The 144,179-nt window shown below is 38.8% G+C and overlaps 1 protein-coding gene across 1 annotated transcript; it reads left to right on the top strand.

Annotated features, from left to right (window-relative positions):
• Positions 1-52,065: 52,065 nt before the first annotated feature.
• ATP6V1C1 (ATPase H+ transporting V1 subunit C1) lies at positions 52,066-110,634 on the top strand. Its single transcript, XM_043976975.1, has 13 exons — positions 52,066-52,233; positions 74,580-74,747; positions 77,048-77,115; positions 78,982-79,067; positions 80,919-81,013; positions 84,300-84,391; positions 86,441-86,539; positions 88,309-88,377; positions 91,708-91,800; positions 91,885-91,978; positions 99,052-99,149; positions 100,713-100,839; positions 109,683-110,634. The coding sequence occupies exons 2-13, from the start codon at positions 74,616-74,618 to the stop codon at positions 109,776-109,778; spliced, it is 1,149 nt and encodes a 382-aa protein (XP_043832910.1). The 5' UTR covers positions 52,066-52,233; positions 74,580-74,615; the 3' UTR covers positions 109,779-110,634.
• The last annotated feature ends 33,545 nt before the right edge of the window (positions 110,635-144,179 follow it).

Here is a 144,179-nt window from a genome sequence, read left to right as displayed (position 1 = left end):
AAGGGAAATGATTTGTACAAGTGTACAAAGGCGGGAGATGGTATGTTAAGTTGAGGGACTAGTTAGTGGTCCAGTTTGGTTAGAATATAATGCATGTGCTAAGAGTAGTAATATCAAAAATGAATGGAGGGGGCAGCTAGGTGGTGCAGGGGATAAAGCACCGGCCCTGGATTCAGGAGTTCCTGAGTTCAAATCCAGCCTCAGACACTTGACACTTACTAGCTGTGTGACCCTGGGCAAGTCACTTAACCCCCATTGCCCTGCCCAAAAAATAAATAAATAAATAAATTTTAAAAAAATGAATGGAAATATAGATTGTCTCAACTACTGATAATGCCAGGCTAAGGAGTTTGTATTTTATGTTAAAGGTAATAGAGAGCCATTGAAGGTTTTTCACCAGAACAGTGACATGGTCCTATCTACGCCTTGGAAATATTATTTTGCTAGCTGTGAAAAGGATCCATCCTTGGTTGGATGGTGGTGCCCTCAGTAATGAAAGGGAAGCTGGGAAGAAAGAGGGCCAGGGGAGGAAAGATACTGAATTCAGTTTGGGACATGTTAAGTTTTAGATGTCCATGGGACATACAAGTAGAGGTGATCAATTGTCAGATTGGAAAGCAAAGGGACAGGCACACCAATTAGTAGGATATGTGAAAGCCAAATTAGATATATGGAGCATTAATCTCCCCCTTTAACTTTCCTTAAGAAAAAGGAGCCACTGAGCTTTAATCTATGATGGACCAGTTTTTTATTTTAGTGCTTGAGAATTAATTAGACATCAAGAGTTGAAACCAATTAGAGAAATAAGGAAGGAGAAATACAAATGAATAATCTTGGATCTTTTCTCCTTCCTTATTTATAAAACTCACTGAATCCCAAACTGCCTGCCAGACCGCGAATCTCTGAAAAGATCGAACACCAAACCACGTGCACTCCTTTCAATCCTGCTCCCTCACCAGAGAGAGAGAACTTCCGTTCCTGTCTTCACTTTTTTTTGATGAGGCAATTGGGGTTAAGTGACTTGCCCAGGGTCACACAGCTAGTAAGTGTCAATCGTCTGAGGCCGGATTTGAACTCAGGTACTCCTGAATCCAGGGCCGGTGCTCTATCCACTGTGCCACATAGCTGCCCCTGAACCTGCCCTCATGTTTAAGTCCGCCTACCGGAAGTTCCTCCCGTTCTCCTCCCCCAAAAAGGAGGTCCTTCAAAAGCCGGTTCAGTAGCATGTGCAATCTCCCAAATGATTCAGCTAAAACTTCCGATATATATCTTTACCACAAATAATTTTTACCACAGATATTATAATAGTTCAAGAAAGTAGTAATGACACCTTTGTTATAGTGTTGTCTATGTGACTGGAGAAGGGAAATGCTGAAGAGGTGAAAATTGACAGGATTTGTCAACTAAATGAATTCGGGAGGTAAGGCAATAGGAAGAGACAAAGCTAAGTAAAATTTTGTCATCTTGGTGACTTAGTGACTAAGGCGAGGATGGTGCTAGAAAAAGGCTGGGAAATTGGGGGAGGGGCAGGTTTATTGGAACCCTAATTAATTAAGGGTTCCATTTTAGAAATGTTAAGTTTGAGATGCAGTTAGGGTATCTCCATGTGGAAATCATAGGACCATAGTTAGGTTGGATTTTTCTTGCTTTTGTCTTCTGTTAAATAAATTGCTTTTGTCCAGCTCTCTAACTACAGCATCACCTAGCTGCCTCAAATGGATGCCAGTGAGAGAACAGGAACTGCAGTGGTGAAGAGTTAGAATGTATCCCCACAACCAGGATTACTCCTAGAAGGAAATTGGGTTGAGGCCTTGGGTCATTCCTCCCCCCTCCCCTGCTGGGAACTCCAGACCTATCAATTTGGGTTCAGGTTCTGTTGACTGTCAGTTCAGAGAGCAAGAGTGAGGAGTCTGTGCCATGCCCAGCTTACAGATATGACATGTTCATTGTTAAAAAAAAAAATGTGTTCATTGTGCTGAAAAAAAATGTGGCATTGGTACCAGCATGCTGTACTTCCCCCACTCCTATCATATTCTGGTTTATAAGCAGGTCCTGCCAAGAGCACCTGCCTCACAGAGATATGGACAACAAATGGGATAATGTATGGGAAATGTATTACAACTCTTAAAGCACTATGTTAATGTCAATGACTCTACTGCAGCTCTTGAATTAACCTGGACCTTTTGTCCTTTTGTGGTACAAGTGTCTCAAGCAGACATATGGCATCAATTCAGGTTTTTTTTGTTTTTTTTTTGCAGGGCAATGGGGGTTAAGTGACTTGCCCAGGGTCACACAGCTCATAAGTGTCAAGTGTCTGAGGTCAGATTTGAACTCAGGTACTCCTGAATCCAGGGCTGGTGCTTTATCCACTGTACCACCTACCTGACCCCATCAATTCAGTTTTTAACAGCTCTTCCTTAATCATCTTTTTTCATTGTCATCAGGAAACAAGTAACTCTTTTTTTCATTCTTTAATTTTTTTTTTTTTACAGATGCATTTTGTTTTGGGATCATCTACAATTCCAAACTTTACCCCTCCTCCACCCCTGCTCTGAGAGCCATAATGATTGTCCCTGCCCTCAAGAAGCTTACATTCTAGTAGGGAAGACAAGCTGCAATTGAATATGTACATATAAGGTATATGGAATGTAATGGAAAGCAACCATAGAGGGCAGACACTAGGAATTAGGAGGAAGGGTAGAAGGAACCATGAGACACTTCTTGCATAAGATGGAATCTGAGCTGAGTCTTAAAAGAAGTCAACAGTAAGTAGGCAGAGGTGAGAAGAAAGAGCATTCTTGGCTTGGGGGACAGCTGATGAAAAGGCAGGTCTTCTTGACACCAGAGCCAACCCCAGGCCCAGCATGTTATCCACTGTTTCACCTAGGAGAGTAAAGTATTTTTTAAAACCCCACCAGGGCAGCTAGGTGGCGCAGTGGATAAAGCACTAGCCCTGGATTCCGTTAGACCTGAGTTCAAATCCAGCCTCAGACACTTGACACTTACTAGCTGTGTGACCCTGGGCAAGTCACTTAACCCTTGTTGCCCTGCAAAAAAGGGAAAAAAACCCACCACCAACAAACACTGGAAAAGTAGGAAGGGACCAGCTTTCAAAGGACTTTAAAAGACAAACAGAGGAGTTTATATATGATTTTGGAGAAATTAAAGACCATTAGATGTATTGAGTGTGTGGTGATGGTGTGTGTGGGGGGGGTATGACTGATGTGGGCTGAATTTAGGGTGGTCATATTGATCATGAGGTGTCCCAAAAGAATTACAAGACTCAGTGACTCAGTTTCCCAAGTTTTATTGCAATACTGTGGGTGACCACAAGGAGAGAATCAGAATAGTGGAAAGTTATCTCTCAAATAAGGAAAGATAGTGTGGGAATTTATTTTGATTTGGGAACCCTGCCTTTGGGCTGAGATTAAAAAGCCTTAGGCCCTCAGGGGTTTTTTTCTGTGTAAGAGGAGCTGGTGCCTCCACTTCAGCTGAGCCAAGTCATGATGTAGGAGACAAAAAAGGGGTTAACAGAAAAACCTAAGACCCAAGTTCTAATTCAGATATGAGCTCTAAAAGGGATTCAGACCCCAGTCAATGGATAACTTACAAGTCAGGATGCTAAGTTCTCTTACGCACATAAATCAGTACCTGTAATGGGAACAGAGGGAGGCAGGCCATGAAGACCTTAGACTGAAACAATGAGTCTAGGATGAGCCTGAGTCCCTGGTTGGATGGTGGGGCACTCAGTAATGATAGGGAAGTTGGGAAGAAAGAGGGCCAAGGGAGGAAAGATATTGAATTCAGTTTGGGACATGTTAAGTTTTAGATGTCCATGGGACATACAAGTAGAGGTGATCAATTGTCAGTTGGTGATTGAGACTGGAGGTCAGGCAAGAGGTAAGGTCCGAATGAATGCATCTGAGTTATCATAGCAACTGTTAGTCCTCATACATCCACAGAAGAGATTCACCTATTCAGAGGCAGTCACAGAGCTTGAGAACTACCATTAATATTTCACAAAGAGAGAGGCAGCTAGATGGTGCAGTGGATAGAGCACCGGCCCTGGAGTCAGGAGGACTAGAGCTCAAATCCAGCCTCAGACACTTAACACTTACTGGCTGTGTGACCCTGGGGAAGTCACTTAACCCCAATTGCCTCACCAAAAAAAAAAAAAAAGATATCACAAAGAGGCTCTGTCCTACTTCTCCAGCAAGCCTATAAAGAAGTCACCCTTCCTCTTTGGAAGCATCAATTTGGCAGTGCCTTGTGCATATTTTTTTTTTCTGGGCTGGATATTAAGTCCCAAGTTTGTGTGCATGTTACTCTGGCTGAAATCCTGCATGAGGTTTGCCATAATCTATTCCCAGCTGTTGCTCTTTCTGCCTGAAGCTCCTTTTGACACTGGCTACTTGAAGTGGGCAGCTTCTCTGTATTTTTCTGTTTTCAGAAACTTGCTGCTTTCCTTGTTGCTCTCTGCTGCTCCCCACTGGTAGATCCCTGGTATTTCTCCCTGTGGGGTCAGTTCTGCATTTTATCTTCTCAGCCATTAGGAAATCATCTGATTGTAGGATCCAGAATTGGAAGGGATTATTTTAGTTTCACCCCCTCATTTTATAGATGATGAAACAGTGCCCCAGAAAAGTAAAGCTTCTTGCCCAAGGTCAGAGAGCTAATAAGCCGGGATGGGAAGCATAGACAGGATACTAAAATGACTCCATGAAGACAGGGCAGCAGCAAAATTAGTCTGGGGTCCTCTATTTAACCTGGCAAATCTATGTGGGATTTACCAGAGTAAGAGGAAAATAAAGGTGGATGGCAAGTAGTGAAATAGTTCTCAAGGAATAGCTTTTGGAACAGCAAAGAGGATTTAGAGGGTTAGTATCACAGAATCAATCATTCCATCAACAGGAATTTATTAGGGGTCAACAATAATAATATCTGGGGGCAGCTAGGTGATACAGTGGATAAAGTGCTGGCCTTGGGTTCAGGAGGACCTGAATTCAAATCCGGCCTCAGACACTTGAAACTCAGTAGCTGTGTAACCCTGGGCAAGTCACTTAACCCTGCAAAAAAAAAAAGATATTAAAAACCCCCAATAATAATAGCTGGCATTTGTATAAAGTTTTATGGTTTAAAAAGAATATATCTATATAAACATACATATATATGTATACACACATGTATGTATATGTAATCTCATGTAATCCCAGCAAATTGGCAAAGATGACAACAGATGGTAATAATAAATGGTGGAGGGGTTGCTGAAAAGCCCTTCATAACCATTCTGGAAAGTAATTTGGAATTAGGCAAATAAAGTGGCCAAAATATCCCTTTTGATGTAGAGATTCTACTGCTAGGTATATACCCCAAAGGAGATCATTGACAAAAAGAAAGCCTTCATATACATAAAAATATCTATAGGGGCAGATAGGTGGCGCAGTGGATAGAGCACTGGCCCTGGAATCAGGAGTACCTGAGTTCAAATCTGGCCTCAGACACTTAACACTTACTAGCTGTGTGACCCTGGGCAAGTCACTTAACCCCAATTGCCTCACTAAAAAAAAAAAACAAAAAAACTATAGCAACACTTTTGATAGCAGAAAATGGAGACAAAGTTACATTACCATTGCTTGGGGAAATGGCTAGACAAATTGTAGTATGGAATAGAATATCACTATGTAAATGAACAATTTGGTGAATACGGAGAAGTATGGAAAGACATATGAATAAATGCAAAGTGAAGGAAGCAGAACCAGGAAAACAATATACAAAAGGACTGCATGCTCAATTATGTCCAACTCTTTGTCACTCCATTTGGGGTTTTCTTAGCAAAAATACTAGAGTGGTTTACCCTTTCCTTCTCCAGCTCATTTTGCAGATGAGGAAACTGAGGCAAACAGGGTGAAGTGACTTGCCCAGGGTCACACAGCAAGAGTCTGAGGCCAAATAACTCAGGTAGATTAGTCTTCTGACACCAGGCCCAACACTCTATCCACTGTGCCCATTACAAAATGACTATATAAATGTAAATTGAAGAACTATGAACAATGAATTTTGTGAGATTGTAAAGAACAAACTTAGTAGCAAAGAAGATATATGAGAAGACACTTTCTCCACACTCTTTTGCAGTAGGGTGGGGAATGGGAGGGAGGTTGTCTACAAGTACAGAAAGTTGTACATAGTTTCTTTTTAAATGTGTTGCTTGGTTTTGCTGAGTTTTTTTTTCTTTTTTCTTTAAAATATTCTTTGTTATAAGGTGTGGCTTTTTGGAATGGGATGGGAAGAATACAAATGGATATCGAGGCAAGGAAACAAAAAATTTATCACTAAAATCTAATTTTTAAAGTAGGAAAGACATTTTCTCATTTTTCTTACATCTCCAATCTATTCCCTCTCTAATCCATACTCCACACAGCTTCCAAACTAATTTTCCCACAGCACAAGTCTAACCATATTACTCTTCTGTTCAAGAAACTTCAATGGTGCACTGGCCTTGGTTTCAGGAAGACCTGAGTTCAAATCCAGCTTCAGACACTTGACATTTACTAGCTGTGTGACCCTGGACAAGTCACTTAACCCCAATTGCCTCACCAAAAAAAAAAGAAAGAAACTTCAACAGCTCCTTGTTGCCTCTCATATAAAATATAAATTCCTCACCTTAGTGTTTATTGTCCCTTACAAAATAGTTCTAGGCTACTTTCCTGGCCTCATTTCATATGACTTCCTTTCATGAATCTGATTCCAGACAGGCAATGGTTAATAAGCATTTATCAAGCAGTTACTATCTTCCAGGCACAGTGCTAAACCCTGGGCATACAAATATAGGGGGGAAAGGGCAACAAACTTACATTCCAATGGGGAAGGCAATACATAAAAGGGAACTAAATGAGGAAGGAACCATTTTGCATGATGTGAGGGACCATCAGGGTGAAGTTTGGAAGGTCAGTAATACACAAAGAGGAGGGGAATAAAGCATGTCCTGCTTAGGCTTGTCCCCAAAATGGAGGCAGCAGAAGGAATTAACCAGTGGTAGAATGAACAGCATGATAAAAGAGGCTGATCAGTCATGGTGCAAAGGATGAAGAGTCCAAGTGTGACTTGTGACCTGGATTGAGGGGCTAGCTCACCCATCACGAATCTTGTAAAATAAAAAAAAGATTTATTAGGAGAGAGTAATATGTGGCTGGGGGAATAGATCATTATAGAGACCTGTCCCACTCCAGAAAGAGAAGACCAGGTCTTTTGTAGGTTTACAAAACAAAGGGGAGGCAATTACAAAGCAAGAGGAAATGCAAAAACTGGGAAGTGCAAGGTAACTGGGAGCGGATCTTTGAATAATGGGGTATTGAAGCATCCATCCATATCCTGCATATCATTTTACAGACCTTGGTATTGCTTATCAGTGTACCAGAGTCATACTCAGCAACACCTATTCATGAGGTGGGGGGGCAGAGCTGCTTTTCCCTTGGGAAAGTTTAAGGATTCCTTGGGGGTTGGGATCTTTAGGTTTCTTGGGGTCCCACTACATTTCCACAACACAAGAAGGAAAGGCTGACCTAGACTTATATACAAAATGGAGACCATGAAAGGAACCTACCAAAATAAGTTCCCACCAAGGGTATATATACTTGCTATTCCCTGAAATTAGCACTCTTATCTCCAAACTCTGTCCCTTTGTCTGTAAAATTTCCATCAATTTGACTTCCTTGGGAGTGTTGAATCAAGTTTCCTTATTAATTTTTTTTTTTTTTTAGTGAGGCAATTGGGGTTAAGTGACTTGCCCAGGGTCACACAGCTAGTAAGTGTTAAGTGTCTGAGGCTGGATTTGAACTCAGGTACTCCTGACTCCAGGGCCGGTGCTCTATCCACTGCGCCACCTAGCTGCCCCTAAAATTTTAGTACAAATAATTGCATCTGGGAAACTGATACAAATCAGAGCTTGATATATTGTTTGTTGTTTGTTTAACCTGAAGCAAGTGGTGGAGAAAGTATTAATAATGCAGATTAAACATGTCTTTCTTGATTTCCTTAGTTATTAGTACTCACTCTGTAAATTATCACGCATATACTTATCTGTTTACATGTTGTATCTCCGTAGAATAATACAAGTTCTTTGGAAGCAGGGGACTATTTTTTCCTTTTTCTTTGTATTCCGAGTGCCTAGCATAGTATCAAAAAGTTTTCTGTACAAGAGCTACAATTACATTGAATTAAGGAACTTTTCCAGGAAATTCCTTTTATCAATGCAAATCAACAATTCTCTTCTGAATAGTTGATGAGGTCTTAGAGAGTTGCCTGGGTCACTAAGAAGTTAAATGAATTTCCCACTTGTCACCTACTCAGCCATTGCTATCTTTAGAATTTTTAATTTGGTAATGTATTTATTAGTTTTGCTGGATTTTTCTTCTCCCTCTTTTTATTAAAAAAAAATTCTTAGTTACAGGGAATGATTTTATGGAATGGAAAGGGAAGGTTAGGTTGGAGGTGGGGAGGTATCTAGGCTAGGTTTAAAAAAAACCCACAAGGTTGAAGTAGGACTTCATTCGTTTTTCCTGATTCCAAGGTCAGCTCTTGTACCCAGGCATCTTGGTTTCACATCTTGAAGATTCTTAATAATTATCTAAATAATTATTGTTATGGGAATGCAGTGGGACCCCAAGAAACCTCAAGATCCCAATCCCCCCAAGACGGAGGGAAAAGCAACTCTCCCTCACCTCAGATATTAGGTGTGGCAAGACATGACCCCAGTATGTTGATAAGCAGTACTAAGGTCTGCTAGAGGATATGCAGGTTATGGTTGGATGCTGCATATCCTACTGATGCCCTGTTATAAAAGACCCTCTCTTAGTTATCCAGCCCCAGTCTTTGCATTTCCCCTTACCTTGTAATTCCTTCCTTCTCTTTGTTTTGTAAAGATACAAAAGTCTTCTCTTACTCCAGTGGGACAGTCACCAAGGTGATCTGTTCCCCTGCCATATATTCCTCTCCTAATAAATCTTTTTATCTTACAAGATTCATGATGAGCCTCCAATTCTTTGGGTGAGCTAGGCCCCACCCCCCATGCAGGTCACAAGTCTCTCCCAAACAATTATTAAGTATATGAATTATAAATTAATATATAATATATAATTATTTATGTTATGTTAGTACAATAAATATATATGTATATACATACTTATATTTTAAAAATGTGATTATAGATATAGACAAATATTATTCTTAATAAATGCTTATTGCATTGGATTGGATTGGATTGGATTGGATTGGATTTACACCAATTTGGGAGCCCAAAGATCTTTCCCTTTTACACTCTTCTTGATATAACACTTGTTTCATTAAGCTCTCCCACAAAGACTATAGATACTATTACTTCTAAGAGCCAAATGTAGTGTTTTACAAAAGGAAGTCCGTGCCAGCAGATGAGGAGTTACAGTTGCAAAATGTTTTGCTATGAGGTCAAAAAGAGCGTGTATGAATGTGTGCACAATATTTTTTTTTTGTACCAGAGCTGTGATTATGTTGGACTAAGGACCTTTCCAAGGAAATTCCTTTTACCAGTGTAAATCAGCAGCTCTCTTCTTATAAGTTGATGAGGTCTTAGAGAGCAGAATATATGTATATATGCATTTATACACACACTAATTATATATACAACCACATACATACACACACATATACACATACCTTAATACTCAGAATGAAATCTCAAAATGGATCAAGGTCAGCTACTACATGGGAGATAAATTATTTAAGTTGAAAAGGCTATAAGTCAAGACTAAAATGGAGAGTTGGTGCTCCACTTTTTGTTCCCAGATGATTATACACTCAATGTGGCCTCTGAGGCCGAGATACAACAGAGTATGGATCATTTTTTTTTTTTTGCCACTTGTGCCAACTTTGGCCTGACAACACCAAGAAAACAAAGATTCCCTACCAGCTAGCATCATACCATCCACACATGGAACCATCAGTTAGAGCAAATGAAGATATTTTGAATACTGTGGATAAGTTCACTTATCTTGGCATTAGACTTTCCAGGGATGTACACATAGATGATGAAATTGATGCACATATTGCCAGAGCTAACTCAGTGTTTGGGTGGCTCTGAAGAAATGTGAGATGTGCAAATTTAGAGACATTTCTATTCTAAATGTTCATATGGACTATTTGTATCTGACCTATGGTAGAGCCTTCCATGTTCATATTGGTCTGAGTAATCACAGTCAGACACACTGTAACATGACATAACATAGTGGTATTATTTTGGTCCTCTTCAAGAATGTAGGACAACAGCCAATATACATACACACATGCACACACAAATACACACACACATGCAACTATTAAGAATAATAGTTTGGGGGCAGCTAGATGGCGCAGTGGATAAAGCACTGGCCCTGGATTCAGGAGTACCTGAGTTCAAATCCAGCCTCGGACACTTAACACTTACTAGCTGTGTGACCCTGGGCAAGTCACTTAACCCCAATTGCCTCACCAAAAAAAAAAAAAAAAAGAATAATAGTTTGGTAGTGGTGCTATACGTATGTTGCCCAAAAAAAAGAAGAGAAAGAAAAGAGGATCATTGAACAATTTTTAAAAGTATACAGAAGAGAAGAGAAGGAATTCACAAGGAATACAGATAATCAGGACAGTTTTAAAAGGAACACATTTATTTATTATATTCTTTTTTTAAAAAAAAGTCAAACTCCATATAAGAGAAATTTATGTTTTCCCATGTAAATCCCCCTTTCTTTTCTATTTTAATACAGGAAGACTTCTTTATTTAGTGTTTAATTTCAAAATATAAATTTTTCCTAATTAATAAAGTATTTTTCCCATTACATGTAAAGATAGTTCTCAACTTTTGTTTATACAAGCTTTACAATATCAGATTTTTCTCCCTCCCTCCCCTCCCTCCCCCCTCCCCTAGACAGCAGGTAATCTGATATAGGTTTTATATATATATATATATACACACATACATACACATAATAACATTAAACATATTTCTGCATTAGTTATGTTATAAGAGAAAAATCAGAGCAATGATGAAAAACCTCAAAATAGAAAAACATCAGCACCAAAAACAAAAGAAATAGTATGGTTCATTCAGCATCTATACTCCAGAGTTCTTTTTTTTTTTTCTTGGATTTGGAGATCCTCTTCTATCATGAGTTTCCTGGAACTCTTCTGTACCATTGCATTGGTGAGAAGAATATAGTTCATCACAGTAGATCAACACTCAATGTTGATGATACTGTGTACAATGTTCTTCTGGTTCTGCTCATCTCACTCATCATCAGCCCACGCAAGACCCTCCAGGTTTCTCTGAACTCCTCCTGCTCATCATTTCTTACAGCACAATAGTATTCCATTGTATTCATATACCACAACTTGTCCAGTCATTCCCCAATTGATGGGCATCCCCTCAATTTCCAATTCCTTGCCACCACATAAAGAGCAGCTATAAATATTTTTGTACATGTGGGTCCCTTTCCCCTTTCCATGATTTCTTTGGGCAAAAGACCCAAAAGTGGTATTGCTGGGTCAAAGGGTATGCACAGCTTTATCACCCTTTGGGCATAATTCCAAATTTCTCTCCAGAATGGTTGGATCAGTTCACAGCTCCACCAACAATACATTAGTGTTCCAATTTTTCCTCAGCTTCTCCAACATTTCAAAATATAATTTTTTTTTATATTTTTTTTTTGGTGGGGCAATGGGGGTTAAGTGACTTGCCCAAGGTCACACAGCTAGTAAGTGTCAAGTGTCTGAGGCCGGATTTGAACTCAGGAACTCCTGAATCCAGGGCCAGTGCTTTATCCACTGCGCCACCTAGCTGCCCCCCAAAATATAATTTTTTAAAGAAAAAAAAAAAGACAAGACAGTTTCTGCCTGATGACAGGACTTAATTCCATCAAAGGTTGGAAAAGAACTATTCTTCTCTACCCCCAACATAATGGCAGCTCAGAACTGCCACTAGGGGAACAAATATGATAGTTCTAGAAAAATTAGATTCTCTTTTCTTATCTTTGCTGGAGAGAAGCTGAAGAAGACAGAGAAAGGAGGTGGAAAGATTTTCTTTTCTTGGTGAAGCTGTTTTCACTTTTATCTTGTGAGGAGGATGTCTGAAGAGAGATTTTACTTGAGAAAAACTGAATTGATATAGGCCTTTTCACAGGTGAAGAGTCATCTGCTATTGGTAACTCAGGCTATTATTTTTCATAGCCAAAATGTTACAAATAATTTTATATTAATTTATTTGTATTTATTTCATTCATTAGTAAATATCTATTTTGAAACAGAATATATGAACAATAGCATTATATTGTATTTTAATAGTACTGTTAATTATTTAATCATGGAGAAAGGAATAATTGCTTATTGGGAAAGAAGGTTTCTTCAGATTGATTATTAAATGGATACTATCTAATAAACTAGTATGGGAGCTTAAACTATTTAATTAGTGAAGAGGTTGTAATTTTAATAATTAGAAAATATAAACCATTGGATTTATATTTTAGAGCTCTTGATCATAAAAATTAGATATGGAAATGAGTACAGTAGTAGGTTGGGGGGGGGTCACCTACAAGTGAGTGATAATATTCTTTTTTAGCCTGCCCTTCAATAATTTTGAGCAGACAATTGAATGAGTCTTTCTTTCCAGAATCTCTATTCATTTTTCCAAAGGTTGGCATGGGAAATATAGGGTCTTCTGGTCAGCAACTCCTGTTACTAATATGTGGTTAGATTATACCAAAGTAAAACAATTTTCACATGAGAGTCATGAGTTATTTCAGAAGAAATGAGTCACATACACATAGCTGAATTAGACCAGCCTCTTCACAAGGACATGAAGTTGTTGTCAAGGACTACACTGACACAGTTATACAACTAGAAATAAACACAGAGGTCACATCTACTACCCACCTCATTTTAAATATGAGAAAACTGAGGCCTTGAGCAGTGAGGTGACTACCCCAGGACATATGACACCACTGCAACCATAATCCAGGTTTAAACCCGAGCATCTCAGAAATGGAAAGGATTTTGAAGACCTATCTCTACCTAAACAAGGATCCCTTTTACAATGTACACAAGCATCTACCTAGCCTTTTGGTTAAAGGTTGCAAGTAAGGGGCAATCCATTACTTCAGAGGAAACCTATTTCAATTTTGGAGAGTTCTAATTATTCTGAAGCTTTCCCTAGTCCCCTCAGTTGTCAACAGTCAGTTTGTCCTGAAAATATATTGTATTTACTTATGTAACAGTGATCACCCTCTCCTTCATGGCCTTAAGGCCAAGTATGTTGCATTTTGCCTCTCTTGGATGGGTTCTCCAGCACCCTCAAGGAAGGTTGAGGATGACTAGGCTCCCTGCCATTGGGTCCTGTTAAACTACTCCAATATCTTTTCCAAGAAAACCCCATAGACAAAGATGATAGGTTCACATAGAGTCAGACATTACCAAACAATGACAATAGTGAGAATTGTGAGATTTAAAATTGGATATTAGATCATAAATCTCCCCTACTTAACTTTTCCCTAAATTTATCTCCCAGACTAGTAAATGGAAGAAGCTTCTGGTTTTCTAGTTAGAGCTTTTATTGTATGGTAGTTACAAGGTGATGTTGATTAGAGGGATAGGAAAGTAGAAATGCAAAGCAAATCGTCTTAAGTCTAAGCTTGGTCTATATTCCGTATAAAACTCACCAAAACCCAAGGCCTCCTTTGGGGAGAGAGAGAGAGACCGTGTCAAGCATGTGCTGCTTCTAACCTCGAGCCGGGCAGAGTCGAACTCCAATCAGCGTCTGGAGTACAGCGCAGTCAGGAGACCAGCAGAGCAGGAAAAAAAAGCCCCACTTCTGTTCTCTCCTTGCCTTTTAAGCTTGCACCTCGTAAGTCGAGTGCTCAGCAGGCAATCTGGCGTGCGTCACAGGCGGACTGGTGTGTGTAGCTCATGCTGTTGGTCTCCTCCCCAAAAGGGTGGTCCTAAAAAAAACTGGCGTCTCTCCATTATCTAACTGACTGTTAAAACTTTTTACCACAGAATAAACGTATAAACTTCCTCTCAACATCCAGGAACTGAATTCCCTGCCCTCTTTGTACCACCTCATACCCTGGGGAGGGGAAGGGATTAGGTTTACAGTTGAACCCAGTTCCTAAATAGGACAGACCCTGAGTTCCTAGTCCAATTCCTCTTTTAGACTTGATCCTGGCTTCTCAGGGCTCCCCAGTTGGGCTGGCTTGCAACAAAACTGGCCTAAAGTCTTGACTACAAGGTCACCATAGCTCAGTCTTCCAGGTCCAGTGAGAATTAAGTCTTCTGCACTTAGAACAGCAAAGGATGAACAGAACAAACCAAATTCAAACTGCAATTCCAAGCCCACTTTTTCCACACCCAATAAGTTCATGGCTCACATACTGTGAGTAAACTGAATGTTGGGAGGGGTGGTGATATAAGAATGTTAAATTCTGGTCATTTTAAAGGTGTTTTAAAGACAGCTTGTTCCAGCTATATAATCAATTGAAAGAGACCATCCTATCTACTTGATTGGGAAACACAGAATGTCTTCTCTTTGAAGCAGGTCCCTGGCTTTCTCAATTTTAGATGTTTAAGTTCCTGTTACACTTATATGTTTGGTTTGTTTGTTTAGTTTTTTTTGTATTCCTTGGTAGGACTGTAAGTTCCTTGAAAGCAGGAACCATTTTTTTTTTCATTTCTGTATTTGTATCACTCACACCTACCTATGTTCTCTCCTAGTAGGTGTTGAATGCCTATTCAACTGAACTTAATTAGATGAAATCTACATCTGCCTCTTTGTAACTTCTAACCAATACTCTTAGTTCTACCAAGTACAATAAGTGTAAAACCCCTTTCAGATGAACATCTGCCAGTAAAAATAATAATGACTGACATTTATACAACACCTGAACGTTTGTAAAGCAATTTGTATCTATTACTCTACAGCAACTTAAAAAAATTTTTTTTGCAAGGCAGTGGGGGTTAAGTGACTTGCCCAGGGTCACACAGCTAGTAAGTGTCAAGTGTCTGAGGCTGGATTTGAACTCAGGTCCTCCTGAATCCAGGGCCAGTGCTTTATCTACTGCACCACCTAGCTGCCTCTGTATCTATTACTCAGTAATGACAGCTACCATATAGAGTTTCAAATTTTGCAAAGCACTATGCAAATATTATCTGACTTTATCTTCCCAATAACTCTAGGAGTCAGGTACTATTTTTACCCTCATTTTACAGATGCAGAAACTGAGGAAATCAGAGGTTAAGTGATGTCCAGTATCACACAGTTAATTAGTGTCTGAGGCTAGATTTGAACCCAGGTTGTCTTGACACTAGATACATTATCCACTGTGCCTCCTAGCTGCTTCTATCTTATCTCATTTGAATTCCATAACAGCACTCTGAAGTAATTCTTATTTCTTCATTTTATAGATGAAGAAACTGAAGTTCAGTGGGTCTTGCCCATGGTCACATGGCTAATGTCAAAATTAGGATTTGAACTTAAGTCCTATGTGGAAATATGTTTAATGTGATTGTACATATATAACCTATATCAGATTGCTTGCTTTATTGGGGAAGGAGGAGGGAAGGGAGGGAGGGAGAAAAATTTGGAATTCAAAATCTTATTAAAATGAATGTTGAAAACTATCTTTACATGTAACTGAAAAAAATACTATTAAGATTGAATTTAGGCAACTGGGTGGCACAGTCGATAAAGCACCAGCCCTAGATTCAGGAGAGCCTGAGTTCAAATCCAGCTGCAGACACTTGACATTTACTAGCTGTGTGATTTTGGTCAAGTCACTTATCTTTCATTGCCCCAAAGAAAAAAAATAGAAAAGATTGAATTTAAAACCCAAAGATCCAAGCTTTTGGAACAAAAACTCATTTATTTATTTATTTATTTTAGTGAGGTAATTGGGGTTAAATGACTTGCCCAGGGTCACACAACTAGTAAGTGTCAAGTGTCTGAGGCTGGATTTGAACTCAGGTACTCCTGACTCCAGGGCCGGTGCTCTATCCACTGCGCCACCTAGCTGCCCCCCAAAACTCATTATTTGACAAAAACTACTAGGAAAACTGGAAAACAGTATGGCAGAAACTAGGTATATATCAACATCTCACACTATATAGCAGGATAAGGTCAAAATGGGTACATGATTTACACATAAAGGATGATACCATAAACAAATTGAGAGAGTATGAAATCATTTATCTGTTAGATTTATGGGCAGAGGAAGAATTTAGGACCAAAGAAGATATAGAGAATAAAACAAAGTGTAAAATAAATCATTTTGATCATATAAAATTAAAAAGATTTTGCACAAACAAAATTAATGTAACCAAGATTACAAGGGAAGCAGAAAACTGGGAAAGAATTTTTGAAACAAATATCTCTGATAAAGGCCTCATTTCTCAAATATATAGAGAACTGAGTCAAATTAATAAAAATACAAGTCATTCCCCAATTGATAAATGGTTGAAGGATATGAACAGTTTTCAGACAAAGAAATCAAAGCTATCTATGTCATATGTGGAAATGCTCTAGATCACTATTGATCAGAGAAATGAAAATTAAAACAACTCTGAGGTATCACCTCACACCTATCAGAGTGGCAAATATAACAAAAAAACTTCTGGGAAAAATATTGGATGTTGGAGGGGATGAGGGAAAGCTGGGATGCTGATCTACTTTTGGTGGAGTTGTGAAAAGATCCAACCATTTTGGAGAGCAATTTGGAACTATGCCCAAAGGGATATAGAATTGCGCATACTACTGCTAGGTTTATATCCTAAAGACATCCCCCAAAAGAGAAGAAGACCTATTTGTACAAAAATTTTTATAGCAGCTTTTTTGGTAGTGGCTAAGAATTGGAAATCAAAGGAATGCCCATCAATTTGGGGAATGGCTAAACAAGCTGCGGTATGTGATGGTTATAGAATATTATTGTGCTATAAGAAATGACAAGCAGGGGGCAGCTAGGTGGCGCAGTGGATAAAGCACCAGTCCTGGATTCAGAAGGACCTGAATTCAAATCCAACCTCAGACACTTGACACTTACTATCTGTGTGACCCTGGGCAAGTCACTTAACCCTCATTGCCCCACAAAAAAAAAAAAAGAAAGAAAAGAAAAAAAAAATGACAAGCAGGATGATTTCAGTAAGGCCTTGGAAGACTTGTGTGAACTGATATATAGTGAAGTGAGCAGAAACAAGAGAACATTGTGCACAGAGACAACAATATTATTTGATAAAGAACTGTGAAAGACTTAACTATTCTCAACAATAAAATGATCTAAGACAATTCCAAAGGATTATTGATAAAAATATACTATCCACCTCCAAAGAAAGAACTGATACTGATGGAACACAAACTGAAGCATGCTATTTTTCACTTTCTTTCATTTTTTTTCTTTTATTCCAGTTTTCTTATACAAAATTACTAATATGGTAATGTTTTACATAATCATACATGTATAACCTGTATCTGAATGCTTATCTCCTCAGGGAGGGGGAGGGGAGGGAGGGAAAGAGGGATAAAAATTGGAACCCAAAACAATAAGTTAAAATGTTTATTACTTAAAAAAAAGATTGAACTTAAGTTTTCATGATTTCAGGGCTAGTTTTATACACACACATACACACACATACACATGGCATATCTACTATATTTACATATATCTATATGTACTATATCTACATATACTGTATATCCATATCCTATATCTACTTATATACCCAAATCTACATATCTATACATCTATCCATATATCTACATATATATCTACTATATCATGCTACTTCTTGAAGACATAAAGATAGTCATCTGTTCCCTCAGTAAGTCTTCTCTTCTTTAGGGTAATATCCCTCCAGATTTTTAACTGACCTCCAGATGGTTTGATACCAAGGACCTTCCAGGGATAGACTGGCTCTAGCTCAAAAAAGCCCTGGAGAACTGATTGTTAAATATTCAGTGAGAGCATTTATACCTTGGGAATTAGTAAATGCCATAAATTTGGGCTTGATTGATTGGTTTGTTGATTGTCTAGATTTAAGAAAATGATGGAGAAAATGTTGATAATGGAGATTAAACTTAAAAGTGAGTCAGTTGTACTTTTTTTTGGGGGGGGGGGGACTAGTTGTTAAACATTTACCAGCCCATCCATGTGCTTTCACCATCCTGGGTACCTTAATCTTAGACACTCTCCAGAGGCCCAAGAAATTTCCACTCAATACAATATTTCAGATGGATCTGACCAAGGCAGAATACAGCAGTACTCTAGTATTCTGCAGTCCTAGACAGTATGACTCTCTCATTATAGCCTAAAATTGTATTGTTTCTCAGTTCCCTATCCAGTGATCATTTTATGACACAACACTGCCTCCTGTTCAGAAGGAGAAAGATGATAACCACTGCACAAAATTTCTGGCAATAGTATATGAGCATAAAGCAGAGGGAAATTAAAAAGATACTTCAGAGATGTAAAAGTCTAGTGTCATTACTAAGGAAAATGCTTGAATTGTCATTTTCAGTGCTATTAGGCACTGAGTGAATAGAATTCAGAGAAACCCAGATGTTCAGAGATGTAAGTGACCTTATCAAACATGTAGCTCAAACCATATATGAAAGGGAATCCCCTCTACAACATACTCTTGAAATGGTCATTCAATCTCTGAAGACTTCTAGTGAGGGAGAACCCACAATGTCCTGAGTTGACACATTCTATTTTGGGGTAGCCTTAATTGTTAGGAAGGGAGAACCGTTAGCTTGCTAGTCAAGGAATGGGGCCTTTAATTTTTATTCTATAAGCTCTCATCAAAAAGCAGTATGGGGGCAGCTAGGTGGCACAGTGGATAGAGCACCGGCCCTGGAGTCAGGTGTACCTGAGTTCAAATCCGGCCTCAGACACTTAACACACACTTACTAGCTGGGTGACCCTGGGCAAGTCACTTAACCCCCATTGCCTCACTTAAAAAAAAAAAAGCAGTATGATATAGAAGATAGAGAATTGGCTTTAGAGTCAGGACGACTAGGGTTCAAAATCAGCCTCTAACACAAACTGACCATGTAAACCTGAGCAAGTTACTTAACTTCTCAGTATCCCTAGACAACTCTCTCGAGACAAAGTTTCAGAACAGTTGCATATCTCCATTGGTAATGATAAATAGTAGCCAACATTTATGTAGCATTTTATTTTTAAAATTTTATTTATTTTATTCTGAACCTAAGAAATAAAACAAGCATTTCCATAGCAAAGTGGAGTAGGAAAAGAGGATTGCACCTAAAATTGCAGATACATTATATACAGCTTGCTATTCCTTTCAAATATACAACAGTTATCGTGTAACCTTTTTTTACCCCTTCCCCTCCTACTCCTCAAGCTTTGAGGTGACTACCATTAGACACATATGTGTATGTGTGTATATATTATGTATGCATGTGTGTATGTATGTATGTGTATATGTATGTATGAGTTCTTTTTTCTGGATTTGAACAGCATCTTCCTTCATAGGATCTTTGTCATAAATTTAGGTATTCATAATAGTTAGATTGACTTGGTTGCTCAAAACAATACTGCTGTTACTATTTTTTTTTTGGTGAGGCAATTGGGGTTAAGTGACTTGCCCAGGGTCACACAGCTAGTAAGTGTCAAGGTTCTGAGGCCGGATTTGAACTCAGGTGCTCCTGAATCCAGGGCCGGTACTCTATTCACTGCGCCACCTTGCAGCCTCTGCTGTTACAATTTTTGTTCATTTTGCTTTTATAGCATTTAAAAATTTGCAAAGTGCTGATTTGGGATCTGAGCTCAGGTCTTCCTGACTCCAAATGCAGTACTCTTACCTACTTAGCTGATAGAAAAAGTCTCTTTACCAAATGTTCCCTACACCAATGAATTCAGAGATCCATTTTAAAAATCACCAATACTTAGCAATTGTTTGCTGTATTTTCTAATATTTAACTTATTTAAAGAAAATTGTCCTTTTTTCAGCACTACAATGTGTTATTATTTAATTAGAACTGATTGGTTATGATAAAGCAATTCATCTAAGAAAAATGGGGGCTCAGAGAACCCAAATAGTTTTTTTCCTGAGGCAATTGGGGTCAAGTGACTTGCCCAGGGTCACACAGCTAGTAAGTGTGAAGTGTCTGAGGCTGGATTTGAACTCAGGCACTCCTGAATCCAGGGCCGGTGCTTTATCCACTGCACCATCTAGCTGCCCCCAAATAGTTTTTAAGAACACGGGAAGATCTAGGATGTGCTACATATACAACTGAATGTAATACAAAGGGACATTTAACAACTGCTATAGGAGAGATACGAAGTGCTATAAGAATTAGAGGAGAGGGAAGAAGCACTTTTGGCTGGGATGAACAAGATGGAGAAAGTAGACTTGGGCCTTCAGGGCTGGGGGTAAGACTTTGGCCAGTGAAGAGGAAAAGGAAAAAAGATTTGATGTAAAGGAAACACAGGCAAGTTAGTCATAGAAGTAGAATATTTCAAGATATTTGAGAAAATGGTGGTCTGGCATTGGTAGAAGAGTACTGTGGGATTGGGTTAGAAAGATAGGTTGGTGGGGCAGCTGGGTGGTGCAGTGGATAAAGCACTGGCCCTGGATTCAGGAGGACCTGAGTTCAAATCTGGCCTCAGACACTTGACACTTAGCTGTGTGACCCAGGGCAAGTCACTTAACCTTCATTGCCCTGAAAAAAATATATAGGTTGGGATGAGTTGTCAGAATCTTGAATGCTAGGTTAAGGAGCTCAGTATGATCCTGAAGGTAATTCTCTAGGCAATGGGAAGTTGTTGAAAATTTTAGAGGGTAGTTAGTCATCAGATTTGTGCCTTAGGAAGAAACAGTGTATAGAAAACTGGACTTGCAGTCAAGAAGACCTGAGTTTGAAACTGCCTTGTATACTTATTAGCTGTGGGGCCCTGAGTGAGTCATTTAACTTTTAAGCCTGTTTCCTCATCTTAAAATGGAGAAAACAATAGCATGTACCTTAAAGGGTTGTGAAGATTAAATAAGCAGAAATTGCTTGGGCCTCAAAAGCCAGTCAGAACTCTTCAGGAGCAAAAGCCTGCCAGGGGCAGCAATCTAGAAATACCAGCATTACAAAATTTTGAAGTGCTGGTACTAGGGAGAAACAAACTCTGAATTACAGAACTGGGCCAGAGAACTGAGGAACAGAGGCAGCAGCGGAACAGGTAACTAGGACAGAATACTGTGTATGTAGGGGGCTATGCAACACTCTACCTAGCCAGAGGGAAAGAGCAAAGCATTCAGCTGGGGCCAATCCTGACTGTCTAGATGTCATTTGGTACAGAGATCAGACTGGTGAATCATGAATTGCCCAGTGTGAGAGGAAGCTGAGATACTTTGGTATTTAGCCACCAAGTAAACCACAGAGGGGAAGGAGTCAGGAAGTGAGTGACAAGGAAAATAAGAAGGGGCAGGGTGGGGATAGGGGGAAGAAGACTGAAAGTACCAAAGATTTCAGGAAGAAGAAAACTCAAAGTTCTTGAACAGAAACAGAGAAATAAATAGGAAAAACTAACAACAGAAGGAAATAGGGCCTCTGGATAGTGAGTTCAGGCATTTGTGAATAAATACTGCAGAATGAACAAACATGAATAAACAATTGATGAGACAGAGGTCCCTGTGTAATTTGAGAAGAACATGGAACCACAGCACACTATTCCTGAGTGGTTTAAAAGAGAAATAATTATGAGAGCAGAATTTATGTCCTGTACAGCTAAAATAATGAACATAGTAGAAAACCTTGAATCTGCAATGGCAAGCCTCACCAAAGAAACAAAAGAGAGAAAAATAACTGGGAATGCACATGCACAGAAGAGAAGGACAATCTTGAAGAAGAGAAGCAAAAAACAAAAAAGCCCAACAAGAACATCAACAGGAGATATGCTCACTATGCAGGCAAAACACAAAACTTGAAGATAAGATGCACAGAGACAACCTATGGATTATAAGTCTCCCAGAAGAATACCACGGGACAAAAAAAAACCCCTTTAACACCATAATAAAGAAAATAATAGAAGAGAACCACTCAGAATGTGGTAAGCATAAAAAATGAAATTCTAATGGAAAGAACTCGCCTCCAGGAAACATTTTTTAAAAATCTAAGGCTGCGGGGCAGAGCCAAGATGGCGGAGGAAAGGCTGTGACTCCCACAAGCTCCAGATAAACCCGTCCATTCACGCCCAAATAATGCGGTAAAAATCAAAACCCAGAACAGCCTAATGCACATAAGAACAGAGTGAGACTGTTTCTCCACAAAAGAGGGCAATTCTGATCACCTACTGATCAGGCTGAACAGCTCAGCGCGCGGTCCAGACCCAGCCAGGGACAGTGTCTCCAACACGTCAGAGTCTTCAGCCCAGCAGCTTCTGAGGCTCCGATCACGGACTGGTGAGGGGGTTCGGAGGTAGGCCGGGGTGAAGTGGAGGCAGTATCTGCTGGAGTTGGGGCAAAGCGCCCTGGGTCTGAACCAGTGGGCTGAATGAGTGGTGGTGGCCCAGTGGGGGAGGGGTAAAAGCACACCAAGCTTCCGACCATAGAGAATCAGAGTTCAATCAGACTTCTGTTTCCGGGTCAAAGAGAAAGCAGCTGTGATTACTCACAAGCCAGGCAGGCTGAGAAGAAGCCCAATCACCTCCTGGGCCACGCTGTAGCACTAACGATGTGTCCGGGAAGCAGCGCTACACTTTAAGGAGTAAAAAGCCAAGAAACAGTAAGCCAGGATGAGTAGGCAGAGAAAGTAGAAGACCATCGAAAACTTCTTTGGGGGAAAGGTAGACCACAATACATCCTCAGAAGAAGAAGATAATAATAGGGCCAAAGCTCCAACATCCAAAGCTTCCAAGAAAAATATGAACTGGTCTCAGGCCATGGAAGCTCTCAAAAGGGACTTTGAAGAGAAAGTAGGAGAGATAGAACGAAGATGTAGAGAAAGAGAGGAAGGAATGGAAAGAGAAATGAGAGCAATGCAGGAGAGTCATGAGAAAAAAGTCAACAGTTTGAAAAGCCAAATGGAAAAGGAGATTAAAAAACTGCTGAAAATAATTGCCTAAGAATTAGGATTGAACAAATGGAAGCTAGTGAGTTTATGAGAAACCAAGACACAGTAAAGCAAATCCAATTGAATGAAAAAATAGAAGGCAATGTGAAATATCTCCTTGGAAAAACAGCTGACCTAGAAAATAAATCTAGGAGAGATAATTTGAAAATCATTGGACTACCTGAAAACCATGACCAAAACAAGAGTTTAGACACCATCCTCCAAGAGATTGTGAGGGAAAATTGCCCTGATATTCTAGAAGAAGAAGCTAAAATAGAAATTGAAAGAATCCACCGATCACCTCCTGAAAGAGATCCCAAAAGGAAAACCTCCAGGAATATTATAGCCAAATTCCAGAACTCCCAGGTCAAGGAGAAAATATTGCAAGCAGCTAGAAAAAAGGAATTTAAATACTGTGGAGCTCCAATAAGGATAAAGCAAGATCTAGCAGCTTCTACATTAAAGGACCAGAGGGCATGGAATATGATATTCCAGAGGGCAAAGGAACTGGGACTACAGCCAAAAATCATGTACCCAGCAAAACTAAGCATCATCTTTCAGAGGCAAACATGGAACTTCAAGGAGAAAGAAGACTTTCAGGCATTTGTTATGAAAAGACCTGAACTGAATAGAAAATTTGACTTTCAAATACAACACCCTGGAGAAGCATAAAAAGATAAACAGGAAAAAGACTTCATGAGGGATATTAAAAGATCAAACTGTTAACATTCCTATATGGGAAGATAATACAGAGGACACAGGTCTGAACTGAATACGAAGGGAAGTTATGTTTTGTTCTTTGTGGGGTGTCTTATGTATGCTCCTGGGTCCAGGGCTGGTGCATTGTCCACTGTGCCACCTAACTAACCCATAATGACATCCTTAAAATAGGGTTGAGGTGTAGGAGAAATAGACTGGGGGAGGGGGAAGGGGAGAGATGGTCTGGGGAGAGGTTGTTTATATGAAGGAAACAAGAAAAAAGCTTATGGAGGGGAGGGGAAGAGGGGGAAGGAATTGGGGAGTGATTGAACCTTAATATCATCAGAATTGACTCAAAGAAGGACTAAGATACATACTCAAGTGGGTATAGTAATATATTTTGCCCTGAGGGAGGGGAGGGAGATAAGGGGGGGAGATAAGGGGGGGGAGAGGGGAAGGAGGGAAGGGCAGATTCTGGGAGAGAGTAGTAAAAAGCAAAATACTTTCAAGGAAGGTAAAGACGTTCTGCATAACGGCACAAGTATGAAATATTGAATTGCTTGATTTCATAGGGAGGGTTGAGGAGAGAGGGAGGAAGAAAATTTGGAACATAGAATTAGCTCAAAGACCTTAAACTCATCAGAGTTGGCTCATGGAGGGAATAACGTTCACACCCAGTTGGGAGGAGTAATCTATTTAACCTTACAGGAAAGTATGAGGGGAAGAGGATAAGGAAGGAAGGGTGAAAAAAAAAGGGAGTGCAGAGTAGGGGAGGGGACAGTCAGAAGTAAAATACTTTTGAGGAGGAATAGTTTAAAAGAAGATGGAAAATAGAGTAAATATCATGGGAAGGGAATAGGATGGAGGGAAATAGTTATGATGACTTTGCTGGGCTAATACGAAGAAAATTCTTTGTCAAGTTTAAGGTACATTATTTAGGGTATGATGAACAGGATACTATTAGAAAAACCTGGAAAGACCTACATGAACTGAAGCAGAGGTAAATGCACTGTATACAAAATAACAGCAATAGTGTAAAATGATCTGCTGGGAAGCATGTGGTTATTTTCAGCAAGGCAATGGTCCAATATAACCCTGAAGGACTATGAAAATGGCAACCCATCTACAGAGAAAGAAGTGATAGTATCTGAAATAGATGGAAACACATTTTTTTTTCTTTTTTTTTTTTCTTTTTTGGTGAGGCAATTGGAGGTGGGTGGCTTGCCCGGTGTCATGTGGCTGGTGGGTGTTGGGTGTGTGGGGCCGGATTTGGGCTCGGGTGCTCCTGGTTCCAGGGCCGGTGCACCACCTAGCTGCCCCTGGAAACACATTTTTTAAAAAATGTTTTTTCTCTTTGACAATTCCTCAGTCTGAAGTTTTAGGAGTTTTTTGACTGTTTTTTTCTCACAACCTAGCTAATGTGGGAATGTTTTCCATGACTACTCATGTATAATTTATTTTGAAATGCTTGAGTTCTAGTGGGTGGGGATGGGAATAGAGGAGGAAGAGAAGTTGGAACAATTTTTTTTAAATTGATGTTAAAATTTATTTTTACTTATATTTTGGAAAATAAAATTCTATTCTAAGAGTGAAAAAAAAATCTAAGGCTGCAAACTTCAAGGCATAAAGTGGTTAAATTTAACAATTCAGTTCAGAAACAACTCATCCTGCAAGCTACCAGGACAGAGATCTTCAAATACAAAGGGAAAACATTAGAGCAATGCAACTATTTCACATCCACCAGAAAAAAAGAAGGGAATGGGATAATGTGTTCTGAAGAGCAATGGAGCTCTGGATACAGCACACAGTGAACTATTCTGTAAATCTGAGCTTAATAGTATAGGACAAAAGATAGAGTTCAATAATAAAGAATAGTTTAAAACAGTTTTAGAAAGAAAATCAGAACTGAAGAGAATATTTCTCTCTCAAATACCCTAAACAACAGAAATGCAAAGGGAAATAAATGTAGCATGTAAAGAGAGTAACAGCAACAGAATAACAACAGAAACCAGTAAGAGACTTCTTTTCAAATGCACACAAGGAGACAGAGATGAAAGTGATAATCTGGTAGAAATAATAGTAAAGAGGTGGGCACAGGGCATTATGGAAAGAACCTGGTGAAACCCTGCCAACAGGTGAAGCCTTCTTTTGTGGGACTACAAGATGGGAGAGCACATAAAGGGGGAAAGTGAAGCAAGGGGATAAAAAGGAGTAAGAGAAGCACTGACGTAAAATGAAGGGCTGTGATGAGGTAAACTCTGTGGTCATAGAAAAAGAAGAGCCTATAGGAGAGTGGATAAGGAGGAGGAAGGGAAGATTGAAAAGGGGGGAAGGAAGGAGATCTTACTTTGGAAGTGGGTCAGGGTTCCATTGATGAATGAAGAAAGATGGTTGGTGAAAACAGATGGATCCTAGGGGATTTTGTGCTCGAAAGGTCTACTTGTCTTGGGAGGGGGGAAATTGGAACCCCTGAGGGCAACTGGCCCCTGAAGGAATAGGATAGCATTGACATAGGGAGGGAATTCTCAGACAATTGTAGAAAAAAAAAAGGTCAACAAGAGAGAGTATAGACCAGTGATAGGCTGCATAATCCGGAACTCGATGGAAGAGGGGCCTTACCATGGGGCAATGTACCCTCTGACACCTGCAATAATTGACATTGTTGTGGAAGTGAGGCACAGTGGGGAAGGGGGATCTGTAGGACAAGCCCTACAAGGCAGTGGCAGAAAGCAGATGGAAAGGAGAACCTAGAATGGACACCTTGGAAGCCTTAATTGCATGAAGAATACAGAGAAAAGAGAGAGGCCAGATAATTATAAGGGTTAGGAATGAGTGGGAGAGAAGAGAAATAATGAAAAGAGTGAAAGAAATCCTTTTTGGAGAGGGGCACAAAAAAGTGAAATTTAAAAACTAAGGAGCAGGACTAGCTGAAAGGAAGGAAAGAAAAAGGAGGATCTATTTGACTAATTGAGTGGAAGAAAGAAGGGGAAGAAATATATAACCAGATAAAAGCAAGTGAAAAAGGAAACTAATAAACAATACTCTAAAGGGAAAGAAAGGAATCAAAAGAGAAGAGGGGGTCAAGGGTAAGGAGAAGAGAGACAGTGAGAACAGGGCTACCTTAAAAAAAGATTAAAATAAATTAATGGAATAATACTGCATATACAGAAGAAGGAGGAACTTGAAACTGAAAAGCTCCTGCACAGACAATATTTATGCATTTAGGATAAGAAGGGAAATTGTTGAATGGGGAAAAATATTTGTATCAAATATCTCTGGTAAGGGTTTGGTATCCCAGATACATAAACAATTAGTGTGTGTGTATGTATATGCATATACATATACATGTATACACAATATATACCTATATACATACATACATACATACATGACTAATAGCCATTCACCAATTTCCCAATAGATAAATGATCAAAGCATATGAACAAATAGTTCTCAAAAGAATTACAAAAAAAAAAGAATTACAAGTATTTATAACCAAATTGAAAAAATGCTCCAAATCACTAATAAGAGAAATTCAAATCAAAACAATTCTGATGATTCACCTCACACCCTACAAATTGACCAAAAAATAGCAACAGTTAATGTTGGAGTGGCTGTGGAAAGATGACGTCACACTAATACATTGTTGATGGAGCCATGAAATGGTACAACTGTTTTGGAAAGCAATTTGGAATTATGCAAATAAAGTGACCAAAATGTCCAAAACCTTTGGACCAGAGATTTCATTACTGAGTTAATATCCCAAGGAAGTTTTGATGGGGTATGGGTGGAGGTGGGGGGTCCCCATATACTCAACAATATTTATAGTAGAATTTTTTGTAATAGCAAAGAATTTGAACCAAAGTAGATACCCATCAATTAGAGAATGGCTAAACAAATTGTAGTACATGAATAGAATGGGATATGGCTGTCTTGTAAAAAATTATGTATATGATAAATACAGGGGGCAGCTAGGTGGCGCAGTGGATAGAGCACTGGCCCTGGATTCAGGAGGACCTGACTTCTAATCTGGCCTCAGACACTTGACACTAGCTGTGTGACCCTGGGCAAGTCACTTAATCCCCATTGCCTTGCAAAAAAAAAAAAGAACTGAAAAAAAAACCCTGATAAATACAGAGAAGCATGAACTAATGAAGGGTGAAGTAAGCAAAGCCAAGAAAACAAGGTACACAATAACTACAACTTAAATGAAAAGAATAACCATGCACCAAAAAAATTTAAAATAAATGTAAATTTTTTTTAAATGATAAAGATCAAGTGAGACTCAAATGAAGAGATATGAGAAGACAGCCCCAATTTATTCCTTCATGGAGGTGGGAGGTCCACAGGTGTTATGTTACACATGTTTTTGGACTCCCCTCCCTCCACCCCAAAAGCGAAAGACATTTGATCAAACAACGTTATAAAATTAAGTAACAAGGAAAGATTCTCATACCCATGAGGTTGTTGTTGTTGTCGTCGTGTTATGTCCAACTCTTTTTGATACTGAGGACCATAGCACACCAGACCCTTCTGTCCTCCACTATCTCCTGAAGTTTGTCCAAACTCATGTTTGTTGCTTCCATTACACTATCTATCCATCTCATCGTCTGCCATCCCTTTCTCCATTTGCCTTCGATCTTTCCCAACATGAGTCTTTCCCAATGAGTCTCATCTTCTCATTTTGTGGACAAAATATTTAAGCTTCAACTTCAATATTTGTCCTTCCAATGAATAATCAGTTAATTTCTTTAACTATTGATTGATTGGATCTCCTTGGTGTTCAATGGGCTCTCAAAAGTCTTCTCCAGGGGCAGCTAGGTGGCGCAGTGGATAAAGCACCGGCCCTGGATTCAGGAGTTCCTGAGTTCAAATCCGGCCTTAGACACTTGACACTTACTAGCTGTGTGACCCTGGGCAAGTCACAACCCCCAATGCCCCGCAAAAATTAAAAAAAAAAAGTCTTCTCCAGCACCACAGTTCAAAATCATCCATTTTGTGGTGCTCAGCTTTCCTTATAGTCCACCTCTCAAAGTCATATATTGCTACTGGAAAAAGCATAGCCTTGTCTATATGGACCTTTGTTGGCAAGGCAATGTTTCTGCTTTTTACTATGCTATCCAGATTTTCCATAGCTTTTCTTCCAAGGAGCAAGTGTCTTTTAATTTCATTAGCTGCAGCCACTGTCTACAGTTTTTGACTTTTTCAAGGTATTGATCAATTGTACTAACTTTTTTTTCCCTTTCCAAAAACTTCTGTTTGTCATATGGAATGGGAAATAGAGAGAGAAGGATATGTGGGATATGGTAAAGTAAAAAAATATTAATAAAAAGTTTAAAAATAAACTTTCACTATTTAGTGAATTCTCTGTAAATTGAGTGCTTGGTGTCTTGACATACATGTTTCATTTACTCTTTTTATTGCGTTTTTCTTTCTTTCTTTCTTTTTTTGCGGGGCAATGAGGGTCAAGTGACTTGCCCAGGATCACACCTTTTTTATTGTGTTTTTAATTCCATTTCTTTAAAAATATATATTACCCCAAGGAAATATGCAGCAGTTCTCACTCCTAAAAAACATCCTTCAGTTACTATTAGATTGCAGTAGCCATGGATGTGAAAAGGACAAACATTTCAATGCTAATACAAGCTCATAATTAAACTGGATCAGCCATATTTAACCACAAAGGAACTTTGAAAACCAACATCAAAAACTGACAAAATGTAGATTCAACACAGCATGAAGAATCCTCAGAAAAACAAGACTTTAAGAAGGACATGGCAGCTCTAGAAGTTGCAACTGATTCCTCTACAGTGCAGTGTTGACTTCTTGAAATTAGAAGAACAGCAAGACGACCATTAAAAAAAGAGCTGGGGCAGCTAGATGGTGCAGTAGATGGAGCACTGGCCCTGGAGTCCAGAGTATCTGAGTTCAAATCTGGCCTCAAACACTTAACACTTACTAGCTGTGTGACCCTGGGCAGGTCACTTAACCCCAATTGCCTCACTAAAAAAAAAGAAAAGAAAGAAAAAAAAAGATAGCTGCTAGTCATTGTTATGAAGGAAAAAAATGGTTGTAATGGGCAAGACAATTCAAAGATAGGAGTACTGAAGATTGGGAAAAGGTATTTTTTTTCTGATAAAATTAATTTTTTTCCTTCAAGTTATACCAAAAACTGTTGTCAGAATAAGTCTGGGTGAACCTATAAGTTTTGGAATCTTAATCAGACTGTAAAACAAACACCCATAAAATATTTTGGGAACTTTGGACTTCTAGTAGGGCTGAAAGTCATTACTATTGAGGGAGTGATGAACTCTTATAAACATCTAGAAGCAGAATTATTCTAGAATTATAGAAATAACCAAGTGGAGAGTGAATGCTTTGATACAGTCTTACACTATGCCACATATCACCAAAGGTAAAGAAACTTATCCCATTATTATTTTCCTCTTTATAGATCAGGAAACTGGAGCAGAGTAAGATAACCTGGCTAAGAATACACAGCTAACAAATTTCTGCAACCAGAACATAGTTCAAGTTTCCCAACATTTTTCCAGCATTTTTTCAACACTTGTATTTGGGACACAGATCTGAAATGATAGGGGTTAACAGAATAAGAGATCTCTGGTGAGAGATCTTTGTTTTAAAAAAATCTTTTCTCTTTTCATGGTCAGAAATGTCAAAGAAGGGTTAATAAGTGGTTGCTGTAAAATGCAAACCTTTAACAATTTTAGCTGCTGTCCTTTATTGCTCTAGAGCAATGAAGCTATCAATTTTCAAGGAAAGTGTCATCTACCTTTAACTTTTATAAAATAAAATTCTTATTTTTCCTTAAAATAAATTCTACAGAGTGATACCCCAAAACTTACTAAGATCTTTTGGAAGGGAGAAAGTTCCTAGAATTACCACAAACCCCAGGAGTTTTCCTCAGAAATCTAAAAATCATTAATTTTCAAACTCAATGATTAATCTCCAAACCTCCAGAATCTACTAAGATGTTTTTAGCAGTTCTACAAATTTTAATTACTTAAGTTTATTTCTATAATTCCAACTTGACCAATGTTGAAATGACAGGGGAAAAGTGTTTTGCAGGTTTTTCCTCTTTTCTTATAACCTAATTTCTTGCAGAAAGTCTAACGTGGGAGTTAGTCCTGCTTACTGAGATAATTGGTTCAAGTATGAAAGTTCATTAATCTTTCCTAGTGTCCTAAACTCTTTAGTTACAACCTTAGAAGTTATTCTTCATTTTAAATCTTTCAAGGTTACAGAATCTACAAACCATACAAATAGGACACAGACATTCTACAAAGACACCCAGACAAAATGACAGGACAGATTCAAACAGATACAAAGCTTGCAGTTTCACACAAACACCACTTAAACAACAAACACGACAGCATTCCACAAAGACAAATTAGATCACAGATTCATGTAATTACAATCTCAATTTAACCTTAACTTTTACCAGTTCAACAGAAAGCACAGTTTGCAAATTTTAACCAGATATGTGCCAGAGCTAGAGGCACATGGTTTGTACAATGTAATTAGAGGCATGCAGGAGCCAGAGGCACATGGTTGTGTGCTGGCACACCATTTTGCAAATGGAACTGAGTGTGCCAGTACACCTAGTTTGAAAAAGAAACTGCAGTGTACCAAGCATGTTGTTTGCAAAAAACCAGAATTGTGCTGGCATGCTATTATAAAAGGATATCTATCTTTTTTTTTTATGTTTGTTTGTTTGTGGGTTTTTTTGGCAGGGCAATTGGGGTTAAGTGACTTGCCCAGGGTCACACAGCTAGTAAATGTCAAGTGTCTGAGGCTGGCTTTGAACTCAGGTCCTTCTGAATCCAGGGCCAGTGCTTTATCCACTGTGCCACCTAGCTGCCCCCAAAGGATATCTATCTTACTAGACTGATGAATCACTAGAGGGGCCCAGGGGTTTTTCCTAACAAAGAAAAGACAGGCTCAATCAAAGAAGAGAGATCAGAATGGATTGGAGCAGGAAGAGGCCTCTTGGACTCTCCAGACAAGGAGGAGCTGGACTCCAGAGAAATCTCCAGTGGCACCTAGTCCACTCCCACTGGTTTTGGAAGGTCCAATTGACCCAGTTCCATTCCAATCCCACTTCTGACACCAAAATATCAACCAGCTCAGAACCAGTCTCTAACTTATGTATGACTGGAGCCACATAGAATAGGCCAGAGACAGGTGAGTCAGGAATTAGAAAGTTTATTTTCTAAGTGAGGAAAAAGTCTTGCAAGCAAGGAAGAGCTATAGACACATGTACTGGGGCCCCGCCCCTAGTGGGGACCCAAGGCAGTGTAGGGAGATCTCAATACTTATACTAGTTGCTGCTCAGTGAGTTGTAGCCCTAACAATGAGGGAGCAACAAGCATGTGACAAGTTTGATTCATTGCAGGACGTTCTGACTTTGTCTTGTGTTTATCTTTCATCAGAGAACATCTGGTGAATTGTGTGACTAGCCTAAAGAGTGAGATCATTGAGAGGGTGATTGCAAAGGATTGCTGTCCTGCCAAGCTCAGGGCACAGCTTGCTTCCTGGGCCTTAGCTCTGGAAAACAGGGGGTCTGTTTTACTTTGTCATCCCAATTGGGGGGCATTCCTTTGATTTCTAATTCTTAGCCACCACAGAAAGAGCTGCTATAAATATTTTTGTAGAAATATATATTTTTCTCTTTTTTTGAGATATAAACCTAGCAGTGGTATTGATGGATCAAAGGGTATGCACAGTTCTATATCCCTTTGGGCATAGTTCCAAATTGCTTTCCAAAATGGTTGGATCTTTTCACAACTCCACCAACAGTGGATTAGCATCCCTATGTTCCCACATCCCCTCCAACATCCAATATTTTCCTTTTTTGTTATATTTTCTACTCTGATAGGTATGAGGTGATATCTCAGAGTTGTTTTAATTTGCATTTCCCTGATCAATAGTGATTTAGAGTATTTTTTCGTGTGACATAGATAGCTTTGATTTCTTTGTCTGAAAACTGCCTGATCATATCCTTTGACCATTTATCAATTGGGGAATGACTTGTATTTTTATAAATTTGATTCAGTTCTTTATGTATTTGAGAAAAGAGGCCTTTATCAGAGAAATTTTTTTTAAAAAATTCTTTCCTGGTTTTCTGCTTCACTTGTAATCTTGGTTACATTAATTTTGTTTGTGCAAAATCTTTTTAATTTTATATCATCAAAATGATCTATTTTACATTTTATATAGCTCTCTATTTTTTCTTTGGTCATAAATTCTTCTCCCATCCATAAATCTGACAGATAAATTATTCCACGTTATCTTAATTTGCTTATGGTATCACCCTTTATATGTAAATCATGTATGAATTTTTAAAAAGTGGGATGGACTGCTCTGACAAGTAGTGAAGTTGCTATCATTTGAGTGTTTTAAACACAGACTTGATGACCAGATAGATAAACAGATGATATCTAGATAGATAGAGGCACTGTTCTTAGTACTGGGGCTGCGGATACAAGTAAGCGAGACAGTTCTTGCCTTCAAGGAGTTTACAATTTAATGAGAGAATACAACACACAAAGGAGATCTGGAAAAGCCACGTTGTGGTGGTATGTGATTAGCCAGAGTGGAAGTGGCGTGGTTAAGAGATCATGGTCAGGGAGTGAGGTGGAGGCCTGGTTGTCTCCAAGATAAAGTGAGGTGGATAGAGCACCGGCCCTGGATTCAGGAGGACCTGAGTTCAAATGCAGCCCCAGACACTTGACACTTACTAGCTGTGTGACCTTGGGCAAGTCACTTAATCCCAATTGCCTCACCAAAAAAAAATAAATAAATAAAATAAAGTGAGAACTCACCTATCAGAGTCCAGGGTTTGAGAAGTAGAGCCCAAGGTTTCTTTGGATAAGAGGTGAGAATGATAGCCAGAGTGGAGGTAACATGGTTTGGAGGTCAGGATGTGAGATAGACACCTGAGTTTGAGCAAGATAAAATGAGAGCTGGCATCTTGTAGTGGAGTTCCTTCACTGGTGTGGGTTGGTTTAGGTGATTTTTGAAATCTTTTTCAACTTGAAGACTCCAGAGTCTATGAATTTATCATGTTGTAATGGAAGACTAGTTAAAAATTCCCCAAACGAGGTATATCTGTCATATGCTGTTGTAATAGTTGAATGACTGACTACTCAAGAAGGGGAAATGGCAAACCTTGCTGGCTGCAATGGATTCACAGCTTTGTCAGGTAGTCTGATGCCCAGGGCAGAGTTGTGAATAACTAAGAGGACATCTGTGTGAAACAGTGATGCTAGAATGTGTGTGTTTGGAGGGGGGGGGGGGCTTTGAATGGTGACTGCAAAAAAGTTTAGCAAGTGGTCACAAAGAACCAGGCTGGAGACACCTTCAGTTTTGGACTGGCCTGTTGGACATGGAGAAGGGATGACCTGTATTCAAATCCTGCTTAAGACCCTGAGTAAGTCACTTATAAATCTTTCTCAGCTTCATTTTCTTCCTCCTTAAAGTAAAGGGGTAGGATTCAATGCTATTAAAAACTCCTTTCAGCTCGAAATCTATTATTCTGAGATTATAGTTTTGCCTAAAACTTATTGCTTCTGACCCTACCTCCTGTGGTTGAAGGTCATGTTTCCTAACTTGTTTTTCAGTTTAATTACAAGAGCAAGTTAACCCTCATATCAAACTCACTATGACATTTATTAATTTCATTCTTTCCTTTCATCTTCTACAATTATTTTTACTGCTCTTCACCTGGTATTCCCTTAAACTACATTTAAAGCACAAAATTCTAGTTTGGACTAGTTCTCTCTATTCTTTATTTATGCAGTAGAAAACACCTGGAGGAAGGACAAAAAAACAATAAAAACTTCAAATAATTCAAACATCCCAAACCATCTGAATGTGTAAAAGATATGAATAAAAAAGGTCTATAAAGGTCTACATAGGAATTCTGCTATGTGGTCTGATGGCTCTTTATAAGTTATTTGTCTTTTAAAGTCCCAGATAGATTTATTTTATAAGTTATAGCTCATCAACAGATATGAATTTTAATCCCAGTTCTATAAAGACTAGAACCTACTCCAAGTGCCTAATTTATCAGCTTCTAAAATTACCAAGGGGGGTGGGGGTGGCGTGCAGCTAGGTGGTGCAGTGGATAAACCACCAGCCCTGGATCCAGGAGAACCTGAGTTCAAATCTGGCCTCAGACACTTGACACTTACTGTGTGACCCTGGGCAAGTCACTTAACTCTTATTGCCCTGCCCATAAAAAAATATAAATTTTAGCATTTTTTTGAGTGAGATATGTTGAGAAACATATTAAATGGTAAATTAATAATAATAATACTTAGCATTTATATATCACTTTAAGGTATGCAAAGTGCTTTACATATGTTAACTCATTTAATCCTCACAACTACTGTGTGAGGTGGGGGCTATTATCAACCCCCCTCCTTTTTTATAGATGAGAAAATAGATGAGTTAAGTGTAAGGGGCCATCATTTTCTTTACAGTTCCATTGCTGGCTTGAGAAAAAGGAAGAGAAAATTCAGTATAAGGGAATGTAATATAAAAACACCTGGGAAAGGGAATGGTCCTTAGCATTAAATGGGTAAGTCACTCTTTTAGTACTTTGCAGAGCTTTTCACCACAGCAAAAGAGATTTTTATTAAGTCATTCACATGACTTTGCACTTGTGGTCAGATGGAAAAGAACATTCTTTCCAGCAGTTATTGAGTTCTGCATTTTGTTATGTTCAAAAGAAGGAAGTGAAATAATACACAAGTACCTCAGAGAATTACAAATGAAAGAGGACAGCTATATAATAAGACTACATGCCAAATTGCAAGAGTCAAATCACTAAATGTTTGAATCATTTTGCTAAGGATCAGGAGGCTTTGATTTCGGATATTTTATTTGGGTAGTTTCTGGGAGGAATCAGAATTGGTTCTGATGCCCACCCCCCCCGCCTTGAACTGTGTGGTCTGAAGATTCTTCTTCTGGTTAAGACAACATCTATCTGGCCTTTGTCACATGCACCAAGAAGAAGAAAGCTGTGTAGCTATGTAGCTGTAAATGGAAAGTTAACTAAGGTCAATTGCATTTCATGGTTCTTGGTAAACTCTAATATGCACAGATAGAGTACCTGGTCTTCCTTTAGGTACACTGTGTAACATCATGGAAATTGTTTGGTATTCTTGTCTTGTCTCCTCTATGTGACCATTGGCATGTGGGTGGTAGATAATCAAAACCAGGAATTACTGCACCACCTTCTTCTGCAGGCTATTCTGAAACTTGTCCCAAAATTTCAGCCCTTGGTCTAAGATGCTTAGTCCCAGAAAACCAAGAAGACTTACAAACTCCTTCAAAAATTATTAGGTTCTCTGTGGCATGGATGGTAGTTTAATCGAGGGGATGAAATGACAGTCCAGAAAGTTGATTGACTTACTCCTGGCCTATTATACTTCAAGGAGGTCACAGAAAGACCCACTATATATCAAAATAGTCACAGTAGCATTTCTCTCTCTCTCTCTCTCTCTCTCTCTCTGTGTGAGATAGTGAAGAACTAAAAACAAAGTGAGTGTCTATCTGTTGGAGAATAACTGAACAAACTGTGGTCTATGAATGAAGCAACGCTATTTCACCATAAGAATGTGGGGCACACAGGAGAACATGGGAAGAGTTTTATGAAATCACCACAAGAGTGAAGTAAGGAGAGGCAGGAAAAGTATATTAATTATAACTACAGTAATGTAATGAAAACAGCAATAAAACAAAGCCTAATACTACTGATTCTAATGACCAATCTTAAGGAAATAAACCTCTCCCCCTTTGTTGGAGAAGTAGAGGACAATGAATATAGAATATTGCATGCACTGTCAGGCTCAGTTGGTTTTGCTTAGCATTTTTTTTGCTTGTTTGTTTTTGCCAGAAGGGAAGGCTCACTGTTGAGGTAGAAGTAGGGCTAGAGGAAGAATATTTCTGGAAATGACTACAATGTAAAAACAAAAGGGATCAATAAAACTGTTTTTAGAAAGTGGTTAACCAACATGAATGTGGTAGTATAATCTTCAAGACAAAGGCAGATCAATTCTGAAATTCATCCTTACATGTTTTCATGGCTATGGGGGAATGGCTAGTGGTTATAGGAGTATCAACATCCCCAGTGGGGTCTCTTTGTCCTCTTGTACCAATTGCAGTTATGGACTTACTATTGCCCCTGAAGCCCAGTCCAGTCAGAGTGGGATAATGGGTAGAGTGCTGGATCTGGAGTTAGTTCTTAGCTGTGAGGTTGTCACCTAACCTCTTTAAGCCTCAGTTTTGTTATTTATAAGTTAAAGACAGTAATACCTGTAGTGTATGTAATACTGGGTTGTCATGAACCACAAATCAGATGATGAAAACAAAGTATTTTGTAAACTGTAAAGAACAATATAAATTTCAGTTATTAGTATTTCAATCAATTGGGAATACCCAGCCAGAAAGGTTTTGTACCATGCTCAGAGGCATCCATTATATACTGCAAGAAGCAGTGTGTCCTTACTAGTACATGGTTGGAGCTTCCTTAGGTCTATCCCCATGGCCATCTCCATCTGGGATACAAACATTGGTTCTGTTCCCATTTCCATCTTTGCCTTCTTAGGCTATATATATATATATAAGGGAGAGTGCCTACTATTGTGTTCTGGATCTTAAGTAGGTACACCTCAAGTAGAAAGAAAAAGGGGGAGGTAAGCAGTGTCTACTCTACAAGGCAACTTCATGGAATACTAGCCTCTTAGTAATGTGGAAGGTTTTGATGATCCATTTTGTTTGTTTTGTTTTGTTTTGTTTTGGTGAGGCAATTGGGGTTAAGTGACTTGCCTAGGGTCACACAGTTAGTGAGTGTTAAGTGTCTGAGGCCAGATTTGAACTCAGGTACTCCTGACTCCCAGGCCGGTGCTGATGATTCATTTTGACTATAACCATGTACCTCAAGGTAGTATCGCTAGGCCTCTAAGATGGCATTGACAGATGTTCCTCTTCCATGGCAGCATAGTTTCTGTTAACATCAGCTAAGGGAAGTAGTATACCATCTGCAGGTGAAGTTTCAGACCTGTCCTTTTCCTTCCCCAGAAGGCTTTTGTATGATCACAGAGGCAGTCTTTAAGTAAAACAGCTGTTGGTCTGGACATTACAGCAACAGAGTCTCCCCGCCCCCCTCTTTTCTCTTCCCTCTCTGTCTCTTACACACACACACACACACACACACACACACACACACACACACACACACACACACACATTCTTCTTTGTTCCTGGAAGGTTCCTTTGTAAGAGTTTCATGAACAGTTCTATATGTTGGGAATACTCTTGAGTAATTGTCAGTAAAAGTTAGCAATGTCCAGGAAGTACTGCAATGAATTCACTCATAGCTAGAGCTAGAAGGTACCTCAGAAATCATCTATTCCAACTTCGTTTTATAGATGACACCGAAGTTTATTTTAAGTGTCCAGGGCCACATGGTAAGTGGTAGAAATAAAAATTTAACTGATATATCTGGTTTGTGATAAACTATGTTGAAGGATCCATGTTACAACCTCAGGCACTTAAGGCCCACAATTTGGTGTCCAGTGGTATAAGATGAGACTATTATAAAGATATGCTGATGCAATCTGGTCTAGAAGATTATTTATAAAAAGCACTAGAATGTTTCTGGGGTTTTGAACAACCCATCACCAGATGCTTGAATAATGTCCATCTCAGTCTTGTGCAACCTCATTTCCCTGTGACTTCAGAGGAACTTACCATACAGACCTTTTCCTGATGGCATTGTCAGACTACGTGGTATCATCTTTTACATGAAATCTTTTCTGATCTCCCCAATGACTATCATATTTAACTATCTTATATATATTTTATTCATATTTATTGTTTATATGCATGTGTGTATATATGTATGTATATATGGGTGCATATATACACATACATACACACACACACACATATATATATATATATATATATATATAGAGAGAGAGAGAGAGAGAGAGAGAGAGAGAGAGAATGTAAACTTGAGAGTTGAGGTTATTTCATTCTTTATATTTGTATCCTTGGAGCATAGCACAGCTACTGGCACATAATAAGTACTTAATAAATGCTCGATGATTGACTGATTGATGCTTGGAGGCACTGCACCTAAAGAATAAGTTTAGGTAAACTATAGTATTACTGCTAGGATCTGACACACAACAGTAGATCTCTTTGGCCTCTACTCTTGTCCTGACACTTAGTGATAGCTCTATGAGTCCCTGACCTTGATGCTATCCCTTTCTTTACTCTTCTGGGTAAGGGCTTTAAGTTGCATTGCTATGTCAATTAGTATGGGGCAAATAGAATGAAGAGGGTAACTTGCTGTTTTGTTTTTCACTTATATTACTTTTTTTTTTTTTAATGAGGCAATTGGGGTTAAGTGACTTGCCCAGGGTCACACAGCTAGTAAGTGTTAAGTGTCTGAGGCTGGATTTGAACTCAGGTACTCCTGACTCCAGGGCAGGTGCTCTATCCACTGTGCCACCTAGCTGCCCCACTTATATTACTTTTAAATATTCCAAGCTAGACTTATTTCTTTTAGCCCCAAATGGCTAGTAACCAATGAATTTATATTCCAATAGACACCAGTTCTAATGTTGAACTCTCATTATTGTATTAACTGTATCATGCTAGTAATTGAAATATCCAAAGGCTAAAAGGAACCCATCAAAGAGACTGAACTCTTCTATAAAAGAAACTTCCCAATCTAACCTTATACGGACAAATGCATCCTTAGTCTGATCCATGGCAAATGAGTGAGGGTAGATCATAAGTCCCAGTTCACATTGCCCTAGAAATGCCACTATTTTTTCCAGTACTCATGGAAAATAGAACAGGGAAAAAAAACAGCATTTTTATAGTGCTTTAAGATCTTCAAGGCACCTTGCAAATATTTTCTCATTTTATGCTTAAAACAAATAAGCACCTACTATTTGTTAGAACATAAATATTATTTTTAATCCTCATTTTACAGAAGAGGAAACTGAGGCACAGAAAGAACTTGCCCAGGTTCACGCAGAAAATATCTGAGGCAAGATTTTTACACAGGTCTTCCTGTCTCCAAGAACAGTGCTGTAACCACTTCACTATCTAGCTAGCTACCTGTCAACGACCATTCAAGTTAGTAGTGCTGATGTTCTTAGTGGAGGTATAGGTGAAATTGCCACAGTGACATGAATATGGCGTTTGTGCTGAGAATACAAGCTGTATTGTTATATCCTGGAAAAATTCTTGCAACAGGTTTCCCAACTGCTAGGCCATTTGGACCAGCCCCTTTAGGGTAACTAGCAATTTTTTCTCCATGATGCTGGTATTATTATCAGAGGCCAGTTTTTGGAGGGAAAAGAAGGGACCTCAGATGGGAGTGTCAGACAGGCAGCAGGCAATTTGTCAATGACCAGTTCCCTTGGTGTTTGCTTATAGTGACTCAGCTCTACTTTTCTTGTCTCTACAATACTATACAGACAAGAAAAATAGCACCACTGTGGCCTCTCCCCAGAAGACACACTTATGAGGTAAGACAAACAGCCTGGCCATCTTTTGGAGTCAAAGAGCACCTCAGAGAGCTACAGGACTCAGGACACAAACACAAAAAATAATGAGACTATCAGTCAATCACTTCCAGCTCTCATTTTCTCTGCATTTTACTCTATTGCTGCAGAGTGTATTCACCAGCTTAAAATAAGAATGGCTTACCCAAGACAATATTTAAAGAGTCAATTTTTTATTAACATCTTTTCAGCCACAGGAATGACAGGTGCTACTTGGGGTGGGGGGAGAAATGCCTCTGAATCTCTCTCTCTCTCTCTCTCTCTCTCTCTCTCTCTCTCTCTCTCTCTCTCTCTCTCTCTCTCTCTTTCTCCCTCTCTCTCCCTCCCTCCTCCTCTGCTGCCACCATCTATGGCTATGAAGAGTGTGGTGTCTAATATGCACTTGAGGCTATGGAACAGTATTTAAACTGTTTTAAACATAAAAGTGTGGAAAAGTATTTAAAATTGTTATAGGTGGAAAGTGAATATAAATATTATAATCTTAAGCCACAATGGGGAAAGAAGCACTTCAAGCTTTCTCTGCAATTCAAGTTCAAACACTGTGACATAACCATGAATGTCTAGGAAACAAGAGTACCTGATTGGCATGCAGGATGTGTATAGCTGATGAGAAGTAGAACTCTTCCTTTTAAGCAAAGACTTTCAGCTCCCTGTAAGTACAGTGACAGAGTTATGAGTGGCAGCAGGGTCTTTTACTTCATTCAACAAATATTTGTGGAGTACTTATGTGCAAGGTACTGTGAAGAATACAAAGAATAAAATTCAATTTAATAAACATTCATGGAGGAGCTATAGAAGGCACTGTCCTAGGTGCTGAGGAAATTACAAAGATAAGTAGTAAGACATAGTTCCCACACTTGAGGAGCTTACAATACAGTCAGGATAAAAGGAAACTACACAAATAAAACAAAGTAATATTTGAAAAGTGCTATAAGGGAGGCACGAACTGTCAAAGGAGGTAGAAGCAGGAAATAACTCTTCTGGCCTAAGTCATGAAGGAAGCTTTATAGATACCAAAGCATTCTATCTGATCTTTGAAGAATGAGGTTTTCAATGGAAATAGAAGGAACAAGAATCTTTGATAGAGGAAATGGTTAGAGCAAGATTATACAGTTTGGAAAACTTAAGATGAAATATAAGATAAACCTTTGCCCTTAGGAACTTCTAAACCGGTTGGAGAAATAAATAACTTCAATACGAAGCTGGTATGAGTGCCATATAAACAAAGGTAATAGGAGCCCTGAGGTAGGAGAGTCTTATTTGGTTGATGTGATCATAGAAGCTTTAGAAGGATTTCACTTAGATATTGAAGGATTTAGATAACTGGAGATGGAAGAAGAAGGAATCCCAGGCCAATGATGAGAGAAATATGGTGGTGGTGGTGGGGGGGGTTATAAGGAAAGGTCCAGAAGCAGTAAAGTTCAAGGTGTGTTTGGGAGATGGTAAGTTGCAAAGAGCAACTATAACATAGGATAAATAAATGGGAAACCTAAGAGATAAGGCTGGAAAGGTAGGGTTTTTTTGTTAGTTTTTTCTCCCCCGAAACTGCTTCTTCCAAACACCCCCAAATGGGAGTGTAGCGGCCACTTATGGGCCCTATCCTACTACTGGTTAGCACAAAGCTTTGACTAGATCTGTTTCTTCTCTGAGCTTGTTCTCTACTCCTTAGGCAGCTTGGTAATCCCGTTCCCCTGAGTTTTGGTATCTACATTGGTACCAGCCTTAGTGTGGATACCCGATTGGCTTTAGCCCTACTGCAATGCAGAATTACTGATCTCAAGCAACCCACCAGACTCAGCTTAGGGAGTAGTGGCGATCACTGGCATATACCAGTACCTCTTAAAAATACAACAGTTGAGGCAACTCTGATGAGTTTAAGGTAAAAAAACATTTTTAAAAATACAACCGGGGCAGCTAGGTGGCACAGTGGATAAAGCACTGGCCCTGAATTCAGAAGGACCTGAGTTCAAATTCAGCCTCAGACACTTGACATTTACTAGCTGTGTGACCCTGGGCAAGTCACTTAACCCTCATTGCCCTGCAAAACAAACAAACAAACAAACAACAAAACATAGATAGTATTGATATGTGTTTTATAAGTCAATATACATCCCACAGGGATCCTTAATTATAATTTAGTTTAATGGGGCCCCTCTCCTTTCTACCTGTCCTGGACCATGGAGATAGCTAAAGTTACTTTATTTTTGGCACATAATTTCTGTTTTAGAGAGAAGTGAGAGACCACAGAGATCAAAGAAAATGTTTAATCTTCCATTTTGGTGTTCATATGATTCTATTGACTGGATTGATTATTAAAGGTCACACTATTTAAAAAATTAGAAGAAAACAAGATCAAGTATACTTCAGGATTATTGTCAGGGGATATAGATCTCCCAGGGCATAGACTGTGTGGGTCAACACATCCTTATGTAGAATTATGTCAGGGAGATGGTTCTTAACAATACAAGGACTAGGAAAGATCACAAACAAAAACATAGATAATTTTGATTACATGAAATTGAAAAGCTTTAGCATTGACAAAATCTATGCAACTAAGATAAGAAGACAGATTGTCAATTGGGGAAAAATTTTTGCATTGAATACCTTTGAAGAGGATCTGATGGCCAATATATAAAGGAACCTACCACATCGATTCTTAAGTTTCATCTTATAATTAGCAAGATAGTGAAGATGACAAATAGATGGGAATAATTAGTTTTGAAAAGGCTTAAGAAAGATAGTCTTTCTAAAATACTATTGGAGGAGCTATGAATTAATCTAAACATTTTGGAAAGGAATTTGGAATTGTGCTTAAAAAATAATTAAAATGTTTCTACCTTTTGACCCAAAGATCATACTGACAGGCATATTCTCCAAGGAAGATAAACAGCAATAAGTGAAAATAAATCAGATAAACATGGGAAGACAAACTGATACAGAGTGAAGTAAGCAGAACCAGGAAAACCATGTACTCAATGATTGCAACAATGTAAAAAACAAAACAAAATCACTTATGATTATATTTGTCCCTGCAGAAGAGATTTTTTTTTTTTGCAGAGGTGAGAGACTATGGGTATGAAAAATAGCATAAATGGTTAAGCCCAGTTTATATGTTGGTTAATTTGTATGAACTGCCTTCCCTATTCTTTTCTTTTATTCTTTGTGACAAGAAATGACTCAATAGATAGTCATGTTTTCTGAAATGAAGGTAATATGTAAACAAAAAGCCTATTCTGGCAATAAGATTCAGGGTGAATAGAGTAGAATGATACTGAAGAGGGGAGGTCAGTCAAGAAACTAATGTATTTACCTTTAACACAGAAAATTGACAAAAATGACAAAATGTGGGAATAGTTAATATTGGAGGGACTGTGGAAGAGATGGGTAGATCAATGTACTGTTGGTAGAGTTGTGGATTAGTATAATCATTCTGGGAAGCAATTGGGAACTAAACAAATAAAAGGAGTAAAACATCATACCCTTTAACCCAGTGATTCCATTGCTGAGCAAATAGCCCCAGGAGGTCACCGATAAAAAGAAAGCTCCATATGCAGTCCTTTTTTTTTTTTTGTATGTGTGTATGGTAGCTAAGAACTCAAAATACCTCCATTGATTGGGGAATGGCTAAAAAAATGAGCATAACATAGCACCTACCTAATAGGGTTGTTGGGAGTATCAAATGAGATAATATTTGTAATGTGCTTATCACAGTGCTTGGAACATAGTAGGTGCTTAATAAATGCGTGTTCCTTCCTTCACAATTTTCAGTTCTAGCAAAACAGGTCTCCTAAATGTTTCCTGTAAACCCCATTCCATCTCTTGCCTTCATACTTTGGCATGGTGTTTCCCCATTTCTGGAATGCACTTCTTCCTCCTCTCCATTTTATAAAATTCTAACTTCCTTCAAAGCATAGGTCAGGTGGCATTTCCTAAATGAGAGCTTTTCTGATCCTCCCTGTTTTCAGTGCTCTCTTTTTAAAATTATCCATTGTTTTACTTTTGTCATTCATAAGAACATACCCCAAACCCAAAAAAAGTTTTAGAAAATTTATTTGGTCATTAGCAGGGGAGTCAGAAAGAAGGATGCTCTCTCTCCTACAGCCCCTAGAAGGCTTATATTATACAGGAATTGGACAAGAATACTGGCACATGAACTGCACATACTCAGTTAAAAATTTTTGCAGAGTGGGCAGCTTGAAAGCAAGACTGATTGAGATGGATATTAATAAATATAAACATTCAATAAAATTTGGGTGAATCTAAAACTCAAAGGGAACCCAAAACACAAGCTTGGACGGACCCAAAGCAAGACCTGGGTGAGGGGATCCCAAACATAAGTGCTTTCAGAGAATCCAGGACCTAGGGCCAAAATTCCTTGTAGTCATCTCCAGCATTGTTGGAGAATTCCTGAGGTCAGGGTTATAATTCTGGCTTTAAACAATTGCTAGTCACATAGTTAGATTTCAACAGTATAATAAGCAATATTTTCCCAACAATATAATAAAGCATTTCCCATATTTTGCACAAACTTTGAATTTACTCATGTAACATTTGGTTGCTTTTCATTGTATAGATGTTTTTATTTCCTAGTAAAATGTGGCTCCTTGAAGGCAGGGATGGTTTCATTTTTGTTCTTTTATTTACAATGCCTAATACAATGCCTTTAATTGGCTGCTCCATCCCAGTTATGAAAGAGAGAATTCCTCTTTTGGGGGGTTTTGTAAGCAAAACTAGTTCCTACTCACCAGCCAATTAAGAAATTTTTCATCATCCCACAGTATACAAGCAGGAAACAGAGGATATCTACAAACAGGTAGCAAAACACTGAGAATAGATGCCTGTTAAGGAATGGTTAAAGAAATTGCTACATTAATGTAATGGAATATTATTGCACCATAAGCAGCAATAAATGAAAAGGAGAGAAGCAAGGAGAGAAATGGTCACTCCATCACATCTTCCTGTAAGAATATTTACTAAACCTTCAGGTGTATTAGCAAGAAGCAGAGAATAATATTGAGTATGCTTAGAGGACTGAGCCTTTATTGGCCAGTCCCTCCATTACATACATATGTAGTAAATGCATAGAAAATGTTTGTTGAATTCAAATTATTTTTTTTAATTAAAGGAATAGGGACAGGAATTTTCAGGGAATATTGAATATACTAGTTTGATACTCATGAAGGAATTGTGGGAGTAAGGCAGATGAAACAGAGCCAGGAAAATCAAGATGTTTTGGAGAACAAGGGGGTAAAACTGGCTAAAGGCCAAAGGGATATAGTCTTGGGACAATATTGAAGTGGACAAAGATTCAAGTATATAAATTCTGATAAATGTACCGTGTCATTTAAGGCAAAGTTTCTTAAACTGTGGGTTGTGACTCTATATGGGGTCATGTAATTTAATATGGGGGTTATAAAAATTTGAGTAACAGCAAAAGATTATGTATATCTATTTTGAATACTTATGTACCCTGGGTCACATAAAAATTTCTCCGGTGAAAAGGGGTTGCAAGTGGAAAAAGCTTAAGAAGCCCTGATTTAAGGGAAGCTATGGGGCCATTCATCCCCCCTCTCTTCAACCTTTACTTGGTAGACAATGTGGCTATATTCTAAGGAGAGATGAGTAATTATCCAGGTTATTCTAGAAAAGAGAGGAGGGAAAAATATAATGAAGAAGAATTTTAGCTATGCATAATGATAAAGTACAGGAGCACCTAGGCAAACCCAAGAACGAATGACATCTGCTTGAAGCTAACTCTTTCCTGGAGACAAGACATGGGTTATGCTGATGCAAGTTAATGAATGTACAGTGAAGGTATTGACTCTCAGTATCAATATCAAGTGAGTCATATGATCATCAAATAGAGGATATGTAGTGCAGAGTCCAAATGGAAGAGGGATTCCCTAGAAATGGCAGGTTGTTCTATATGTTCCTGTTTCCAGATAATATTGTCTTGAGTGCAGAGTCCTAGATTATTGCAAAACATTCTCAATGAAATCTATAATCATTGAAAAGTTGGGAAAACTGTGTTTTATAGCAAGTGTCTTTATATTGGGGGGAATACATAGAATTGTCAGCCACAAGTTAATGTGGGCAACTTGAGATGAAAGTGTGATAAAAGGAAGAATAATATTTCTAATCTGGGCAAGCTTCCCTAGGACTGAAGCTGATCATATTCCATGGCTACCAGGACAGAGAATGGCATTTGGACCTAGATCTGGGTGGGGGCCTAAGCTTACTAGATAAGTAAATAATATACAGGTATCTTAAGTCTCAAAGCAACATAGTATGGGACTTGTTCCTCACTGGTGGAGATCAATGCCCTGTATCTGTGTAAGTGGGGACAGAGTGGTAAGATAGGAGAGGGGGGATTTCTAGGCTCCTTACTGCTTTTCCTGTTCTGTGGTTGCTTCAGGATTTTGTGGCTTCCAGCTTTGAGAGAGAAGCTGAATGAGGCCAACTCCACTTCAGGCTGCTGAGGGGAGAATAAAACTCTGGGAAGAAGTTAACATTAGAGTAGCTGGCAGTCTCCAGTGAGTCCCTACCCCAGCTTGCTACACTAGAGACTTCGGGGAATTTTGCCTTGGGTGAGATCTGGGATTCTCTCTCTTGGTTAAGCTGAGTTACCTTGCTCCCAATGGGAGAGTTCCTTCACTCTGTATTGTTTGACATATATTCTCCTATGTATACTTTCTCTGATTTCTGTTTTGCTATCATTTTGGATAAATGAATTTCTTTGTTATTGCCTCTGTTTTTTCATTGAGGAACTGGTATTTGGTAGGTAGGGAATCATGCCTTGGGGTCTTCCTTTCCCCCAATTAATTTACAATGATCAGATGTTTATCTTGAATCTGAAAACCACATCCCCATGACTAATACTTAAGGGAGTAAATAGATATAATTCTAGCCTGGTATCCTCTCACCCTGAGGAGAGCATAGTGGCTAGACTTCTGGCCCCAACTTCCTGATTCTCCTTCTAGGCAGCAATTAAAGCCTGCCTTGGAGAAGAATAGGGAGAGAAGAGGCTATTTATGTCTATTCTTCCTCTCTTCAAGCCACACAATGACACCCCCATGCTACATGTAGGGAACAGCCTTCACTATATAGAAAGTAAATATAAAGTAGTTGGGGAAGATTCCAACAACTAGTGGTATTAAGAAAGGCCTTGGGGCGGCTAGGTGGCGCAGTGGATAAAGCACCGGCCCTGGATTCAGGAGTACCTGAGTTTAAATGTGGCATCAGACACTTGACACTTACTAGCTGTGTGACCCTGGGCTAGTCACTTAACCCCCATTGCCCTGCAAAAAAAAAATTAAATTAAAAAAAGAAAGGCCTTGTGTAGGAAATAGCATTTGTGTTGAGCCTTGAAGCGATAGTATTGATTCTGAGAGGTGAGCATTGCAGGAATGGGGGGCAGCCTATATATAAATACAGAGATGGGAAGGGGATTATGGATGGTGAGGATGATGAGAGTTATAGAGACTGTGCCATGTGAGAATCAGTTGGAAGGAATGGGTATGTTTGGTCTAAAGAAGAGAAGTATTGGTAAGGACAGTTGCGGGGAGTTGGTCATGATAGATGTCTTCAGTTATTTGAAGAGCTATGTCTGCTGCTGTGGTAGAGGAATAAAACTTGTTCTTTCCCCTGAAGGCAGATATATATTAGCAATTGGGCAGGCGATGGGGGAGGGGACAGAGAGTTTAAGAGAAGCAAAAGTGACTTTCTAATCTTAGAATTATGCAAAGAACTTTATATCCGTCGTCTCTAACCTATGTAAAGTTCTTTTTATAATTCTTTTTAAGATTTTAAGTTACAGACAAGGTATCATTTGTATTGTTAAAGGAATGTCTTTATCAAGGACTCCCTATATTAGTTAAGGATAAGATAAAAAAAAAAGTGCAAGGTCCCTGGGACACAGACATAATTAAAATAGGACCTCCCTTCAAGTAGCTTACATTCTATAGGAAGAGGCATATACACATAATGGGGGATTTGTCACTGAACCCAGTCCTTAAAGCCATGCATAGAATGCTTGTCACTGATGCAATTCCCTTTATAAAAGGGACTGGGGAGCTTGCTTCCATTAGTATGTAATAGAATGTATCATGTAATAGTACGTACCATGGAGACATTTTGAAGCATGCATAGACCTTCTGTAACTGACTGATTTGCTAACTTGTGCTGAGAAGGATCCTTTTCGATTGCCTAATTCAAAAAGCACTAGTCAAGCAAAAACAGACTGCCTTTTTTCTTGGTTTTGACTTTTTCCTGTGTGATAGTGTTTGAGTGAAAGAAGAGAAACAATGCTATTGAGGGGAGAGGCATCAGTCCCTCTGCATTGAGGTAGATGTGTAGCCTTGCATTAACTCTTCAAGGAGCAACCTTTGGAACCTGGGGTATGCTGCTAAGTGTTTAGCAACTGGCTTGGAGTGGAAAGGTGGAGATTGCATGCAGGGCACACTTTTAAATTTAATCTGCATTATGAATATTTTCTTAAGCCTAGACAATCAAGAAAACAATAAAGCTCTGATCTGTAGCATTTGCCAATTTCCAAAGTAAAATGCTCACCATTGAAAATTTAACAATTGGCAGTATGACTGGCCAGTGGTATCTGAGACAAGGACTCAGCAGCAATGCCACATTAGACCTTGAACTGGTGGGACCAATGCTATGTAAAAACTGTTAAGACCTGCTCCCTCTCCCCCAAACTGAAGTGGTATAGGGGAGATTGTGCCTCTTGGGGTATTGGGAATTTTTTTTACACTTCTGTTCTTGCAGTATCTTTGAAGTAAATGTTCCATCATAAAAGCTCATTGATGTTAATTATTTAAATGGAATTGGGATACTAGTCACTGCTTGCCAACTGTGAGGAAACTACACTGGAATAGAGGGTGGAACCTACGGTATAGCAAAGACATCCAAATTCCTGAAGGGTACTCCCTAGAACTCAAGAGGGGTAGAAGTAGCTGGCCTGGCTTTGGAAGAAGACCAGAGAGTACTTGCTATAGGTAGGACCTCATCTGGGATAAAAATTGGGTCCTTTACATTTATAGACACTTCTGGAGATATTGTCTACCCAGATTTTTCCATATAAGATACCCTAGTTTGCTATGCTAAAGAATCGGCAATTCCCCTCCCCTCTGATATAGGCTGTAGTTGTACAGTCATTTTTCAGATATGTGTTTCTCTTTATAAGTCAGTTTCTTTTGAGATGATATTTTTTGACTTTTGCATTTATTGATTTGTTAAATGTCTAAATATTTGTTGTATTACTGAATCCTGTAGAAGAGGTGATGTTGAGGCAAATATGAGTAGTATAGAACTTGGATTACTTAAAATGATGGCACCTAGTTGAGAATTTTTTTTTTCTGTGTTTAAAGAGCTAGATTGTTTCTTTATTGTGAGATCCATATGTACTGCAATTTTACAAAGCTAGGTTTGCCTACTTACCTTGACTCTAATTACCAACTCTTTGTGATTAATTCCTTTTCCTTGTTTGCTGTTTTCTCTAAGCCTACTTGCCTTGTTATTGGCTAAGTCTGAAATTCTAGTAGGAGTGCCTTTTTAGTGGCAGAGATCCATAGCAGAAAATTTGGGGTGTCTTTTTTTAAAACAATTTTTTAATTTAGAATTTTCTTCAAGTTACATGTTAAAAAACCCCATATTTTTTCACGCTGATTTTTAAAAACTTTGTGTTCCAAATTTTCTTCCTCCCTCCCTCCTCAACTCTAAGAAACCAAGCAATTCAATGTCATAGATGTGCAGTCATACAAAACACCTTCACATTAGTCAAGTTGTGAAAGAAAATAGACACAATAACTTTAGAAAGAGGAACTAACAAATAAAGTTACACTTCAATTTGTAATCAGATACCATCAGTTCTTTTCTCTGTTGATGGCTTGCATTTTTCATACATCCTTCTGATAGCATCCTGCTCATCATTTCTTTCACAGTTATTGCTAACTGTATTACCCTCCATCCTATTCCCTCCCCTTGATATTTACTCTATTGTCTACCTCCTTTCCCCCACCCCTCCTTGAAAGTGTTTTACTTTTTATTGCCCCCTCTCCCAATCTGCCCTTCCTTCTTTCACCTCTCCCCACCTTATCCCCTTCCCCTCCCACTTTCCCTCAGGGCAAAATATATTACTATACCCACTTGAGTGTGTATGTTATTCCCTTTTTGAGCCAATTCTGATGAGTTAGGCTCACTCACCTCCTCACTCCTTCACCATCTTTCCCTCCACTCCATAAGCTTTTTCTTGTTTCTTTTATGTGAGCTATTTTACCACCTTCCACCTCTCCCTTTCCCTTTCTTCCAGTGCATTCCTCTTACCCCTTAACTTTATTTTAAAGATGTCATCATGTGTCAGCTAGGTAACACACTGGACAAAGCACCAGCCCTGGACCCAGGAGACCCCGAGCCCAGATCTGGCCCCCAAAAATACAAAGATAAAAAATAAATGCTTTATACATATCATCCCTTCATATTCAATTCACACCTGTGCCCTCTAAGTATATTCCTTTCAGCTGCCCTAATACACTAACAATAAACATTTATTAAGTGCCTCTTATGTACCAGGCATTGTGCTAAGCCCCAGGTCAAGCATATTAAATGTGTAGATTCCTGGCATTGATGTCACCGGGAGCAAAATATACTTTATTGGGGAGGGCCTTTTGTTCGGTAGAGGATACATTCTGTTTGTTTTTGCAGGGCAATGAGGGTTAAATGACTTGCCCAGGTTCACACGGCTAGTAAGTGTCTGAGGCTGAATTTGAACTCAGGTCCTCCTGAACCCAAGGCCAGTGTTTTATCCACTGTGCTACTTAGCTGCCCCCGACAGGAGATAAATTAATTGGTTACTGGTTTATGTCCAACCTTATAGTAAGGTTCATAACACAGCTCCTGGAATCTAGTAGGCACTTAATCTTTGTTGACTATGTACGTAAGTATAACAAAGTTAACCAGTGGACTGAAGGATTCAAGACCCCAGGGCGCTGATACTGCCCCTCACAACCAGCCCAGTGACCACATAAGCAGGTCCCTTATCCCCGTGCCTCAGTTTCTTCATCCATTAAAAATTATTTGGTCAAGATGACGTCTTCCACCCACAGCATCCTCGGTGCCTCTCAGGTGGAGAAGCAAATTCAGTTTATCGCAGAGCTTCTTAAAGATGGGAATGCCCAGTTCTAGAGCGACGCTGGTCCCCCCACCCCCATCCCTATCCCCGCCCGCGCCCCCGCGGGTTCGGGGGCTCCTGCAGGGAGACCGGCGGGGCTTCGACGACGGTTAGCGGCACCATTCGGCGTAGGCTGACCCCTTCGAGACTACGTTCCTTCGAGAGGAAGGTGGGGGGCTTAGCCAGATTCATGCGGGCAGAGGGGACGGGCCGGGAGCAAGACTAGGAGGGAAGAGAGAAAAGTGACTTTCACAACGGCCCGATGGTGGGGGCGAGGCACCCACTGACTGACTGACAGCCAGAGTCCGACCCGGCTGCCCTTCCCTTCTCTTTCGTCCTTTGGCACTGCCCCGTTTTCTCGTCGCCCCAACCCACCTGCCCACCCCCGCCCCTTCGTTCTCGCGAAGCCCCGCCCCTCGCTCGCTCGCTCACGCAGCGCGTGGGCGGGGCAGTAGCGTCGGCAGACGCGGAGGGATCAGCTGACTTGCTTGGGCTTGGCACGTGACTCGCGTCGATCGGTGGTAGGGCTGAGGGAGCCCGGAGAGCGGGGAGATGGAGAGCTGAGCTGCTGAGTCCTCCCGGGTTTCCCTCTTCCTCCTCCTCCGTCGTCTCTTTTTTTATTGTCAGAGCGTCCGGTGAGTGATGGGCGCCCCGGCAGGCGGGGAGGACCGGAGCGGGGTGGCGGGGGCCGTGCCGGCTTGGTCTCTTTATTCAGCTGTTAGGCAGGGAAGGCGCAGTGGGGGCACTGGTCACTTCGCTCTTCCTCGCTGGCCGCCCGGCGGAGCAGTCGCCTTGGGGTCGTATGTCGTTTGTTGTCTTCCAGCCTGCTTCCCGAGCTGCGCTCTCTGAGCAGACGTGCCTCGGACCTGGGCCCCGCCGCCTTCCCACTGCTGTCGTCTGCTGCTGTGTATGGCGAATACGGGGGTGGGGGATGGGGCGGGGGGGGGGGGAGACTCTAAGGGCAGGCCTTAGACTTGGTCACTGGGGGCGCTGGGCCCTTCACTGGCGGGGGCGGGGGGAGAGGCAGAGGTCACTGGGGTTCTCGGACCCTAGCTTGCCTGGGATTACAAGGTCTTGGTTCGGTCACCTCGGACTGAAAGCCTCTCACTTTGTGGGGGGTGCAGGATCACAAGAGAAACTGGGGAAATCAGAGGCACCGAAGCTAGGCCGGGGCCTCTTCACTGAACCAAGACCGGGCCATTTTGTCCTGTAATATCTATTCATTTTTCCTCTGCAATGTTTCTCTACTCAATGCTTGACTTTTCATTAGTTCTTTCCGTGTATTCGGAATCCTTTTCCTTCTCACTTCCACTTCCTGGCCTACCTGGCTTTCTTCAAGATTCGGCCCAAATCCCACTTTCTGTAGCAAGTCTTTCTCGGTGGTCCTCCCCTCACCCCTTTCCCTCTGTGATTATGTATTTATCCTATATATATCTTGTATGTTTTTATACTGTATATATTTATACTGTGTATATAGACTGTATTTATGTACGGTGTATATACTGTATATGTTTATGCTGTCTATATCTTAAGTGTACACTTTTTTGTATATTGTCTCTTCAGCTCCTTGAGGGCCCAAGGACCAGGATTTTACTTTGCTTTGTATTCCCAGGCCTTGGGACCTAGTAAATGCTTAATAAATGATTCTCACCTGACCACTGCTATCAACTTTGTTGAGATCTTTACATATTTGTAGGGTAACATTTTAACTGGTTTCCCTGCTTCCAATCTCTTCTAGTGGATAGACCAGTGTCAGAATGATTCATGTAAAACTCTAATCTTTATTCAAAAGTAATTTGACATATTAAGTATATGTCATTTGCCTGTGATGAAAACAAAAGACAAACTCCTGACATCAGGGAACTTATATTATTTGCTGAAAAGCATCCAGTGACTCAGTTGTTTATCAAAGTCTAAATGGTAATTTGGAGGTAGTAGATAGAACACTGGGCTTGGTGTCAGGAAGACCTCAGTTCATATCCAGCCTCAGACACTATAACTATGTGACCCTGGGCAAGTCACTTATGTTTGCCTCACTTTCCTCAACTGCAAATAATAATAGTTCCTACCTCATGGGACTGTTGTGAGGATCAAATGAGAATATTTGTAAAGTGCTTATAAGGCAGTGCCTGGCACATAGAAGGCTATATACATTTATATTCCCTTCCCATCCGCTCATTAAAGGCAGCCAACAATCTGGCCTGAACTAGCTTTATCTCTCATTATCCTCATTCACATAATCTATGCTCTTGTCAAACTAACCTACTAAACTCTTCCCTGATATCCCTGTGTCCAGGTCTTGTCTCTGCTTTCACCAGATTCTCTATTCAAATTCTTCATGTATTTAAGTGCTTTCTAAGTACATGTTAACTGTGTTTATATGTGCTTACATACTGTGGATATAAAGATGGAAATCCTTAATTCCTTAGGAGGTATAAGTGCCACACAAATAAAGAATGACAAATTTGGAGTTAGGGGACTGGTTTCAAATCCTAGTTCTGTTACTTAATGCATATGTGGTGTGCGTGTCACAACTTCTTTTCCCCCCAATTTCCTCATTTCTGCAATGATTTGATTAGATTAGAAATCCCTTCCAAATTCTAAATCTTAATGCTATAATGCATGACTAAATGTTCTAAGAATGACTTCCTTTGGGGATTTTCTATGTTAGCAGCTCCTGAACCTAGAGGACAGATACTGTTGTTTTTTGTTTCAAGTCAACTGGTATTTAGCTCCCAGCTCTCTTCCTGAATGAAGCCCAGTCCTATGCTTAAACTTTTACCTAGCAAAGTACCATTCATAGATCTTGGTTTTCAAATATCTCCCGAATTGAGAAACAATGAGCTTGTAAGGGGAGAGAATTTCAGGCTGAATTTTCATTTTGGGGATTGGGAAAATAATCATCACAGTGACTTTTAGATCTCTTTTTATTCTATATATTTAGCATATATATTCAAGCATCCCTTGGATTCTGAGGGGTGGGGCTCCCAAATGTACATGCTAAGAATGTTAGGGAGGGAGAGTTGGTTGAAAGACACTTCTGCAAAGGTTTGCTTTGCTTCTTTTAATTTATTTTTTGTCACAGGAACTGTTTTGAAAGCTTTGGAAATAGAGGGCCAGAAGATAAATTTTTCAGGCACATGACAAAAATAATACTTCTTGTGATAAGAGTTGGTATAAGAGATTGACACTTTTCCAAAACACTTTTCCTTACTAAGTGTTGGTTAGGGAGGCAGAAGAGAAAATAGTGTTAATACCTTTTATTGATAACAGATACTAGGTTTCTAAACAACTCAAATGCTTTTCACATCTTTTATTTCATTTGTGATTACGAATTCCCGTGTGCTGGGTAGAAGCAGATGCAATTTGATTTATAGATGGGAAAATAACTGTATAAAGGAAAATTGAGTTGTCTAAGAGTGGGATTAGAATTTAGGTCTCATAACTCTTGCTACTGTCCCACATGTGATACTCTTTATATCCCTGGAGGGCAGGGGTTCTTAACCTTTTGTGTATGTGTCATGGACCCCTTTGTCTAATGAAACTTATGAACCTCTTTTCAGACTGTCTGCTGCCTACATTCCTAATTGCAGGAAATGATAAATTTCAGTTAGAGGTTAGCAAAAATAAAGATGTAATATTTTCCCCATCCAAGTTCATGGACTCTCTCCGAGCTCTTAATTCATACCTTGAAGGTTCATGGACCTCAGGTTAAGAACCCCTACTGTAGACTAGGTTGTTGTTTATATATCTGTCTCTATCTCTAATTCATAACCATCTCCATATCTTATCTATATAATATGTTAATATACTATTTTTTTTTTTTAGTGAGGCAATTGGGGTTAAGTGACTTGCCCAGGGTCACACAGCTAGTAAGTGTTATTATGTGTCTGAGGCCGGACTTGAACTCAGGTACTCCTGACTCCAGGGCCGGTGCTCTATTCACTGTGCCACCTAGCTGCCCTTAATATACTATTAATATATATTATCATTAATTGTTTTGGTAGCATCTTAAGACACTAAGGTCCAAATAATTTTTGTCTTAGGTAAATAGCATAAGATAGTAGGAAAACCCTCCACTGAGTTTGTTATAAGAGGACATGGGTTTGAGTCCTTTCTCTGCTTTGTACTCTGGAACCTTGGACAAGCTGGCTCTCTGAGCATCATTTTCTTCATTAAAATATTATATACATACATAAAATATGTATGATATATTTTATGTATAAATATAATATGAACACACATTATATAAATATATATTTTTCATTAAAATATATACTTATAAAATATACCCTATATTTTATGTATAAATAGAATATGAATATATATTTTATAAATATATATTTTAATTAAACATTTTAAAAATTCTTTTTGGGGGGGGCAGTGGGGCTTAAGTGACTTGCCTAGGGTCACACAGCTAATAAGTGTCTGAGGTCGGATTTGAACTCAGGTACTCCTGAATCCAGGGCCAGCACTTTAACCACTGCGCCACCTAGCTGCCCCCAATATATATTTCAATGAAGAAACTGATGCTCAGAAAACCAGCTTGTCCAAGATCCCAGAGTTATAATAATATATAATAATAATACTTGTACTATTGACCCCTCAAGGTAGGAAAGTGCTTTGTATATCTTTAGCAGTACTATATAAATGGAATTGTTTTTGTAAAATTTGATTTTGGGTTTTTAAAAGAGGCGAGTGAACCTCTGCAGCTGGACAGCACCTGGGCAATTGGCATGGGACTGCTTTTTAAAGGCGTCTTTTCTAGACATAGGGAAAGTGGGTCCAGGACCCAGAACATTTGGAGCAAGTACTAGGAAACAAGATGGTCTAAAAGTTGTGGGAATGTGTCTGTTTATCTTGGTCCTTAGGCATCTGGGGTGCTTCAAATTATATTGCAAATTGGCCTTAAGGTTGTTTCTCTTTAGGTATATCTTGCACAACCTAGATAAAATCTACAGCAAAAATACTAGAGATCTGACTAATGCAGCTGTAAATTCTATGTGAGATAGATAGGTGGCTAGTAGGATACTGTACTTCCAAACATTGAGTGGAACACTTCAGCTTTTGTGAATTTTCGAATATAGTGAGAATAAATATATTCATTTTTAGCAATGGTTTTTGGAATCCTGAAGTTAAACATTAGAATTTTACTAATCTTATATGGATTTTTTTTTTTCTGTGAGGCAATTGGGGTTAAGTGACTTGCCTAGGGTCACACAGGTAGTAATTGTTAAGTATCTGAGGCTAGATTTAAACTCAGGTCCTCCTGAATCCAGGGCTGGTGCTCTATCCACTGTGCCACCTAGCTGCCCCCTTATATGGATTTTTACAATGTAATACTGGTCCTATTTAGACTTAGATTTTTTCCCTTGTTGTCTTTTTTATAGACTTAAGTATTCATTAGCTACAAAATTTTTCAGTCAAAACCTGAACCACTGTAAAACTTGTATATCATCAGTGTTTTCAAGTCTACTTGCAATTTTCCTTTATGGTACAGCTGACAATTAAGGGTGATATTTTTGCCATGGGTCTTGCAAAAAAAAGAAAAGAAAGTTTGAGTTTGCAAAATTTGAAGCCCTATTCTCTAGGGTCTCCATTTTGTATTTGTATTTTTTAAAAATATGAAATCTATTATTAAAGGATCTTTGATCACATATTGCAGTAATCTGCAAATATAATTAATTTCTGAAACATAGATACCCCTCAGTAGAATCAGAATTTCAGTCTTACCCAATTGATAAAGTAAGGAATAAATTCATTTTGCATAGGCTTTAAATTTTTTTAAGTCACTTTTTTTTTTACATAATCTTAATTTCTGAGTATATCCTTTTCCCTTTTCCTACCCATGGAGCCATCTGTTATAACAGAATAAAAAATGGGGGGGTGGGAGAAAGGGGGGAGGAGCAGTCCAGCAAAACTAACCCAAATATCAACTGGACTTTTAACTTGAAGAATTTTGAAGTAGAGTATCCTGTAATGATAACATGTAATCAGTGAAGGGTGTTATTGCAGTGCCATTCTACTAGACATAAATTCTCAAAGTTATAAAGAAAAGGAGAAGTAACTAAGGAGCAGCAGATATGGGTTCAAAGACTCTCCAGGGAAGGGAAAAATTGATGAGGTCCAGGAACATCCATTGGCAGAGGGGAAATCCAGGATTTAGGAAAGTGCTAACTATGTAGAAGAAGGAAAATTAGGCTGCCCGGTTAAATTTGCAGTTCCTGGTAGTGGATAAGCTTGCCATACAATTTCATTAAAAATTTTCATTTGATTTGTTAAGGTAAATTTTTTCCCCGTAAGAATATATGTACTCCCTTTTTGTAATGGAAGACAAAGGGAAATTACATTTCAGAAATTCACATTAGAACTTCTTTGGAAAAATGTATTTGAAATTATATGAGTAAATAAAGTATGCCAAGTATGGAGTAGAGTTTTTCTTTAATATTAAATACAATTAGTTGTTTATGAGGTGAAAATCAGTAGGTATTTAATAAACCTACATAACATTTAAAAATATTTCACTTGAATCCAAGAGGAATACATAAGAACCATCTTGATTTGTAAAAAGTATATATTTTAATGAGTAACATGAAAATATTCATTATATGAATTCCTGAAATTACTTGGGGGAAACTATATGAAGTCATCAGAAGTGTTTAAACACATTAATGGTTTATGAGCAAGGACTTAAAAAAAAGATTAAGAGATTTCTTATTAAGAATAGTTTTTAAAAGAATCAAATAATAAAAACATTTTTGGGGCCATGTTTTGTACCAATCATTTTAGTGGCATGCCTTCTGCATGCTTTAGTTATGATAAATGATTCATAATAATCTATACTGTTACAATTGTGCCTTGTGCCACAACTGGAAAGCACTGTGTTATTATTTCATTTACAGTTTGAGGTCATGCAGCTGCTATTTCATTTTCTCTTGCTTTGATAAGATCTTAATAATCTGTTTGCTAACTTGGTATTAGAAAAGCATGAAGAGAAGTTATGTGTACACAGCCAATTTTTAAAAAATGTAGATAATGCCTTCCCCACCCAAGTTCTCTAAGCTGAAAATTGGCTTGCATTTCAGTCAGATGAAAGCATCAAAATCAGTGACATATTGGGTTGCTGATTTTGATAGGAGGAGGGATTATTTAAAACTGCTGTGGAAGTTTTAGAGCAGGGGTCAACAAACTCCAGATGCAAACTGCTTTTGTATGGCTTTGAGCAAAGAAGGGTCTTTATATCTCAAAATAAAGTTTTAAAATTATTCAGAACATTTACAAATAAAGTTTTATATTTAAAAATGTAAAAACCATTCTTAGCTCATGGGCCATACACAAACAGGTTTTGCTGACTCCTGATTGAGTTTGTTTCCCTGACATTACCTTGTATTTGTTTTGCATAGATCTTGTATATGCATACATATGTACATCCTGTCTCCCCTATCTCCCCCGCCTTAGCATGTAAGCTCTTTGAGGACAGGAGCAATTTCAATTTTTGTCTTGTAACCCCAGGACCTAGTGTAATGTCTGGCAGATGGTAAGCATTTAATAAATACTTCTTGATCAATTGCTCTGGAGAAGATGTTAGACAGTCATGAATGTTTATAATAAATAGTTTGTATAAGGTGCTTTATGCACATCTGTGAAAAATAGCTTGGTATGGTGGAGAAAGCACTGGACTTGGAAGTAGGGAAGATTTAGGTTTCATGCTTGTCTCTGATACTCTCTGTGTGGCCCTGGGTGAACCATTTAATTTCTTTGAGCCTCTGTTTCCTTATCACTAAAATGGGGATAATATATAGGAGCTATCCCCACAGGATTACCATGAAAATCAAATGAAATGTATATCAAGCACTTTGTAAACCTTAAAGGACTATATACATATGAACCACTGTTATTTTCTTTTGAATCACAACCCAGTTTGGTAGGTAGGGCAGATATTATCCTTATTTTATAGATGAAGAAATTTGAGGCTCAGAGAAGTTGTGACTTATTCAAGATCATACAGTGGCCACAGTGGGATCCAAATACAGGTAAACAGGTACTGTTTTCACTATATAATACTGCTGCTTGAAATAAATGTTACCTTTTAGCACTTAACTAGTGAATTGGGGCACTGTACTCCATTTCAATTAAGTTACCAATTCTTAGAGGGGAAAAAACCCAGCCTTTTGAGAACCTCATATGTGGAATCAGGAAAACCACATGGGAGCAGTTTATTTGGTTTAGTAATCTTGTATGAGTATTGTATGGCAAAGAAGGGAATTACAGGAGTTGGGAAAGTTCTAGGGAAGCCTGGCTGAAGAATGAGGAAGCTGTCACTAGTAAAGAATGGGTAGTTAATCAAGAAGAACTTTTTGGAGGAGGTGGTGCATGAGTTAATTTAAAACCGGAGGGAGCTTGTTTCTTGCTTATCAGAGAGATTAGGTAAAATATTAGGGAAAAGAGAGACAAGAGACCCAGGACTGTCACAATAAGGAAATGTTGCCTAAACAGTTCAGAAAGGAAGTACAAGGTAAACATACTTGGCCAAGGGAATGAGTTGAGGCAAGAAGAAATGACAGGTTTATTTTGTTTCTAAGGATCATAGATTTAGATAGCTGGAAGGTACCTTAGAACCTATCTAGTCCAACCCCCTCATTCTATAGTTAGGAAAACTGGGGCTCAGGGAAGTTAACGTGACTTGTTTCGAGTAACAGAAGTGCTAGAGTTAAGATTTATATCCATATGTTCTGTGAAGCCAGTGAGTGTTATTTCTGCTGAAACACCCAGCCTCTTAGCAAGAAGGAAGCAAAATTGTAAAGATAACTGATACTTATATAGAATTCGCAAAATTCCTGACATTTGATCCCTCCAATAACCCCTTGAAGTAAGTTATACACGTGTTCTTTCCATTTTACAGATGAGGAAACTGAAGCTTAGAAATTTGTGACTGAGCATGCATAGATGCTAACAGGCATGCAGGCCTTCAAGGAAATTAATTTGTTATGATCCAAGCTTTTGGAGCAGTACAACTATGTAGTTTCCAACCCCTCTACTGCAATTCCCTTTGGAAGGAAATAGTTAAAATATTTTTGAGAAAGAACAGCAATTATCTAAGTAAATAAAGCATATCTGTTTGAGACTAAGATCTTTTTGGACTCTATTCTGATTTTGGCAGAGTGCTGGCATGAATTCACCTGCTGTTCTTTATTGGCATCTGTGATTCACTGTTCTGCTTTCCCAGAAATCATGTAGTTACACTGTGTTAATTTCCTGGGAGAAGCAAAATTATTAATCTTCATTTCATAGCTTTTTTTTTTTTTGGGTGGGGCAGTGAGGGTTAAGTGACTTGTCCAGGGTCACACAGCTAGTAAGTGTCAAGTGTCTGAGGCCAGATTTGAACTCAGGTCCTCCTGAATCCAGGGACCACCGGCCCTGTTTTCTCCACTGCGTCACCTAGTTGCCCCCTGCTTAAACTTTTAAAGCCCTTTACAACTTTGCCCCTATACTACCTTTTTAACATTATTATACATTATTCCCCTTTCTGCACTCTGTGGCCAATCCAAACTATTCCTTATTCAGGACACCCATTTCCCATATTCTAGGCTTTGTCTTGGCCAGCCCTCCTGCCTGGATTACACTCCCATATCACCTCTGCCTTTTGTAATCTCTTCTTTCCTTTAAACTACCCAAGTGCCGCTTCTGTGGGAGGCCTCTCCTCATTCCACCCAACTGCTTCTTCTCATAAACTTACCTTTAAAAATATTTTGTACATATTTATGTATGTGCTGACCCTTTCAATAGAATGTAAGCTCCTTGAGGGCAGAGGCTGTTTCATCTTTGTCTTTGCATCCCCAGTGCCACCTGGCTTACAGGAGGCACTTAAATTTTGAAGTTTTTGTTTCTGCTACTTCTTAGCCATGTGGCCATCATTAAATATCCCTGAGCCCAAATTTTCTACCTTGTGGAAAGAGATAATGATGTCAGAGCTTATATTTTCCTTTCCTTTATATCTTTTTGCCTGCAAAGCAGCTTATAAAGTAGATAATTCTCATGGGGCATGCTTCAGAAGTAAACCAACAATTGGTATAGTCTGATGTCTTTGCTTGAGTGCAGGCTTATTTGTTTTATTACTTCTCAACTAAGTTATAACATCTCATTTGAGCCTTGATTAAGACTTGCTTTTTAAACTCACTCTGAGTCCAACTACGCTTGGTATACAGCTGGTATGTGGCTCTCACACTATTTCACAGCACTGTCTCTTTAAGAAATTAAAGAGGGTAGAACATGTATTCTATATAAAAGAGATGTTTCCCATCAGAGAACTATCAGTTAATGATAATGGTTCTTCTGATGTTCTCAGTACCCAATTCCCTCAGTATCTTACCTCTCCTGCATCTGTATAGAACTTTGGATAAAACAAATTCAGCCTACATGTTGAAACTAAAGCTTTTTGTTTTCTACAAAAGTTTCGGTGATATTAACATTCTTCAGTTTAATTCAACACATTAAGAGTCCTATGTACCTTCAGAGGAAAAACAGAAATAGGCCCTGCCTTCAGGAATTTGCATTCTAAGCAGTGGAGAAGGATACATTTCATACACAAATGAGTAAATTCAAAATACATACAAAGTAATTTTGTGAAGGAGAATGTGCTAATAAATGGAGTGTGGAGTGCCCTCTTTCTGTACTTTGAAAGATGTCAGATTCTTTGAGTGGTGAGGAGAGAGTCCGTTTTAGGAATTTGGGGTTACTTTTGAAAAAGTATGGAGGTAGGATATTTGGAATGTCACTTACAGGGAAGAACTAGCTGACAAGGTAGAACAGGAATGGATAAGGAGTGGAGGGGAGCAATAAGACTGGAAATGGAGGGATGAGAACTGGATGGATAGGGGATGTGGTTGGACCTGTGCTTTGAGAATTTGCAGTGATGTTAAGGATAAATTGGAAAGGACAAGGACTAGAGGCAGGGAAACTAATTTAAAGTGAAGGCTCTTTTTGGTAGTCCAGGTTAAAAGGTGATGATGAGTCCCCAAACTGAGGGAGAAGGAAGAGTCAACTCCCAAGTTGCCAACCTGGGTTATTGGGAAAATGGTGATACTATCAACAGACATGGAAAAGTTTAGACAAATACTAGGTTAAGGGGGGATGGGGGCAGCATATTGTAAGTCCTGTTTTGGATCTGTTAGTCAAGTCAATAAGCATTAAAGCACCAGGTACTATGTATGTCAGCTACTGTGCTAAGTTCCAGGGATGAAAAGAAATGAAAAAAAGTTCCTGATCTCAAGGAACATGCAAATAGCTCTAGACTGACTTTGGAGGTATTGTAGGTTTGGTGCCAGACCACCACAGTAAAGCAAATAATACAATAAAATGGGGGCAGCTAGGTGTTGCAGTGGATAAAGCACTGGCGCTGGATTCCGGAGAACCTGAGTTCAAATCCGGCCTCAGACTCTTGACACTAGCTGTGTGACCTTGGGCAAGTTACTTAACCCTCATTGCCCCCCCCACCCCATAAAATAAAGTGAGTCATATGAATTTTTTGGTTTCCCAATGTATATCAAAGTTATGTTTACACTATACTCTAAGTTTGCAATAGTAGTATGTCTAAAAATGTGCATATCTTAATTAAAAATACTTTATTACTAAAAAAGAAGAGCAGGATCACGAAGAAGAGGTGAAGATTTTGAATTCTTCTGAGGAGATCTCTCTTTTTGATCTCATCTCCCAAGCCTTCAATTATCTCTAGGCAGGTCATTCTTTGATTTGAAATCCAAACCTGACCTCTTGCCTTTTGGACATTTCGAATCGACTGCCCTACAGACATCTTCACAACCACACGTCCAAAACCCAGCTCATCTTTTTTCCCTTTCACTGATCCTCTCCTCTCCGCAGAGGCTTCATCCCTCTCCTAATTCTTGTCTCATCCAGGGACCTTGCTTAAGCAATAATCTTCCCTTTCCTAATGTGTCTTCTCTGTCTTCTTTCACTCTGTTTATAAACACCTTCGGGTTTCTTAGGTCCATTAAAAAAAAAAAAAAACCCTTTCATACGATCATAGGTCTTGAGTTGGCCTCAAGGCCATCTAGTCCAGCTCCTTCATTTGATTTATGAGGGAAATGCCCAGAGAGGTGAAATGATTTGCCTGTGGTCACACAAGGACTAATCGTCAGAGGCAGGTTCTCTTACTCTACACCTAGTGTTCTTGCCACTGTGCCACTGCTCTGACCGGGGACTTGCCTCACTGGCACACTCCTGCTGGTGGCAATGCCAGCTCTGATTCACTCCACTCCCCAGGCATTTCCTGGCAGGAGATCATGCCATTTCTTTAACCGCCCCCCCCCCCCAATTTAAGGACTTTATTTTGCTTCCAGAATTCATTGCTCGAAACACCACCAATAGTATTTGTATAAAGTATATACTCTGTATATAAACTTGTTAATACTTATTTTATTTGCAAGAATGACTCACCATTAGCAGTAGACAGGGTCACAAACACAAACTTATAACATGGTTACAGTTAAAAGTACAAGCAAGATGGACTGATTAGATGTTGACTGCTTCTCTAATACATTCTTCTATCTCAGTTCCCGGAGATGTTGATCTTAACCTTGAAGTCAGTGGGTTACTTCGAACAAGATTGATTGATTGATAACCTTTAATTCTCACAGGAGAACTATAATACATTTTTCCAACTTCTTAATTGATTGGGGGGGGGCGTGGTTAGGCTTAAGAAAACTCAAGTTTCCCAGGAAATGCCAGGAAGCAATTCCATCATGGAAATACTAAGATTAAAACTAAGATTAAAATGTAACTAAGATTAAAAAAGAAAGAAGACCTAGTTCAGCAAATCTAAGCAATTCTCCTATTATGTCTGAAATTTAATGAAGTATATGAAACATTCTGTGTTCAGATTCCCCAACTTGTGCAATGAAGGTAAAGGAGGTATATTTTCTCAGTTCTTCTCTGGGTCAATCAACAATGGTCATTTTACTTCTGTGGTATTTAGTTGTTGGAGGGAATACTGGATTTTTTGCTCTTTCCATTCATGGTATATATTATCTTCCTGGTTCTGCTTACTTCATTCTGTATCAGTTCATATAAATTTTTTTCGGCTTTTCTGAATCTTTACATTTATAATTTTTATGAAAAAATAATATTCCATTACTTTCACAATATAGTTTTCTTTTTGATTTTGTTTTTTTGATATTCACTCAATTAATGGATACCCTCCCTCCCCCAAGTTCTTTAATACTACAAATTGCTGCTATGCATGTTTTAGTGTATATGGGACTGTTCCGTCTTTGACTCTTTGCGGGGTTGTACCAATATACCCATCAGTAAGTTCTTTGGGTCAAAGGACATGAACATTTTAGTTAAATTTTTGAGATAATTCCAAATTATTTTACAGGAGGGTTATAATAATTCACAGCTTCAACAGCATCTTCTTAGTCTTTTGATCTTCTTACAGCCTTAATGACAATGATTATTTTCTTATTTTGTTATCTTGTTTAATATGTTTTGTGTGAAATGAAACCTCAGAGTTGTTTTGTTTTTCGTTTCTATTATCCTTGATTAGGAGTAAGGAAAAATCAACTAATAGTAAGTAGTAGCAAATGATAATTTGCATTCCTCTTGAGAACTTTGTTCATATCCTTGGACAGTTTGTTCATTGGGAAATGGCTCTTGGTCTTATATATTGCTGCTAGTTCTCTATCTTGACATCAGACCTTTAGAGATCTGAAGCAAAACTTTTTTTTCCCAATTATTTTCCTTCTTATTCTATTTATGTTGATTTTCTTAGGAAAAAAGCTTTTCAAATTCCTGCAATCAAAATAATTTATTTCGTGATCACCTCTTCCTCATCTGGTTTAGAATTCTCTTATAGATTATAGAAAAACACTCTTAGTAATATTTTGTTGAAGCTATGAATTGGTCTATCCTTTCTAGTAAGCCATTTGGAATTATGCAACTAAAGTGACTAAAATGTCCATTCCTTTTGACTTAGAGATCCCACAGATAGGCATATACCCCAAAAGGCCTTGTATTCATTAGGTTGTTTTTAAAAAATTTAACAGCAATTTTTGTAGTAACATAAAACTAGAAAGAAACAAAGCATATACCCATTAATTGGGGAATGTTTGGACAAAGTTGTAGTATAGAGATGTAATAGAATTGTGCTGTAAGAAATGATGAATATGATGACAGCAGAGAACCATATGAAGAATTTATGAACTGGGGGCAGCTAGGTGGCACAGTGGATAAAGCACCAGCCCTGGATTCAGGAGGAACTGAATTCAAATCCAGCCTCAGACACTTAACACTTACTAGCTGTGTGACCCTGGGCAAGTCACTTAACCCTCATTGCCCACCCCCCACTCCCCCCCAAAAAAGAATTTATGAACTAATGGAGTTGGAATAAAGAGAACAAGGAAAACATCCTCAATGACTACAGCAATGTAAATAGAAAGAACTACACCAATCTAAACTGAATCCTTTGAAATGATAATGACAAAGCTTGCCCCAAAAAGAGGAGTGAGAAGGCTATGGGTATGCAACACTGATTATAATGCCATACCTTTTCAGTGTGTTTTATTGTGCTCAGTTCTTTTTTTTGTTTGTTTGTTTTTCAAATTGGGAAATGTTAGTAATATGAAAACAAAAGCAATCAAAAAAATTTTATTTTAGGAAAAAAATTATCTTTTAGCCATAGTTATGAAAGATACTTCCATTCATTTTTCTCCAATTTAAAACATTTAAATATTTATGTTAAGTATCCATTTGGAAACTAACTGTGGTATGTTGTTATATAGGCAACTGCTTTAAATGTACTTCTTGCCAAATTTTGTTCAGGTTTTTCTAGCAGTTCTTTTTGTTTGTTTGATTGGTTTTTTTGTTTGTTTTTTTTTTGTCTAGCAGTTCTTAGTGAATAAGGGGTGCAACTAGGTGGTGAAGTGGATAGAGCAGTGGCGCTGGAGTCAGGACAACCTGAGTTCAAATCTCACCTAAGACATTTAATAGCTATGTGACCCTGGTAGAGTCACTTAACCACAATTGCCTTAAACATCCAGGGCCATCATCCTGATACATATCTTGCCAGTGGACTTATATGGCTCTGGAAGAGAGAGTGAGGTTGGTGACCTTGCACTGCCCTCCCTCACTTAAATCCAATTCAGTGAAAATCATGACATCACCCTGATCTCTTTGTCGTCTTTTAGAATGAAGGATAAACAACAACAACAATGAATAAGGATTCTTTCCCTCCAGTTTATGTTCTGTGATATTTAAAATCTAAATATGTTGTTGCCTTAAATTAGAAGCTTTAGCACCAGTCTTTGGGCTTTAAGTATTTATTAAAGCATACTAGATATTAGGAAAAAAAACCCCAAAACATGTGGAGTTAAGAAAAGGCCTATCTAGCCTAGAGTTCCAGCCTGGTCTGGTTCTTCCTCAAATCCTTAGACACGAGCCTGCTTCAACCATGAAACTCCTCTCAAACTGAGTGTGGAAACTTTTTATAGGTCTGGAGCAGAGGTGGTCCTTTCACACACTGCTTTAAGCTGATTGGTTGGTATCTTCCAAAGCCATTGGTTCACTGGACTTGAAGGTGGTCTCCAGTTGAGTTCAAAGTCCTTAGCTTCTGAGAACAATACCTTCTTAAGGGCCAGGCAGGTGTGGTTACAATCTAATTAACTTGAAGTAGGCTAATCAGCAAAGTCAATCACTCTCACTTAATTCAATCAGTTTAGATGAATCTCCAGGTAAACCTTTGAGTATCTGCCAAATCCCATTATTTTCTCACAGTTCTTGGGGTTTTTTGGTTATTGAGTTGCTGATTCTTGCTTGCTTAAGCACTTATCTACTTTTTAAAACCACTGCCTTGGCATTTTGATGATTTATTTTCATGCTTCTCCTTCTACATCTCCCATTCATCCCTTGCAAACTGACTTCTATCCATATTCTGCTTTTGAAACTCTTCTCCCTATGATTAATGATTTCTTGATTGCCAAATCCAGAGGCCTTTTCTCAGGCCTCTTTCTCCATGACCTTGGTAACTTTCAATTCCCTTGACCACTTCTTCCTTCTTGGTGCCTCTTTCTTCCTCTGTTTCTGAGATACTACTCTCTCTTGCTTTTCCTTCTTCTATCTCGCTTTCCATGTTCTCTTCCTCACCCTTTCACTTCAATTCATCAGGATCCGTTTGGCAAGGTTCCATGCTTGATTTTCTTCTCTATATACTCTCTGTCTTGGCAATTGTATTCACTCCTGATGCCTAAATGAACTTTTCTATACAGATGACTTTCAAATCTTTATCTACTTGACATTTCTCCCAAAGGACATCTTTGGTGGTGTTACTCCCTGAACCTCCCTTCATTATGGAGTTTAGTAAGGAGAAAAATAGAAGACCGGTATTTATCATAAGTGATCTATTTGGCTCACATACCTCCAACTAGCAATTATGGAAAGCGGTCTTACAGCTTGCAGTATTACCTAAGATTCTCCCCTTCTTCCACAAACACAGGATTCATATTCACTGGGTCACATGGTTTAATCAGAAAGCATTTATTAAGTCCATGCTTTGTGTCATTCAAGGGAAAGGGAAGAGGGAGAAAGGGAGCAAGTATTTATATGGTGCCTACTGTGTGCTAGGCACTGAGCTAAGCAATTTACAAATATTATCTCATCTGATCAGTCACTCAACAGACATTTATTCACCACTTATAGTGTTCTAGGAACTGTGCTAAGCACTGGAGACACAAAGAAAAACAAAAACATTGTCCCTGCCCTCCAGTAGCTCACATTTGGACAGGGGAGATGACATGGAAATAGCTACATATACACAGTATAAATGGGAAATAATCCCAGAGGACAGCACTGGATGGGATGGGGGCATGTCAGGGAAAGACCTTGTGTAGAAGCTGGAATTCGAGATGAATCTTCAGGGAAACAAAGAAAGCTAAGAAGCAGAAGTGAAGAGAGAGAGAGCATTCCAGGGCTGGGGTGAGGAAAAGCAAGTAGGCTGGCGTACATGGATCCTATTCTGTGACTGTATGGAGAAGAGTAAAATAGGAGAAGTCTGGAGAGGTAGGAAGCAGTCAGCTTATGTCTCAAGAGCTTTAAGTACCAAACAACGGACTTTATATTTGATCCTGGAGAGAACAGGGGCCACTGAAGTTTGTTGAGTAGGGGTGGCTGACACATTCAGACCTACATCTTAGAAAAATCACTCTGGCAGATCAGTGAAGGATGAATGGGAGTGAGAAGAGACTGGAGATGGAGAGGCCAGTTAGAAGGTTACGATGAGGAGATGAGGCCCCGAGCCAGAGTAGTTGCTGTGTGAGTGAAAAGATGGAGAAATGTGAAGGTAGAAAGGTCACGATTATCAATGAATTGACTACATGGGGTGAGTGGGGGTGAGGAGGTGAAGATGATGCCAAGGCAGAGGGCTTGGGTGACTGGGAGGAGGGTGGGGATACCCTTGACAATAATAGGCAAGTTTGGAACTATCCTACCATGGCAGTACAAAGACAAAGACAAAGTCTCTGGCTTTGAAGAGCATATATTCTTTTGGGAAAGATGTGTACACATATAAATATGCCCAGAATAAAAGGCAGTTTGGGGAGGATCAGGAAAGGCCTCATGCAGGAACTGATTTAGAGGAATTTAGGTATTCTGAGAGATGGAGGTGAGGAGTTTGTCCAGCCATGGCAGACAACCTGTACTGTTTCAGGTTGGTACAGGCATTAGTCTGTGATGATCAGTCATCCAGAAGGTCACCTTTATTTCCACTGCTTACTGACCTACTGCAGACCCTTATTACCACCTACTTGGACAATTTTAACAACTAACAGGTCTTAACACATCTCCTTTCTCTAAGCTTTGAACTGTTCTTCACCCAATTGAATAATCTTCCTTATTTATTGATCTGATCGAATCCTTGCTCTTTTCTATTCAGAACCTTTGTAATGCCTACTAAACAAAATTTTAGCTCTCTACTCTGGAATTCAGGGCTTTCTCCTCAACATCCTACTTTGTAGCTTTCTATTTGCTCCTTGTACCAGACCTATGTGCCTCTGTTGACACTTTCCTATATCTGGATTTCTCTCAATTTTCCCCGCCCCTCCTCAACCCTGGGGAGGGGGGGAGGGCACTCTACCTATTCTAATCTTGTTGATCTTTTAAGGTCCACCTCAAATGCTGCTTTCTTCCAAACCTTTACTGACAATGATTCTCCCTCTCTTTCCAATTTGGTGTAATGATCTTTCTCCTTGGACCTGGAATTGGACCTGGCACATATTTCTTATGAACCTGTTGTTTGAGACAGGATGTGTAAAGCCTTATGAAAACCTCAAAGCACTATATAAATACTAGCCATTATTAGTCTCAATTAAACTTTACAAAAAGACCTTTAACATTTATACACATGTATGCACATCCACATCCACATATCTATAAATTATCAGTTGTTTCCTCCTCCTGTGACTCCTTTGTTGCTATGGATATATTTTCCACTTAGATGATTAAGGTTGATGTGCATATACTCATCTTCTAGTTCTGCTTTCTTCAGTTAATCACAGAATGCTAGAGCCAGAAAGGAACTTACAGGTTATTTCTAATTTTTATACAATTTCAGATAATGCTGTGGAAAAGTAAAATTTTAAAATTTGTTTTTTTGGGGTGGGAGGGGGGCGAGGCAATGAGAATTAAGTGACTTGCCCATGGTCACACAGCTAGTAAGTGTCAAGAGTCTGAGGCCAGATTTGAACTCAGGTCCTCCTGAATCCAGGGCTGGTGCTTAATCTACTGCACCACCTAGCTGCCCCCAATTTTGATAATTTCTTAAGGCACATGCCTAGTAATGGGATTGTTGGGAATGATTTTTAGAACTCTTATAGTGAATTGCCAGATTGCTCTCCAGAAAGATTCTATTTGAAATTCCGCTAGTAAGTGTTGAATTGTGTTACTTTTGTTAGTCTGGGCAATTTTATAGGTGGCAATTTTATAGCTGTTTTAATATTCATTTCTTTGATTATTAAGTCTGTTGAACATCTTTTTCTAGTAATTGGAAGATAAAGATACTCTTTTGTAAATTTGTATTTCCATTGTTTCATTTTTTTATTATTGGTATTTGTATTTGTTCCGTCCTCCATGGGACTGATCTCTGTGAGGACAGGAGCTGCAGTTTATTAATAGTTGTAGTATTTTAAGTGCTTAGTATTTAATGTCTCTTGAAGTTGAGGGAGTAGAATCTTTCCAGGGGAAAAATAAATGAGAGCACTGTAGTTAGCCATCCCACCTGTGTCGCAGGTAAGGGAACAGAAGATTCTTTTCTTAGCCCCATGGAAATGACCATGTCCTTGATTTGTTTTGAATGAGTTGGCCCTTTCAAGGGTGGTGTGCTGTGGGGGAGAGGTTCTGGAAGAAACATGGTTCTGTGGGAAGAGCTTCAGATGTAAAGATCAGAAAGCCAGGTTCTGGTCTTGGGTTTTTTTTTTTTTAAACTCTTTAGCTGTTTGATCTCAGACAAATCATTTAACTTCTCTAAACCCTAGTTTTTTCATTAATAAAATGAAATAGTTATAAAAGATAATGTCTCAGGCTTCTTCTAGCACTGATATTTGAATCTTGCTCTCCTAGGGGAAGAATAGTTCTGTCAGAGGGAAAAGGACAATAATGTTTCTTGGGAGATCTTCAGTTGAGGATCTATTAGTTTATTTGGTGTGAAGCTTTGAGGACCCTAGATTTAACTGGCAAACACTGAGTATCTACTAGGTATAAAAGACTATACTAGGTGTTGTAGGAGATTAATAATAATAGCTGATATTGATATAGTGCTTTAAAGTTTGCAATGCATTTTACGGATATTATCTCATTTGATATACAGATGAGTAAGAGAGAGCTCCTGTCCCCATGGAGCTTACAATTTTGTAGGATTGAGGCAAGTATACAACTAAGCAATATATAATAATACTAATTCTTATGAGTATTACTATAGAGTTATTTTTATTTTTATTTTTTTAGTGAGGCAGTTGGGGTTAAGTGACTTGTCCAGGGTCACACAGCTAGTAAGTGTTAAGTGTTTGAGGCAGGATTTGAACTCTGGTCCTCCTGACTCCAGGGCCGGTGTTCTATCCACTGCGCCACTTAGCTGCCCCTTACTATAGAGTTATAAAGCGCTGGGTAAGCTAAAGAGAAAGATAGGGGACAGCTAGGTGGCACGGTAGATAAAGCACCAGGCCTGGAGTCAGGAGGACCAGAGTTCAAATCCTGCCTCAAACACTTGACACTAGCTGTGTGACCCGGGGCACACTTAACTCCAATTGCTGGGGGGGGGGGGGGGAGGGATGGGGAGGGAGAAGGAAGTTCAGACTCTAGTTTGAGAGGGTGTGAAACCCCCAAACCCAAATTCTATACATGAACAAGTTCACAATTTAATTTACAATGCTATTTTTGTTCTATGCATACTGAAATATTTGTACTTTTAAATTATTTACATTCAACAATAAACAATTCAAACATTTTTAAAAAGATATCTAGTGATCTTGAAGCTACTGCCTTCTTAAACAGTTCATTTTATTTCTGTACAGCTCTCTCTCTCTCTCTCTCTCTCTCTCTGTTTTGCACTTTTTTTTTGCAGGGCATTGAGGGTTAAGTGACTTGCCCAGGTCACACAGCCAGTAAGTGTCTGAGGCAGGATTTGAACTCAGTTCCTCCTGAATCCAGGGCTGGTGCTTTATCCACTGCGCCGCCTAGCTGCCCCCAGTTGTTCTCTTATATCAAGCCTAAATCTGCCTCTGTACAATTTGTTACTTTTTCCCCATCTCCTGGGTTCAAGTAGAGCAAATCTAATCTGTGTTCTATTTACCACAAGCCATGGACTGCTTCAAATACATACTCCTCCCTAAATCATCTTCTCCTGGCTAAAACTCATTGGTTCCTTTTATTAGTTATAATATGGCATTAACTCCCATCCCCTTTCCATTCTAGATGTTGCCTACATCCCTAAAATGCAGTATCCAGAATTGAATTCCAGGGCAGAGCAAAACAAGACATTCCGAATACCACTTTTAACTTCTTATATTTTCAAGTAATTAAATTCTTCCTCTTCATTTTTTTTTAGCCCACTTAGATCTTTTGCTCATAGATGCTCAGTGTCTTTCAGACAATGTTTTTTTTTAAAGAAAGTGGAGAAAAATTGCTTTAACTAACTAGAAGAATTAAAGTGAAGTCAGCAAGCATTTATTGAGTGCCTACTCTGTTGGAAGGACTGTGATAAGTGGTAGAGATATTTTAAAAAAAAAGGCAAAAACAGTTCTTGCTTTCAGTCTAATTGGGGAGACAATATGAAACTATGTTACTGAGTTGTTTCTGTTGTGTCCAAATCTTTGTGACTGCATTTGGGGTTTTCTTGGCAAAGATACTGGAATAATTTTCCATTTTCTCCAGCTCGTTTTACAGAGGAAGAAACTGAGGCCAACAAGGTTAAGTGACTTGCCCAGGGTCATACAGCTAGTGTCTGAGACTGAATTTTAACTCATGAAGAGTCTTCCTGATTATAAGTGCAGTGCTCTATCCACCGTGCCACCTAGATGCCCCAAACAACTATGTTCAGTTGACAGGGGGAAGGCACTAGCATTATTAAAAGAGATTGGGAAAGGCTTACTGTAGAAGGTGGGATTTTAACTGGGACTTGAAGGAAGCTAGGGAATCCAGAAGGTGGAGATGAGGAGGGAACGAGTTCCAGGCATGGAAGATTGCCAGTGAAAATGTATAGCAAGGAGGCTAGTGTCCCTGCATCTCAGAATATGTGGTAGGGAGTAAGGTTTAAGAAGACTAGAAAGGCAGGAAGGGGCCAGATTATGAAGGACAAGATGGGGCCAAATGGCCAATTGTCTGGATAGGGTAGGCTACCCAGTTTTCAGGGTGAGGTAGGCCTCTGGTGTCTTCATGAATAGCTTGGTGGGAGGTAAAAAAATCATGTGGGCGCATGCTGCACACAGTGACGTGCCAAATAGAATCTAATGATATTATTGTTACCATAAAATCCATTAGTCCACCTTCAATTGATAGGCAGATTGCCCAGCTCCATACCTCCTCCCTGACTAGGCTTTATGGGCTCAGTGCTGCCCTGAGTTTGGTGACCTGGGGTTCACTGCTCATTCTTCATGGTCCAGCTTGTGCCCTTTTCCATTCAGAACTCCCTCTACTTGATCTCTCTTTCTATGGGACTGACTCTCTCTTGTATGGGAGAAACATATTTCCTAACATGTTTTTCTGGAACCAGTGAACATATGAGGGTGCATGTGGTTGCTGATGAATGAATGAAATGCATTGATTACATTTAATTTTACTCCCAGTGGAAAAACGAAATCTCTTTATTTATCTTAGTGTTTTCAGCTTGGTGGTAGTAGGCTGAAAGCCAGGGAATTCTGTCTGCTACTAGAATTAAATAAGTGACCTTGGATAAGTTACCTTACCTCTGGGCTAGTTTCTTTATCTGTAGGGTGAAAGTATTGGATTAATTTACTTTTTCGGCCCTTTGTAGCTCTCTTGGTTTATGATGGTGATTTTTCAAATTTGTGGACTATAATTATTAGCATGAATAATTTATTATGATATAGGTTTATGTGTTGTCCCCATATAGGGCATTTTGTTATTTCAAAAATTTGGTACTTCAAGTTTTTTTTATATTTTATACTTAATTTTTATTCTTAAAAATCCTTTTCATGGGGAATAAATTTAATAAACACTTATTATTATTATCAGGGCAGTGAGGGTTAAGTGACTTGCCCAGGGTCACACAGCTAGTAAGTGTCAAGTATTCTGAGGCTGGATTTGAACTCAGGTTCTCCTGAATCCAGGGCCAGTGTTTTATCCACTATGCCACCTAGCTGCCCCCCTCAACATTTATTATTTGTTAGCATTGAGGTTGTTATACTAAGAAACTGATGTAATTTAGAAATAAATTATATATCACTGTATCCTTTTTCTATTTCAGTATCAATCTTATTTTTGGAAAAATTCCTTGATAAGCATGAGTGAGTTCTGGCTTATATCAGCTCCTGGGGAGAAAACATGCCAGCAAACATGGGAGAAACTACATGCAGCAACAACCAAAAGTAACAATCTCTCTATTAATTCAAAGTTCAACATTCCTGACTTAAAGGTAAATGAATGAATGAATGAACTAAATGCATGCATTTAAAAGCTTTTATTAAAAGTTATTTTGTGCCAAGTACAAGGAATTCAAATAGAAATGACACATCTTAATTGTCAAGGAGCTAACATTCTAATGGGGTTAGGGAGAGGAGAGACAGCTGAAAGGGTCAGTTGCAGGATGGATGGAGCGCACAGGTAGTAAGGTTTAACATTCTTTAGTGTGCAGTGCCAAGTGCTTCATTTTCTGAAATACCCAGTATAGGCATTTCAGTATTTGATTTCCTCTTTATTAGCAAATCAGGAAAAGATTGGTAGTATCCATTAGAGCTTTTCAGAGAAAAAAGATAGCTGTAATTTGGGGATTGAAAGTACACACCTGAATTTAATTCTCTATTCAAACAATTCTTGAAAGACTTACTTTTTTTTGACAATATTAATATGAATTTTACTTTAAAAAAAAGTACATTTTAATGGTATTTGAGTAGACACCATTGCTGCATAACAAATAAAGCATTTTGAACCTGTTTTTCTACTTGACTTTTCATGCTCTGACTTACATTCAGTTCTGTATGTATTTGTCTGGGTGTCTTAAGTTCTCTGCTACAACTAATGTACTTGTGGACATCTGTTTATGTGTGTGTATACAGATAAAGCTCTTTTAAATCTAAATTCAACATTCTTTCCACTGTCCCATGATGTGCCTTCAAATTGCTGAGGAATACTTCTGAGTATCATAGTGCATTTAAAATAGAATTACTTGAATATGTTTTTGTTTTATGAAATAGAATGTATTGTTTACTAAAGTTGTGTTTCAGGACTTCATCTATGTAATCACACCATTAAAAGGCAAAAACTCTGCTTACATTGCAGCTAAACACAAAATTTTGTAGTAGTTTTTCAAAAGTTGCTATAATTTGAGGTTCCAAATTTTTGTATAATTTTACTAGTATCCACTCCTGAGGCTAATAAAAATACCTTGTGTTTTTCTACATTCCTCTCATGTGACAACAGTAAAGTGACTTTTCAACAACAACAAAACATATTAAATGACAAGACAGGTTTGATGAAAGTGTAGGGGGTCCTGGGATACAGATTCCCATAACAATTTTGAAGTGATGTTTGCAACTATGCTTTTTTATGAAGACATTTATGAAGAATGTAGGATGGTGTGATAGAGAATTATGACCTAAAATACAATGCACATGGGCAAGACTTTGGAATTGCACTGAATCAGGTAGTGTTCTCTCCACCCCACCCCACCCCCACCCCCAAAATCCGGGCAATGAGGGTTAAGTGACTTGCCCAAGGTCTCACAGCTAGCAAGTATCAAGTGTCTGAGGCCCTATTTGAACTCAGGCCCTCTTGAATCCAGGGCTGGTACTTTATCCACTGCTCCACCTAGCTGCCCCCCAGGTAGTTTCTTATGCTGGTTTTTAGCTATAGTGTGCTAAGAAACTACAACAGTCAACAATCATTTAGTAAGTGTTTACATGAATGAACATTCAGGCACTGTGCTAGACACTGGAGATAGAACAAAAACCTGAAAACAGTTCCTGCCCTCAAGGATCTCTTATTCTAGTGGGGGAGACAACATTTACATGGATTGGTATATACCAGATATGTGCAAAGTCAGTCAGTTAGCATTTATTAAATACTATGTGCCAGGTGCTATGCTAAGCTCTGGGGATGAAGAGAAAGGAAAAAGACAGTCCTTGTTCTCAGGGAGCTCACAGTCTAATGAAGAAGGAAACATGCAAATGACTATGTACCAACAAGATACATACAGGATAAATCAGGTAATCAGAAGAAGGCAGTCACTGACCTAAGAGAGTGGGCACTAGCATTAAGGGAGATTGAGAAAGCTTTCTTGTACAAGGTAGGGTTTTAGCTGGCACTTGAAGGAAACCAGGAAGCAGAGGTGAGAAGGGCAAGCCACTCGTGGGGAATAGCCAGTGAAGTACAAAAAGCTGGAAGGTGGAGTGTCTTTTTTTTTTTTTTTTTTAGTGAGGCATTTGGGGTTAAGTGACTTGCCCAGGGTCACACAGCTAGTAAGTGTTAAGTGTCTGAGGCCAGATTTGAACTCAGGTACTCCTGACTCCAGGGCCGGTGCTCTATCCACTGCGCCACCTAGCTGCCCCCAAGGTGGAGTGTCTTGTTGGAGCAAGAGCAGAGAGGCCAGTGTTGTTACAGGGTATCCCCATTGCTTAGCACAGTTCTGGCTGCATAGGAAGTGCTTCATAAATACTGATTGATTGATTAATTAGTAGAAATAGAATGAGACTCAAGATACTGCTTTTTATCTTTTAGGTTGGCACACTGGATGTTTTAGTTGGATTATCAGATGAATTGGCCAAACTGGATGCATTTGTGGAGGGGTAACACGTTTATTAATCTGCATATTATGGAATGATATAAACCTTTGTAATAATTGTTCACAACCTTTAGTCATTTAACAGTAGATAATGCTCATCTAGGTCATTTTGGAAAATGACTTTTTTTTAATGCACAAATTAAAATGAAAGGCTTCCAGCAAAGACCATTTTAGGGAAGCTTTAGCTCACATTTAATTCTTTTAATTCTGAACTTCAGAATTATACTGTAACTTTAGGTTAGGTGAACTGAGAATTACATAGTAGTCTCTATTAACCTCACACACTTATCCTTTTATGAATTAGCAGAACCATTGTCTAGAACTGCTCTGATTTCTTGGTCTTCCCTTGGGACCCATTGTCTTTCAGGATTGCCTATGATTGCAAGGTACTGGGGGTTTTAGTTTAATCGACAACATGTAAAAATTCAGAATAAGAATATTATGTACTGGTCCTGAACATAGTTGTAGCCGCCACCCAATTTTTTTTCCTAAGAAAAAGGCTATTCCTATTCATTCTTTTAACTTTCTGTGGTTATCCCTCTTTGGATGAGCAGAGCTAATGGAACTATCTATTCCCAACTGCCATTACTTCCTTGTCTACAGAAAATCTTCACTTGTGGCACTAGTCTTCAAAAGATTTTATAAGTCTGCTTAGCAACTAAGGCTATTAATGATAAAGAAACAGTTCAGTAGATCTGATTTTTAAAATGCACTGGTTTTTCCACTGTCTGCCTTTCAGTTCTGTCTCTAACACTTAATAGCTCCATAATCTGAGGGATCCTAACTCCTTTACCAAATTTTTAGCTCCACTCGAGTAAGTACCACGCCTCACATAACTTTGTATGCCACAGTACTGAAAAAAGTTTCTTATACCTGAATTTAATTCAGCTCAGTTCAACTAATATTTATTAAGTAATCAATAAAGCATTTTAAAATTAATGCATCATTTAATAACTCTTCTTCATCTTTCACTTTAAAAATTTTCATTTTATTTTTAATTTATGGAATAAAACAAGCATTTCCATTATACAGTATAATAAAAAAAGATCTGCACATGAAATTGCAAATTTATTTTGTACAACTTACTATTCCTTTTAAATATATAATAAAGTTCCTTCACTTTTAATCTGTTATATCTTGCTGAAGCAATTTCCAGTGTGTGTCTGGAGTCCATTCCTCCATCTTAGTTCTTAGGATTAAGTACTTTATTTGGTCTTGTGATTATCTAATATGTGGAATGTTTTAGTCTGTTTCATGGAGTTACAGAATGTTAGAGTGGGAAGGGATTTTAGAGTTCACCAAATCCAACCCCTTTATTTACAAATGAGGAAATTGTAAATTCTTTTCAACTTTGCTTTGCTATTCTTGGTGACCATTGGTCTCAGTAGCCTTTGATGGAGTTTGCCACCCAAAGAGCTTAGGTCATTGATTGAAGACAGAACCAGAACTGGAAGTGTCTCCTGCCCAACAGTTCAGTGTTCTTTCTTTCTACTAAAGATACTTCTATTATCCTTCCACCTTCTTTACTTTTCAACTAATATGAGACACCATTGCTAATGTCCCTTTATTGTTCATCTTTATGTATTCTTAAAACTTTAGTTGATGATTGTATCAGATCCAGAAATTTACTTTTAAGAAAAATCAAAGCAAAAATCACATGGTTCATCTTACCCTTGAAATAGAGTTTGTAGAAGGTAAGAGCTAGATTTATATATCATATTGTCCACTGTGGGTGCTGCCATATTAAAAGAAGACACATTCATTTAGGATTATATGTTTTCATTATACCAGTTTATAGTTTTATGTCTTATTTATTTGTACTATTTTTATTTCTCTAAAATAATTACTGGTTTGTTTTTTCCTCACCAAGAGTTGTTAAGAAAGTGGCCCAATATATGTCTGATGTACTAGAAGATAGTAGAGATAAAGTTCAAGAAAACCTATTGGCCAATGGAGGTAAGCCAACTATTTTACAGTCTCACTACTTCATAAATGAGATACTGAGTCATTGCACTTAAAAAGCAGATGACAAATTTAGCATGTAACAATAAGTACATACACCCTTGTAGTAGAGCAGAGCTGATTGTTAAAAGAATTTGGGTGAATGGGCTGAATTTTGCCCTTTGAAATAGAACTACTTAAAATGGATATTACAGAAAATGTCCCCAATAAATGCTTTTATACCTTTGCTCTTTCCACAATTCTGTTTACTTATTGCCTATCTAAAAGTAAAACTCAAGTCGTATTTGAAAGAGCAAAATGATATGCCTCTGCATGTTCCTAATTCAACACTCAGTACTTAGGATAACATTTTCATTCAAGATATACAATACTACCTGTGTCTAAAAGTGTAGAAACCTTTCTTAGCCTTATGGGACCCTGCATGTCACACTTTGGTCAACACCAAGGGTAAACCAACTACATATAGCAGGTGGGCCAAATCTTCCCCATGTGATGTTTAAAATCTAAATGTGTTGTCTAAAAAAATCTAATGTGTGGTTACCTTAAATTAGAAACTTTAGCACCAGTCTTTGGGCATTAAGCATTTATTAAAGCATACTAGGTATTAGAAAAAAAGAACACGTGGAGTTAAGAAAAGGCCTATCTAGCCTAGAGTTCCAGCCTGGTCTGGTTCTTCCTCAAGTCCTTAGACACGAGCCTGCTTCAACCATGAAACTCCTCTCAAACTGAGTGTGGAAACTTTTTATAGGTCTGGGGCAGAGGCCGTCCTTACACACTGCTTGGTAGGTGTCATCCAAATCCATTGGTTCACTGGAGTGAAGGTGGTCTCTAGTTGAGTTCAAAGTCCTTAGCTTCTGAGAACAATATCTCCTTAAGGGCCAGCTAGGTGTGGTTACAATCTAATTAACTTGAAGTAGGCTAATCAGCAAAGTCAATCACTCTCACTTAATTCAATCAGTTTAGATGAGTCTCCAGTGAGCCTTTGGGTATCTACCAAATCCCATTATTTTCTCACATCCATTGTATTTAAAAATATTAAAATCTTTCTTGGCTAGCAGTAAGGCATATTTGGCCAGTGACCTGGAGTTTGCTGACCTTTATGCTAGGTTATGGAGATACAAAAATAAAATAGATACTACCCTCATGGAATTTGGAGTGTAATAGGTGTTCTTCTATATTAATATAAGCAATTGTGTTTAAAATCTGATGTTTTCTAACTTTCTTCTCCACCAGTATAGATATTAATTTATCCTCTGCTATAACAGATATCTTGGCTAAAATGTTGGTTATTCCTAGAGATATATGGATTTGTTAATAGAGAGGAAAGGAATAAATTGGAAGAGGTGTGTAGAACAGGGTGGGTAACTTTGGAATTTTATGGGAAGAAGAGCGTAGACTGTCTACAGCTATTGTGCTTGGTTAAGGTAATTTGGTAAAGAGGGGCCATGAGTTAGCTAGAGCCTACTTTTTTGAGATTATACTTTATGATGAATTTCTTATCTATGATTCTTTTTCATCTGTCTAGGGCTTAATATAACAAAAGACATAATCAGATTAAAATAGGTCTTTTGGGGTTATTAATAATCAATAGGGTAGTAATTAATGGGGCCTTAGGTAAAATGGAGAGGCCATGTAAATAGTTTGTTATGACATCGGAATCCTGATTCCTTCACGGTTTTTAAAGTATAGCCCTCAAAGTCATATAATAATCTATATCAATGAGATAGGTGGTTTCTCTTAACTTTCTCAAGGCCCCTTTTCTCATTAAGATAATGAATATTAAGCTTCTTAAAATCTCATTGATGAATCTTTGGTAACAAAATTTAACTTATTCCTACATTTCAGTTGACTTGGTTACATATATAACAAGGTTCCAATGGGATATGGCCAAGTATCCAATCAAGCAGTCCCTGAAAAATATTTCTGAAATAATTGCCAAGGTAAGATTAGAGTAGACTTTAAACATTTTGTTTATTACATAGATGACTGTGATGCCTTTTTTGCCAAACTAATTTGCTTATGTACTGATAAAAATGCTAAATAAAATTATTACTAAAGACCAGTTATGTTCTTATTTCATCACATGAAAGTACATAAAAATATACTTTTCCTGAGTGTATTCAGGCAACATGGCTCAATAAATGTAATTTTTACTTCTATTGTAAATTCCCAGTTAAATTCTAAGAGAAAAATCTTTAAAATACATGAATAACTATTACTGAAATTGTCTTGAGAATAAATGGTTTCCCAAAGGTTTCCCCAGAAATTTTAATGAGTAAGGTTATTGAGAAGCCATTCATTGTTTGCCAAGTTGTAATGACCTGAACAGTTTGACTTTTGTTAGGATCTAAATTACCTTGACTCATTGCCCTTGCTCCTGTTAAATTCTCTTGTTGGGATGCTGTTCAATTAAATATAAATGAAATCAGGAATCAAGAAGAATTTAACTCAAGTCCCATTAGTGTTTCAGTACAAATGAACAGTTTGATGTTTCCTCTAAAATAGGTCCCTTACATGTTAATAATAGTAGGTAGCATTTCTTTAGTGCCTTAAAGGTTTGTAAAGGGCTTCATGTTATCTCATTCCATCCTCATAACAACCTTGTGAAGTAGGTGCTATTATTATCCCCCCATGGGGAAGTCGAGACTGGGAGAGGTTAAGTGAGTTGCCTGGAAACACACAGTTTCTGAGGCAGATAACGGACTCAGGTCTTCCTAACTCCAAGTTTGGCACACTGTGCCATGTAGCTCCTATTTTGTTTGGTATATAATGAGCATTTTCCCAGTGCTGGTTGAAAAGGAAAGATGGAGTAAAGCTATTTCATTGTCAGAGAAATCACAAGAATTATTTAATTCAGAGAGCTGTAAAAAAACTAGTGAAGGAAAATTTGTAAAATTTCAAATGAAAAAGTTTAATAAATACCTGAAAAGTAGAATTTATTAAATTTGGTGTTTTGATTATTTGCTTTTAAAGAGCATCTGTTCCAACCTCTTAATTTATGGAGGAGGAAACAGACTCATAGTGTCATAAAGTTATTGGAGGCAGGGCCAGGACTAAAGTAGAGGTTTTGGTTCTTAAACCCATTTTCTTTACACTAGACCACACTGTGTTTGAAGAGGTACTTTATTTACACATGAAGATAGATACTGTTCTCTATAGTCAGCTCTGTTATTTCTATGCAAATTATCCACTTTGTGAACTATTCATGGCAAATTTGTTCCTTCCAAGCTGGCTTCTTCTTGTCATGCTTCTGTTTTGTGTTCCTTTTAACATCCCTGACCCTTGGTTGATATATAACCAGGGTATGAAACAGATTTTATTATCAGCTTGAGAGACACATAATCCAGGAGGTAAATATGCCAGAGAAAAAGCTATAGCATAAATTTGAAAGCCAAATACAAAATGGGGGGCAAAAAGGGGGGGGAATTTTATATGGGGCAGTTGTCTCTGTGGTTACCATAATATAGTATTTACTTATGATGGGAAAATTTCTATAATTGAATAAAAAAACAAGAAATAATAACAAAGGGCATAGTGCTTCATGAATCAAATTTTGGTAGACTTGAATCAATTTTAGGGATTAGGATCAGTTGGTTTATCTTACTCAATGCCCTTGAGGCATTAGATCCATTTGCAAACTTGTAATTGTAAACAGTTGAACCTTAGTACTACATAGTGGGTAAAAAATTTACAGATTGATAGGAGAAAGCTGTGTTTGTTTTCAAATCCTCATTGGGGCCATCCTAACATTTAGCCAAGTGGTTGTATTGTTTTTTGTTTTTACTTCAAGAATATTGACTTAGATTAAATTAAAAGTGATGGATCTTTTATAAAATTTGAGAAAATCCATCTTTCTTTTTTTTTTTTTGGCGGGGCAATGAGGGTTAAGTGACTTGCCCAGGGTCACATGGCTAGTAAGTGCCAAGTGTCTGAGGTCATATTTGAACTCAGGTCCTCCTGAATCCGGGGCCCATACTTTATCCACTATGCCACCTAGCTGCCCCAATGAAATCCATCTTGAAAAAAACCTGCTTCATAGCATATAAATGATTCAGAGTTCAGGTCATTTAAAACCATTTTAATATAATGTGTAAGTATTTTGCTTAATGATTACATAAAGAAGTTGTTAAATTTGACCTGTTTTTTAGCTTGTGAAAACATCCAGGATAAGGAATATTTGCAGAAAATTTCATACTCATTATCATAGTGGATTCTAAATTTGTCAGTAATAGCTACAAAGTAGAGTAATTAAGACTTTCTGTAAATTAAGGTAGAAAAATTGCCCTGGAGAATAATTGTAATTATGACCATAGTGCATAACAACATCTGGTTAACTGCTGGACAGATAGTATTGAATCCTCCATTCTCTTTCATTGAAGGTAGTAGAAGCAAATGCTCTCTTTGGTGGTTTGAAGCAGTGGCAGGAACTTTCTTTTCTGTGTTAAACAGCCAGGACGTTTAGGTATATTAGAGGCTGGCAATTACTGACATCAAAGGAAAAGGAGAAAGGTAGCCCAGACTTAACTTATTGTTAATAACTTGTCACAGTTGGCAGACTTGTGTCTGCTTAGGATAGAATGATGGAGTTTAAGAGAACATTGAGGCTGCCTGCCTCATTTTACACATGAGAAAACTGAATCACTTAGATGTGTAGTTTTAGAATGTACCTGTTACTGACTAGTTTTGAAAATGCAGTCCCATTGTATGATTTTTTTCCCCCTTCTATCTGGCTAAGTGACTAAAGTACATTAGTCCTTTTGCTAAAATTGTAATAGTGAAATGATGTCATGTGATCAGTGAGTCAGACCTTGGTGGTCAGATGAATTGTCTGCTTATGTTGCTTTTCCCCTCACGATTTTGGATTCAGTCTGGGACAAACTTATCATTTTTGTGACATTTGCAAATGGCACTTAACCATACTTTCTCAATTTCATTGAGGCCGTGTTCTAAGATAACTTGATGCAATAATAGTGTAGGTTATGACAGAATTTTTCTAAATGATTTATTTTGGAAACATTATTTAGCCTTTTAGTAACTTTCAGTTAATAACATGCTTTTAAAATATTGTATGAAATGTCTGTTTTATTTTTGGAATAAGAATTTCACTGTGTTTCTGGTTAACAGAAAACCAAGTGTCTGACTCCAAATTCTGTAACTGTACTTAGGTGTAAAAATAAGACATTTGCTGATAAAATTTCAACTTTTTTTCCTATTTGATTTTTAAAGGGAGTAAATCAAATTGACAATGACTTGAAAGCCCGAGCATCTGCATATAATAATCTGAAAGGCAGTCTTCAGAATTTGGAAAGAAAGAATGCGTAAGCCTACCTATTCTTTTATTTGAATGTAAACAGTTGATGGAGTATTATAGAGAGTATTGAAATTATACCGTCACTCTCCAGTAAGATCATTTTTCCTATTTCCTCTAGCAGAATGATGTTATTTTGACTAATGTAAAAGACTTAAGATAATTTTTATAGAATCAGAAAAGCTAAAAGAAAAGCTAAAAGATGAAGGTAAGGTTTATGGTGCTTGTTTAATAAATAATATCTTTAAAGTCAGGGGTGAAAAAGATTTTATAGAAATTGTGAAATTGTTGCTGAAAAACTTAATGTCTCTATTGAATTTTAATAAATAAATGTGTAAGGAGTATTGGCCAGTTAAATGACTTGTAGTATAATTTACTCTAAAGTGAGAAACTGCTGGATGCAGTAGTTCAGCATGACCTGCTGATCACAATCAGTTCAGGCATTTTGAACTTTTATGGGTTAAGCTGATTCAGTCTCTACATTAAGGTCAACACTGGCATTGTGAATCACCAGGAAAAGGGAGCCACTGGGTTGCCTTTTTTGTTGTTGTTGTTCAATCATTTCAGTCAAGTCTGACTCTTTGTGATCCCCTTTTGGGATTTTCTTGGCAAAGATACTGGAGTGGTTTTCCATTTCCTTCTCCAGCTCATTTGACAGATAAGGAAACAGAGGCAACAGTGTTTAGTAACTTGCCCAGGGTCAAACAATTAATGAATTTCTGAGGCCAGATTAGAACTCAGGAAGATGACTCTTCTTAATTTCAAACCCAGTGCTCTATCCACTTTGCCACCTAGCTGCTCACCAGGTTGTCTAAGAAAGAACAAAATTGGTCCAGGTAAGAAATGGAATACAACAAATCTCCATGCTGATGTGAGAGAGATCAGGTTTCTAGTAGCCCATGTACTCCCAGGCTGGGCAAGATAGAAAGACCCAGTCTTTAAAAAACATTAACAAAAAAATAAAATGAAAAATTCTTATGTAAAACACATAACCAATAAACCAATTTATTACTTTTATGAATGAAGATTTTTGCAGTGAAGTAAATCTGTGTAAATTTCGTTTATTTGTGTATACTGTGTGATTGTTATCTTAGGGATTTGGTAGACCCTGAGTTATATGAAAAGGTATAGCAGATAAGATAGATGGTTAATATTTTTGGTAGGGAAAGATCATGGAATCTTCACTAGTGAAAAGCCATGACTGAAATACTTAAAGATGTGAATTCAAGAATTATTTGAAACAGGAGGTGATTGTTTATTGGATTAATTGACTAAGATGCAGTAGTATGGCGTATGTAGGTACACTTTAGAACAGTGATTCCTAACGTTGGGTTTGTAAACTTGTTTTTAAAATATACTGCTGGCTCAGCTGGTTGGCACAGTGGATGAAGCGCTGGCCCTGGATTCAGGAGGACCTGAGTTCAAATCTGGCCTCAAACACTTGACACATACTAGCTGTATGACCTTGGGCAAGTCACTTAACCCTCATTGTCCCACCCCCCAAAAAATATACTGCAATATAACTATATTTAATTACAATTGGTTTCCTTTGTAATCCTATGCATTTTATTTTATGCATTTAGAAACCTTATTCTGAGAAGTCCATAGGCTTTACTAGACTGCCAAAAGGTCCACGACCAAAAAAAGTTTAAGAACCCTTGCTTTGGGGAGGATGTTGTAAATGTTTGTTTTGATGTTTATTACATAAATTTGCTGGAATAAAGTATTAAAAAAACAATTTAAAGTTACTGATGTCTAATTTGGACACCTATCAAGAGAATGCCTTGTACAAATGAAGAGTAAAGGGTAAAATAATGAAAAACAAAATGGAGTGGAATGCTGAGATAACAAATTAGTTTTGGTCACAATTGTAGTAATTATCAGGCTATATTTTCACTCCATTAAAATAGTAACCATGGCTTCCATAAAATGTTATTCACAGTATCAATAACTGATAGAAACAATCTTATTTCCTTAGTTTTGTTAGTTTTATATGTACATATTTCCAAATTTAATGGGTAATTTACTCTTCCTCCCTCCTCCCTTTTCTCTTTTACAGGGGAAGTTTGTTAACTAGAAGCCTAGCGGAAATCGTAAAGAAAGATGACTTTGTTCTTGATTCAGAGTATCTCATCACATTATTGGTGGTAGTTCCAAAGTATGTATTCATGAACCCAAAGATTTTAACTCTTAAAATGCAAGGAAAATATTCCATTCCCCCCCCCTTTATTTCAGTTTGAAACTGTTGGCTTGCTGAGTTCATAAAACTTAAAATAAAAATTTTTGACTTTGATTCTTTCATATTGCTCACCACAATAAAATCAGTCATAAATTGAAATAGTCCATATACGTAATTTTAAATGTATATTTTTAGAAGTACTGAAGAATCTGTTTAGATTTCTAAATCCTCTTCACATTTTCAAGGAAATTAATTTTATTGTTTTCTAAGAAATCTTGAGGTTAAGATGGTTTAGGTTCTTAAAATTAAAAGATGGATCTTAAGAAAAAGTCCCTTTTCAGCTTGAGATATCTGTTAATCTGGTGTTTAGTTGAAGTCTAAATGGGCCTGTGGTGGTTCTCTGAAGCACAGCTGAGTAAGATTGGGATTTAGCGGAGACATACTAGCTCCTGGATTTGACCCTGTGGTCTTGCACAGGGTTCAAGCTAAAGAGGGAGCTGCTAAGCAGTAAACTTCCTGTTTGCCATCTAGTGAGAGGGAACCTCTCTCAGCAGTGTAGCTGATTGATACTTGCTGGTGAAGAGAGGGTATGCCCAGTGATGGTAGCCAAGTGAGCTTGCTGGTGCCTTCTCCCTCTTTTATTTTGCCCAGAGAGAGTAGCTGCAGAATTCAGTGTCAATTTGTAGAAATTTAAGTTTTGTTTTTTAAGAATTGGAGGATCAAAGGCTTGCATTTTTTATCAGAGCAGCACTGGTCCTAGCTAAAGTATCTGCTTATGTATATAGTAGAGTTAAAAGGCAAGATCTGTGATTTCCTCAGTCAGTGTAGGTAGCCTCTAATGCAGGTAAGTGCCTTCTCTGTAACTTAGAGCCCTAGAGAGTTGCCTGGAGAACTGAGAGGTCGAGTGACTTGTCCAGGGTCACAAAACCAGGATGTGTAGGAGATGGGACTTGAACCCAGGTCTTTCTGAGTCTGAAGCCAGCTGTCTATCTACTGTGCCAAGCGGCTTCTTCCAAATGGTGTATAGTATATAATAATACTATAAGTTGTATGACAAAGGCATTTTTAACTTAATCCTCCTTTTTAACTGCATTATTAAATCACTCATTTTTTGCCATAATACATGTTCAAAGGGTGGGAGAGGTTATTTGTTTTGGTGGGTTTTAGATAGCATTTTATACTCCTTAATTGAAAACAGGATTCAAAGGCCCCTCGAGGGTGAGAAATATAGTTAATAGTTGGTCTCCTTTTTCTATGAAACAACAAAAACATGACCTCCAGAAGAAATTGAACAATATTCCATGGTATTACAGTCTTTTTTCACTTAATTTATGTAACCTTAATGTTCTTGGCTTTAAATAGTCTTATTCCCAGTCCCTCAAAAGGCAACTGAAAAGAAATGGTGTTATTAAAGTGTAGTTACTTTACCTTAAATGAAACAGTCAGGAAAAAAATATAATAATCTTATTAAAGTAGTTGGAAATACATACTTTCCATCATTTATAAACTTAGATCTATGGATATTCTGCTTTTGAAACATGAAATAAATGAGTAAGCTCTCTTAATGCTTTTGAAGTTCACTTTTGCTAGAAAAGTTGAAGACTTTATTAGTAAAGTAGATTTTAGACATTAGGGAACCCTAATATCTCTGAGAATTTTTTAGATGTTCATAATTAATGACTTTATAGATTTGTTTCAAAGTAAGAATTTTTACTCTTTTCCAACACTTTTTCCATGCTTTTTTGCAGGTTAAACCATAATGACTGGGTTAAGCAGTATGAAACATTGGCTGAGATGGTAGTCCCGAGGTCTAGCAAGTAAGTTCTCACCACATTGCTTTTTAAGGATTCTTGATCTTTTGAGTATAGTTTGCATAATCCAACCCCTCTATATCATAGTAGACCAAGTCTCTGTGGCTAAAAAAACCTAATCATTTGATGGCCATCACTGGTGATGAGCTTCTCTAGACTTTGATAGGATGGTCTTTGTTTTTTGTTTTGTTTTTGTTTTTTTTGGTGAGGCAATTGGGGTTAAATGACTTGCCCAGGGTCACACAGCTAATAAGTGTTAAGTGTCTGAGGCTGGATTTGAACTCAGGTCCTCCTGACTCCAGGGCCAGTGCTCTATCCACTGCACCACCTAGCTGCCCCTAGGGTGGTCTTTGGATGACAGAGATAAGTTTTTTTTCTTTATCCAGGCCTTTCTTATACAGTAGGGCCTGCCAGAGCTTGAATTCTGTGACCTCATCTTGGAGAACTGAAGGTTGCCTCCATGCCATATTAAGGCACTGACACACAACACTTTGGTGAAAGTGGGGGTAATTACTGGGTATTGTTGCATGTTAGTACTTAAGAAAAATTTTCATATTTCCTATAAATTGAATGTGAGTTACATTGAGGCTTTGGCTATGTGTGTAGTGTTAAAACAGTCCTTAGTGAAATCATTCCATACAGCAGTATAATTGCTATCTCCAAGTCTCTGCAGATCATGTTACTAGCTTTATACTGTTGATTAGTTTAATTAAAATATTACAGTTACTTGGTTCTTTTTCTGTTAAAGAAGTATGTAGCCATATTTCTTATACTTAGTTTATTTTTAAAAGTACAATATAGAAAATGAATGAAGAACAGATGAAAATTTATGATATACACACATTTACATGAAAGCTTGGGCAGTGTTTGTCAAAGAAAACACTAAAAATTTAGACTTAAAGAATTTGTGACTAATATGGTAATGTTTTACATAATTGCACATGTATAACCTGTTTCTGATTGCTTGTCACCTTAGGAAGTGGGGAGGGGAGGGAGGGAAAGAGGGATAGAATTTGGAACTCAAAACTTTAAATAATAATGTTTATTATTTTTTTTTTAAAAAGCAGTTTGGTTGAAACCATACATAAAGAGGAAAACAAATCCCAGACTCATGCACATAAAGAGTTGATATGAACAGTAATGGAAGACTCACAGGGCAGCCCTTTAGTGAGTTAACCTACAGCTGTTTAAACAGAGACTACAACTTTACGATCATTAACAATCACCAGATTACTGAAAATTGGAAGCCATTTATGCGATATTAATGTGCAGATTCTATAAATGAAAAAATTCAGATGCTTATATTAAAATTCAGTTTTATTTAATTTTACTTTTTGGAGAGAGGTCTCCTCTTTAAAATAGTAATAATACTAGAAAGAACCCTGGGTTTGTCTTTAGAGGACCTGGGTCTGAGTCTCAGCTCTCTGTCACTACTTGTGTGACCTTAAGCAAGTTGTTTACCTTTTCTGGGCTTCATTTCATCATCTATAGTCTTTTCCAGCTTTAAATCTATGCTTTCTTATCCCTATGACCTTGGCCCAGTTACTTAACATGTCTGAGTCTAATCTTATCTGTAAAATGAGGGATGAGAGGTAGGTTAGATGATTTCTAAGAGTTGTTTCAGGGTTAAATCTTTTGGTCCTCAAGAGAGCTGCCATCCAGAGATTACCCTACTTTCCCAACTCCTTTAATTAGTCCTTCCCATAGGTTCCTTCAGCCAATTGGAGGCTCCTTTTGGATGGAAGAACTTAGATGATATACAATCTACCTTATCTGCTTTTCCCGTTTAATATTTTCTTAGAATAAAACAATGGAATTGCTTTTATTTCTAAGCCCTAGAATGGAATTAACTTATATAATTACCAGAGGGTGGTTTTTAGAACAGCTGATTTTTTTTCTGAAGAATTAGGTTCATTGGGGCAGCTAGGTGGTGCAGTGGATAAAGCATCGGCCTTGGATTCAGGAGTACCTGAGTTCAAATCCAGCCTCAGACACTTGATACTTACTAGCTATGTGACCCTGGGCAAGTCACTTAACTGCCATTGCCCCGCAAAAAAAAAAAAAAAGAATTAGGTTCATTTTCCTTTCTTGGTCAAGAACACTGACCAGATGGGGAGACCAGTTGCTGTTCTGATTTTTTTTTGGAGGGGGTGAGGCAATTGGGGTTAAGTGACTTGCCCAGGGTCACACAGTTAGTAAGTGTTAAGTGTCTGAGGTCGGATTTGAACTCAGGTCCTCCTGACTCCAGGGCTGATGCTCTATCCACTGTGCCACCTAGCTGCCCCTGTTCTGATTTTTTTAACCTGTGTAAAGGCTTTTTGTGGTTTTGCCATGGTACCTTATTTACTACCAGTTACTCCTTTGGATTTAGGCACTTAAAGTCCTTTGAATATATGTGATAACCAATACATTAAGATAATACCTTCACAACTAAGGAGGGATTAGATGACAAGACAGATTAATTTGAATAGAGCAGGAGAAATGGAAAAGTTTGAAGCATGGGGTCTGAAACCTTCTAGAGAGGATAGGACTATAACTCATGGGGAAACTATCCATATCTCTAAAGAGTTGGTATACAGCATGAGGAAATGGGGTAGCTTTGGACTGTTAGATTATGTTTCTCAAAAGATTTTGGAAATAAATTTCATGACTTCACTGTATTGCCGGAGCCTATTCACTTCTGTATAAGTATTATTCCCTATCACTTAGAAGTTTCTGTTTGTTTATCCAAGAATAGGCGATTTGCAAAGTAAGCATTTCTTCCATTTTGAAGATTGGAGCCTGACTGTATCCTAGTAAAATAGTTGTCAAGAGTTCCCATGACTGAAAGGTCTCTGCCCAACCTGGTGACGAACCTTTCTGAACTTACTCAGGTTGTTCTTTAGAAAATAGACATAAAGTGCAGCACTAGGCCCAAACCTGAAGCCTTCCCATTGTGGTGTGAGACCTCCCAGAGTTTGTGATTTCCTGTCCCTGGCCAGTCGAGATCGCGGATGACTTGATGTCACCTTCATAATGTAAAGCTGCTTCAGAATAGGATTTCAGTTGAAATTCAGTTAATCTACATGATTTAGATTGTTGGTTAGTGCATGTGAGAAGATAAACTTTTTAAGGTTTGAATTTAGGGAGGTTCTAGGCATCAGCAGGATTTCTAAGTAAAGTGGTTTGGGCTGAATTATCTTCACTGTTCCTCTCACTCCTATTTCCAAATTCTAAGCCTTGTTAACAGAAGGGGCAGCATAGTAAAAGCAAATGTGATCTGTCTGTTGTAATAAGATGTAACACTGGACTCATAACTGAGATTCAGTCTCTTAGCTGATTTTTTTCCTCCCTTAGAGTTCTTTCAGAGGACCAAGATAGTTACCTGTGCAATGTTACCTTGTTTAGAAAGGCTGTGGATGACTTCAGACACAAAGCCAGAGAGAACAAGTAAGCATATTTCTTTCAGTGCTTTTTAATCTGATATGGTATCTCTGCAAAGCATAGACATTTTTTTTCTTTTTCCAACTTCAGGTTCATTGTACGTGATTTTCAGTATAATGAAGAGGAAATGAAAGCAGACAAAGAGGAGATGACCAGGCTCTCCACCGACAAGAAAAAGCAGTTTGTATGTGATGATCAAGCATGAGGAAAACATGTTATGTTTTGACCTAAAGAGAAACCAAAACTTAATTTTTTTTCTTTGCTTAAGATATGTTCTTTGTGCATTTTTTTAGTGTATGATTTACTGAAAAGATTAACCAAGATGAAGTCTGTTTAGACATTCAGTGTAGAGTAAAGAATCCTGAATTTGAAGGTCAGGCAAGATAGGTTTAAATCCCACCTTTGATGCCTTGTATGCCACTGTGGACAAGTCAGTTAACTTAAATGAATTAATTTCCTCATTTAAAAAATTAAGACTTGTCTCATGGGGTAGTTGTGAGGACCGAATGAGATAATGTGTCTGAATCACTTTGCAAACCTTATAATAGTGCTACATTTTTAAAAAAAAGCTATTTTCATCTGTTTAGTGGGGTTCAGCTACAAATGATCTGGGGACAAGTCACTGTCCTCTTTTTTTTATAGTGTGTTCTGTGCACTATCATGCAGTGGATAAAACAACTATAGTAATAGGAAAGTTAGGAAGAGAAGAATGGTGAGAAAGACAATGAGTTCATGTTAGAACTGGATAAGTGGGTGAGCATCATCTGCATGGAGGTGATGTTTGAATTTGGGAGGCGCTGATGAGATCACCAGGTGAAATGGTATTGGGAGGGGGGAAAGCACCCATGATAGAGCTTTGGGAGACAACCAAGGATAGTGCTTGCAGGCTCCAGCAATGGGCGACTGAGAAAGAGCGTTCCGACAAGTAGGAGGAGATTTAGGAGAGAGCAGTGTCATGAAAACCAAGAGGAGACAAGGGTGATTGACAGTGTCAGAGGCTGCAGAGAGGTTAGTCAGTAAGGATTTGTTAAGCACTTATTGTGTTTCAGGCACTGTGCTAAGTTCTGGGAATACAAATACAAGCAGAGAGGCAGAGAGAGAGAGAGTGCGAGAGCGAGAGCTAGCAAGCTCAAGTTCTCAAGCAGCTTACGTTCTAATAGAAGGCACCACATAATAAATGAAGGACAGTCAGGATTAGGGTTGTGAAAGGGCTGAAGCCGTGGATGCTCCAAGCACTCTCCTTGAAACAAAGGTTCTCGGGGGAGCTGACCAATTCAAGGAAGAGGCAGCAAGAATGGAGTATGCTTCTGGTATGAGAAGGCTGTAGGGTGGAGTGAATATCCAGGATGAAGAGGCCACTGGAGCAGGAAAAGGCTATAAAGTTGGTAATTAAGAGATTATTAGTCACTTTAGAGAGGACAGTTTTAATTGAATGATGAGGTCAGAGCCAGACTGTAGAGAGTTGAGAGTAAGAGGAAAGAAAGTGGAGGGCCAATTGTGTAGTTGGTTTTCTTGCTGTATTTATCCATGAAAGGGGGTAGATATCTAGGCCAATAGTTAGCAGAGTAAGATTTTCTTTTTGAGGTGGAATAACATCATTGGTGCATGTACACATGCTTGCCTTTGCAAAGAGAATGGCTACTTTGTGTCTGATGGGTAAAGGAGGAGAGAGTAGTGGAAGTCATCCTAGTGATGTGAGGTGAGTAAGGGATAAGAGAATGCTTTTGTTAAATGTTCCCAAATTTTTTCAGTAAAATATACAGCAAGGTTCTCTGCTGAGAGGTGGTGGGAATGGAAGCCATGGGAAAATGTGCAAAAGTGGCTGTGGTGACTAGAGAGGTGTAATAGGAATGCTTTGCTGCAGTGAGGGCCCAGTTGCGATTTTTGTATCAAAAATGTGTAGTGGGGGCAGCTAGGTGATACAGTGGATAAAGCACTGGCTCTGGATTCAGGAGGACCCGAGTTCAAATCCAGCCTCAGACACTTGACACTTACTAGCTTGTGACCTTGGGCAAGTCACTTAACCCTCATTGCCCCATAAAAAACCAAAAAATGTGTAGTGGAGTCAGTACATAAATAGAAGCAAAGACAGTAAATGGTTTTCCACGTGGCTATAGTAGTTGTACACATTGAAAGGTTACAGGAGACATTTTCACAGGACAGAAATCTGACACCCGGTAAAAGAATGTAGGAAGAGATGACAATACATATGAATGTTCTTTATTTTCATCTTTCCCCTCTGTTCTAAATGCTCCAGAATTTTCTAGGGAAGGCCCATTCCGACATATCCCATAACTCTTTTTCCTCCCTCCTTTCCCTTTATACCAGTGAACAAAGGCATACTTGGCAAACATATCAAGTAAAACTTGTCCAGGTGAGCCTAGGCCTCAGCAGTTGCTGGTGGTATTACTCAACTCACACAAAAGCCACTGTTACTTGGCCAGATAACCACCAGGAACCACAGTGGGCAACTGGGTAATTTAGATCATCCTTGAAGCCAATTGGACATGAGTCCACAAATTCGCTGCTGGGCTTTTTCTTGATGGATGGCAGTGACGTCATTCATATCTATTGCCCCCACGCTGCCATGAGACAAGAGGCAGCAGTCCCTTTATTTACTGTGGTTGATCAGCTGAAAGCAGGCATTAGTGATTTCTGCCTCAGTTGTCTGTAAGTTGTAGGCTTTCTTAGCAGAGATGGCTGGACATAAATGGTCAGAGGGAAGTGGATTCAGGGATAGGGTCCTAGGCCCTTTTGGAATTATGTCAGATCGATAGGCTGGGCACTCTCAAATCAGGGAGGCAGTCAGGAGTGGATATGGTTTGACTAGTAAGGCACTTTAGATTAGTGTAGGTTGGGCATTCATGAAATATCTTGACTTAAGTGATATCATAGATGGCTTTTTTGTGGATCATGAAGGCACAGCATGCTCTGGGGAGTTATGAGAGGCAAGAATGGAGTTGTAGGGCTTTATTACAGTTGTGGAAACTTGAGGAGGTAGGTAAATGGAGAACTCCAGCTTTAACTTGTTCTTTCAGCAGAGAGATTGAAACTAGAACCAGTCCTACTCCCTAAATGGTGGAAAATAAAGAAGTGTTGACAGCCTTTGCCCTGGTCAGTGAGCTTCCAAATTCTGTTCAGGACCAGATTGGTGATTCCCTTTCTGATAAAGCAGTGCCCCTGGGTATAGTTGTTGGCAGCATTTTCCTTGCTCAGGGTGGAAAAGGTAGTGATAGGTTTCAGTATGAACTTCATTAATGGCAGTTGGTTCCAGGTCTGCTGACATTGTCCTGGGGATGTGTTTATCGATGCTCACTTTATTGAAGGATTTGAAGGAAATCTTCCCTTCCCCCAGAGGTCTCTTCGTTTGACATTTACTTGCCATTTCCAGGCACCGGAGCTCCCAGCAGACATTGAGACTCAGTACTTAGGCCTGGCCAAAGTGGACAGAGATGCTCTCATGCATTATGAAAGGGCACTAGAGTTTCCTGGGTTAAGAAACTGCTTGGCAACATTATTGCATGATAAATGGTGAAAAGGATAGTTTCAGCCAGGCATGGTGGCACACACCTGTAATCTTAGCTACTGGGGAGGCTGAGGCTAGCAGATCAGTGGGCTTAGCCATTCTGGTGTCTGCACTAAGTTTGGCCATGGTTTGGTGAGCCCCAAGGAGTGGGGGAATGTGGGGGGTCAGAGCACCAAGTTTCCTTAGGAGGAGCTAACTGGCCTAGGTTGGAAATGGAATGGGTCAAAGCTCACTTGCCAATACCAGAGTATTGGGTCCACCTCTGTCTACTTGCAGCCTGAATGACATGGGGAGGCCTACTTGTTGTTGTTGTTTTTAAAGGATAGTTTCAGACAAACCTGGAAAGACTCACTTGGATTGATGCAGAGTAAAGTGAGCAGAACTAGAACAGTTTATACAGTATATTCTAAAAGTCTTAGTGCAGCTTTAAGCAAGGACTTTGGCACACCCTGCACAGTTTGTAAAGAAACACAACTTTGAAATCTAAGAACTCTGATCTATGAATGACCAGCCCCTGACAGAGAGATGATGCACTTGGAGGTAGAATGATATGTATGTTTTGGAGCATGACAAAGATATGAATTTCTTTTGCTTGATTATGCTTATTTTATTACAAAGGATTTGGGAAGAAGAGGTGATGAGAGGAAAATCAGTGATAGTGTTGTGCCCCCCCCCCAAAAAAAAGGTTATTGAAGCATTTTTTTAAATGTACAAAAGAGATGAGGGAAATTAAAATAGAAATGGATTAAGCAAAATAGTCTTGAAAATAATGTTGAATTTATTATATATTGTTTTAAGAGGCAAACTACACATAATAGACATTCCATTTTCTTTTTTTGGTATTCATAAAAAAATCAGAATTTTTAAAAACTTTTTTTTTTTTAAAGCAACTTACCTGTTATATTAAATAGAGACCTGGCTTTGGAATCAGGAAGACTGGGTTCAGGAATCAGGCTTCAAATCCTGCCCTGACACATTCTGGCTATGTGACAGAGCCCATGGTCCTGGGTGGGGGAGGCTAAGGAGAAGCTCAGAATATAGGTAGCATGGCTACCAAAATATCACATTGACGTATTGGTTTTATAGCAAAGTTGTGAAATTGTAAGTTTTGTTTTGAGTTCCTGTCTTTCCATTGTTGATAATCCTTCCCCTTGCAAAACTCTCCAACCCTAGGAACAGGGATGAGATGATAGAAGTAAAAGATTAGATCAAATTTCCTATCATGTCTCATTAACAGGTAAAGATTATTGTGAGGACTGTAAAACTTAATGTAAATGGTAAAGCCTGCTGGTGAAATGAAAATACTATATAATGTCAGTGGGAAAATAATTGCAAATTCTTGTAGCCATTATATGTGTCCCAAGTACTTTAAAATGTTATTATCTGAGCTGAGAGACACTTCCTTTCTTCTCCCCTGTCCCTTTCCCATAACATCAAGTATATAACCAGGACCTCTACCACCTTTCAAGTATACAAGCTTGTTTGATCTCAGAATACAGGCAGGGTGGGGCCTAGGTAATTCTTAGAAGCACGGTTGCCTGATAATACCAGGTTATGTAGGCTAAAAAAGAGGCAATGTGATTTAGTGGATAGAGGGGATAGCCTTAGAATTAGGAAGACCAGGGTTTTTAGTGTTGCTAACTGTGTAAATTGTCTTACAAGTCACTTGATCTCAGGGTCCCAGGCAATTCTCTAAGACTTAAGTTTCAGACAAATTGTTTTGCATTGTTGGAGAGAGCTTCCACGTTGAAGTTCCCTAGAGAGAGTAACGAAATCATAAATTTTGATTCCCTTCCCCCTTTAAGGAAAAGGACATTCATAGTCCCTTTTTAGGTTAAGTCTAGAAATGTTTTGAAGAATAGGCATCTTTCTTTTAGAGTTTTATAAGCTAGCCTCTCTATATACAGCAAGTCTTATGTGTAATTCTGTCAGTCAGTCATTGGACTAGCTTTTATTGAGCGTTTTCTACATATCATGGTAAGCACTGGGGTTACAGAGAATTAGGGTAAATGGTCCCTGACTTCAAGAAACTCCCCTTCTGATGGGGGAGAGAGTGCACAAAACACTTGTGTAAAAACAAGAAAGCTACAGCGGCAATTGGAGATAATCATTGGAGGGCATTGGGAATGGCTTTTCATAGAAAATGAGATTTTAGCTGAGACTTGAGGGAAGCCAGGAGGCAGAGATTAGGAGGAAGAGCAATCCAGACACGGGGACAACCGGTGAAAAGTCCTGGAGTAGTGTTTTGTGCAAGGCATAGAGACAAAGCTGGAACGGCTAGGTGATAGAGCATGTGGAGGGGAGTGAATTGAAGTGCAAGACTCCAGGTTAGAGAGGAAGGGAGCAAGTTGTGAAAGGGCTTTAAAACCCACAGCCTTTTATATTTGGTTCTGGTGTTAATAGGGAGCCACTGTAGTTTATTGGGTATGGGGAGGAGGAGGGGTTGACATAGTCATACCTGTGCTTTGGAAAGATCATTTTAGTAGTGGAAGTGCACTGGAGTGGGGAGAGACATGGAGACTAACTAGAAGGCTATTGTAGGAGGCCAGACATGAGGGGAGGAGGGCTGTCACCAAGGTTGTGGGAGAGGGGAGAAGTGGCAGGTAGAGGAAATGGTCCAAAGGTAGAAACCACAGGAAGACAGTGTACTGATTATATGTGGGTGTGAGAGAATGAGGAGTCAAAGATGGACTAGGTTGCAAGACAGTGATTTGGGAGGATGGTGGTATCCTCAATAGCAATAGGGAATTTAGGAAGAGGGAAGGGTTTTGAGAGAGAGAGAGAGAGAGAGAGAGAGAGAGAATGACATGTCGAGTTTAAGTTGTCTACAGAACGACCAGTTCAAGATGTCCACTAGGCAGTGATGTCCACTGGTGATGCAAGACTGGAGGTCAGGAGAGGAGTTAGGCCTGGATAAGTTGATCTGGAGATCAATTTATTATCTTCATGGAGATAATCATTGAACCTGTGGGATCTCCAGGTGAGATATTTTGGAGGAAGAATAAAAGAGGATCCAGGACAGTCTTGAGTGACATCTATGGTTAGTGGACTTGACCTGGAGGAAGATCTTATCCAGGGTTACACAGTTAGCTCCTTCCCACTATTCCTGGAAAATTGTATGTAACTTGAATTCACTTTTTAAATGTATTAGGATAGATCAATATTTAGAGAAACCTTAAGGGATTTCTCATTTTAACAACCATACCATGTTATTTGCTTAGTAAAATTTGATTTTTATACTTTGGGTCTTAAGGTGAGATATATGTATATTCAGTATCACATTTAGATTTCAATTCAGCAGACACATATTTAATGCCTACTACATACAGAACACTATAATAGGTATACAGGGAAACAAAATAAAAGAGACATAATTCCTATCCTCAAGGCACTTATCTTTTGTATAATTGTAATATGAATTAGATAATGACATTAACAAAGTAACAAGTTCTTTGAGAGTTTTGTGGAATAAAAAAATCATTTTTTCTCATTGTGAATTGATTTCCATATGTTAATGTCTGTTTTCAAGTTATGGAGTGGTAGCTAACATTTAATTTCAGTTTTTGCTTTAGATCAGAATGTCAGATAATGATAATACTTTTAAAAAATCTTGCTAAATGGGTAATGTGAATGCTTTTGTGGGTTCCAGATAAATAGCCTTTGTTTTATGAACATTTGGTGTTATTAATCACTGTTTTCAACACCTAATAACTGCTTCTTTCTTTTTATAGGGGCCACTAGTTCGGTGGCTGAAAGTCAATTTCAGTGAAGCTTTCATAGCATGGATTCATGTGAAAGCATTAAGAGTTTTTGTTGAGTCTGTTTTAAGGTAAAACATCTTTGGTTTTTTTTTTTGTTTGTTTCTTTTAGCAAGTCTAACTCATACTTTGGAACTGTACAATTGGGGGAGGGGTAGAGGTAGTGTAAATAATCATTCTAGCATGCTTAAATATCATATGATGGATTTGGATATGCTAGAAGTCATGATGGACCTGAAATTGCACCCCAAGGAAAAAGTCTCACAATGTAATATGGTTCCTTACAAGATGGAGATATTAGTTCTCTGACTCCCTTACAAGAAGGGAGCCTAAATGTACTTGTTTATTTTTTCCTCATTTATGACCTTTGATCTTGAAAACCAAAAAGATAATTTTTGAGGGATAAAGGACTAAGTTCTAAGTGTTTTTTAAGATAAAACTAGATCGGGGCAGCTAGGTGGCACAGTGGATAGAGCACCGGCCCTGGATTCAGGAGTACCTGAGTTCAAATCCGGCTTTGGACACTTGACACTGTGTGACCCTGGGCAAGTCACTTAACCCCAATTGCCTAACTAAAAAAAATTAAAAAGATAAAACTAGATCATAAAATACGAAATATTTCTTGATTCTGAGGAAAATAATTAGACAATGAGAGCACACTCCATTTTTTTTTTTGGTGCATGTTTGTAATACAAGTAAATCAAAGACTATTCATTTTTCATATTAGTACAGTTATCATACTTTTTCTATACCTTAGTCTTGACACCTATATTAAATGTTGCTAATATTAGAAACATTTTTAAAAAATTTAATTGGGGGGGCGGGGCATGGGGAGGGTTAAGTGACTTGCTCAGGGTCACACAGTAAGTGTCAAGTGTCTGAGGCCAGTTTTGAGATCAGGTCCTTCTGAATCCAGGACTTTTATCTACTGCGCCACCTAGCTGCCCCTAGAAACATTTTAACTGAGTTAATCTCCTATGTGTTTCACTGTTCTTACTAGTAATTAGCTAGAACACCAGAATGGGAGTCTTAATGTTCATTGTCAAAAAGACACTTATTAAATAGCAGGTAGGTGGCACAATGGTTAGAACTCTGGAGCAGGAGTCAGAAACATGGAGTCCAAATATGGCCTCAGACACTTAAAATCTGTGGTGACCCTGGGCAAGTCACCAAAAAAAAATCCCACCCCTCTGTGCCTCAGTTTCCTCATCTGTAAAATGGGGATAATAGCACCTACCTTCCAAGGTTGTTGGGGATAAAATGAGATTGATTAAAAACTTTGCAAAACTTTAGCTTTATATAGTGCTTTAAAGTGATATATACATTCTCACCATCATCACTATTATTGTTAAACACCATAATTTCCTAGGGAAACACATAGTTTATTTAAAACATTGAATTATGCTTTAAGTAATATTAAGCTAAACCTCATCTCTGAGAGAGAATGTAGTTTCTAAAGGGCATTGAGAGCCAAATTGAGCTTGTATTCATGTGCATTAGTTGCTTATTTGAAAATGCCCATTTTAATGAAGTATATTTCCTTACTCTCAGAGATAAAAGTACATATATTTTCTTAACATCATCAACTGTATGTAAAATTTGCCTTTTTTTTTTGGTGGGGGGAAATAATTCAGATATGGATTGCCAGTGAATTTCCAGGCAATGCTACTGCAACCTAATAAGAAAACCATGAGAAAACTGAGAGAAGTATTGTATGATTTATACAAACACCTGGACAGTAGTGCAGCAGCTATTATTGATGTAAGTATGTTTATGGCCCTATCATATTAAGAATGAATTTTATCAAAATCATTGCATGATTCTCAGAAAAGCATTTAATATGCATCTTAAAGAAGGAAGGATATAGAATGATTGAAAAGTAGTAGTAAATGTCCTTTAAAAGCCCTTAATTTGTTCTCATACAGAAATTAGACATATTTACAATTTGATTTTGTTCATTGTTATCAACTTCGTTTCTTGAAGTTAACATTAATTACCTTAGCCTGACCTTACTAAGTATTACTTCATAAAACCCTTTAAAGTTATTTTGCCCTGAGCCAATATTACAATAAAATAATTTCCCCTTCTGATCTTCTTGTATGTGTTTAATGCATTATATATCTAGGCATCATAGAACTTTAAGGAATCTGCTAAAAAGTCACATTCTTTAGGTCTCTGTGTATTTTAAAAAATAACTACAATATCATACTGACATTATATTCTAAAACTTATTTTAAATGTGTTTTATTATGTCTTAAACTGCTCTACACTAAACCATTTTTACAATTAGATTCCATTGCCTGCCTTAGCATAGGCTGTTCCCACTTCTAAATCTTCTTAGAGTCCTTAGCTTCCTTCAGAGCTCACTCAGTTATCAACTCCTGCAAGAAACCTTTCTGATCCCCCTCATGCTCTCACCTCAAATTATCTTTTATTTACTTAGCTATTTGGTTGTATCATCCACTAACCTGTAAGCCAGTGGTTGTTTTTCTTTTTTGTGTGTCCATATCTCCAGTGCCTTATATGTATTTGGTACTTAATTACTTGTTGAATCAAATTTGTTTGCATGGTAGCACTAAATCAGTGGCTTTTTCTTATTTTACTAAGATAGTAAAATACCTTAACAAACCCTGCTTTAGAGTTCATAAGTTGACATGCTATTAGTTTTGTGTTTAAGCATTTGTAGTCTTATTTTAAAAAACAACTATTACGCATTTTTTGTTAAATTTTGCCATTTATGCTTAGAATTTTTATAGCAAAATACACAATACTTTGAATTCTAAAAAGATTCTTATTTTTGATGGCAGCTAGGTGGTGCAGTGGATAGGCCACCGGCCCTGGATTCAGGAGGACTTGAGTTCAAATCCGGCCTCAGCCACTTGACACTTACTAGCTGTGTGACCCTGGGCAAGTCACTTGGCCCTCATTGCCCTGCCAAAAGGAAAAAAAAAATTCCTATTTTCAAGTTGATCTAGGTACCTAGTTCAAGGCCTAGGTAGGACTTAAAACACCATATCATGCAGTATCTTACCCAAAGTTGATGTGGTGTTTCAGAGAGAGGTGTTAGTAAGAAGTAGTAATGGGGAGCAGCTAGGTGGCTCAGTGGATAGAGCACTGGCCCTGGATTCAGAAGGACCTGAGTTCAAAATCTGGCCTTAGACACTTGACACTTACTAGCTGTATGACACTGGGCAAGTCACTTAACCCCCATTGCCCCGCAAAAAAAGTAGTAATGATGTACCTTCATTGTTTTTTAGTAGTATTAAAAACAATTTACATTTATATGATACTTTTTCTTATAATAGTTCTAAGAAATAGTTACTGCAAATATTATCATTCCCATTTTACAGATGTGAAAACTTGGTCTCTGAGAAGTTAAATAACTTTCTCAGGATCACAATGAATGTCTGAAGGGAATAATTCAGATTATGATTTTCTGGCTCCAAATCCTGTGTTCCTGATATCTTGCCTCTCAAATGGGTATTTTATGCAAACAGTAGTTTCTGATTATTTGCTGAAGTGTTAGAGAACCTTCAGGGATGCTTGCAAGTTTTAGTAATATTGTCTGGCTCAGAGTACATATTTGAATAAGGCACCTTTTCTTGAGAAAAACTCTTTGTGGTATAAAAAAGTTAATATCTGGTTTTATCAGGTAGAAGAAGACTTTTACTTTAAAGAGATTTCCTCTTAAGTAAAGATTAGGTTTCTCTTTTTTTTTTTTTTTTAAGTGAGGCAATTGGGCTTAAGTGACTTGCCCAGGGTCACACAGGTAGTAAATGTTAAGTGTCTGAGGCCAGATTTGAACTCAGGTACTCCTGACTCCAGGGCCGGTGCTCTAACCACTGCACTACCTAGCTGTTCAAGATTAGGTTTCTCTTGACCATCTCAAAAGAAAGAATTCAGAACTTGTAGTCCTTGAGTTCCTCCTTGTTTAATGTTTGTTACTAAATTAATGCCCAGTCAAAAACAGGCCAAAGCCTAAAGTAACCAGGAATAGTATTTTGCCTTTTTAAAGAATTGTTTTTATTTTATTTTTTCTTAATTACATGTAAAAACAATTTTAACATTCTCTTTTAAAAATAATTTTTGAGTTCCAAATTCTCTGCCTCTCCCCTTTCCCTCCTTGAGAAGGCAAGCATTTTGATATAGGTTATACTTGTGAAGTCATGCAAAACATATTTCCACATTAACCCTATTGCAAAAGAGAACACAGACCAAGAAAAAGGGGTGGGGGGGAAGCAAAAAAAAATATGCTTTGACCTACATTCAGACTCCATCAGTTCTTTCTCTACAGGTGGATGCATTTTTCATAGTTAGTACTTCAAAACTGTCTTGTATCATTGTATTGATCAAAATAGCTAAATTTACAGTTGATCATTGTATATTATTGCCGTTACTGTGAACAATGATCTTCTGGCTCTGCTCAAAGTCTTCCCAGGTTTTTCTGAAACCATTCTGCTCATCATTTCTTATAATACAATTTGCATTGCATCACAATAATATGCCACAACTTGTTCAGCCATTCCCCAGTCGATGGGCATCCCTTCAATCTCCAATTCTTTGCCACCACAAAAAGACCTGCTATAAATATTTTTGTATATATAGGACCTTTTCCTTTTTTCTTTGATCTCTTTGGGATACAGACCTAGTAATGGTATTGCTGGATCAAAGGGTATACACAGTTTGATTGCCTTTGGGCATACTTCCAAATTGCTCTCCAAAATGATAGGATCAGTTCACAACTCCACCAGCATTTCATTAGTGTTTCAATTTTTCCACATCTCCTCCAACATTTATCATTTTCCTTTTCTGTCATATTAGCCAATCTGATAGGTATAAGATGGTACCTCAGAGTTGTTTTAATTTGTACTTCTTTAATCAATAGTGATTTAGAGTATTTTTTCATATGACTGTAAATAGCTTTGATCTCTTCATCTGAAAACTGCTTGTTCATCTCCTTTAACCATTTATCAGTTGGGAATGGCTTTTTTTTTCTTATACATTTGACTTAGTTCTCTATACGTTTGAGAAATAAGGCCTTTATCAGAGAAACTTGCTGTAAAAAATTTCCCCAATTTCTGCTTTCCTTCTAATCTTGGCTGTATTTGTTTTGTTTGTGTAAAACCTTTTTAATTTGATGTAATCAAAATTATCCATTTTATATACTGCAATACTTTCTGTCTCTTGTTTGGTCATAAATTCTCCTATCCATAGATCTGACAGGTAAAGTATGCCATGCTCCCTTAATTTGCTTATGATATTACCTTTATTTCTAAATCATGTGCCCATTTTGATCTTATCTTAATATATAGTGTGAGATGTTGGTCAGTACCTAGTTTCTACCAAACTGCTTTCCAATTTTTCCAGCAATTTTTGTCAGATAGTTAATTCTTTTCCCAAAAGCTTGGTTCTTTGGGTCTATCAAACACAAGATTACTGTGGATGTTTAGTACTGTGTATTATGAACCTAATATATTCCACTTATTCACTGCTCTATTTCTTAGCTAGTACCACATTGTCGATGATTACTGCTTTCTTTTTTCTTTTAAGTATTAATAAATTTTATTTGTAAGTCTTGTTCATAAATATGTAGCATTATGGAATTACCAAACAGCTCATTACTAGGCAAAAATGTAATACAGTATCTGTATTTTATGTAAGCATTTCTTCTTTTCTGGTGTTGGTCATTGATAAATTCTGATATGACATGGGTATTTCTGAAACCTATCAAAAAGTGATCTTGTTACTACTGCTTTCATAACCTGATTGAGATAAGCTATGGGTATTTGTTTCTAATCATAACCTGGTTGCCTTTCTTGGATTTACCCCCAGTAAATGATTACTGCTTTCTAATACGGTTTGAGATCTGGTGTTGCTAGGCTGCCTTCCTTCACATTTTTTTATTGATTCCCTTCATAGTCTTGATATTTTTGATGCGGTGTTGTTGTTTTTAATTTTAAAAATTCATTCTGAACGTAAATACAAAAAAAATTACATATCTTTTATTTTTTTTCTCCCTCCCTCCCCAAGCCACCCTAGAGAAGGCTACCATTAGATACAAATATGTAAAACCATGCTATACATACTTCTGTTTATCAGTTCTTCTCTGGAGGTGGATAGCAGCTTCAAAGTTATTCTTAGGAATATTTCTGTTACTGTGTAAATAGTGGACTCTTCATGATTTCATGCAAGTTTTTCCATGTTTTTCTAAAATCAACCAGATCATTATTTCTTGAAGCACAGTAGACCTTTTATTCTTCCAGATGAATTTTATTCTTTTTTTTCTAGCTGTATAGAATAATTTTTGTGGTAGTTTGGTATGACAGTGAATAAGTAAATTAATTAGGTAGAATTGTCATTTGTATTGATTTGGTCTACCTATGAACAATGAATATTTCTCCAGTTGTTTAGATCTGACTTTATTTGTGTGAAAAGTGTTTTGTAATTGTATTCTTATAGTTCCTGAGTTTGTCTGGGCAGGTAGACTCCCAAGAATTTTATATTATCTGCAGTTAAGGAATTTTTCTTTCTGTCTCTTCTTGCTAGTTCAGTTTAGTGCCTGTTGTAGATTCTTTTGTGATTCCCAGAAAACAAAACAGTATTGTGTCTGCAGCCAGCATTTTAAAATGAACCATTTTCCCCATTCCTTTAAAAATCATGTTAGGGAAAGAGAAAGATTTGTGACCATTGCATAGAACTGGAATGACCCATAGAAATCCATATTTCTCTGTAAAAAGTTGAAACTAGATGATTTTAGTTCTTTGTTTTCCCTTTTGATGTTACTACAGTAGTACCATAAACATTTCCATTAACTTGATTGAAAACTATAGTTTTTCATATTAGGAAAAAGTCAACACATCAAGGGCCTCCAGTTCTGTTAGAGTTGGAACGTTTTTCCTTCAACTCAGTTTGCATCCCACTTTTATCTTATGGTCTTAGAGAGCTGTCTGAGGCTCTAAGATTTGCCCTTCACCACCCAATCAATATGTATCAAAAGTGGGATTTGAATCCAGGGCTTTCTTCCTCACTTCAAGTTCAGCCTTCAGTAGTTGTTACACCAAGCTGTTTCTCTTAGAAGTAAATCAGAAAATTAAGTGCTGCATAATAGAATTGTCCAAAATATGTTACCTAAGTTTCTTATGCTACTTAAACATACCAGCAATGAATATCTTATGGGATTCGTATATAGTAAGTGAAGTCTTTATTGAAACATTACAGTTCTGAACCAAATGCTTCATTTTGTTGTCATTTTGAGGGAGTAGACTGGTATCCCCAAAATTCAGTTGTTACCAGGACATCAAAATTGAAAGTCGAAAAAATTATACAGGGGCGGAGCCAAGATGGTGGAGGAGAGACTGTGACTCCCACAAGCTCCAGATAAACCCATCCACTCACGCCCAAATAATGCAGTAAAAAAAAAAACAAACCACCAACCCAGAACAGTCTACTGCACATAAGAACAGAGTGAGACTATTTTTCTGCAAAAGAGGGCAATTCCGATCACCTACTAATCAGGCTGAACAGCTCAGCATGCAGTCCAGACCCAGCCAGGGACAGTGCTTCCAGCGCATGTCAGAGTCTCCAGCACCAGCAGCTTCTGAGGCTCTGATCACGGACTGGTGAGGGGATTCAGTGGTAGGCCACGGTGAAGTGGTGGCAGTCTCTGCTGGAGTTGGGGCAAAGTGCCCTGGGTGTAAACCAGTGGACTGAATCTGGTTGTGGTGGCCTAGTGGGGGAGGGGTACAGGCATGCCAAGCTTCTGACCATAGAGAATCAGAGTTCAATCAGACTTCTGTTTCCGGGTCAAAGAGAAAGCAGCCATGATTACTCACAGGCCAGGCAGGCTGAGAAGAAGCCCAGTCACCCCCTGGTCCACGCTGTAACACAAACAATGTGTCCTGGAAGCAGCGCTACATTTTAAGAAGGAGCTAACAGCCAAGAAATAGTAAGCCAGGGTGAGTAGTCAGAGAAAGGAGAAGACCAACAAAAACTTCTTTGGGGAAAAGGTAGACCACAGTACACCCTCAGAAGATGATGATAATAACAGGGTCAAAGCTCCAACATCCAAAGCTTCCAAGAAAAATATGAACTGGTCTCAGGCCATGGAAGCTCTCAAAAGGGACTTTGAAGAGAAAGTAGGAGAGATAGAACGAAGATGTAGAGAAAGAGAGGAAGGAATGGAAAGAGAAATGAGAGCAATGCAGGAGAGTCATGAGAAAAAAGTCAACAGTTGGAAAAGCCAAATGGAAAAGGAGATTAAAAAAACTGTCTGAAAATAATTGCCTAAGAATTAGGATTGAACAAATGGAAGCTAGTGACTTTATGAGAAACCAAGACACAGTAAAGCAAATCCAATTGAATGAAAAAATAAGAGGGCAATGTGAAATATCTCCTTGGAAAAACAGCTGACCTAGAAAATAAATCTAGGAGAGATAATTTGAAAATCATTGGACCACCTGAAAACCATGACCAAAACAAGAGCTTAGACACCATCCTCCAAGAGATTGTGAGGGAAAATTGCCCAGATATTCTAGAAGCAGAAGCTAAAATAGAAATGGAAAGAATCCACCGATCACCTCCTGAAAGAGATCCCAAAAGGAAAACTTCCAGGAATATTACAGCCAAATTCCAGAACTCCCAGGTCAAGGAGAAAATATTGCAAGCAGCTAGAAAAAAGGAATTCAAATGCTGCAGAGCTCCAATAAGGATAAAGTAAGATCTGGCAGCTTCTACATTAAAGGACCAGAGGGCATGGAATATGATATTCCAGAGGGCAAAGGAACTAGGACTACAGCCAAAAATCCTGTACCCAGCAAAACTAAGCATAATCTTTCAGAGGCAAAAATGGAATTTGAATGAGAAAGAGGATTTGCTATGAAAAGACCTGAACTGAATAGAAAATTTGACTTTCAAATACAAGACCCTGTAGAAGCATAAAAAGGTAAACAGGAAAAAGACTTCATGAGGGATATTAAAAGATCAAACTGTTTATATTCCTACATGGGAAGATAATACTTCAAACTCATAAGAACTATCTCAGTAAGGAATTCAGAGAGGACAGGTCTGAACTGAATATAAAGGGATGATATCTGTAAAGCATTTATATTTTGTTCTTTGTGGGGTAGACAGGGTGGGTGTCTTATGTCTGGGGCCAGATTTGGGCTTGGGGCCTCCTGGGTCCAGGGCTGGTGCATTGTCCACTGTGCCACCTAACCAACCCATGATGACATCTTTAAAATAGGGTTGAGGTATAGGAGGAATAGACTGGGGGAAGGGGAAGGGGAAGGGGAAGGGGAGAGATGGTCTGGGGAGAGGTAGTTCACATGAAGGAAACAAGAAAAAACACGGAGTGGAGGAGAAGAGGGGGAAGGAGTTGGGGAGTGAGTGAACCTTAATATCATCAGAATTGGCTCAAAGAGGGAATAACATACATACTTAAGTAGGTATAATAATATATTTTTGCCCTGAGTGAGGGGAAGGAGATAAGGGGTGGGGAGAGGGGAAGGGCAGATTGGGGGAGAGAGCAGTAAAAAGCAAAACACTTTCGAGGAAGGTGAAGATGTTCTGCATTACTGCACAGTATGACATACTGAATTGCTTGATTTTCATAGGGAGAGTTGAGGAGGAAGGGAGGGAGGAAGAAAATTTAGAATACAGAATTAACTCAAAGACCTTAATCTCATCAGAGTGGGCTCATGGAGGGAATAACATTCACATCCAGTTGGGGGGAGTAATCTATTTAACCCTACAGGAAAGTAGGAGGGGAAGGGTGAAAAAAAAGAGAGTGCAGAGTGGGGGAGGGGACAGTTAGAAGTAAAACACTTGAGGAGGACTAGGTTAAAAAAAGATAGAAAATAGAGTAAATATAATGGGAAGGGAATAGGATGGAGGGAAATAGTTATGATGATTGATTATAATGGCAAAACATATGATACCTACTTTGCTAGGCTATTATGAAGAAAATTCTCTCTCAAGTTTAAGGTACTATATACAGGTTATGATAAACAGGATACTATCAGAAAAACCTGGAAAGACCTACATGAACTGAAGGAGAGTGAAATGTACTGTATACAAAATAACAGCAATAGTGTGAGATGATCTGCTGGGAAGCATGTGGTTATTTTCAGCAAGGCAGTGATCCAATATAACCCTGAAGGACTTATGAAAATGGCAATCCATCTACAGAGAAAGAACTGATAGTATCTGAAAACAGATAGAAACACATTTTCCCCCCATTTTTTTCTCTCCTCTTTGACAATTCCTCAATCTGAAGTTTTGGGTTTTTTTTGACTGTTTTCTCTCACAACCTAGCTAATGTGGGAATGTTTTCCATGACTACTCATGTATAACTTATTTTGAAATGTTTGAATTCTAGTGAGTGGGGGGTGGGAATGGAGGAAGAAGAGAAGTTGGAACACAGAGTTTTAAAAAATTTGATGTTAAAATCTGTTTTTACATATATTTTGAAAAATAAAATTCTATTCAATTAAAAAAAATTTTTAAAAATTGAAAGTCAAAATTGTATTTACAGACATATAAGAGAATATTGTTATATTTCTATTTGTAAAAGTATTAACTTTTTTTTATTTTTTATTTTTCAATAGGCTCCTATGGATATTCCAGGCTTAAATCTCAGTCAACAGGAATATTATCCCTATGTGTACTACAAAATTGATTGCAATCTATTGGAATTCAAGTAAAAATGGTCCCCAATACTGACAATCCTATTCTAGTGTTGGTGTATATGAACAAAAATGAGGTTGAAGTATGCCTATACTTTTAACTCTCTATTAATCCAATGCTTGCTTCTTACTCCCTTTCCTTAAGTGAATTTTCCCATTAGTGGTCCATCTCTTGATATTTTCTTTTCAAAAAGAGTATATGTATTGTTGCTTTTTATTGATCAGGTCTGTAAATGTGTACTGAAAAAAATCAGAGTTTATTTATAAACAGATTAGTATATTTAAAGAAAAAGTTTTTTCTTCATTGATGTAGTGGTATGCATTCAGTAAACTCATTACTATTGGTCATAAAGACCTTGTTTATGAGGAAAAAGTGTAAACATTTGTACCATTTTTGTTCCCTGTGTTTTAGTAGCTATAACTGTTAAATGGTTATTGAATTGTGATGTTTAAAAAAAAGTGACAATATTCAGGTATGTGTTTTCTGAATATTTCCAACAACAATCTGAGCACTGTCAACACCCACAGGCAAGAATAAAATGACCTGTGCAAAGGTGTGTGGTGGTGTGCATAACTTCTCCAAACGCTGGTCAGAGTTCAGTAGCGAGATCACTGCTCACTAGCTGGCGCTGTGCCACTTCAAGGTATTTGTTCCATGCTGCAGGGGGCAATCTGCCTTCTGTGCCAGTTTGCATTTGCTTCCCACAGATTATCTTACTGTGCCAAATTCGCCTCATAACACACAGTGTGATGTTGGAGTTCATTTTTCAAAGCATATGGGTGTTTATATCTGGTTACCAAAATTTTGGTATTCTTAAATGATTGAGAACTAGGTCTAATTTTGAATAAAGTCCAGCGAAACTATGCACCTTCAGTCAATTGAGTTATTTTCAAGACATTAAAAAGTCATGTAGCCATAATAGTTATAAAGGGGATCCCTTTTATTTTTTTCTGAAATCTGATGACTGCATTATCTTATGGAATATTGGACTGGGAGAAACAACCTGGCTTAGCATTCAGAAGAAACATTTTAGTAGTGGGCATTTTGTAAAGGAAAAGCCCTTCACACTTAAACATTGAAAAGATCATTTTCTTTGGGAGGAAATATGGTTGAGGTGGTAGTGTTTTTACTTCCACTATAGCTCATCATTTTAGCCTCTTGTTACCAGTTTGATACCCAGCCTTTCTGTTGCCTATTTATTCTGTGGTTTGTGTTTTACTATATTTTAGCCACTAGGGCTGAGAGACTTGTCTTTGCTCATAGGTGACCTAATTATCTTTAGTCAAGTTCATTACAGAGTCATATAAAGAACAACAAAAATAATTACCCCACAAACTTTTCGTTGAAATCAGTGCTTCAAGTATTTCACTAGGCTGCTTCGATTTCTGTGCTGGTCTTTAAAATCCAGCGAATGAATTGTGAGAACCTGCTGCATGCAAAGTACTACTCTAGGGGCGCGTTCAGGGGCCTCCGTTCTTTTTTTTTTTTTTTTTTAGGTCAGTGTTGCTGTCAGGCTGCCTGATCCCACACCCTGTCAGTTTATCTATACTGTGATACAGAGCCTTCTTGGGGTCACCTTCATTGTCATTTCAGAGATGTTTTTCTTCTTTGTATAACTTCTAGTCTGCTACATTTGAGCTATTAGGTATCAGCTTAGCATCAGGGATGGCAAAAATGGTTATTTCCTTATCATGTAGGGTTCTGCTTTTGCTTTCTTTAAATCTCCTCAGAAACAGGCAAGCAGTATTATGGCGTTTAGAGTAATACAAAGGGTTTAAAGTCAATAGTGCTATAGTAGGTAGGAAGCATGTCACCCCCTTTGTTTTAAATGCCCCCACTTTTTTTGACTTTGCCTTATTCTGCCATCAGGTCTATCATCCAAGTATTCAAATGGCTTCTCATTCATTGGGTTTAATTGCAGAATTTGGAGATTCTTATCCCTGTGGACCCCGAAGAAAGGGTAGTATTGTGGAATAGTAACATTGTGTGTTCCTACATATACACACACAGCACAAGTTTATATACATAGAAGGTGGGCTTTTTTCATACAGTTCTACTATAATGCACATTTCAGAAACATAAATTTGTCCAACACAAGCAATATATTAGGGAACATTTTGAGCATGACTCAAACTTCAAGCTATTCCTTGAGAAAAGGGGTGATAACTCGGAAGACTTTACCACTTCATAATAACTCACAAGTCACTCCCTTTCCGACTCACTTCCACAAGCAAACTTCTGGTCTTTTTCAAAGGGCAGTGCCCTGTTTGTTGTATGTTTTCTGGTACAGTGGGAACTAGGGTCCAAAGGAGGGCTGACTGCAACACCCCCATCCCCTTCTTCCCCAACTTCCATGCCTGAGGGAGGTGGGCTCGATACGGGCTGAGCAGCAGCCCAAGCCAAGCTGTAGAGGTGGCCACTATCAACTATAGAATTTCTGTATGCATTCACCATTTTACATGTATAAAACTGTCCTTTCATTTTTATTTGGTTCCTGTTTTTTATATGCCACTACAAAGTTTTTGAGAATGGGGCCCTTAAACCCATTTTCTTCATAATCTCTGGCATTTATTGCACAGTTTGCATAGCAGTGCTTTTGGGGAACACACATTTCTGGTTAGAGCAGAACTACCTCTTTTTTCCCCTGATTATTTATGTAGGAGGGCTATTGCAATGAGCTGGATTAATGCAGAGAAGTGCTCCTTTAATTTCATTCCCTTCACTTTGCTCAGATAGAATGGGGCTTTAACTTTCAATTTTTTAAAATAATTTTTTATTCATATTTCTTATTTTTTTTCAACATGATTAACATTTTCTCCAATATCCCTTCCCCTTCCCCTTCCCTTTCCCCATCTGTAGAGCTGCACCATATATAAGGCTTGCAAAGTTCTTTTCTCACAATTACCTTGTGAGATAACCCAAATATCCCCATTTTATAGTCAAGTGACTTGCCTAGGGTGATGTAGCCACTTGAAGTATCTGAGCTAGGATCTGAAGCCTTTTGACAGTATTTTTTTTTTGTTGTTGTTCCATTACACAATCTCATTTTGAGCTCCCCCCAGATGAGTGCATAACATTTGGGGGGGGGCAGTGAAGGTTGCCCAGGGTCACACAGCTAATGGGTCAAGTGTCTGAGGTTGGATTTGAACTTGGATCCTCCTGAATCCAGGGCCTTCTGAATCCACTGTGTCACCTAGCCACCCCCATGCATAACATTTTAATGGCAGAAGTAATTCCAGGTTTAATATTTTACCCAGATCAGCTAGTTTTTGCAACTTTTAGCTTTCCTCTCAAAATACTTGGAACTTCTTTAGATTTCTCAGAACAATGCTAAGTTGATATGACGACACCTAGGTTTGAGAATCACTCAGCTCTGCTACTTTGATATTGATAATAGCTTGTGACTGTAGCAAGTAGCTTAACATTGACTTCTACCTCAACAAATGGGAACAATCCAGCTACCTCACAACATTGTAAGAATCATATCAATTAGTAAACATTTATTAAGCACCCACTATGTGCCAGTCACTGTGCTAACCTCTGGGAATACAAAGAGAAGCAAAAGACAGCCCTTGAGGCGCTCACAAACAGACACGTACAGGATAAATAGGAAGGCATGAAGAGTTAAGAGGGGTCAGGAAAGGCTTCCTGTAGAAGATGCACTTTTAGTTGGGACTTAAAAGAAGTCAGGTGGCAGAGATGAAGAGGGACAGCCTTCTGGGCATGTTAGCCAGTGAAAATGCTCCCCCCCCCCCAGTTAAATATTGCAATAGTCTAGGGCATGAGGTGATGAGGGTCTGCATCACTGTTGGTAGTGTCAGAGGAGAGAAGGGGTCATATTCTAGAGATGTTTCAAATTACATGACAATATATGTGGAATGCTTTCATAAATGTGAAGCATCGTTTAAATGTTAACCAGTTTTGGGGGCAGCTAGGTGGCATGGTGGATAAAGCACCAGCCCTGGATTCAGGAGGACCTGAGTTCAAATCCGGACTCAGACACTTGACACTAGCTGTGTGACCCTGGGCAAGTCACTTAACCCTCATTGCTCCGCAAAAAAAAAAAAAAAAAAAAGTTAACCAGTTTTTAAAAAGCAAAACTGTAAGCTCCCTCATTAAAATAAAATAAAACAAACTCCAGGTATTGAGTTTTATTTTTGACCACAAGAGGGCACCCCAGTTCTGTTAAAACAAACATGTAGGCTAAAGACTTCCTTTTTAAGAAAAAACCTATGTTGGTTTTAAAATGTGAAAGTAAATGAGAGAGAAGCCTACTCTAAGTTCATAATGTTTAAATTTGGGGCATTTGTTACAAAGAGATATTAACAGGGAGCTCTCAGGGAAAGTAGATTGAACATCTTTTTCAGTATTTATAAAGCTTAATTAGGGCCCATAAGTCTTCATTTGGGCCAAGGATCATTAAGTTTCTTCATCTGTAAAATGTATTTGACCAGTGATCTCCACAGCCTCTTTCTAGTTCTAAAATTTGGCCAAAAACTAGTCCTAAAATTTGGTGTCTATGATTCTAGTACATATATTCTGTTCTAGAGAAATGTCTCAGGGTAATTTGGTAAATTTGCCCCTCCCCACCCCTGTTCTATCAGCTAAAGAGATAAGCAGTCACAGATTGATTCAAATTTGACTACACAGCTCACCTAACAGTTGCACTCTGATAATTAGTCAAAAGGACAGTGGCCAGACTTCATTCTGTCCTTCCGGTTGTTCCGTCTGTTATTGACCGATTCTGTTAGCCCCTTTTCTATTTTTGTGACCAGAATAAATGGTCTAGACTTTTGGATCCTGCACCTAGAAAACTCACTGATTGTGGAAGTCCAGCTTTCCCATGTTCATAAATCAAAACCAAAGGAGCATGGAGGCAGTAGCTAGGGGATTGCTGGCAGGGGACTGCTGCCCAGTCAGTGTTGATAATGATTCAGGTTGCTGTATGTGATCAGCAGTTAGCTTTCATTACAGACGACAGCTGTGTATGCTTTGTATATATCTCTGTACATACACATAAACCAACTGCGATAGGAAGAGATTAAAAGCAGCTCCTGACGGGAAATATTGAATCAGCTGAATTGAAAACAGCTGTGATTCTAATAGAAATAGACTTTCTTTTGTCAGTCAATTTGTATTCATCGTCTGTTGCTTACAAAGCAATGTTGCAGGCACTGTAGGGAGATACAAAGGAAATAATAGGTACAGCCCTTACCCTTGACATGACATACCTTCCTGTTCTCTGGTTAGTGGAAGGATATCATTAAGTAATGAGGCCTTGGCACTCCTTAGGAGCTGGGTGTGGTATAAGGAAAAGTGTTGGGCTTGAAGTCAGCGGAGACAATTGCACCTCATGCCTCTGGCACTTGCTAGCTATGTGACCAGGGACTCCAATCTCCTCATTTGTATTTTTCTTTTGGGGGAGGGGTGGGGGGTGGGATAATGACAGTTAATTGACTTGCCCAGGGTCACACAGCTAGTAAGTGTCAAGTTTCTGAGGCTGGATTTGAACTCAGGTCCTCCTGAATCCAGGGCTGGTGCTTTATCCACCATGCCACCTAGCTGCCCCCTAATCTCCTTATTTGTAAAACAGGAATCCTAGTACCTGGAGTATTTATATCACAGGCTTCTTGTGAAGATCAAACGAGATAATGTAGGAAAAGTGTGTCCTAAACCTTTGAATGTCAAATAAGTGTCAACTATTATTGGAAGTTACATTGAGCTTTCTCTATCGATGCTGTATTTTTTATATGAAGATACTCTTGACTCACTGTTAGTAGAACATACAGTTTAGTTACCTTTTCAGTAGTGATTTATTTGCATATGATTTCATCCACTTTCCATCCTTCACCTGGTGTTCCTTGGGACTTATAGTATTCATTTACAAGAACTGGTCAAAGATAGAGGTATTTGTCTGCAGAAATTAGCAAAATTGACCGAGGTGGACTAGCAACCTGTGACCTCATTAATGAAGAGCTTTAGCCAACTTAGCTAAATGGCACTTACCCACTAAAGGGAAAAACAGTTATGGCCAGTTTGAAAAAGGAACAGATAGGAAAGTAGAAAACTTGAATCTCCTTTGGAGAAAAGGTGATGATGAAGAAAACAGCACAAAAATCCAGACTCTTCTCTCTCAACCCCATTTTGTTAGGTACCCTAGACAAGAATGTCAGCTGAAGTCTCAAAAATTCTGCCCCAAATAACTCTATGCCATTTTTCTGTAGGCCTAATTCTGGAGCATCTATCCATTGTACCAGTGAAGGGTTAAAGTTAATGATAGCTGTGAGGACATTGAGTTTGGTGACCAAAAGAACTGCCCAAGCCTTTATTTTCTCTGATGAGTCCCATTCCTATCATTTCCTTTACATAGCTGTGGCAGCTATGTTATTGCAGATAATCTGGGCATGACAGTCCAGTATAATAAGCCTTCTGATACTTAGACAACATTGGCCTTTAGTAAAAGGCACCCTGAGATGCTTTCATTGAATGACATTCCTTAAATGTGATAGGTTTAAAAAACAAACCTTGAGTGGTCTCACAAAGTATTTTACCCATCTATTTAATTTGCACTAGTTTTAGTTCTATGTGTGTGGGTAAAACATATATATCAGTATATTCTCTTCTACTTGTTCTATACTCATCCTAGCACAGTGGGCAAATACAAATATTAGCAGATTGACAATGCATTAATATTTTCTTCAACAGATATCTATTATCTATATGTCTGTCTGTCTAGCTATCTACTATCATCTATCTATCCATCCATCCGCATATACACATACACATACAAAAACTCTTACGAAGATTCAGTGAGATTTCAGTTAGAAATGTTTATGTTCTCCAACTGACTTCCTTGGGGTCTAGCCAGATTTATGTTAAACACAGGGACCTATGCTGAATTACTTGACCCACAGCTTTTTGAATCGGCAAATCAAGAACAATTATATGATAATTCTTTAGTTTCTATTTAGTACTGTCTTTTGGAGAAAACTTTTTTTTTCCTCTTTCAGCTTTCCCTATTAAGTGTCATCCTCTTCTCTCCTTCCCTGCTATCCTCCCACCTTCCATTATTCTATGTTAATAGAGGAAGAATGTTTTACCATTCCATCTTCTTAGAGCTTCGTGCCAGGAGACATCAAAGCATTAATTTCCATATAGTTAGTAGAGACACCAAAGTAAATTCTAACCCAACCCACAGATTGCAGCAACTCAAATGTTGTTCTCAATTTGGCCTATTAGAGTTACTTTTAAGATATTTGGAATAAATTTCAGGTTAGGTAAATGATGGCCCTTCCCCCAAAATTGATTTGAAAAAAAATCTCCTTTAAAGAAGCAGTCGGTACTAGAACATAATTGACAGACTGAGAGGCATTAGCAGCAGAGCATTTTGGAATGTAGCCTGTGTGATTATGTAGTTAGATTTGAAATAGGCGTAAATTTTTCCATAGCTATAACTTCCCAGATTCCATTTGCCTACTTGTCCCTAAGCCAGCATCTCTCTTCTAAAATAAATTATTCTGGAAGGCTCTCTCTTATCTTAGTAACCAGACATAACATTTGTCTCAATTTCTCCTGAATGTGGGGATATTAACTTTTAAGCCTTAGTACACATATATAAAAAATGTGAATCCTATCTAACTAGACTCCCCAAACTAATCAGATCCCCACAGTTAAGCAGCAAGAAACAGAATAACACTTACTAAACTCGGGGTGGGGGAGGGTTTCTCTGTGTCCTAATATTCCTTCCCCTATTCCCTTTCTTAAATATTGTTTGGGTCTTGGACTTCCTTTCTCTCTTGACAATTTAAGATTAGTGATTTTTCTCATGCTTTTCCTTTCTTAACTTTTCTCTCTTAGTTTCAGTATCTTTTTTCAGCTTTATTTGGGTAAAGATGGTCATTTAAAGGAAAGCTTCCTTACCAGAAGCTTCACGTAAGGCAACAGTGCTCTTCTTTTTTTTTTTTAATTTTTTTTAAATTTTTTTTAATTTTAGTGAGGCAGTTGGGGTTAAGTGACTTGCCCAGGGTCACACAGCTAGTAAGTGTTAAGTGTCTGAGGCCGGATTTGAACTCAGGTACTCCTGACTCCAGGGCCGGAGCTCTATCCACTGCTCCACCTAGCTGCCCCCCAACAGTGCTCTTCTTATCCAGGTGATCATGTTACTCAGGGCCAGTTAGGTGGTTCAATGGATAGAGCCCCAAGCCTGGATTCAGGAAGATGAGTCTTCCTGAGTTAAAATCTGACCTCAGACACTTACTAGCTATGTGACCCTGGGCAAGTCACTTAACCCTGTTTGCCTCAGTTTCTTCATCTATAACATGATGAGCTGGAGAAGGAAATGGCAAATCACTCCAGCATCTTTGCCAAGAAAACCCCAAGTGGAATCATGAAGAGTCGGTTATAATGGAAACAACCAAACAGCAATATGCTACTTGGCCTTAGGACTGCTATAGCTGGCTATCTACAGCAATATAGGGAAACTTAAGAAATGGAACATAGGTTTGGAAACTTTGAAGAAAATTAACCAAAACTATGGTGTTCATAGTTGTACCTCTTCCACCCCAGTCCTTCTCTACCTGTATCACTGCTTACATGGGACATCAGTATGGTATAATAGAAAGAGCATTCGATTGTGAGTCAGGAAAGCTAAAATCTTCACTCCACCCTCAGCTATTAATTTGGGGTGATCTTAGGTAAATCACTGAATTGCCCTTGTGTCTGTTTTCCCATCTATGGAATGGGGATGATATCTGCTTTACTAGTCCCATAGGATTATTGTGAGGATTACATGAGCTAATATTTGAGATAGAACTTGGAAAGAACATAGCTAGTTGTATTCCATAATTTTTTGAGTCCCATGAGCTAGGCACTGTCAGAGATACTAACTAGAAAGTGTCTTTAAGAAGTTTACATGCTGGGAGCAGCTAAGTGGCAGTGGACAAAGCACTGACCCTGGATTCAGGAGGACCTGAGTTGAAATTCGGCCTCAGACACTTGATACTTACTAGCTGTGTGACCCTGGGCAAGTCACTTAACCCTCATTGCCCTGCCAAAAAAAAAAAAAAGTTTATATGCTGATTCAGCCATTTTGTAGAGCAATGTGGAAGTATGCCCAAAGGACTATAAAACCATGCATACCCTTCGACCTAGCAATACCACTACCAGCTCTGTACCCAAAAGGAGATAAAAAACAAAAGGGAAAAGAAGTTTACATGGACATATATGGGCATATATGAGAAGTTATTAGTAGCAGTATTATTGTAATAATGAGGTAAACCCAGAGCTTTATTTCTTCCATCTTGATTTTGCTTCTATGCAATTTACTCTTCTTAACAAAGTTTGGTATTAGCCATCTCTTCCATGGTCAGACTTTCTCCACAGTTCTACTTACACCAGATATTAGGAAAGTTGGATCTTTCCTGTTTTAAATGGAAAACTACTAAGAGTCTCTGGCTCCTGTCTGGAGATGGTAGCTGACCACATAGTATATAGTTTGCTTGTTGCTCAATAAGGAATGAATGAGACAATCTTTGCTTTATATTATCATCAGCCTGTTTGTAGGATATATAAGATACTATGAGGGATACAACTAATTTTTTTTTTCAATTAACCTAGTTGGGCTAAGGAAGAACATGGAAGGCTTTTTTTTTCACAAGGGAGGAGAGGTTTTTTTTTTTTTAATTGACTGATGCAAAATAAAGACATCCATAAAATGTGTTTTTAAAAACTTTTAGAGTAATAGAAATATTTTCTATATATTTTGATTTTTTTCAATTAATGATTATCTATTATCTTTTTCCAACTCCCTGCCCTCCTTCCACCTTCCCCCTTCACACCCCCCCTCCCAAAAGGGGAGGGAAACCTGCAATAAATATACACAGTCAAGTAAAGCACATTCCCATGCTGGCCATGTCCAAAAATGTTTGTCTCACTTTATTTTAATATTCCTGGGTGTTGAGTCCATTCACCTGGCCCCTCTGCTAGACCCTTTGTTATTGTCTTAGGCCTAGTGCTGAATGAGATGAGCTCTGGCTGCCCTTGAGCTGCTTGCTGGCCTAACTCAGAGCTTTAGGCACTGTGTCTGTGATCCTGTCCCACCACTATTCCACACAAGTGCTCTGGTCACTTGCCTATAGGTCAAATTTGTAATCTTGGCCTAGAAAGATGATTCATTGTAGTTTCTCCTTTTGAGTTCCCAATCACTATGTGGTCAGGCATTCTTAGATCATTGTTTGAGTACTGGTTTGAATTATTTCCTCCTACTCCACCATTTTGGCTGTTCCCTATTATTTACATTTTACAAATGAAAGGCCACAGCATTAGTATATGTCCAAGGCCGTGTAGCAAGTGAGCCTTGATATGCTGACTCAAAGTCTATGGCTCTTTTACTAGAGATGATGCTGTCACCCAACATGTTTATAGAAGGCAGTGAATACAGCTCATTTTGGCTGAGGCAGAGGTTTTTGTGTGGAGGAATAGTGGAGATAAATCTGGAAAAGTAAATTAGTGCCAGATTTTGAAGGCCTTTAGCTAAGGAGTTTGGGATCATTCTACACATAGTGATAGCCCTTTGAAGATTTAAATTACTTGAGATGATGACAACTTTGGCAAAACTGCCTAGTATAAAATACTTCTGGAAAAATTAACTGAATAACTTTGTAATTCCAGCAATAACTTGGAGCTTTTCCATTCAAATACTAATCCAGAGCATGAATCCATGGGCTGCCACAGCTGGTGTTGACTAGTACCATTTTGTGGTATTATTTGTCATTACTAATGGCAGCTAGGTAGTACAGTGGGTGAATCTCTGGCCCTGGAGTCAGTAGGACCTGAGTTTAAAAACCAGCCTATGTGACCCTGGGCAAGTCAGCTAACCTCTGACTGCCTCAGTTTCCTCACCTATAAAATAGCACCTACCTCACAATGTTGTGAAGACCAGATGAGTTATTTGTAAAGTACTTAACACCAGAGCCTGGCACATAGTAGACATTTAATAAATGTTTGTTCCTTCTTTTTCCCCTTACCCAGTTTGAAAAAATTTGCAAAATTCCTAAGAAACTTAAGGACAAGCCCCTCTCCTACTTGCAGACTGCCTTTGTCAGGTCTGTATTTGTAGGCTTTAAAGGCAAATGCTCCATTTGAGAGAGAACACTTTGTAAAAGATTCTCCTAATCAATCTCTCTCTCTCTCTCTCTCTCTCTCTCTCTCTCTCTCTCTCTCTCTCTCTCTCTCTCTCTCTCTTTGTTTGGGTGCTAGAAGAGAACTTAATTTGCTACTATGGCAAACTACTTTAGGCTAGGCCTTTACATTTGCATAATACCACTGTCATCTTATTATCTCATTTTTATCCTCTGCCAGCAGGGTGAGATAGATGGGGTAGGGATTGATGGGAGGAAAACAGATACACAGAGAACCAATAAGGAACCAGTAAGGAATAGAATACAGTGGGGAAAGCTTGGAGCTGGGCACAGTGGCACATGCCTGCAATCCCAGGTTACAGATGCTGAAGCGGGTAGATCTCTTTAGTTCCAGAATTCTGAGTTGCAATGGGTTAAATCAATCAGGTACAGTTATCAGTATGGTGAAACCCTGGGAGTGGGGAGGGAGTGGAAGAAGTGGGTGACAGATACTTGCCTAAGGAAGGACAAAGTGGCCCAAATCAGAAACAGAACAGTTCAAAGTCTCCCTTGCCAATCAGTAGTGGGATTGGCTCATTGGGTTCATATCTCATCCAATGGATGAGATAAGACCCATTCTTTTTTGTTTGTTTGTTTTGTTGTTGTTGTTTTAGTGAGGCAATTGGGGTTAAGTGACTTGCCCAGGGTCACACAGCTAGTAAGTGTCAAGTGTCTGAGGCCGGATTTGAATTCAGGTCCTCCTGAATCCAGGGCCGGTGCTCTATCCACTGCGCCACCTAGCTGCCCCCCCCCCTTTTTTTAAAGCATGGTACTGATTTTGCTATATTTATCAACTGTGTAGTCTTGGACAAGTTACTTCATGTCTGTGGATGTTGGACTAATTCAGGATTTAGAGTTAGAAAGCATATAAAGATCATTACATTTTAGGTTGAAGTCCAGAGCAGTGAATTAAGTGAATTGCTTAAAATTTTAGAAGGTAAGATTTGGACCCTGTCCGGTGCTCTTTCTCCTATTCTGTTTCTCTCCCAGTTCCAGTGCTAATGTCTGGAGTCTTGGTACAATACAGGCATAACACAACTTTGACCAATACTGTTTTGTAATGCAACTCTGAACCCCACCATGACTTGCAGAGTCTACATGTTTTTTGTGGAACCAATTAAAAGATGAGGTAAGACAGTGGTGTCAGACTCAAATAAGAAGGATCCCTGTCATCAGCATTGACTTAGAAAACCACAAATGAACATTATCTATGTTGCATTTTTATTTTGTTAAATATTTCCCCTTCACATTTTAATCAGGTTCGGGCTTGCTTAAAACCTACAAGTTTGAGCTCTCTATAGTAGGATATGCCTCATGTGGGATAAAGCAGATGTGGGAGCCACAGATAATTGTTTATATGCCTATTGTATACAGACACACACACACACACACGTATCTCTTTATGTGCCCCTCCCTGTCTCCTGCTGTGCTTGGAATATTAAAGAACACATTTTGAAAGCTCCTTAAAAAACCCTACTACCTACTCCCTCTATTCCTTTCTTGAGTGGCACTGAAGCAAATGTAGACACGGCAAGAAACAGGGAGTAACAGGGAATATGGAAACAAGGGGTGCAGCTAGCATGTTCCAATTGCTCCCACCCCCTTTAACAAGCATTAAGCCTAAAATAGCTACCTAAAAATGGGACACGATTTTAATTCGCCCCATGACTTCGGAGAGAAGAATTGTAGCTATGTGTTGTATCTAGGACAGGATGTATATATACAGCTAGGGTGGTAGAATGCAGTATGTAAATTGGAATATCATAGGTCTTTATGTTCCCAGAAACCTTACAAATGGGGAGTAACTTTTTAGTTGGTAGTTGTTTAGATGAAATGAAGTGATCTTAATCACAAAATTCCAGAATCCTGATGTAGGAGGGGCCCTTCTCAGATACCATCTAGTACAACCAGCATCGGAACAAAAACTTCCTTGTCAGCAGTCTGTAAGTGGACATGCAGCCTTTGCCTGAAGGACCTTCTCTGACCTGTACTAAATCATAGCTCTACACCTGATGGAACTTGTTGATCCAAACAGCATTCCATGCAGCTCCTTCCTCTTCACATGCCTCGGCTCTCTTCCTATTTGGAAGGACCTCATATTTATTATTTAGGTATAAGTATTCATTGGCCCATTTTGTCTTCCTTCATGTCACAGTGAGGATTCCTTTCTCCATCCTTTTTCTTCTTTCTTTTACATTGGCCCTTTTGGTTTCATTCATTGTATTTATTTAATCTATCTATCTATCTATCTATCTATCTATCTATCTATCTATCTATCTATCTATCTATCTATCTACTTCTTTCTTTCTTCCTTTTCTTTCTTTCCTTCTTCCTTCCTTCCTTCCTTCCTTCCTTCCTTCCTTCCTTCCTTCCTTCCTTCCTTCCTTCCTTCCTTCCTTCCTTCCTTCCTTCCTTCCCTCCCTCCCTCCCTCCCTCCCTCCCTCCCTCCCTCCCTCCCTCCCTCCCTTCTTTCTTTCTTTCTTTCTTTCTTTCTTTCTTTCTTTCTTTCTTTCTTTCTTTCTTTCTTTCTTTCTTTCTTTCTTTCTTTCTTTCTTTCTTTCTTTCTTTCTTTCTTTCTTTCTTTCTTGGTGGGGCAATGGGGGTTAAATGACTTGTCCAGGGTCACACAGCTAGTAAGTGTCAAGTGTCTGAGGTCAGATTTGAACTCAGGTACTCCTGAATCCAGGGCCGGTGCTTTAACCACGGCGCCACCTAGCTGCCACTATTCATTTTATTTTTAAGGAATGTTTGGTACTCCCAGATGAACTGGAGAACAGAGAAATTCTTCAAGCCTCTTTAGCTTTACACAATTCTCTGGGGGATACTAGCCTGTAATTTGAGTATATGGAAGACTGTTACTTGGCTGGGGCATAAAGAGAGACATCATGCACTCTATGCAGGTCTCGTAGTGCATATTCAAGTCAATGGTAGTTGCTCAATGACCTGATGATATCATAGATACAAGACAACTCAACAAAGGAAGTACTGGCCAAAACATAGGAGGGAATGTTAACTTGTTCACTGCACTTGTAACAACATGCTTTTTAGTCTGAAGCCTGGCTCAGGTGAATTAAAATTCAAGTCATAAATTAAGTCCATGAATAAACCTAATGGCACCTTTGTTCAGCTGTTTAGTCCCCCTTTGCCCCTTCTTTCCTGATCTTCTGCTACATTACTACTCAGCCTTCTTTGCTGGACTGTAACCCATCTTCTGCACCCTGGTGAAGGGTATTCTCCAGGGCTCTGTCTTGGACTCATGTCTCTTCCGCCTTCCCTGGGTTAAAGTATCACCTCTATGCACGTGACTCATAGATATTAATCTCCAGTCCATTTCGAGATTCGATACTACATCACCAATTTCCTATTGGATATTTAAAATATGATAGCCCTGAGGCGTTGCAAATTCAACATGCCCCAAACTGAGTTTGTTTCCCAAACTCTTTCTTCCTTCCAGAATTTCCTATTTCTGTCAAAGGTATCTCTGCAAGTCTCTTGGGTTTTCTATCTTGCCAAATCCGTTGCTTCTACTTTCCCATCTCTCCTCTGTCCTTTCTGGTCACATGACTACCAAACTAGATCAGGCTTTTACTGCCTCTTGCCTACATTATTTCAACAGGTTCCTAATTGGTCTTTCTCTGTCTCACCCTGCTCCAATCCCTCCTACACAATGCTGCCAACATGGTTTTTCCTTAAGCACAGATCTTTTTTTTTTTTACTTTGGTGGGGCAATGAGGGTTAAGTGACTTGCCCAGGGTCATGCAGCTAGTACACATCAAGTGTCTGAGGCCGGATTTGAACTCAGGTCCTCCTGAATCTGGGGCCGGTGCTTTATCCACTGTGCCACCTAGCTGCCCCTAAGCACAGATCTGACCACGATTCTCCTTCTCAATCAACTCCAGGAACTTATTATCTCTAGGATCAAATATGAGGTCCTTTGTTCAGCTTTTAAAGCTCCCCATAATCTGGCCCCCATCTGTCTTTTCAGCTTCACTGGTCAATACTCTCTGATCCAGCTAAGCTGGCCTCCATGGCTTTACCCCAGCCATCACACTTGCCCAGAAATACAATCTCTTCTTACCCATACTTCATAGAATTTGCCTCTTCCTTTAAGATGCAGGTCAAGCACTCTTCTGCATGAAGCTTTTCTTTCCAGTGACCCCCACAACTGTTAGTGCCCTCTCTCCCAAATTACCTCCCAAACTCCATTGCCTTGGGTTTAAGTATCTGTTCTATATAGTGATTTCCAAAATCTACATATGCAGTCCCATTCTCTTTCTTAAACACCCACACAGCATTGTGAACTGTCTCTGAGTTATCTTCTGGATGCCATATAAGCATCTCAAACTCAGCATGTCCAAACAAAACTCCCCTAAACCTCACCTTCCTGGGGCACCACCATCCTCATAACTAGGTTCATGTCTTATTTTCATTATTGACACAAGCTGTGCTACATATGGTATCAAGGAAAGAGTGCCGAGTATGGAGTCACTGGCCCTAAGTTCAAATTCTGACTTCCTAAAACACCTGTTGGCTATGTCACACCTCCAGGCAGAAAACATCATCAGCCACCCACAATATGTCCCTTATCTCTACTTTCAATTTTATTTTTTACTATTTCTAGACTTTAAAAAGGACCACTACCCACTCTCAGAATTGTAATAATAAAAATAATAATGAGATCACATTTATATAGCACCTATAATAGCCAGGCACTGTGCTAAGTGCTTCATAAATGTTATCTCATTTGATATAACCATCCTGATATTTAGTTGGTATTATTATCTCCATTTTACAGATAGGGAAACTGAGGCAAATAGCGTTTAAGTGACTTTCCCAGAGTTACACAGTAAATGTCTGAGGCTTCATTTGAATGCAGATCTTCCTGACTTCAGGTTCAGCACCCTATCCACTGGAACCTAGCTGCCTCTGACTTCATCTCCTACCTCCATGCATTTGGACAATGCAGTGCCCTTTCATCTCTGCCTCTCAAAATCCTTATATGTCTTTAAGGCTCAACTCAAATGCTATGTCCTTTGTGAAGCTTTTCTTAACACTTTTCCTTTCCCCTCTCAACTTTCCCCACCCCACTATCAGTGTTCTGTCCCTCTTCAATTTCCCTTATACTATGTAGATTTATTTGCAGATAGAATTGGAACTGGAGTCATGAAAATCTGAGTTCAAATCCAGACATTTACTAGTTATCCTGGGCAAGTCACTTAACCTCTGTCAACCTCAGTTTCCACATCAGTAATATGGGGACAATAACAACACCCACTCGCCGAATTGTGGTGAGCATCAAATGAGATAATATTTATAAAGCACTCAGTACAGTGCCTGCATATTACTATGTAATATAAATGCTATTTTACATATAATATATGCTGTGTAAATTTATAAATATATATATATATATATGTACATCCTATATAAATTTTTATTCCCTCTTTCTCTACATGTATTTTCTTCCTTTTCTCTTACTCCCTCTCTCCACTACCACAAATGGATATAAAGCTCCTTGCGACCTCTGGGAATATTTCATCTTTTCTTTGTATGTCTAGCATTTAGTATGGTGCCTTGTAATCAATCCATCAATCAATCAGTATTTATCAAGTGTCTACTATTTGTGATCTCTCTGAAGAACTTTGGAATTTATTGTGAGATATGGGAGACACTGACATAGGACCATCTAGTGTGGCATGCCTGAATCAAGGAAGGTTCTGTGCTCTATGAACAAAGCAGAATTACAGTAACTCAAAAGAAACATATACACAAATTTAGAGACATATCCACTCCAAATATTTATATGGATGATTTGTGCCTGACCTGTCAAAGAGCCTTCTGAGCTCATGTTGGTTTGATCAGCCACAGTCTGATGCTCCGTACCTTGATCCCAACATAGTGAGGTCATTTTGGTCCTCCAAGCATGGAGGAAGACAACAACCAACCATTTGTGAGGCATTGTGCTAGACTCTGGGGGCATAAAGACAAAGTTGGGGCTGTTCCTTAAAGCAAAAAGTTCAATTAGGAGGTCATTGAAGTAGTCTAGCTCAAGGGTGATGAGGGCTAGAACTAGGGTGGTGGCTATGTGAGTTGAGAGAAAGGAACAGATGCAAGGAATATGGTAGAGAGAGAAATGGTAAGATTTGGTTATTGATTAGCTATGTAGGGTAAGGGAGAGTAAGAAACCAAGAGTAAAGCTGAGGTGGAAAAGTTGGGTGACCAGAAACATAGTGACAAAAGCTGCGATATCATGACATTGACAAAGATAGGGAAGTTTGGATGAGGGATAGGGTTGGGGAGAAAGATGATGGTTCAGTCTTGGACATTTTGGATTTGAGATATCTAGGGGATATCAGTTTGAAATATCCAATAAGTAGGTGGAGATACACCACTGGAGCTGTGGACAGAGTAGGGCTGGATATATAGATCTAGGGATATCCACATGGAGATAATTAAACCCATGGGAGCTGATGAAGTCACCAGGTGACAATATGGAGAGAGAATAGAAGACCTAGTATAGCACAGATTCCTAAGAAAGGCTTATTGAATACCATTACTGATACATCATAACCAAACTACACCTTTAATCGCAAAGAACTCACTGTTCTCCTGGAGCTTTCTCTCATGTAACTTCATCTAACTTGATATTTTTCCCCCCAGAAACAGCGTGGGGTACACCTGAAATCCATTTCTTTTTCCTACTTGGCTTAGTAAATTCTTTGAGCAGAAACAGTCTCCTCCTCTTCTTTTCTGTGTCAGCTTTTGAACCATGGAAAACCAAGGAAGGAGAGGCATGCAGATTGTTTCTTATGCCACTTTACAATAAATTTACCTCAGGAACAAGAAACTGGAATAGATTGCCCATTCCTCAGGACTTCCATGTCACTTTGCTGGATTCACTCCAAATAGGTTACACAACTGTTTTCTTGGAATTTCTAAATGGGATCATTTTTATTACTTTAATTAAGGAACTAGGCAGAGACTAAATGGCTTGTCAAAGATTTCTCTTAGCTCTGATTTACAAGTTACAGAATATTAAAAAAATAAATTTGGAGCTAGGATTATTTCACATCTGGCAGTAAAGCTGTCAAGAAGGTAATAGTATATGCCCCAGCCAAGGCAATTTAGAGGCTGAATTTTCTGAAATCATAGGTCCAGGATAGCTATAAAAATATGACCTTTGTTGTCCAAATGTATGGCTACATTCATTCACAGAAACCTATTAAATTGTATTAATCACATAGAGAGTAGTGTGGTTTCTAATGCTGTTGGCATACATTTTAAACACTGATCTTTTCTTTCTCCCTGTGTCTTGCTCCTTTTCTGATGCTTAAGGTAAGGTGATACTTAAACTGCTGCAGCAGCACTTTTGTTTGTTTTGTTTTGTTTTGTTGGCAGGGCCATGGGGGTTAAGTGACTTGCCCAGGGTCACACAGCTAGTAAGTGTCAAGTGTCTGAGGCCGGATTTGAACTCAGGTACTCCTGAATCCAGGGCCAGTGCTTTATCCACTGCGCCACCTAGCTGCCCCCTGCAGCAGCACTTTTAAATAGTATTCTCATGTGCCAAAAGAGTTAAGGAGTCTTCCCCAAGACCAGGCCATAACTTAGTTTGGGGCGTTACAAAGAGTTTTATCTCCACTCAATTGAAGTAGCTGGAATAAATCAATTTTACATCTCTTCCTTATGCTTGCTCTTCTTCCTCTCTAAAGAAGGACAAAGGATTTTTTGTAGGGCATTATTTTTCTTGGTGCTGCCAAAAATCCGGTCCGTCAGTTCCTTGACTAAAACTTTGCATTCATTTCCATTGGCAGCACTCATCACCTAGTATTGCTACTTGTTGCCTGTATAGTAAGACAAGTATTGAGCATAATTGAATGTCATAACAAGACCCACAAGTTCCAGTATATGAAAGTGTAGGTTGAGGTTTTTTTTTTTTTGCTAAAGTCTAACTATTTTGAAATAATATGTATTTCCTCAATTACATGTAAAGACAATTTTTCAATTTCATTAAAAAAATTTTTGAGTTCCAAATTGTCTCCCTCCCTCCCCCTTCTCTCACCACTCGAAGGCAGTAAGCAATTTGTTATAGGTTATACGTGTGCAATCATGCAAAAGACATTTCCATATTGTAAAAAGACATAGAGCAAATATACACACAATAAAGAAAGTGAAAAATAGTATTTTTTGATCTGCATTCAGACTCCATCAGTTCTTCTTCTGATGTGGATAGCATTTTTCATTATGTTTCCTTAAGAATAGGTCTAGTTATTTTGAAAAAGAGTAGCCACCAAAAAAATTATGGAAGAGAGATGAAAACACAAAACCAAGTGCTTTTAAATGTATCCAATTCAATGCATCAAAGGAACAGAAGCGGGACTTCGAGGTTCTCTCAAGGAAGATATTTAAGACAGAGGTCACTCAGATTAATCTTGTTTTAGAGGTGAGGAAACCGACACTCAGCAAGGTGAAATGATTTGTTCATGGTTAAATCACTAATAAGTGTCAGAGCCAGCACTGGAACCCTTAAGCCAGTGCTCTTTCCATAATATAAGTTAAATAATGTTGCATTGCTCATTTGGGGGTTACGAAATGAGAACAAAACAAAACCAACTTCTATAAAGAATGCTTTCAAAGATAGAGCACATACCATATGGAGAGTACCTTCTATCATCCTTTTGGGAGGTACAAAAGAAAAGATAAGTCCCCAAAGATAAGTCCACAAATGTACAAAATCACCAAAGAATAGTTATTAAGAAACAGCCTATCTATAGGTAAGGGGGCAACTGGGTGGTGGAGTGGATAGAATGCCAGGTCTGGAGTCAGGAAGACTCATCTTCCTAAGTTCAAATCTGGCCTCAGTCACTCACTAGCTGTGTGAGCCTGGGCACATCACTTAACCTGATTCGCCTTAGTTTCCTCATCTGTAAAATGAGCTGGAAAAGGAAATAGTAAACCACTCCAGTATCTTTGCCAAGAAAACCCCCAAATAGGATTATGAAGAGTCAGATGCGACTGAAAACAACAGAACAGCAATCAACAGGTAAAAATGACTATTAGGCTAATTGAGCACATAATTGCTTATGGGAAACCGATGAAGAAATGACTAGAAGCAAATGGAGTCCTTTGGGAGTAGGAAAAGGAGAGGGGCACTCACTGGAAGAAAGGATTTGGTAGGGCTTATTTCTTGTTTTTTGTTGTTGTTGTTTTGTTTTGGCGGGGCAATGAGGGTTAAGTGACTTGTCCAGGGTCACACAGCTAGGAAGGGTCAAGTGTCTGAGGCCAGATTTGAACTCAGGTCTTCCTGAATCCAGGGCCGGTGCTTTATCCACTGTGCCACTTAGCTGCCCCCAGTAGGGCTTATTTCTAGGCAGAAGCAAAGAGGCACAAATAAGAGCTTTGACTAGAGGAAGATTCATCTAAGGATGAACAGAAACCTTGATTGGTGAGATAGGCTGGATGATTTAAGTTGAGGGGGATACTCAAAGCTTCTGAATTGTCATCTGATAAAAGGCAGATGACTCCCAGACTTGTATATTTGACTCTAGCCCTACTCTCCTGAGTTCTGATAATGCTTCCATAGACATCGCAAACAACCTGTACAAAGCTGAATTTATTCTCTTTCTGCCCCAAATCCACTCCTCTTAGGAACTTCCCTATTTCTGCAGCTACACCACTATGTTTCCATCTTTGGACTCTCAGCATTATCCTTGACACCTCACTCTCCCCCACTCTACACATCCAATCAGTTGCCAAATCTTATCATCTCTATCTTCAGAATATATGTCTCACATATCAGAACTTCCTACCACTCACATTGCCCCTATAACCTTCATACTATTCAAACCCTCACAACCTTAGCCTGTTTCAGTAGCCTGCTCATCAGTCTCTGTACATCAATAATCTCCCCATTCCAATCTATCAAATGCCAAAGTGATTTTCCTAAAATGCAGATCCAACCATGTCACTCCAATACTCAATAAACTCAAGGAGGAAATATACTCAGTTGTCTGGCTTTTTTTTTTTTGTGGGCAATGGGGGTTAAGTGACTTGCCCAGGGTCACACAGCTAGTAAGTGTCAAGTGTCTGAGGCCGGATTTGAACTCAGGTACTCCTGAATCCAGGGCTGGTGCTTTATCCACTGCGCCATCTAGCTGCCCCCAGTTGTCTGGCTTTTAAAGCCCTTTGCAACCTGGCCCCAATCTACCTGTCCAGTCTGTTAATACATTACTTCCTTTCCTCTACCCTGTAGTCGGGTCTAATTGATCTTATTGTATTTTACATACAACTCTTTGCTTCCTATCTCCCTGCTTTTGACTGTCCCTCATTATGTCCCCCGATATATCCCCTCTTTACCTTCACTTCTTAGAATCCCTTGTTTCCTTCAAGAGAGCTCAAATGCTGCCTTCTATATAATATTTTTTCCTGATCCCCTCAACTGCTTGTATCCCTCCCACACACAATATTACCTTATGTCAATTCTGTATATACTTCAGTATTTCCATAGCCTTCTTGATAGAATATGTTTCTTGAGAACAGAGACTATTCCCTCCTTCCCCTAGCACCCAGCACGTCTGGCACGAAGTAAGTTCTTAATAAATGCTTGTTAATTGTTTGGATAAGGAACCACAAGAGATGTTTGAACAGGTATGTGATCTGATAAAAATGGTGTTTCAGAAATCTTGTTCCAGCAGGATTCAGAAGGATGATTTGAAGTTGGGAATGACTATAGGCAGAGAGACCAGTCATTGAGTGTGGAGCATAACATAGTCATAGTGGAGTGCTGTGATATATGCATGCATGCATGTAGGTATGTATCGGGTGATCTACAGATATACACATGTGTATACATATATGTGTACATAAACATACACACATGTATGCACACCTACACACGAACTCTCAGAACATTAAGAAGCATATTCTTCCCCAAAGCCATATATGCAGCCACTATGGTGTAGTTGAAAGCATCCTGGTTCTGGAATCAGAAAACTTTGGTTCAAATACTAAGGTTGTTACTAGCTTTGTGATAATGAGCAAGTCACAACTTCTCTGAACCACTGTTTCCTCATCTGTAAAATGGGGGTGAAAGGGGCGGCTAGGTGGCGCAGTGGATAAAGCACCAGCCCTGGATTCAGGAGTTCCTGAGTTCAAATCCGGCCTCAGACACTTGACACTTACTAGCTGTGTGACCCTGGGCAAGTCACTTAACCCCCATTGCCCTGCAAAAAAAAAAAAAAAAACAACCGGGGGTGAAAAATGCCTATAGTACTTATCTCATAAGGTATTTAAGAAGAAAATTCTGTTACCTATAAAGTGCTTTTATAGTTTTATTATAGAATTCTTATTATCATCAACTCTTCTTGGTGTTTCTTGAACCTTGGGAAAAAAGCATGAGACTAATCTTTGCATCTTTTTCTATACTGGATGATATAGGGTTATAGATCCAGAGTTGAAAGGGACTATCAGGTTCAACTCCCTCATTTCACAGATGAAGAAACAGAGGCCCAAGGAGGTTAGGAGACTTATCTAAGGTCACATAAGTAGTAAGGGTCAGAAGCTGGACTTGTATCCATTTACTTTGACTTCAGAGCCAGGGCTCATTACATTGCCTCACACTACCTTCCATTCCACCTCCCTGCTCCTTTTATAGATGAGGCAATTGAGCCCCCAAGAAGCTGTGACTTGTTGAAGGTCATGCAGGCAACAATACCAAGCAGAACTGCTCTTTGAACTCTGAGCTGCCATATAACTTCCTCAGCACCGTGCTAACATGGTTGTTAGACAGTATAGTGGATAGAACTCTGGGCCTGAAGGCAGAAAGACCTGAGTTAAAATCCCGCTATAGATACTGCATGACCCTGAGGCAAATCACTTAGATGGTCTCAGTTTTCTCATTTGTAAAATGGGGATAGTAATAGCACCTACCTCCCAGGATTCTTGTGAGGATCAAATAAGATAATATTGGTAGGGGGCAGCTAGGTGGCGCCGTGGATAGAGCACCGGCCCTGAATTCAGGAGGACTTGAGTTCAAATTTGGCCTCAGACACTTTACACACTTACTAGCTGTGTGACCCTGGGGAAGTCACTTAACCCCAATTGCCTCACCAAAAAAAAAAATAAATAAAAAGATAATATTTGTAAAGTGCTGTGCAAGTGTTAAAATGCTGCTGAAATGCTCACTGTGATCATGAATGATACTTCTTGGTGGTTCATTTTCTCTCCTTTGGTCTTAGTTGTAATGTCTCAGGTGAAAGAGCATGTGCTTTTTCTCTTCTAGACTGAAGCAGGATAAAAATAGCATAAGCATGTTTTAGTGCCAAATATTTGTAATGATGTCATGAGCTGCCACTAATTATTTTTAGTCTCTCAGCAGTTCACAAGTACATCATATAGGTGTGTGTGTGTGTGTGTGTGTGTGTGTGTATGTATGTATGTAAAAGTGGATTTTTAAAAGATTGTGTTTTCTTTGGGCCTCAGGATGTAAAGAAAATAAAAGATAGCACCAGGCTCTTCCTTGGGACTTTTAAACAGCAAATTTCCCAACAAGCTATTCCAGCCCCTTGGGAGATCTTGCCAAAGGCTGACCATTATGCCATCTGCTTTTGTTGGTCCTCAGAGTCAATCACTGGGAGGGCCTATTCTAAGTTCTAATAGCTTTCAGGGATGGCCATCTTGTCTCTGTTCTAACCTACACTTGTGAACCAGGGATGATAAAGAGGCCCTGAGTGACCTCTCTCCCTATCCAAGTTGGACCTGCTTTCCCAAGGCTAATGCTTAAATGAACTGGTTTCAAGGGCAGGAATGTCAGGATGTTCTTCAGTTTTATCAGACTGAAAAGGATCCTTCACAAATGAACATACAATAACCTAGATTAGGTAAGTGCCAATGCTTGAAATGCCGAGTGTGTGGCAAAGAATAACGACCAGTGACTGAATGCCAGTCATCACTCTTCGCATTTAGCTTTTGCTTTTACAGTGTCCAATAGGCTTTCCTCCCAAATGTCTTGAGGTAGTTAGTGCTAGAACTCATTCCCATTTTACAGATGAAGTAACTGAGGTTCATACACATTAAAGGATCTGTGCACATTCACAAAGCTAATCAGTAGTAGAGATGGCAAAAAAAAAAAAAAGCCAGGTCTCAGGACAGTTAAATAAATACGTGTATTTTAATGGTATTGACATAACGTGCTTACTAAAATAAAAACATAATTCATTCTCAATTGTCTAGGTCCTTCCTAAGTGCAGACATATTTTTATTGGTTTTTAAAATAAGTTTTATTGATTACTTTTTTAAAATCACTGGTGTTTCCTTCAGTATCCTTTCCTCTTTCCCTCACAAAGAGCCATCCCACATAACAAATAATATTTTTTAAGGACAAGAGAAAAGGGCAGGGGTGTGTGTGTGTGTGTGTGTGTGTGTGCGCACGCGTGTGCTAAACAGGATTTTGGTTTTGATCCTGGAGGCAAGTTATAGGAAGACACTGGAGTTTATTGAGTAGAGAGGTGACATTGCTAGAACTCCACTTCAGGAAAATCACTTTGGTGGGTGAAGGGAGGATAGATTGGAATGGGGAGAGACCTGAGGCAGGCCGACCCACCAGCCAGCTATTGCAGTATCCAAGCATGAGGTGATGTGGGCATATACCAGAGTAGTGGCAGTGTTGGAGGAGAGGAAGTGTGTTTGAGAAGTGTTGCAAAGGCAGAATAAACAGGTCTTGGCGACAGATTGAATATTTGGGGGGAGGACGCTGAAAGAGAGTGAAAAGTCTAGGATGACTCCTGAGTTGTACGCCTGAAGGACCAGGAGGATAGTGTTGTTGCCTACAGTAATAGAGTAAGAGGGAAGTTGGGGGGGGGAGGCAGAGAGGGAGGAATTTAGGGAGAAAGATAATGAGTTCAGGTTTGGACATGTTGAGTTTAAGATGTCTATTGGATATCCAGTTGCAGATGCCTGAAAGGCAGTTGGAGATATGAAATTGGAGTTCAGCAGAGAGTTTGGGGCAGGAGAAGTAGATTTGAGAATCATCAGCATAGAGATGTCAACTAAATCCATGGTTGCTGATGGGATCACCAAGGGAATTAGTACAGAGGGAAAAGAGAAGGGGTCTAGGACAGAACCCTGTGGGACACCTATGATTAGAAGGCATGACATGGATGAGGCTCCAGCAAAAGAGACCAAAAAGGAGTGGTCAGATAGGGAGAAAGAGAACCAAGAACACCTAGAGAGAAGAGAGCATCAAGAAATACAGGGTGATCAACAGTGTCAAAGGCTGCAGAGAGGCTAAGGAGAATGAGGATTGAGAATAGGCTGATTCCTTCCCCTTCTAGAGTCTTCTCCCTTGGCTTTTGCAATTCTGCATTTTTCCAGATAAGATCTCTTATCTCCGAATCTTTTTCCCATTTCTCCTTCCTCTTAGGGGTTCCCCTAATCCTCTGCTCCCTCTTCATTCTCTTCCTTAGCAATCTCATCTACTCCTACATCTTCCATTATTACACATATAAAGATAATATCCAAATTCCTGTTTCTGAGCAGAGCCTAAGAGGACATTCCCATCTGTCATTTCCACTGGCTTTTCAAATTCACACCCATCTCCTGTTCTTCCCTCTCTGATTCAGCCTCCACATAGTCAGATTAGTCTGTTTAATGAAAAGATCGGAATACTGTTCAAGATTTTCAATAACTCCCAATTGTTTAATTGGATAAAGTTTAGACTTGCTAAACTGAAATTCAAGGTTCTCCAGGATCCAACTTACCTTTTGAACCTTTATTACAGTATTCCTCTTCACATATTCTACATTCTGGACAAAGTATATTGAATATCTCCCTTATGCTTTACACATAGTAGTGTAATGGGCTAAAATTCTAGCTGAAATTCTAATGAGTGGTCACCAATAAATTAGCAAGAGTTAGACTTTTAAGCATTTATTAAGGAGAATAAGAATTTGGTGAAGAGAAAGAGAAAGGCCTAGATTCATCTATCTATCTCGGAGAGCTACAGTTCTCCTGCTCTGCTCTCCATGAGAGTCCTGGGGAAAAGAGAGTGAGAGAGCCAGCCTCGCCCCCTCTTCCTCCCACAAGCAAATGTCACTTCCTGACACCAAAGAAAAGCCACATCTTGCCCTCAGGTGCCTTCTCCTCATGGTGGAGCTGTCCTACACTACAGTAAGTTTCCAGCAGGTGGCGTCATTCCATTCATTACAGTAGGCACTTAAATATTTATTGAATATGCATAAAAAGCTATATTAGGAACCTGGCATTGGGCAGTTGCCTAGGAAAAAGAAAGAAAATTCAATTACTTCTATAGACTCATAAAACCTTAGTGTTGGGGGGACCCCCAGAAGTCATCTAGTCTAAGCCCTATTTGAAGCATGAATTGCCTTCTTCCACATTCTCCCCCCCTCCCCCGACAAATGATAATCCAGCCTCCACTTGCTTGAACACTTCAAGGGAAGGAAAATTCACCACCCTCAAGAGATAGTTCCTATCCTTTTCAGATAGCACTAATCATTAGGAGATGCTTTATATTGCTTCTAGATCTGCTTTCTGGGGCCAAGCAAAATGAATCTAATTCCTTTTCCAGGTAACAGTCCTTCAATACAGCTTCCCACAGCCTCCATCTTCTCTTATCTAGTAAGTAAACCTCTTAGTTCCTTTAGCTGATTTTCATTTGGCACGAACTCAAGGTCTTCCTGTGTGCTAAAATGTTTCACACATATTATTTCATTTGATCCTCACAACATTTGATCTTCATTAAGTATATGCTATTCTTTTTTGTTGTTTTTTTTTGGGGGGGGGCAATGAGGGTTAAGTGACTTGCCCAGGGTCACGCAGCTACTAAGTGTCAAGTGTCTGAGGCTGGATTTGAACTCAAGTCCTCCTGAATCCAGGGCTGGTGCTTTATCCATGGTGACACCTAGCTGCCCCCCCCCAAGCATATGCTATTTTTACCCCATTTTACAGTAGGGCAAATTGAGACTGAGACAGTAAATTTCTTGCCTAGGGTGACAAAGCTAGTTAGTGTCTGAGGAAGGATTTGAACTCCTATCTCCCCGACTGTACAGTTCTTCCTTCCATAGCATAATATGATCTTCAATTTATCGGGGCCCTTTATAAAATGTGTGCCCAGAACTGAACATACCCACCGTTCTAGATGTGGTCTGACCAATGCAGAATACATTAGAGCCATCACATTCCTAGTCCTGGACACTCTCTTAGCACAGCCCAACATTGCATTAGGTTTTTGGGGGGATTTTTGCCTGCCAAATTACACTTTTGACTCATCTGGAGTTTCCAACTCATTAAACATCCCAGCTCTTTTTAGATGCTTTCTAACGATGCTATTCTTATACTCAAAATGCTGATTTAAAAAAAATCCAAGTGTAGATTCCTTTATTTCATAAGCCATAACCATCTAAAAGGCAGGGTAATACAGTGGGGGAAAATGTTGGATTTGGAGTTAGAGAGCCTGGTTTTGAATCCTAACTCTGCTACTTACTACTTGTGTGACCTTGGGTAAGTCATGTAACCTCTCTGGGCCTCAGTTTCTTCATCTGTAAAATGATAGAATCATAAATGATAGACTATACCACAATGGAGTCCCTAAATACTCCCTATCTCTTTCTAGTTTGCACCTATGTTATACATGAGCCCCAAAGTATCTGCACGGACATGGGGACCAACCCCAGTCATATGAGGATTCTCTACTATTTGTGGAGATGGAGACCTTTTTTTTTAAGTATTAAAAATTTTTTTTTTAATTTTCCAGTTACATGGGAAGATAGTTTTCAACATTTGTTTTGTTTTTATTTTGGAGGGGCAGGGAAATGAGGGTTAAGTGACTTGCCCAGGGTCACACAGCTAGTAAGTGTCAAGCGTTTGAGACCGGATTTGCACTGAGGTCCTCCTGAATCCAGGGCCAGTGCTTTATCCACTATACCACCTAGCTGCCCCCTCCTATCTAATTTTACGATATTGATATATTAATTAAGGGTAACTAGGTAGCATAGTGGATAGAATGCAGGGTCTGGAGTCAGGAAGACTCATCTCCATGAATTCAAATCTGGCCTCAGACCCTTACTAACTGTGTGACCCTGGGTGAATCACTTAACTCTGTTTGCCTCAGTTTCTTCATCTATCAAATAAACTGGAGAAAGAACCGGCAAACCACTCCAGTATTTTTGCCAAGAAAACCCCAAATAGGGTCCCAAAGAGTCAGACACAATCGAAACTACTGAACAGCAAGATATTAATTAAAAAGAAATCTATAAACACACGTTTTCCTAAATCAATATCCTGCCTTCAGGGCTCCATATATGTTGGTTAGTGTCCCCTACCATTTCTACTTGAGTTTTATGCCACTAACCTAGGTGACATCTGAGATCCCATCTGTTTCTAGGCTCTTATGATTCTAATACCTACCCTGACAACCTTATGGTATTGTCTTGTGTATCAAATGAGATAATAGCTATGGAAACAGTTTTCAAACTTCAGAATTTCATCCATTCATAGGGTATGATTGTTATTATTATGAAGACAGACAATGAGAATCCAGGCACCAGATCCAGTCCAAATGATGCACAAGGTCTATACTGATTGTCTTTGCATAGAAGGGTCAGGATGAAAGAACAGGCATTCTGCTGAGAGGCATGTTTTTGAGACTGATGCAAAAGCCCATTCAGTGACGTTGCAGTGAGTCAGCTCAGTAGGTAGGAGTGATTTTCTATAATAACAGTATCGTCTATTTTCTTCCTCCTGCAGTGTCACACATCACAAAACACAGACCCTGCACTGCACCTACTGAGTCAGCCCCTGTGGAGAAAACAAATGAACCAAACCTCCCAACATTTGTAGTCACTTCTTGCTTTTCTGAGCCAATGTGAGAAGATGGGGGATTCATGGAAAAGTCTCATTCTAGCTGCCCCTATCCTCTGCCCCTTAGAACCCATTTCAGGAAAGGGATGATGTGCTGTGCTACTTTGGTATCCACGAGTTTTGTTTTATTTATTTATTTATTCATTTTAAAATGCAGAGTTAAAGGAGGAATTATTAAAGCTACCACAATGGAACTAGGTCATTAGAATTAGCCCGAAAAGAGATTGTTAGAAACTATAAAAATTGTCAATGTCGGGAAGAACAGAGAATTATGAATTGGGTCAGGCAGTGTTAGGATAACCTATCTTTTGACTGTATTAACATCGAACTGATTTCCTAGTCGTCCCTGGAGAGATCATCTCCAATTTATCCCGCATATGTCTTGTTTGTGTATAGTTGTTATATGTTGTTTCTCCCATTAGACTGTGAATTCCATGAGGGCAGGGACTGTTGTGTCCCCAGTGTTTAACATACTGCCTGGCACATAGTAGACACATAGAACTTAATAGACACTTGTTGACTTAACTTCAGGTTCGTTCAGGAGACTTCTAAACATCCACTAGGTATATTGTACCATTCCAGGGGATGGTCAATACAAAGACATATGAGACAACATTCCTGCCCTCATACAGCTTCTCATTTAATAGGGGAGGCATGAAACTGATGTGTTATGCACAGTTATACTTCTCATGTGCCTTTAGAAGGAGGTAGGGCTAACTCATTTATAAAATACAGGACTCAGGAGGGCCTTAATGAAACAGGTGGTCTCTGATGCAATGGTTGTTTCTGTCCCAGTCACCTCTGACCCATGGCATTTCATCTTCCCCATTGCCCTCAATGGTTAGGTGTTCCTGAAAAGCAACAGCTTTGGGGGTAATGAAGAGAGTCCTAGATTTGGAATCTGGATGGAGAGAGTTCAAGTCTCAGTTCTGACATGTATTGTTCAACTCTGGGCAGGTCATTTAATCTTTCTGAAACTCAAATTCCTCACCTGCTTAATGGAATAATTAGTATTTGCACTTCTTATCTCACAGGGCTGTTGTAACCCAATCTTTGTAAAGCATAAGGCATTAATGCTTCAAAATTCGAGCTTTATTATTACCTCGACTTGGCTTGTTGCCACTGTTTCTGCTCTCCCCCATTCTTAAACTCACTTTGTAGGTCAGAATCTTGTCCCTTTCTACCACTGCTCATAATTCCTCCCATTTCTTCCATACTGGGACTATATTTCCAGGTGCCTGAGAGCAGCTTCTAATTGACCCCCCATCTTCCCTTCAACCAGTTGACTCAGCACCTCTCAGTTGCCTTTGCGTGAGGAAAGTCTGGCTAGTGATCTTGTCTTGGTGATCAGGACAGAAACATATGTAAATAACTGTGATTTCAAATAGGTAATTTAAAAAGAGGTTCTGGGGGCAGCTAGGTAGTGCAGTAGATAGAGCACCGGCCCTGGAGTCAGCAGGACCTGAGTTCAAATCCAGCCTCAGACACTTGACACTTACTAGCTGTGTGACCTTAGGCAAATCACTTAACCCCAATTGCCTCACCCCCCCCAAAAGAAATAAATTAAAAATTAAAAAGAGGTTCTACATCTAATTTGTGGTCTGACAAAGGAAAGATCACTTTTGAATGGAGGGGTTCGAGGAAGGCTTCATGAGGAGCTGACATTTGTGCTGAGTCTTGGAGGATTATGTATTTCAGCAGGAAGGGAAGGAAGGGCATTTGGGGGTAGGGAATGGTGCAAGCAAAGGCTAAGGTGGGAAGCATCATGCAGTAAGAAGTCCATCTTGGTGGTAATTAACCCCTTACTCTAGTTATCAGACTCAGCATGGTATAGTGGAAAGAACTGCATAGGGAGGCAGAAGATGGGGGTCCACATCCCAGCTCTGTCACTCACTTGGATACATCAGTTCATCTCTCTGGGCCTCAGGTTTTTTTCCCAGAAGAAGAAGAAGAAGGAGAAGGAGAAGGAAGAGTAGTAGTAGTAATAGCAGCAGCAGCAGAACAAGAAGAACAAGAAGAAAGAAGAGAAGAATTCTATATCTAAAAAGCTCACATATTTAGAACATCCAAACTTTGTTCTAACACCAATGTTCCAAAACTCCTACTTTGAAGTTCATGTCATTAAATTATTTTATCCTGTTCTTATTCTTGTTGCTACCCTCTATCAACCTCCATGACAGTCTTCCATCTTCCTCAATGACTTCAGCACCTGACATTCCCTTTGTCTCAACCTCTACTTTCATCCTTGCCAAATACATTATTCACAAAAATGATGGCTTCCACAACACCCTCAACTTCTATTTCATCCACTTCTTTGAATCCCATGACCTCCATCTCTACTCTATCTTAGCCATCTACAGGGTGGGCATACTTTGTATCTCACCATCACTTGAAAGGGCACCACCTTTAGGATTATGAATTCAGATTATTTTCCTCTCAAATCACAATCTCTTCTGGTTTCTCTCTCACTGCCTCCTGACCCTATAGTGCTATTATGACCATGTTGCTTCCTTCTTCATTCAGTGTCTAGTGGCTTCAGGATCTTCTGGCCTCTAGGATCAAATATAAACCTTTGTTTGGCTTTCAAAGACCCTCATAACCTGGCCTCTTCCTACCTTTCTAGTCTTATTATACCTTATTTCTCTATGTACTTGTGATCCAGTTCTTTGAACTCTACACATCAAACTCCCAACTCAGTGCATTTTCACTGGCTCTCACTCATGTCTGGAATTCTCTTGCTCTTAATCTCCACTTCCCTGCTTCCTGGCTAGAATCCTACCTTCTGCAAAATGTCTTTCCTAGTCCTCCATAATCTTAGTACTTTCCCTCTGAGACTGTCCTCAATGTATTCTGTGTATATCTTGTTTATACAAAGTTGTTTGCATATTGTTTCTCTCATTAGGCTGTTTTTGCCTTTCTTTGTTTCTACTGTGCTTAGCTCAGTGTCGTGTACACAGCAGGAGCTTAATAAATGCTTTATTATAGCTCCCTTTATTAGTAGTGCTGTGTTTTTGTTTTCATATCCCTAGCACTTAACACACTGCCTGGTATATAGGAGATACTTAATAAATGGGTTGATGATGATGATGACAAAGGCAATGGTGATAATGACAATGATGACAACAATAACAGTAATGAAGATGATATTCCACCTCTTGCCTTGGTGCCCTTGCACAAGTTCTCCCCATGCCTAGAATGAGCTCCCTTCTCACCTCCACCTCTTACAATCCTTAGCTCCCTTCAAGATTCTGCTCACATGCCACATCCTTAAATAATGTTTCTTGATGTTTATCCCAGTTGTTATTGCCCTCCCACAAAGTGACTTTGCATATATCTGGTATTTACTTATCTGTGTATCTCTCCCAGTAGAATGTAAGCTCTGAGTGGACAAAGATGGTTTGGTTTTCACTTGTCATAAAGTCTGGCACATAGTAGGTGCTTAATAAATGCTCACAGACTTATATTGTTGAAACCAATCCTCAAAAACAATCCTGTGAGGTGAGCATAAGAGATATTATTATCCTTACTTTGAGAATTGTGAATTGCAGAACGGTTAAGTTACTTGCCCACAGACACTTGGCTAGTAAGTCCCAAGATTCAAATTCTTGACTCTCCTGACTCCCTAAGTTCAGTGCTCCTTCAACTACACCATCCTTTCTCTTAATGACTATACTTCTTCACCACCTATTCACTTTTCTGGCTTCTATCCCTACTGATCTTGAGGAAGTAGAGGTATCAGTAGGCATTGTGGCATACTGGAAAGAGGATCGGTACTGAAGTCAGCGGATGTCATCTAGAACATCTTTGTTGTATCACCATAGTCAAGTCAAAAACCTCCATGAAACTCAATTTCCTTACCTAAAAAGTGAACTTATTGTGAGGATCAAATGAAAGAATGCATACAAAGCATATGTGTTAGTTTTTATTAAGGACACCAGTAACTTCTTAATGGCTGAATTAGAGTCTTCCTACTCGATTTTTTTTTGCAGTATTTAATACTTTTGATCACTCCCTCTTTTACCCATTCTTCTCCCTTAGTTTTTGTGCCCAGTTCTTTCCTGTTTTTCCTCCTATTTTCTGGAGTGACCTTCCATTACCTTCAATGATTCATCTTTCTCCTCCTTCCACCCCCTAAATGTTAGCTTCTAAAGTGTTTCTGTCTTTGGTCCATTTCTCTCTAAGCATGTTATCTCATTTAATGATCTCATCTGCTCCCATTTTGTTGTTCAGTCATTCAGTCATATCTGACTCTTTGTGACCCCTTGTACCATACTGTCCATGGGTTTTTTCTTGGCAAAGATACTGGAGGGGTTTGCCATTTCCTTCTCCAGTAGATTAAAGCAAACAGAGGTTAAGTGACTTGCTCAGGGTCACACAGCTAATAAATTGAATTCAGGTCTTCCTGACTCCAGGCTCAGTGCTTTATCTACTGAGTCACCTAGCTGCTCCCATCATCTAAGGAGATGATTACCAAATCTCTATGGTCAGTTCTGCTTTGTCCCCTGAGTGCCCCTTCCTCACTTATAGTTCCTGTTGGTGCCTCAAGCTCAACATTTCTAAAAACCAAGCTCATCAAATTTTGCCCCCACCCCCCCCAACACCAAGTTCTGTATTTCTCTGGATGATATCACCATCATCCCAACCACTCAGACCCTAAACTTCCAAATCATATTTGACTCCTCAATCTTATCCTCACTTCCAATACTCAGTTGTTTGTCCAATTATATGTAATTAGGTATTGTAGTGGATAGAGCACTAGACCTTGAGTTAGGAAAACCTGAGTTCAAATCCAGCCTCAGATCCTTCCCAGCTGTGTGACCCTAGCCAAGTCACTTAACCTTTGTTTGCTTCAGTTTCCTCATTTGTAAAGTGGAGATAATAGTAGCACCTCCCTTACAGAGTTGTTGTGAGGAAGTACTTAGCACCGTGTCTGGAGTATAGTAAGCTTTCTTGAAATGCTAGCTATTATTATTATTATGTTGATTCGATAATGAAATAACTTTGGAATCTGATATACTCTTCTCTGCTTGAAATATACTCTCTCATCTCCATCTGATGAAACTCTCTTCTTCCTTTAAAGCTCAGCTTAAGTGTCACCTCTTCCACAAAGCTTCCCTCCTAAATGAAATGTTGTATAATCCTTTGGCTGATCCTACTCTTCATCTTTTTTACCTAGTAGTAGTAGTAGTGGTGGTGGTGGTGGTGGTGGTGGTGGTGTTAACAAGAGCTAGCATTTATATGATGCTTTAAGCACATTATATAGGTTACTTTGTTTGAGTTACCTTGTATTATACTATTTATATTTATATCTTATCACCACCACCTCCTGAGCCACCCTCAACTCCTTGAGGGAAAAGACTATATTAGTTT

This window comes from Dromiciops gliroides, chromosome 1 (genome assembly GCF_019393635.1).
Source record: "Dromiciops gliroides isolate mDroGli1 chromosome 1, mDroGli1.pri, whole genome shotgun sequence".
NCBI classification, from domain to species: Eukaryota; Metazoa; Chordata; class Mammalia; order Microbiotheria; family Microbiotheriidae; genus Dromiciops; species Dromiciops gliroides.
This window is presented reverse-complemented; position numbering and strand designations above follow the sequence as displayed.

Bases quoted from the DNA above. Each gene is read 5' to 3' on its own strand.
- ATP6V1C1 (XM_043976975.1), top strand. From the start codon at position 74,616: ATGAGTGAGTTCTGGCTTATATCAGCTCCTGGGGAGAAAACATGCCAG. The intron at 81,014-84,299 runs GTAAGATTAGAG...TGATTTTTAAAG, and splicing joins TTTCTGAAATAATTGCCAAG to GGAGTAAATCAAATTGACAA. The intron at 84,392-86,440 runs GTAAGCCTACCT...TCTCTTTTACAG, and splicing joins AATTTGGAAAGAAAGAATGC to GGGAAGTTTGTTAACTAGAA.